At 62.5% G+C, this 138,012-nt stretch overlaps 3 protein-coding genes across 3 annotated transcripts; 2 read left to right on the forward strand and 1 right to left on the reverse strand.

Annotated features, from left to right (window-relative positions):
- The first annotated feature begins 26,765 nt into the window (after positions 1-26,765).
- On the forward strand, positions 26,766-28,983 carry LOC128059646 (maestro heat-like repeat family member 5). The gene is made up of 4 exons (XM_052652049.1): positions 26,766-26,833; positions 26,999-27,098; positions 27,786-27,908; positions 28,846-28,983. The coding sequence occupies exons 1-4, from the start codon at positions 26,784-26,786 to the stop codon at positions 28,975-28,977; spliced, it is 405 nt and encodes a 134-aa protein (XP_052508009.1). The 5' UTR covers positions 26,766-26,783; the 3' UTR covers positions 28,978-28,983.
- Positions 28,984-40,424: 11,441 nt separating this feature from the next.
- Positions 40,425-106,847, reverse strand: ADGRB1 (adhesion G protein-coupled receptor B1). Its single transcript, XM_052651434.1, has 30 exons — positions 106,073-106,847; positions 96,353-96,514; positions 95,260-95,370; positions 94,740-94,904; positions 94,321-94,485; positions 93,839-94,003; positions 93,381-93,545; positions 93,071-93,172; positions 91,570-91,676; positions 91,167-91,361; positions 90,802-90,870; positions 90,055-90,163; positions 88,255-88,398; positions 87,689-87,764; positions 87,012-87,114; positions 86,192-86,235; positions 67,550-67,691; positions 61,725-61,828; positions 60,255-60,357; positions 59,507-59,657; positions 58,992-59,061; positions 57,352-57,418; positions 54,836-54,921; positions 50,159-50,330; positions 47,175-47,270; positions 45,648-45,687; positions 43,066-43,769; positions 42,071-42,106; positions 41,783-41,887; positions 40,425-41,212 (listed from the first exon to the last, which is right to left on the reverse strand). The coding sequence occupies exons 1-30, from the start codon at positions 106,845-106,847 to the stop codon at positions 41,015-41,017; spliced, it is 4,731 nt and encodes a 1,576-aa protein (XP_052507394.1). The 3' UTR covers positions 40,425-41,014.
- Positions 106,848-109,333: 2,486 nt separating this feature from the next.
- On the forward strand, positions 109,334-119,425 carry LOC128059639 (collagen alpha-1(I) chain-like). The gene is made up of 7 exons (XM_052652043.1): positions 109,334-109,529; positions 111,387-111,456; positions 116,226-116,880; positions 116,987-117,324; positions 117,433-117,610; positions 118,109-118,522; positions 118,865-119,425. The coding sequence occupies exons 1-7, from the start codon at positions 109,334-109,336 to the stop codon at positions 119,423-119,425; spliced, it is 2,412 nt and encodes an 803-aa protein (XP_052508003.1).
- Positions 119,426-138,012: the final 18,587 nt, after the last annotated feature.

Raw genomic sequence — 138,012 nt, forward strand, 5'->3', positions numbered from 1 at the left:
CATTTCCCCAAGAGCACCCAGGGTCCTCCGTCCCTCTGCTGCCTGCCCCGGGAAGCCCTCCTAGGCTGCGCCAGCCCTGTGGCTTGCCCATACCTCTGGATCCTTCATCCCTGGTCCCCACACCAGAGCACACTGGCAAATAAGCCCTTGTCACCCTGTAATGTCTGACCCTAATGGTGATGGATCCGGCCCCCTCCACCCCAAGATCCCTGAGCCTCCATTTCCCACCCCTCAAGCCTCTGCAGCCCAGCACTCCCCCTCCCCCTGGGACCCCTCTCTACAGGCTGGTCGGGGGCATGGGGCAGAGCTGCCTGGGGGAGGGCAGGTGTGGCCTTCTCCCCGGCCTAGAGCAGGAGGGGGCCCTTCCGAAGGGATGGCTGGGCAGGGGCCACTTCCTAACTCTCCTCCGGGAAGGGCTGTGCTGCTTCTGTCCCAGTGACCCCTGTGCTCAGCATTAAGGCTGCCCCCCCTTGATGGGGAACCCCAGCTCTGATCCAGCCCCTGGGGACCTTGCTTTGTCCTAGAAGGGGCTGTCCCCACCCCGACCTGCCATCGCGCCCAGAGCTTTGAAGCAGAGGCTTCGGTGCCCATGTATCATTCGGGCCCTGAGCTCAGTCCCTCCCCTAGCGGCCTTGTCACCATGGAAATGGCACCAGCCTCCAGGAGCCCCCAGGATGGAGGCGCTGATTCAGATCTGGGGTCTCTGAGGACCATGCGTCCTCCAGGGTCAGTCCCCCCAGTGTGGCCGGAGGCTCAGCACTACCCCATGGGGCCTGAGGGCTATCAGGGTCCTTACAAGCCCCCCGTGACACATCCCCAGGGCCCGTTCTGGTACTTCGTCCAGTAGCAAATGGTTCTGATGAAAGTCTGAAGTGTTCGCAGGGACAGCGAGACCCCTGTGTGTCCCTCCAGCCCCTGGGCTGGGCTCCGTCAGGGTCATCTCTCTCCCCAAATAAGCACAGAGGTCTGAGGCCCCGCAGGCCCTGGTTGGGAGCAGTGGGCACGAGTGGAGAGAGTTGACAGAGGACATGGCCCACCCCAGGCCTGCGGCCTTCCGCTCTCGGGGAGCTGCGTACTGGGGGCTGCTCCTACAGCCCAGCTCTCTGGGTCGGGAGACTGGCCCACAGATCGAAGTCTGGGGCCAGCTACACACATCTCCCTCCTCTCCCCACAAGCCCCGGGGCCCACCTCTCCAGGGTGCTGTTGGCTGGGGGACACACGGTAGAAACCCCCAAGTGACTGCCCTGTGGGGTTACCCCTGAGTTCCTCAGGGTCCTTGCAGGCGCCTGCAGGGCTCCAAGGGCCCGGCTCACTCTTCGCACTGCTCTTATTCACGCCCCGCCTCCCCCAGCCTCGAGCCACCTGCAGGCCCGCCCAGCCCAGCGTTCTGCCCGTGGGTGGGCGGGGCACGTGGCTCTGAGCTTCCTTCATCCCCAAGAATTGGAGCCACGCTGCTGGGCAGTGACTCCCTCCAAAGCCTCCCCGATGCCCCCTGGAAGCCTGTGACGCCCTCTCTGAGCGGGCAGAGGGCCCCCGGGGGAGCGAGCCCCTGAGGCTGTCGCAGCAGGTCCTGTTGCCGAGCTGCCCTGTCCTGGGGTGCGGGGCAGGGAGGGGGCTTCCTCCAGTCTTCGGACCTCCAAAGGGGCTGGGGACACAGGCAGGGGGAACAGGCTGCTCCCAGAGGCCCCAGCCATGCCCCGGAGGCGGCAGTTGGCGTGGCCACACCCTCAGCTGCCCTCCTGGTGTGACTGGTGGAGACGCTACTAGTCTTGCGGGGGGGCCCGAGCCAGGCCTGGACGGGTTCCTGCTCTCTTGGGGGCTGAGAGCCAAGGCAGAGGGTTGGGGAGGCGAGGGAGGGACCGCACGTTCTGGAAGGACCCAGCGAGCCCAAACCCATGGAATGAATGGAGTGGGGCAGCACCCAGTGCCGGCAATGGGGACGGGCGCCCAGTCCTGTCTGCGGCCAGTGGGAGAGGGCGCAGGGCTCCAGGAAGAGGAACCCGGGGGTGGCAGGGCCTGTCCTGGGGCCGCCACCGTCGCTAGGACTTGTCCACGTCTGGATCAGGTCCTCCTGGCCCCCAGAGAAGCAGACTCAGGGCCGTGGAAGCCCCCTAACTGCCACTGACAGCAGTTGGAGGACGGAATTCTTAGGTGGGGTGGCTGTTGGGAAAGAAGGAGCCGTGGCTTTGGGGGCTCTGGGACAGGACTGGACTCACAGTGGGCTCTCTCAGGAGGTACCCACCCCCACGCCAGCCCTACCCGTCACCTTTGGGGCTCCCAGCATTGCCGGGTCCCCCACCACTTGCTGTCCTTTGGGCTCTTTTGCTCAGAGAGTGACGCCCGCCTGCCAGCAGGGGTGATGCCAGCAAGGACCCCACGTTGGCTGTTCTTGGTGGGCTCTCCAGACCTCTGGATAACCTGGAAGCCCTGTACGCACTGCTCCTGCCCGGGGCCGCTGGGTCCTGTAGTCATGTGGCCGGGCTCTGCCCCCACCCTGTGAATTCATAAAGTCCTCAAGCCCTTAGAGAACACGCTCCTCACCGCTCTGCCAGCCACCAGCAGGCGGAGGTCCAGACCACGTGGACCCAGGCTGCCCTGCGGGGTCCTGAGTGACCGTGGGCACTGCCTCTGTCCCTCAGACGTCCACAGTGTGGGCAGCGAGTTTGTCCCCAGCCAGAACGGTTGGTGTCCTGTCCCCTCCAACCTCTCCGCCCACACTAGCCCCTTCCCAGCCAGCCTCCATTGAGGCCTGAGGCCTGAGTCCTCCGTCATGTTCTCAGGGTGCTCTGAGAGATCAAGCCTCTGGACCCACAGAGCTGGCCAGAGCCCTCGTGCCAACTCCCTCCTCTGGTGGTAGTGTCCACTGACTTGTCTTTTTCCTTTATTCTTAAACCTCATGTCACCTTTGGTTTTAAATAAGCACTTTTTTTTTTTTTTTTAATAAGGGTAATCATTCTCATTGCAGACAAGTCGGAATTTGAAAAGAGTACAGGAAAAACACCCAAACCCCAACACCCAGAGGTAATGGTTAATTTTAAATTAGAATCATATGGCTTTTTCATTGCACGTGGGACCCTGAGCAGTTTCCCGCGTCATTAAATCGTCTTCAGAAAGATGATTTTTAATCACTGCCCGTCCTTCCTGTGTTTCTGAACATGTGTGGCTATCTTAACTGGGAGAAGATTCCTTGAGTAGAGAGTTTGCTGTGCATTCCTCATTCGTTCCATTGATTAAACTCCCAGTAGTGGGGTCCTCTGTGTGCTCCTGGGGGTCTTAGCAGAGACTCCCCTCTTGGGGGCTGTCAGCAATGTTTTGGGTGATCTCTGCCTGTGACTATCAGCTTCTGGAGGCGATTCCATTGGCTGCCAGCAGCTCATATCTGAGCCCAGGGTGGAGCCCTCCCTGCCCCTGACCCTGCGTGTCTGGGGAAGCTCTTCCCTTCTAGGAACCTAAAGCTTCAGGGAGGCAGATGGAAGGCAGATCCTAATGGGGGAGAAAGGGAGGCCCAGGCTCGGAGATGGGAGGGGAGTGGGGAACACAGGGCAGGGGGCAGGAGTGCCCCAGGCAGCAGTGCCCTTGTGCCAAGGTGGGTGGCAGGGCGGTGGTGGGGCCAGGAACTGAAGGGAAGGCCTTTGCGGCCCTCTGGGGGAGGGCGCTGGGGGCCGGCAGTGGACCAGGCGGCAAGAAGGGGGTGATCCTGCCCCTTGGCCAAATTGTCCTCTCTGGGGCCAGTTACCCTGGGCCCTCTAGCTTTACCTCCGTGGGTGCCCTGTGCCATTTGCTGACTTTGGTCTGGTCTTTCCTCCCCAGGAGGCCTCCAGACTCTCTCCCACTGTCACTTCCAACAGCCTGGTCCCAGGACCACCCCAGGTATGGAAGGGACCACAATGGCTTTTCCATCCTCCGTGAGAGTGGTTTGGGGGACCAGCTTGCAGATGAGGGGTTCAACCACCTGGAGAAAACTGTCTCCTCTAAACAGAGCAACAGCCCCCCCAACCCAGCCAAAGCCAGTAGCCGCTGTGCTGGTCAGGAGGGTCTTTGTGCAGCAAGCGCTTCTGCAGGGGAGGGGGGCTGCGGGGGACCACTAAGGGCCGCAGGAGAGCAGTGACTGCTGGACCACCGGGAGGTGGCCCTGAGGGGGACAGCTGGGGTGCAGGGGAGGGGGGACAGGGCCCGGCCAGTGGGGGGTTCAGGGCAGTGACCCGTGAGGGGATGGGGCCAGGAAGGTCTGGACTGGAAGGGCTACTCAGGTGAGGTTCGGGGCGGGGGGCTGGGATGGAGGGTGGGCTGGAGCGGGGAGAGGTGGGAGGTGGAGTAGACCCTGAGGCTGGCAGGAGCAGGTCCTGAGCCACAGGCTGGGTGTGGCAAACTGCAGGCCCTAAGAATTGGGATGGCCCGCGCCCATTCCGGGGGCTGGGTGAGGGGTCGGGGGCTGGACGCCAAGCGTTCTGCTGGGAGTCTGGCTGCACCCCCCGCCTTTGTGACCAGGGAGGGGGTTGGGTCGTGGACTGGGAAAACACTGAGCCTCTCCCACACTCGCCCCTGCAGCAGGGACCGAGCTGGTGGGAGGCTGGGGAGATGCCATGACGGGAGAGGGGCCAGGGGGCCAGAGCTGGAGGTCAGGCCACGAATAGTGGAGGGGGTCAGGGCGTGCATGAGGGCTGGGTGCCTGGGGATAGAGGAGCCAGGGACAGTTTCGGGGAGTACTTAGGAATGAGGCCGGAGGCGAAGGAAGCAGGACCCCTGGCAGGATGCTGGTCACAGACGTCCTGCCTCCCAGGGAGGGGCTGCACCATCCAAGGAGGAACACCTGCCCACTCTGTAGCCGCTGCCTGGGTCCAGGTCAGTGGGGGCCCAGTGGGGCCTCCAGGAGGCCACGAGCCAAGGTGGCAGCCTGTGGTTAGAGACGGAGGCTCGTCAGAAACACAGATTCTGCTGTCCCAGTGCCTACAGGCTCCCGCTGCCTTGCACGCTGGACACCGCTGGAAGCACAGGCGGGGCTGGAGTCCCCAGGTGCCCCGGGGCTGCCCCGGGGTTGGCAGTGCCTCCCAGAGCATGTGGCCTGCCCACCTAGGCCCAGAGAAGGGGGTCACAGTCTGGCGGTGGCTAGGCTGGGCACAGTAGACCCCAGGAAAGTCCCGCTGAGCTCCTGTGGCCTGTCCTCATGGCCCCGCACGCCTGGCTGCCCCTGTGGGGGCCACACCTGTGCTGTGCATGTAAGGACGGTGGGCAGGTGGTCCCTGCCATGTGGACTCTGCACTTGAATCACAGAGCCTCTGGGGTGGGGAGCCTGTGGTAGGCTGGGGCCCAGGGGCCCTGGATAACTGGTAGTGTCGGGGGGGAACCTCAAATGTTGGCCCAAGTTAGGAACCAGCCCCTCCTCTTCCCCAGGTCCTGTGGAGGCCTCGGAGCTGCTGACTGGGCGTGGGGGGCCTGGCCTGGGCTGGAGTAGCTGACAGAGGAGGGGCTGGCTGCGCTGGGCCCTGCTCCTGCAGGTGTGAGAGAGGCTGCCCTCTGCCCTCCCAGGACCCATCCTCCCGGAGCACCACGCGCCATGGTAGCCGCACCCAGTGATAGCTCCCACCGCCCCTCCTGGCGGTGCAACCGCCTCTCGCCTGAGGCGCAAGAGCTGGACATAGGTGAGCAGGGCTGAGCAGGACCTTGGGAGGCCTGCTGAGCTGTCCCTCCGGGCCTTGGTTCCTGTCACCACAGCCAAGTGTCAGCCCCACACACACCCTCCCCTCTGGGGTTCCCTCCTGACACTGTGTGGGTGAGCAGCAGACAGAAACTTCTGGAAGGGCTTCGGCAGTCTACCAGGGGCCAGAGCCGGCCTGTGGAGCCTCACCCAGCACCTTACTCTCCCTGTCCCCCGAGGCTGCCCGGGCTCTGTGCTGCCCTTCCTGGGGTCCTGGGGTCTCGCGCCTTGGAGGGAGGCACAGGGTGGAGTCACCCCTCGCTGTCGCCCATCAGGGTCTAGGGACGCAGTGCTGGCCTGAGAACCAAATGAACACAGTGGTTTTGTGTTAGTTTAGGGTTCCGGTGCCTGGTGGGCACAGATCCTCAGCAAGCGTTCAGTGAGCATGTCAGCGAGTGAGCTGATGGGCGGGCGGCGGGCAGCTTCCCAGTGCTGGTCAGAGCCAGCAGTACACCACCCCCCCACGACAGGCACACTCACTGAGATGGGCCCTGGCTGTGGGCGGCAGCTGGGGGCTTCTCAGAGCAGGCTGGGGAAGATGGGGGGCTGCAGAAGGCAGGGGACGCGGGCACCGCGGGGCCCAAGCTGTGCATGACCACCTGACCCGGGCACCCGACCTGTTTCATTCCCCATGAACACTGGCTTCGCAGCCTTCTGGTTTTTTCTGATGGAAGAAGTATTGATTATCTGTGAAAGTGTGGGCCATTTGGAAACCAGTCCTCACCGCTATCACTAAGCCTTCTTCTGCTCATGAGAGAGGACTCTTGTCTCTGAGTGGTCTGAACATGCTTTTTGTTTGCACTTGAGAAGAGTTGCTAGATCACCTTTCAAAGAGGACAAATTGCCGCCTCCCCCACCCCTGCAGCAGGACGGTGGCGTCTCTCTCCACACTCTGGTTGTCTTTGTCTTGATAACGAGAAAGACCCTCTTCCCTGGTTTCAGTCTGCAGTCCTTTCATCACTGGTGAGGGGCTGGGGCTGCCTTGTGCTTCATTTATTGGCCAGCAGGCTTTCTTCTGGAAGCCCCGGCTCCGTCCCCTATGTCTGTATTCCAAACAGTGGTGCAAATCCTTACTGACTGACTGACAGGTGTAAGGAGAGTAACCTTGGTTACAGAGGTCACCAGTGTGTTTTCAGGGTTTACTGGTGGGTTGTGATGCTGCCCCGGGGCCCGAGTCCATGTCGCTGGCTCTGAAAGCCCCCTCCCTCTGCTTTCTGCCTTCATGCCGTGTGTAGAAAGCCTTCTTCCATCCCAGGATTCAGAGACCCCAACCCCTCAGTTTCCTCTGTATGTTTACGATTGTAGTTTGGAGATGCAGCTATCAGGACGGGCTGCCCTTTGCTTGGGCGGGTGCAAGGAGCAGGGTCAGGGTCCAAGTTAGGTTTCAGCCCCGCGTGGTTGGCACTCGTCGCCCTCACCTCCCCTGTCGGGGGGTGCGCCGTGGGCCCCTCTCCTGGACTGGGCCCTGGCTCTTCCCCCGCCTCCAGGTGGAGTCAGCCCTGGGGGAGGCGTCTGCCCTCCGCGGGGGTCTTCAGAGCCTCTTGGCTGTGTTCCCGCATCTGTCCCGCGGGTGCCTTGTGCACCAGGCCGGGCTCCGGTGACTGCGAGACCCAGACAGAGCAGGAGCCCTGAGGCCTGGGCTCCTCGGTGTCCCCGCATCTCTGCCTCTCTGTGTCTCTGCGCTCTGCAGACCACTCAGGCAGGGTGGTGGTGGAGAAGCCCCTGCACCGCAGCCCGCCCTGGGAAAAGGCCGTCGTCAGCAAGATCAGGACCATGTCAGTCTCGGAGAAGTGCCTCATGCTGGAGTCCATCCTCTGCTGCCTCCAGCAGCACAGTCAGGTGGGTGCTGAGCTCCACCCTCCGCCCCGGGCGGGCTCCCTCTCCACCTTCTGCCCTGGGGGGGGCTCCCTCTCCACCCTCTGCCCTGGGGGGGGGGCTCCCTCTCCACCCTCTGCCCTGGGAGGCTCCCTCTATATCTATACCCTCTGCCCCGGGAGGCTGCTCCTCCCGACTCTGCCCCGGGGCCTCAGAGCCCACTCTGCCTGCTGCAGTCCTGACATCCCTGACACCCGGGGCATGTTCAGGGGAAGGTTCCCAGAGGCAGGAGGGAGTCATGACAGGCACATGTGAGGGCAGGTGGGTGCCTGTCAGCTGGGCGAGGGCCTGGACCCCTCAGGGAATCGGATCCATTCGCTGCTGCCCATGGGTCCGTGGGGGCTCCCAAGGATTGGGTGGTGCTGATGCCCCTCTGCAGGACACAGGAGATGCTGTGCTCAGGCCTCCCGCGAGGGTCTCAGGCTGACCTGGGGGGCAGAGCCAGCTCTTCCCTGACGCCCCCCTGTTCCAGCCCTCTGTCCAGTGTGAAGGTCTGGAGGTCAGGTCACAGCAGGGCAAGTGTGCTTAAATGGGGGTGGGGGGGCTCCAGCACAGCTCGGCCCCATCCCCTGGCTGGCTGCTGACCCACTCCCAGGAGCCTGGCTTGGGCATGGGTAAAGCGTCCAGCCAGGGGAGCAGCCTGTGCAGAGGCCCTGACGCCTGGAGACAGCAGCACGGGCTGGGGGCACTCCCCGGAGAGAGCACAAGGCCAGCCCCGTTCACCCACCATGATAAGGGTTTAGCCTGCGTCCTGTGGGTAGCAGGCCACCAGGGGCCACTCAAGGGTGGGTGTAGCTAGAATCTACTTGGAATGAGTCCCTTGGAGGGCTGCTGGAGGGGTAGCAGCCCCCACCCCCTCCTTACCCTTTCTGGGATGGGTTGTGTGTTCTCTGCCCACCCACGGGGTCACTGCAGTCCCTGAGGACTCCTGGTGGCCTGGGCCTCCAGCTCCCGGTGGCGGGCCTGCTGCGCACGCCTGTCCTATGCACTCTGATCTCTGGGGGGCTGGGGGGTGGGTGGCAAGCACTGTGTTCTGCCTGCATCTTGTGCAGAAGGTGAAGGTGTCAGATGCCAGCATCCAGGAGGTCCTGGAGCCCTTGAACCTGGACTTCAGTTCTCCTCTGGAGAAGGTTGGTGCCGCGGTCACCCCCAGGCCCTCCCCTCCGCAAAGGCCGACCCAGCCCAGAAAGTACTGGAAAGGCAAGGGGCGGCTCTGCTCACAACCGCTGCTCCAGGACCTGACCCCAGGGCAGGAGAGGTGGCCAGGCCTCAGGGATGCGGGCCTCAGAGCATTAGCACCCCTGTGCGTGCTGCCACTGCACGAGGGCCCGTCCAGGCAGGGGTCTGCCTTGCCTGCCCCTCCCAGGCCTGCGCTCTCGCAGCGCGGGAGACACCCAGGGGTGCTGGTCCCTTCCAGTCATGCCGCCTGGTGCAGCACGCACTGATTTCCATCAAGAGAAAAACGAAGGGGCTTCTGAAAGATTCTGAGTGCAGCCTCCACCCCACCTGAGGGGGAGTGGGGGGTGGAGACGCCTGGCTCTGCCGGGGGTCCCTGAGACAAGCGGGCCAGGAGGCTCAGCGCGGCGGCGCTCGGCGCTCGGAGCAGGCGCCTGCAGCCCCGCACAGAAAGTGCTCTCTCCCTCCGCCCTAGTCCTTCCTCTTTCACTTGTACGGCATGGTCCTCAGGGAGAGTGCTGACAGCGACATGGTGAGGAAGCACCTGGTCCAGCTCCTCGAGCTGTCCCACCAGTCGTCCAGCGACCGGGAGGTGGGTTGGAAGCCCCAGGCACCCCAGCCCCTTGGGCTCCCTCAGGCCCGTGGGCCGGGCCCCCTCCAGCTCACCTGGCTGCTTTGTGACCGAGGTCCACGCCGCCCTCCCCATGGGGACTCTGTGACTCTAACAGCACCCCAGCCCTTTTGCAATAAACACAGGGGCCACCGGTGCAGGCCCTGACTGTGAGAGTGGGGACTGCCCAGGGCATGTCCAGGCTCCATCCTGGCCGTCAGCCCCTGGGGTACAGGTTATCTCGGGGGGGCACAGCAGCCCTGCCAGCCACTCAGCAGGCACGGGCTGCATCCTTGGGAGGGGTGGGTGGTCTGCAGGGCGCTGCCCTTGGGGACGGGCTCCTGAAGGGGTCCTCTGGCTCCCAGGGCATCTCGCTGGCCATCGGCATAACGTCCAGCTCTCACCTGGAGCAGGTGTGGGGCAGGCTGGAGTACCTGGGCCGCACCAGGTTCCTGAGGTCTGCACCCCTGTCCCCGGACAGCCAGGTAGGAACGGTGGCGCAGGGGTGGGGAGGGTGGGGGCCTGGAGCGTGTCTCTGCTGACTGGTGCTATCTGAACCTCAGTTTGCTCATGGAACCTGGGGAGGCGAGTGGTCCTGCCCAGCCACCTCCCTGAGGGGCTGGAGCGGGGACTCACACCTTTCTGTCCTGGCCGGCCGGGCCAATGTGAGCCTTGCCCCGGGGGCCCCACACAGGGGGTTCCAGAGCCTGAGTTGAGCTAAAGGTCAGGGGCCGAGGGGCCTGCTCTGACCTCAGGCAGCGTGTATGGCCCTGGCCATGTCCTCGCTAGGGCGCCAGGCCTGGGGGCCACGCTGAGGGGCTCCACTTTACCTGCCCACCCTGCCCGGATGCCTCCACTCAGAGAAGATGGGCTGCTCCAAGGGGCCGGGTCCTGCCAGGGCGGGTCGGGGGAGCAGAGGGCTTGGTGGGCCCTCTCGCCGCCCGTAGCCCCGCCTCTGACCATGCTCCCTGCCGTGGCAGCTGGAGTCGGACCTGCGCTGGAGGTGGGTGAGCAGCACTGCCCTGCTGTGCTACGGGCAGGTGGCCATGCGCGCCGGCAAGCAGGTCCTGCCCTGGGTGGACAACATCACCTCCAGGATGGTGTACTACTTCTGCTGCAGCAGCCAGGCGAGCCCGCCGGGCCTTGGGCGGCAGGGCGGGGAGCTGTGAGCGTGTGTGCATGCGTGTACTGTGCGTGCGTGTGCATGGGAGCCGAGCCAGCCAACCCTTCCAACGTCCAGTCCTCGTGTCCAACGCCTTGCCCATCAGGTGGCTGTACTGATGGCGCCTGGAAACCAGGGCCTGGTGGGGAGTCAGTTCTGAAAACGGGGAGCAGGGGCTGAGTGTGAGGCATGGTGGCGGGGGCTTCCGTCTCCAGGGCTTTGTGTCCTTTCCTCACCAGCAGCTGACCTCTGACCCCGGCCCACTCTGAACCCTGACCCTGGTTGCACACTGAGTGTGACCTTGACCTCAGAACGACTTTTAGACCCTCACATCTTTTTCTCAAAAATGTCACTGAGTGAGAGCAAGGATGGGTCAGTGCAGACTTCCCACGGAGGGCTCCAGGCCTTTTAAGCCAGGTGGTGTGTGTGTGAGTGCGTTTTGCATATGTTGTATGTGAGGTGTGCCTGTGGTCTGTGTGTTGTGTGTGCCGTATGCACAGTTTGTATTCATGTAGGTGTACGAGGGCATGCTGTGTGTAACAAGTTTTGCAAGCTGTCAGCGTTGCATGTGTTGTGTGTGTTATGCATGTGGGCAATTTTTGTACATGTGTGCATTTTGTGTGCATGAGGGTGTGCTGTGTGTATGTGTGGATGTGCGTGGAAGTGGATATGCTGTGTGTATAGTGTGTGTTTGTATTGTGTGTGTAGAGGTGCTAAGAGCTGTGTTGTGTATGCTACGTGCGTGTGCTGTGTGCACATCGCATGTGTGGTGTGTGTGCTGAGGGTGTGTCCTCCGTATCGTGTCTGTGTAGAGGTGCTGTGTGCGCTCCGTGTGCACTGTTCACTGCGGGGGTGCTGCCTGTACACGGGCCAGGCAGGCTGAGTGATGGCTCACCCTGGGCCCCTGGTGGGGGCTCTGGTCTGTCTGCCTGGGCAGGACAGCACCCTGAAGGCGAGCTTCCTCTCGGCCTCCATCATGCTGGTGAAGGCTCTCAGTTGGGAGAGCAGTACCCGGAGCTACAAGTTCACGCAGACCCCAGAGCTGATCCACTGTCTCCTGGTCAGTGACCCCGGGGGCCTGTGCAGGGGTGGAAGGCCGGGCAGGCAGGTGGGCACCTCCCCCATGCTGGCTCTCACCCACCCCCCAGTGCATCCTGGAGAAGGAGCCCAACTTCCTGGCCAACCTCTTCCGGCAGAAGATCATATTGGTCATTGTGGAGCTGAGGTAAGGTCTCTCAGGGTCCAGGAGCGAGGACAGCCAGGACTCAGTTTAGGTGGGGGTCAGTGTGCAAGGAGACGAGAAAGATGTGAGTGAGGGCTAGAGCGGTGGGCCTGGCACCAGGGGCTGAGCGGAGCCCAGGGGCCACAGGGTCAGGGACAGGTTTCCTTTGCTTCTTGTCAAGGTCAAGATTGATAACGTTGGCACAGACTGAGCCCTGACTCTGCTCAGTGCTGAGCCCTGACCCTGGTCACGCATGTTACATGTTTAGCCCTGACCTTATCATATGCTGAGCCCTGACCCTGGTCATGCATGTTACATGTTTAGCCCTGACCTTATCATATGCTGAGCCCTGACCCTGGTCACGCATGTTACATGTTTAGCCCTGACCTTACCATATGCTGAGCCCTGACCCTGGTCACGCAGGTTACATGTTTAGCCCTGACCTTATCATATGCTGAGCCCTGACCCTGGCCACACAGGTTACATGTTTAGCCCTGACCTTACCATATGCTGAGCCCTGACCCTGGTCACGCATGTTACATGTTTAGCCCTGACCTTATCATATGCTGAGCCCTGACCCTGGTCACACTGACCTCTGGTCACACTCTCAGTCCCGACCCTGGTCATACTCTGAACCTCACCCTTCTCACAGATTGACCCAGATCCTATTCACAGTGTTGATACTGACCCAGAATCATCCCTCAGTTTTCTCACAACAAACATCACTGAGCCCAAGAGAAGTGAATGAATGAGGTGGGATGGCCCTTCCAGTCCGATTGAACTTTGTGTTCCCCACGGCACCCCACCCCCACCCTCACCGAGCCAGAGTCCCTTCCCTCACTTTGGATGGTGTCAGCCTCTGCCGGCCATCTCTTCCAGCCACTTACGGCCCCGACTCAAACCCACGGTCAAGTCCAGAATCTTGCAGACCTGCCTGCAGAGCTTGTACAACCTCCCACCCGTGGAGATGCTGAAGACCAGCTTGCCGCCGCTGGAGCTGGCCCCGGACGTTGTGGTGACCACCCCGCTCCTGGGGTGGGGGTTCCGGGTGCTGGGCCACATGGGCGAGTGTGGGGAACAGAGCAGAGAGCCCCAGGCTCACATGCTTTTCAGCCCAGCTTCACGCAGACTTGCTTTGACCTTGGAAAAACCCTGGATCTTTGGGCTCAGCCCCCTCAAATGGGGCTCTGGTCTCCATGCCAATAGTGTCCCATGAGAAGCAGAGGGTGCTGGGGCAAACGCACAGCTGGAGATGAGCGGCCAGGCGTCCCCCACCCCAGGCCCCGGGTCTGCTCCGCGTGGCGTCTGCTCCCAAGGTCCCGCCCCTGCCTGAAGCACATGCTCACCACTCCACGCACCTCACTCAGGCTCACCTGCATCCCTGGGCACACCTGTCAGAAGCCCTGCCTGGAGCCGCTGCCAGCCCGGGCACCTCCTTTTAAATTTCAAATTAGTATACTTGCTAGTTTTTTTCAAGGGGATTGTAGGTGCACAGAATCAGATGATCATAATCCTTGGTTGTGATATACTCCTGCTGTTGGTCCATGTTACTAGTTTTATTTACAGTAACAAAACATGTTACCCCAAACCAAAGCTAGTACCTTGACGATAACCTATAAGTAACCATATGTTCCCCCATCTCACCTCCTGCCTCCTACAGCAACAAGTTTTAAAAAGTTGAAGTCTAGTTGATTGACACTACTGTGTTAGTTCCAGGTGTACAGCAAAGTGATAGTGTTATATGTATGTGTGTGTGTGTACCTGTATATATATACACATACATGTGTTATATATATTATATATACACACGTAGGTACACATGTACATGTATGCACATGTACACACATACATATAATATGTGCATGTTATATGTATACACACACATACACACAGATTATTTTCCATTATAGGCTATTACAAGATATTAAATATAGTTCCCTGTTCAATAAGTAAATCTTCGTTGCTTATCTATTTTACATATAGTAGTCTGTGTCAGTTGATCCCATACTCCTAATTTATCCCTCTCCCCTCCCTTTCCCATTTGGAAGCCGTAAGTTTGTTTTCTGTAGATTCCATAGGGTTTGATGCGTGACTTCTGCGAATAAAGGCAGTTGACTTCTTCCTCTCCAATTTCAATGCCTTTTCTGCCTCATTCTCTACTTCTGGCACACCCTAGAACCTCGAGACGGCGCTGGTCAGCAGTGATAAGGGCGGACGTCCCAATCTTGCTCCTGATCTGATGGGGAACACACCTATTTCACAGTCAGGCATGCTGCTAGCTCCTTGTCAGGATGAAATCTTCCCTTCCATTCCTAGTTTACTGCGAGTGTTCATGAGGATGGAGGTTGGGCTTTGTCAGATGCTTTTGCTCTATCTACTGTGAGGACTGATTTTGATATATTTTCATTTTCACTTAGTTCAAATACTTCCTAATTTCAGTTTAGATTTTTAAAAAATTTGGTCTATGACTTATTCAGAAGTATGTTAATTAGGTTCTAGTTTAATTCTTTTTCTTTCTTTTTTTTTGTCAAAGAAAACACTTTAGAGAAGTGTGACTCCTTTAAAACGTATTGGCCCAGATCACAGCCTGTGTCGGTGAACACGCAGGCCACACGGATGGGCCGCTCATGCCGCCGTCCCTGGGGTCGCCCACAAACGCCAGCCAGGTGAAGGGAGGGGGTCACGCTACTTAAATCTCCTGTGCACTCACCAAATTTTGTCTTCTATCAGTGACTGAAAGGGATGTGGACATCCCACTACCGCTGTGGGTTGTGTCTGTCCTGCAGCTGTATCAAGTATGCTTTGTTTATTTTGAAACTCCGTTCACTTTGGAGCTTCATTCCACACACACTTTGGACCCATGTCCTCCCAGGGAGCAGAGCCCAGTGCCCTCACGGAACAGCCATCCTTACTGCAGTCCTGCTCTCTGCGCTGGAGTCAACCTTCTGGTGTCAGTGTAGCTTGCATGTGTCAGCATCACAGGACTTGTTCCTATTATCTTATTCGTGTCGTAATTTAAGGGGTCTTTTTTTTTTTTTTTTTCTACAGGAAGCATGTTAGTTGGGTCTTGCTTTTCTATCCAATCTGGCAACCTTTGCCTTTAACAGGGGACGGTCATGTTAAACTAACTTTGCATCAAGATAGTTGGGTTTATGTGACCATCTGACTGCTGATTCCAATTTGTCCTTTATCTCTTGTTACTCTTTTTCTGTTTGTTTTTTTTTTTAAGTTTCCATTTTATCTGTGTTTTTGGCTTATTTGCAACAGCTTTTTGTGATCTTACTGATTATTTCAAGGCTTTCAGCAGACATCTTTAGTCTATTGCTGTGCACTTCAAGTGATGTCCCCCCACTTCACATGTGGGGGATCCCAACACCACCGTGGCTCTCCCAACCCCTGTGCTCCAGTGTCATACTTTTGTTTCCACACGTTACCAAAGCATTGATATTCTTTTTGCTTTAAACAGCCAGTTATCTTTTGGGCTTCCCTGGTGTCTCAGAGGTTAAAGCGTCTGCCTGCAATGTGGGAGACCTGGGTTCGATCCCTGGGTCAGGAAGCTCCCCTGGAGAAGGAAATGGCAACCCACTCCAGTTATCTTTCAGCAAGATTTAAATAATGAGAAATGTGTCTCATATTTGCCAACACAGTTCCGTTTCTGGAGGTCTTTATTCCTTTTTGTAGATTCAGATATTACGTTTCCATCCTGCATGAAAGTCCTTTCATCCAGAGACTGGCCTTTCAAAGATCTGACAGTTCCAGCACCTTGGCTGTCCTTTATCTGAAAAGGTCTTTATTTAGCTTTTGTTAATGAAGTGCATTTTCACTGGGTATAGAATTCTAAATTGACAGGTCCCTCTCTTTTGAGTTAGTGCTTTACACACTTGACCACTGTCTTATCACATAGTTTTATCCAAAAAAATCTGCTGCCATCCTTAACTTTGTTCCTCCAATAACAGGTCTTTTTCCCTTTGACTGTTCAATTGCTTTTTATTTTTTTTGACACTTTCTCCTTAAGACTGCCTTTAAGCAATTCTGTATAGTAGAGCTTTTGTAATTTTCTTCATGTTCCTTGTGCTGGGAGTTTGTTGAACATCTGGAACTGTGGACTTATACTTTTCACCAAATATGGAGGAGTTTTGGCCATTATTTCCTCACACACTCTCGTCATACACCCCACCCCACGTCTAGGATACGTGCTCCAGTGCAAGTGTGTTAGACTGCTGGAAGTGGCCCTGCAGGTCACTAATATTCTGCTTACTTTCTTCTTTCTACCACTTTGGAACTAGAAATATGTTTTTGTCTGGGTACTACGTTTCAAATTTCACTAATCTTTTTTTCTTTGACATCTCATCTGGATTTCATCCCATGGTGTGTGTTTTATCTCATACATTTTGGTTTTCCTCTTTAAAAGTTCTATTTGGATCATTTTTTCCATATCTTGTCTTTATCTTACAAATTCAAACTTTCCTCTAGTTTATTAACATGTGGAATACAGTTATAATAACTGTTTCAATGAGTTTGTCTACTAACTCTATTATCTGTCATTCATGGGTGGATTTTGGCTAGTATTTCTCTTTCAATGTGGGTCATGTTTTCCTGCTTCATTGCACACCTGGTAATTTTTAAACAGATGTGAACCATCATAAATGAGGTTTGTTAATGTGCTGTGTATTTTTGTATTCCTATAATTATTAGGGGGCTTTGTTATGGTACACAGTTAAATTAATTGTAACTCTAAACTCTAAACTTTTTCAGATCTTTAAAAAAAAAATCTTTACTGGTGGGCTAGAGCAGCACTGATTCTGGAGCTCAGTCTGCCTCAAACACACCTCTGGACTCTGCCCTCTCCCCATGAATTAAGACATTCTCTATCCAGGCCAGTGTGTGCAGGCCCAGTCCCAGCACGTTGAGCTCTAGGGACATTCTCTCCCACCCTGGGTTGGGGGGTCCCACCTTCACCTGCTGGACTCCAGGGGACCCTCTGTTCTCTCTGTGCACCTCTCCCCTCCCTGGTTCTCTGTCTTGCGGATGCCAGCGGCCTTGACCTGCAGTGACATACCTCCATTGGGAGGGGGAGCAGAGGGCAGACGGACCCGCCTGTGCTGGGCCCTCGGGCTCTAGGGTCTGAGGGAAGAGGTGCTTGTCACCTCTTTTACAGCACTCAATAGCAACTCAGTCTCAAACTTCTTTAGGTGTTTATTTTTCTTCTTCAGTCAGTTCAGTTCAGCTGCTCAGTCACGTCTGACTCTTTGCAATCCCGTGGACTGCAGCACGTCAGACTTCACTTTCACTTTTCACTTTCACGCACTGGAGAAGGAAATGGCAACCCACTCCGGTGTTCTTGCCTGGAGAATCCCAGGGACGGGGAGCCTGGTGGGCTGCCGTCTATGGGGTCACACAGAGTCGGACACGACTGAAGTGACTTAGCAGCAGCAGCAGCAGGCTTCCCTGTTCATCACCAACTCCTGGAGCTTGCTCAAACTCATGTCCATTTAGTTGATGATACCATCCAACAATCTCGTCCTCTGTCGTCCCCTTCTCCTCCTGCTTTTAATCTTTCCTGGCATCAGGGTCTTTTCAAATGAGTCAGTTCTTTGCATCAGGTGGCTCAAATATTGGAGTTTCAGCTTCAGCATCAGTCCTTCTAATGAATATTCAGGACTGATTTCCTTTAGGATGGACTGGTTGGATCTCCTTGCAGTCCAAGGGACTCTCAAGAGTGTTCTCCAACACCACAGTTCAAAAGCATCAATTCTTCAGCACTCAGCTTTCTTTATAGTCCAACTCTCACATCCATACATGACTACTGGAAAAACCACAGCTTTGACTAGATGGACTTTTGGTGGCAAAGAATTGTCTCTGCGTTTTAATAAGCTGTCTAGGTTGGCCATAGCTTTTCTTCCAAGGAGTAAGCATCTTTTAATTTCATGGCTGAAGTTACCTTCTGCAGTGATTTTGGAGGCCCCCCTGCCCCAAATTTTTCTCCTTAGAGTTTTAACAAAATGCTCTTGCTTCTCTCCGACTGGCCAGGGAGAGGCTCGTGATCAGGAACCAGGCCTGCTTTCTCCTGTTGCCTCATGCAGGTGGTGTGATGCACGCTCAGTACGCACCCACTGAAGAAGACAATGGATGCGTGGCTAGGGAGCTGTCATTGCAAGGGTGCCAACTATATTTCCGGTTCCTATTTGCATTACAGCATAGACTGTCTCCTTTGAACCTGAGAAATCTTTGGTCCCAGGCGGCAGATTGCAGCATTGCTATGCAGAGGAACAGCCATGGTTCCCTCATTTCAACCAGGCTTTATTGAGTGCTTGCCACAGGCATTCCCACCACTTGGCGTGTTCATGTGGCATGGACCACAGTGACACAATCACTTACTCATTCAACAATCACCCAGTGGCTCCTAATGCCGAGTGCCAGCAGGTCTGCGGTCTGCCACCACACAAGTACTGGGGCAGGTCTGTGTATGGCTTTGGGTCTGAGTTCAAATATCTGGGAACAAGCGCCAAAAAATGTTCCCAGGGAGAAGCAAGGAGGGGAGAGGAGAGACGGCAGGACTCACCCCAGGACACGGGTTTGAGCAAACAGAAGACACAGGCCATGGAGACTGGGAGGTGGGAGGACCACAGAGAGCTGTCCAAGGAGCCAGGGTGGGGTGCTGCCTACCCCCTGGAAGCACCCATGGCTCATGGAGCCCTGCTTCTTCCTCGGGTCTCGGAGGCAGATTTGATACCACCACAGGCTATAACACGAAGAGTTGGCATCTGTGGGGGCACTCTGTCTGTGCTCCCCCCGAAGTGCCTGGTGGCAGCCAGGCTGACCAGCTACCCTCTGGCCACCAGGCGCTGTACCAGAAGTCCATGCAAGCACTTGACCTGCTCTTCCAGGCCTTCATCTCTGAGAACGAGAGCATGGATGAGATTTGCTTCCTCCTGCAGGTAAGGACTCCCAGTACCCACCCCACCCCGGGGCCCACCCAGGGAGCATCCCGCAGGTGGAGGGCCAGGAGGGCAGGTCAGCCAGCGTGCCCCGCACATGTACCCAAGTGCTGGGGGCGTTCGCCTCTTCCCTCAGAACAGTGCGGACCCTGCAAGGAGCAGGGAGGCCCAGTGCCCTTACCTCCAGGAGCCCCGGGGCAGGGAGGATCAGCTCCTGTGGGCTCTCCTGCAGCCTGGAGAGGCCGTCCCTCAAACACCAGCCCCTCTCTGCTACCCCTGCACAGCCCAGGGCCCGGGGGGACACCACTCGCCCCCAGAGCCCCGGGAGCACCGAGGGGCAGTCATGTGGCCCCAGTGCTTCACCCTAGGGTGCCAGGCTACTGGACAGGTAGGAAAGGGTAATATGCCCCGTGGGCTGTGAGCCACCCCTACCCCCCCCACCATCCCAGCTGTGCTCCAGGCGGGTGGGAGCTGGGCAGGAGGGCAGGCCTGCGGGCTGAGGTCTCTGGCTTTGGCCTCTGCCCCAGCACGCAGAGCCCTGGCTGAAGTCGAGCAAAAGCTATGAGCGCAAGCGGGTGGTGCAGTCCATCTTCCTGCTTCTCAAGTACGTGGTGGACTACGTGAAGCTCACTGTGAGTGCCCCACCGGGCCCCCACCCCGCCTCCTCTCGACTCCCGCAGTCCCTGTCTGCTGAGCACAGGGAAGCTTGGCGGGCGCTGGGGCCCAGACACCCTCCCACCAGGAGTCCAGACCTGGGGTGGAGGTCGTGGTTCAAATAGAACAGGGACGACCTGGATGGAAAGGCTCCCCGTGAGCAAGATTGGAAGGAAAGAGGGGGAAGCTGGGGGCTACCCGGAGCCCTCAGGCAAGGCCCGACGGAGAGGGCAGTGTTTGAGGACCGGGCAGCCGATACAAGGACCAGCTGGAGGAGCGCTTAGCTGAGAACTCTCAGCTCCAGGACCAGTAGCGGGGGGAGCCAAGACACAAAGACCTGGAGGGAAGAGGACGGGCCCTGGTATGATCACTCCACCCTCAGCCAAGGCCCCAAGCTGCTGAAATACAACAGTAAACAGAAAAATATCCCAAAGCAGCCAGAAGGAAAGAGTGCACACACAGAGGCGTGCACACATGCACACAGGGAAGGAAGGACAGGAAGTCCACTAACTTCCGGTCAGAAGCAACGAGGAAACGGGTGCCAAAGGTGAACAAGGGCCCCTCTGCAGACGCGGCGCCAGCACCCAACCCACGAGACGCTGACCACAGGAACCAGCTGAGAGCTGCAGGGCTGGGAGGGACTGTGGAGGCGAGAAGCTGGGTGGCTGCTTACTGCGCACCTCCCCCAGGAGGAGGCCATGCCCTCAGGGCTGGGCCGCCAGCTGGGCCTGCTGCTGCTGCTGTGGTGGGACAGGGACCAGCTCACCCAGAGCCACTCCCACCAGTGCGTCTACCTCTTCCTGCAGCTTCTGATCCAGCAGAAGGGTGAGCCATGGGGCCAGGGGAGGCCTCCCTGGTGGTGTGGGGGGAGGGTGTCGTCTCCCAGGCTGCAGGCCTCCTGACCCAGCATCCCACCGCAGGGAGCGCATCGGAGTTCATGCATCTGAATAAAATGAAGAACTTTGAAGCAAAGGCTAACAAAGATTCAGAGCTGAAGTTCTACAGTTTGGTGAAGGTGAGGGCTGGGAAGGCTGGAGGGTGCTCCTGCAGAGCCCCGGACTGCCCAAGAGCACTGAGTCAGCCTGCCCATTTCACAGATGGGGCGAGGGGAGGGCCTCTGCCATCTGGGCAGGGGTCAGGTTAGTAAGTGCCCGGTCCCCAGAGCTCTTTCCAGGGAAGTACCTCCTTTTATTTCCCCTTAGAACTCCACCCCCACCCCACTCACCCAACCGTGATGCGGTCCCTTAGGAGACACAGAGTCTGTGGTCTCACAGACATTTACAGAACCTCCCTTCCCAGCATCCTCTCCTTCTGGACCCCCTGTGGCCCCCCACTAGGGTCACAGCTGGCCTTAGCACCCCCATCCCTGGTTAGGGCAAGCAGGATGGCTGGTCTCCCTTCTCTCGCCCCCTCTGCCCCCCCACCCCCACCCAGATCACGTCCTCGGGCTCAGCTCTCCTTTTGAGTTGGACTGGGATTCTAGGGCTTGGGTTTGAGTCCAAAGTCTGCGCCTCACTGATTGAGTGCCCTGGTGGGTCATCGAACTTTCTGTGCCCGTTTCCCCACCTTTTGAGGGAGGCTCACCGAGCCTGGTATCCAGCCGCTCTTAGCACAGGCTAGAACGGGAGCACGGATGTCCCTGAGGACCCCTCCCCAGGGGCTCACAGCCAAAAAGCCCACGCCTCTAGTGGGTTCCCTAGAGGCGGGGCCGGGGCAGAGTCCCAGCGCCCTCGACTGAGGAGGGGTGAGGGCTGAGCAGGGCGTGGTCTCAGCCCCGCCCAGGGGAGGCACCAGGGTCAGCCCCGCCTCTATCCCAGGCTAGGGGTGGAGCACGGCTGCTCGCTCTCTGCCTCCGCAGAGCAGTTTTCCAGAGAAGGGGCAGCTGTGAGCCTGCAGCGGCCACATTTCTGGCGACTGAGTGGCAGTCCACGGCCTGTGGAGGCCAGCCAGGCCGGCACCAACAGCCTGCTGGGGTTAGGGTTTCAAGTGGGGCCTTCCTGGGGTCTCTGCACTCTGTGCAGCTGGTGCTCACTCTGTCCCTGGGTAAGAGCACAGCCCAGCTTCGTCTTCAAGCACACATGGGGACGGCCTGGACGGCGGCTGCCCGGGGAAGGAACTCTCGGCCCTTCAGCCCGGCCCCTCTGCTGCAGACCTTGGACGAGCACCTCACGGTGGCTCAGCACACACAGCTCGTGCTCACGCTCCTGCAAGGGCTGTGTAGCCACGACTCCCTCAACAGCCACCTGGCCTCGGAGCTGCTCATGACCATCCTGGAGGACCGCAGCATCAAGCCAGAGCAGGTGGGCCGCCAGGCAGGGGCCGTGCACACACCAGGCCTCTTCACCGAGGCCCCCTGAGCCCTGGAAGCAGGAAGTCCTGAGGCTGCTCTTGGCCATTTGCTCTGGTCAGCAAGGCTGAGCTTCAGCCAGGCCCAGGGGTCCCCATCTGGCTGGACTCCTCAAGGTCCCAGGCCCCTGCCATAGGCAATCAGAGGAGCACCCTGCCTCTGTCTCAGTCTTGTCCAGCAAGAAAGAGAGAAAGAGGCCTCACCCCTGCCAGGATTTTGACTGCCCTGGTCTGGCTCGGCCAACCTAGTCCACAGCCCACTCGAAAAGTCACCTTCCTCAGAGACAGCCAGGCCCACTGGGCCCTTGAGCTGATGTCCATTTTCACATGAGCCTGCAGCAATGGCGGGCTCAGCCCAGCTGGGGGCAGCCCCCTTGGGGCCTGCACACGTCCAGACAACCCACTGGCTGCAGGCGGGGACGTCCTCCTGGAGGAGACCAGGCATGGGGGCTGCTCCGAGGCTCTCGTGGCCCACCCTCCCCGCACAGGTGGCCGAGATCCTGCAGGAGCTGTTTCAGGAGCTGCCCTGCATTGTCTTCACGAGCATCCTGCAGACCACGATGAAGGCCGTGACGGTGCTGGGCGCGCAGCACACGCAGCAGACTGTCGAAGTGATGCTGTCCCTGTGCCCTCCCTCAGAGAGGTAGGTCACTTGCGCCCATGGCCCAAAGGTGAACATCCGTCCATCCCCGTGGTCCACCCTCCAGTCCACAGACACTTCCCAAACTGACTCGGTTCCTGGGAAGGCAGAACTGCCCACGCACTTCAGCCCGACCCCACCCACTGCCTAGACTTCAGACCAGGGCAGCCAGGGGTCTCTGAAGATGCGCCATGCTGAGGGGCTGAGGCAGAGTGTCCCAAGAAGGGCCCCATGGCAGGGATGCATCCCTTCAGGCTCAGAGAGCTCCCAGGAACCAACCTGCAGAGGGCGGGGAGGTCAGCTGGGAAACGTGATAGCACTAAAGAGCCCCCAGCAGCTCCCGCCGCTGCCTGGCCCTGAGCACACCATGTCCCAGCTGCCCCCTGGGCTAATGTGGGGTTTCCAGGAGCCACACCGTGAGGGCCATAGTGTCATGTTAGAAACACAGCCTCAGGCCAGCCCCGGGGTAGCTGAGTCAGCAGTGGGACTCTAACCTGAGTGGTGTGTGAGCTCTGAGATCTGGGGGTGCCGGAGGTCACACTGCCTCCTGAAGTATGTCGAGGGGCAGAAGCTGCGGGGTCAGCTGTCCCCCCAACACTCACCCCAGGGCTCACCTGTCCCCCAGGCTGCTGAGAGGTGCACCTTGCTGGGTATGAGCCCCACTTTACAAGTGACAGGACAGGCAAGAGAAAGACAAGGTTTGCTCACGTCCCGGGCGATGGGATACGAGGCAGGGTTGAGTGTGAATATTGGGGAGAGCTAGCCCAGACAGAACTTCAAGCAGGGACCCCCCCACCATAGGTCACCAGAAGATAGCTGCTGGACCCCCCAGACTAGGGGCTTCCCTGATCCTGCAGAGCCTGGCTACCTCCACTGCCCTGCTGCCCTGGGGTCCTGTCCCAGAGTGGCCAGCCAGCTGGCGGGACTGATCCCCGCCTCCCCAGGCAGGTCATGCCCCTGTGGAAGGCCCTGGCCACCAACAGCCGGCTGGCCCGCAAGGTCATCACACTGCTCTACACGAAGCTGAAGCTGAGGCCCCCCAGGGAGCTCATCAAGGTCCCGGTGCAGGCCGAGCTTGTTTCCTTGCTGGTGAGCCCTTCCCCTGCACCCTACCCCCTGCAAAAGAGTCTGACATTCGGGGACCCTGGGGAGGCCAGGGTGGTCTGGCAGAGGGTCTCCCCGGATGCTGAGTCCCAGGGTGGGGCCAGCTTGAGGCTGGCACCAGACCCTCCTCAGGGACCAAGGGCAGTGCCTGTCCTCCTGCAGGCCCTGGGCACCATTTATGAACTCCTCTACATACGTGAGTACAAGGCCACGGTGCGCTGGGCCTTCGCAGGGATCCTCCTGGGCCTTCTCACCCAGCTCCACTACTTGTTTGAGCTGGATGTGGTGGAGGGCATGTCCGACTACCAGGAGGAGGCCTTGGAGGCCAAGGCCCTCAGCCCCTGCAGGTGAGATGTGAGACTCAGCCTCTGGGCCCAGCCCCCTCTCAGGACCCCAACCCACACCTTCTTTCTGGTTCCTTCCACTCACCCCTAGAAGCCCTGGTGGGCAAAAGGACCGGGGCTAAGGGCTGGGGACCCACCCAAAAAGGATGAGCTCTGGTCCCACCTGGGGGCCCAGGGTGGGGAGCCGGGGACGGAGCAGCAGACGGTGACCCTCCTGCAGGAGGGGCGCGTGGAAGGAGGCTGCTCGCCCCACCCAATTGGGAGAGCGCAGGTTATGCTGGAGAAGTGGGCCCTTGCCCTCTTTCACCCCATCTCAAGACCCTTCTTGCCCCTAGGACATGCCTGGAAGCCCTAAAGGGTCTTTTCTGGACCACCAATTACTGGGAGGTGTTCGCCCACGTCAAGCTGCTAAGGGGCTGGGAGCTCTTTGAGCATTTGGAAACCTACACCGAAGGGGTGACCCTCCTGGCCAGGTAAGCTCCAAGCCTGGGAGGGGCCTGCCCCAGACCGCACCCCTGATGGACACTGTGCCCCCCGCCCTCTGAAACTCCTTATTGGGACCCTGCACTCCAGGCTGAGTCACCTGGGTCATCTCCCTGAGTAAGGAAGGTCTGTTGGGATAGAGGGGTCCCCTTGGCCAAGGAGGGAGACTTCATGTCCCCCTGTCGGCCTCCTCCATCTAACAGGGCCATGGCCCACTACAACTGTGAGGTCAAAGCGGTCTTGGGGCAGGCGGTCATCTTCCTGAAGAGCCCTGAAGAACGGGACAACATCGTAGCCATCCTCATCATCACAGAGGTCAGCCCCTTCCGGCCATGCCTCACCTCTTACCCCTCACCAGTGCCCTCTGGCCCTCAGGACAGAGGATGGACTTCCATCCCTACCCCTGAAATACAGGCCCCATAGCTTACGCCTTCCGTGTCAGATCTCCTTGCTGCCTGCAACCGCTGCCGTGCCTCTAGCCCCGCTGTCTCATGCCCGGCTGCGGGCCCATCTCCCCTGGCAGCCGTAAGAAACTGGTGAGCTGACTGTGCCCCCCCTGCCTAGTTTCTCAGTGGCCAAGAGCTCACCCAGTACATGTCTCGGAGAACCATAGACAGCTTCCTGAACCTGGGCCTCAACAACCCCAACCCGCTGGTGAGGGCCATGAGCCTAAAGGGCCTCTGCAGCAGCCTCATGCAACCTCAGAAGGTGAGGAGGGAGCAAGGAGGAGGCTTCAGGGAGGAGGAGGGCGCGATGGAAAAGAGCCTCCGCCACAGGTCACCTCGGAAGGGGTGGATGAGGAAGGCACGGCAGGCTGGGGCGGGGCAGACGGAGAGGGCTGGGGACACCTTGCTGCACTGCACAGCGCCGCGGGTCCTAGACTTTCTAGACCGAAAGGAGCTCAGCGAATTTGAGGTCTGCGACCCCGGCCTCCTTTCCAGGTAGACATCCCTAACCAGAGGCGTCCGTCCCCGCCAGGTCGTCCGTCCATACTCCACCCAGACACCGAGAGCTCACACTTGCCTCTATGGGGACGCCCTTCCCCCTCCTGCCTTGTGGGCCTCCGGGCACACGTCCTCCTCCAAGACGCTGGGTGGGGGCTGGGGCCGGGTCTCCACTGGGCGTGAAGGGGGTCCAGGAGTGCCGAGGAGAGGCGGCCTCAGCGGGGGACTTTGCCTGGGTATATGGCGCTGGTGGAGAGGTGGGGAAGGGCACCGCGGAGGCCGCTCAGTGGGCCAGCGGGCGGCCGCGTCTCCCGGCAGGTGGTCCTGCTCCGGAACCAGCTGACCGGGCTGCTGGACAGCTTCCTGAAACCCCAGCCCCAGGACCTGCTGGGCCTGATGCAGATCCTGCGTGACGTCCTGCACCAGCTGGGCGCCCAGGGAGTTGGCGCCGTCAGCGTCAAGATGGCTCAGCACCTGCTGCCGCTATTTGAAGCCGTGAGGAATCCAGTGCCCAAGCCTGCCAATCAGAACAGCCAGAGCCACCACACCCCACGCCCACCCCCACCCCTGCCAATCAGAGCAGCCAGAGCAGCGAACACTCTCCAATCAGAGCAGCCAGGGTGGTTAACTCCTGCCAAGCCAGACCCGCCACACACCCTCACCCACCCAACCCCTGCCAATCAGAGCAGCCAGGGCGGTTAACTCCTGCCAATCAGAGCAGCCAGAGAGGTTAACCCCCTCCAATCAGAGCAGCCGAAGGTGCTGCTCTTGGCGTCGTGGATAACGTCCACAGGTGGAGCCCAGCGGGAACCTGGCCCAGGGCAGGACGGTTCTGTGAGGACTTGAAGCTGCCTCAGAGATAGTCATCTGCATTCCTCACCCAGAAGTGGTGGTAGGGTGGGAGCAGAGGGCAGGGCCCGCCTAGGTTCACACGTAGAGAATGAGTGGGGGCAGGGTAAATGATTTCAGGGGTTCTGAATAAATGAGAAGCTTAAGAGTGGTGAGGCTTGAACTGAGGCAGGGCCGCTGGGCCACCAGAAGGACCTCAGGGATTGCGGGCACAGTCCTCGGGGACTGTGGAGGGGTGGGGGTAGGCAGACTGTGCCACCGTTCACACTGTGTCTAGGAGACCTCCAGGGCTGCTGTCCCACGGAGGCCTGGTGAAGCCGGAGGAACTGGGGCGCAGAGTAGGATAGTGAGGTTCCGCACTCAGTGTGGCCCAAGGACAAAGGCACTATTGTCAGCCCCTTGCCATAAAAGGGGAGACTGAGTCATGCACTGAAGAAGCCTTGCTCAGGGTCACAGAGCTAGCGGGTGACAGAGCCAGCTCTGGGGTCTGTGCTCTAACCCCCATCCTAGTCTCCCTGGGAGTTGGAGGTGTGTTTGCTGGCAGCCTGAGGCCTCCAGAGAAATAGCACAGGAGAAACACCGGGGTAAGAGGCCAACCCAGCAGAAGGTGGCAGCTGTGGGAGGGGGCGGCAGGAGCAGGCAGCCAGCCCTTGTGACCCACGCCGGGGCAGCCTGGGCAGCAGGGCCAGGGGGGTGGAGGGAGGGCTTCGGCTCCGCCCTGTGCTGAAGAGAGCGAGCGTGATGGCACCCACCTGCCACTGCCGTCGCTGGGCTGGAACGGAAGGTGAGAGGTGGGTGGCAGCAGGCAGGGCGAGTGGCCTGGTGGGGCTGGGGCTGCAGTGGGGCCTCGGGCACCAGCAGATTGCCTGGCTGAGGGGAAGACCTGCCCGTCTCTGGCAGGAGCAGGAGGGTGTACGTGGCGGAGCCATCTTGCTATATGGAGATGTTATCTACAGTGGTGGCAAGAAGTTCCGGCAGGCGCTCAAGAGCCATGCCTTCCAGGCCCTGGTGCCCCTGCTCTTCCACCTGGCCGACTCCTGCCCTGAGGTGGTCACGGTGAGTGGTCTGGCGTGCCTGTCTTCATCAGCTTGGGTTGAGGTTGTAAGCCGCCACTGGCGTTGTCGCTGAGATCCAGAGCCTGGAAGGGCCAGCCCTTAGGCCGCTCTCCATGGTGTGTGGATGGCCGTCCTCTCCCTGTGGCCTCATGCGGTGGTCCCTCCTTGGTGCCTGTGTCCTGATCGCCCCTCCTTATCAGGACACCAGTCATACTGGATCAAGGCGGCTCTCAGACCTCACCTTCCGTCAGTCACCTCCCTAAGGACCTTTTCTCCAAACACATTCATACCCTAAAGCCCTGGGGTTTAGAACTCCAACACATGGATCTTGGTGACACAATTCTGCCCATCACGGGGACACAGGGACTCTCTAAAGGAGTCGCGAGACCAGGGTCCATGGCTGGTGGGGGCGGGTGAGCAAAAGGCCAACACTTTCCTTGGGTGCCTAGCCCCTGAACTGGGAGACGCACTCAGGGTTGGGAAGGAGGCCTGGGTGGCCAAGGCACCACTGGAACCCTCCTGTGAATGACAACAGGACACCCACGGGTCTCGGGGAGTGAAGACTCTGCCGTGGGGGCCCCACTTCCTGCCATGGTGCAGCTCCCCTGAGGTACAGCTGGGAGGGGGTGCTTGCTGGGCCAGGGAGGGTGCAATGTGGGGGTGATGACCTGTCTCTGGGCACCCACAGAAGACAAAGTTAACCTTCCTGCGCTGCGCCATCCTGCTGAAGTGGGAGTTCCGGAAGGAGCTCTTCAGCAAGTTGGCCTGGGGTCATGGCCCAGGCGCTGAGAACGACATCTTTATCTACATGGTGAGATGCTGGCCCCCCCGGGGGCAGGGTCAAGGAGGTGAGGGAGGTGGAGATGGGCTGGGTGCAGACAAGGTCCCCTGAGGGGTTCCCAGAGTAGGTGGGGCAGCCAGCGCTCCCTCAAGTGCCCTCGCCTTGGTCCTGTGGGTGTTTATTAAATTCCGGCTCTGTGTTGGGTTGGAGACTTCAGCCTCTGGGAGGACGCTGTTGCCTCTCTGCCGTGGCACTCAGGGCCTCCAGGGTGGGCCACGCAGGAAACCGCACCCCTACCATGGGTCTGGACGAGGGGGCCCTGCCGGCAGCAGCCCCACACCACTGTGGAGGGGCCCCGGGGGACATGGCGGCCCCTGACGTCCCAGTGTGCATGTCGGGCAGGCCCTGTAGGTCCCAGCACTGGCAGTGGACCAGACCCCCACCCCGCGCAGAGATGTGTGCGGAGATGGACGTGGACTGGCTGGGGAGAGCAAGAGATGCCGCAGCTCCACAGCTCTGTATTCCGGGCCTGAGGTGATCCCTGCCCCAGCCGTGGCAGTTGCAGGCTCCAGGCGCAGACAGGACCCTGCTCCCCAGCCCAGAGGAATAGCAGGACACCGGCCCGCCACACATGCACCTCTGAACAGAGGAGACCCGCAGGCCACCCGCACCCTGTGGACTCTGATGGCCCAGAGCGCTCCCAGGAGGGGCAGAGGCCACTTCCTGGGAGACATCTGGACCATATGAGGCGGGGGGCGACCGGGAGGCAAGGTCCCACTGGAGATGGGCGTGAGAAGGGCAGTCCAGCAGAGCTGCAGCCCTGCCAGGGGTCCAGATTCCCTGCCCTGGACCAGCCCTGGAGCCAGCCCGGTGTCACGGCCCTTCCCCTTCCAGGCTTGGAAGGCAGGGCCAGGGAGCGCGAGGGCCACTGCCCATTGCCCACCCGTCTCCTTCCTCACCACCCCAGGTAGAGAGCAACTTCAGCAGCTACCACCAGTTTCTGATGCAGGCGCTGGTGTACCTGGACAGCCCCAACAGGTGCCTGAAGCTCACGGCCATGAAGTTCATCGGTAGGTGTGGCCATTGCCGATCCACGTGAAGCCACACTCCTGGGCCTTGGGGTCCACTCAGTCTGCCGGCCGGGCACCTGCCCCTTGTCCTTGCCTGCCTCCTTCAGCGGCCCTCCCCCTCCCCCTTGCAGGGGGTATCCTGCAGGACTACTTCACCGATCTCTGCTTCTACCTGAAGAAGGGCGACGTGAAGACCCTCAAGAAGTGTAAGCGCGGGGCCACCCTGAGCTGCATGGGAACTCTCCTGATGCTGGAACAGCCTCAGCCCCTCCCCAGGGTGGGCTGTCATCTTCCCCTTGAGAACTGATTCCAGGACAGGCCATGACCTATCCCCCGCCACATCCCATGTGGGCCCTGGGGACTGGCTGTGACCCCTCATACCACTCTGATGGAGTCCCCAGAAGGGCAGTGTCTTCAAAGACCGGACTCCCAGGGCAGGTCCTGTCCCCTCCCTCTGCACCTGCCCTCCGCACCATGGCCTGCTGCGCCGTGGCTGGAGGACCCTTGGGTCTCTGCTGCAGACTTCGAGATGCTCAAGCAGGACCCCGACTCCATGAGCCGTAAATTCTACAAGCACTTCTCCGAAGATGTCACTGAACTGTCCCAGTATGTGATGATCTTCTGAGTCAATCTGGGGCTGCCATTGTTTGCAGTTGGTTTTGTTGTGTTGTGTTTTTTGGTTCTGTATTAAATATGAGGAGTTTCTTCTGGCCTCCCTGGGCTCTTCCTACCCTGAGCACTCCTGATGCCCCCTCCTCAGCCAGGGCCCGGCAGCCTCCCCTCCAGACCCAAATGCTAACTGGCCCTGGACCCAAAGGGCCGGCAACACAGGGTCCTCAGCATCTTGCCTGGGCGTCTCCTTTGGCTGCGTGAGCCAGGCACTCCCCCGAGGGCACTGGGCCTGGAGCCTCAGGGGTCACCTTGGCACCCCCTCCTCACCCTTCCCCGGCCTTTCCAGATCCCACGATGCTTCCTCCCAACTGCTAGAGTCTTCCACGTGCCTCACTCTGGTCCAGGCCCTGAGCTCCTCACCTTCCTGTGCCGACCTCCTGCTAAATGAGCATCCCACCCCTGCCCATCCTGCCCTCAGGATCCTGTTTTAATTCTGAAGTGTGGCCCCGGGACCCTCGGCAAGTTGGTCCCCACCTTCTACCGCCTTTTGGCCGAAGTCTTTCCCCTGCCTCTGCAGAGTCTAGGGGCCCTGCCCAGCCCTGTCCAGGGTGGCCATCCTTCCCAGCCCAGACTTTACCCCTTCCCCTTCGAAGTCTTCCCTCCTGCCAGGGGCCTTTGGCTGAGCCCAGCGAAGACCCTGAGCATCAGCAGTTGGGGGGAGGTGGTGTGGAGCCACAGGAACCAAGGGCAGAGCGTGTCTTCTGAAAGAAGAGGGTGGGCAGTGTGGAGTGCTCCCAAGGTTGGGGGTAAGGAAGGCAGAAGGACGCAGGTCTTCCCAAGGTCACTTTAGGGGCAGCAGATGGGACAGAAGATAAAGGGAGAGAGTCTAGTCTCCATGGTATGCAGACTAGATGCTCTGAAGACACCTCCCGCCAAAATACAACCGGATCTTGGATAAGTTACAATAACTGTACTTTTTAATGTATGGCTGCCTCTCAAAAGCACTGGTGTCAACAAGTGGAGAGCAGTCTGACCCTTGGACGACTAGAATACACATATCTGATAACCCAGCAATTCCACTCCCACGTTTACAAAACAAAGCGATCCTTGTCCAAGTCCGAAAGTGCAGAGCAGTGCTTGTGATGGTGGGATATTTGAGACATGGGCACACGGGCCACATCCATCTCCCTTGGATGTGACAGTGAGTTTTTAGATAGAACACAAAAGTATAATCCATGGAGGAAAAAATGATGCTAATTTTTTTTAATTTAAAAATTTAATTTAAAAAATTTTTTAAATTAAAAAATCCTGCTCTGTAAAAGATACTGTTGAAAGATTGAAGAGACCAGTCAGAGACTGGAAGAAAATACTGGCAAAACACATATCTGATAAAGGATGTCTAAAACATACGGGGAACTGAAACTCAGCAATAAGAAAATCAACACTTCTGTGTCCCTCTTGTGTGACGGTTGTGAGGGTCTCAGTCCAGACCTCACCCCAGTCTTACTTGGCTGTGAGAGTCGTATGTTGTTGAAACCCATCAAATGCTTAAAATGGGTGATGCTTATTATATATACATTGTATCTCAATAAAGTTAAATAAAAATATAAAATTCAAGAACGCACATCACAGTTTTTACGCACAGAGAGTGTTGTTATGTATAGCTTCATATAATCTGTGATACACATTCAGCAGTATTTTTTATTAAAAGAAACCAAGTCAAGAAAAAAAAAAAGAGAGAAATAGCAGATCAGATGCACACATAGCAACCCAGATGGATCTTTGAGAAAAAAAAAATGCTTAGTGGAAAAAAGTGGAAAACAAAATTGAGATATATAGCAATATAATTTAAATAAATTTAAAATATGTACCCTTTTATTACCATGGTTATAGAAGATGTTCACATTACAGGAAGCTTGCAAAGGGTATAAGGAACCTCTATACTGTCTCGGCAACTCTTCTGTAAGCTTATTTCAGAATAAAAAACTTACAGAAAACACTTTTTTTTTTTTCTCCCTAAGAGCACTTACAAACAAAAAAGGCACATTAACTAAACTAGAGTAGCTGCTTATCGGTTGGTGGGAGGATTATGGGGGTAAAGAAGAATAAATAAACACGTTAATAAGCCAGAGTGGGACTTGCGTGGGCAGTGGTGATAACGTGCCAGACCTTAATCCTCTGTGGAAAGAAGAGTTTACCATCAACAGATTGAGGGGCTTAGGAAAACATACTCCAGGAGGAAGGAATGGAACCTAAAATACCCTGGTGCGATAGGGTGATTTATAATAAGAAACACACACTTGGTCTTCTTCTCTCTTCTGGCACAGAGTGCCCCAAACCCTTGCAAGGTCATAAGTGATCAGATTGAAAGAGTCTTTCTGCATGTCAAAGAGGTGGTTTCTGGACACACCAGAGGAGAGGGCTGGTTGCCAGGAGAGTCGACCTTGGGACCAGGGGGAACTGTGAACCTACCCCCAGCTCTGGGGAGGGGAGAGGGCTGGAGGTGGCATCTATGGCCAGAGGCCAGGGCTTTAATCAATACTGTCTCTGTGATGGAGCCTCCATACAAGCCCAAAGGCAGGGATTCGGAGAACGTCCGCGCTGGTGAACACGTGATGATGGAGAAGAGAGGGCGGAAGCTCCAGCCCTTTCCCCATGGCTTTCCCTGTGCATTCTCCATCGGGCTATTCCCGAGCCTTGTCCTATTACCTTAACCAGTGATGCAGCCAGTAAAATGGAGCTCTGAGTCCTGCGAGCAGCTTGGGCATACCCACCAAACCCAGGCGGGGGCCTGGGAGCTCTGGATCGCAGCTGTTGCTCAGAGGCACAGGTGACTACCTGGACTTGAGGCTGGCGTCTGAAGTGTGTGTGGAGGGAGTAGCCATGTGGGCCTGAGGTCTTAACCTGTGGCACATGACGCTGCCGCAGAGAGAGGGTCAGAGCTGAGCTGAACTGGAGGACAGCCAGCTGATGCATAGAGCACGGCCTGTTGGTGGTGTGGGAGAAACCCCCCGTGCACACCCATGAGTCGGAATTGGTGCAGAATCCAGTTAAGTGGTGAGCCGAGAGACTGTTATACACATACGTAAATATAACCAAATGCTGTCTGTTTTTAAAAAAGATAATGCCGTGCCTGCATGCTTAGTCGTGTCTGACTCTTGGCGACCCTTTGGACTGTAGCCCGCCAGGCTCCTCTGTCCATGGAGCTTTCCAGGCAAGAATACTGGAGCGGGTTGCCATTTCCTTCTCCAGGGGATCTCCCTGACCCAGGAATCAAACCCACATCTCCTGTGTCTCCTGCTTTGCAGGCGGATTCTTTACCTGCTGGGCCATCAGGGAAGCCACAAAAAGATAATAATATCTAATTAAAGGCAGTAGAAAAATACAGAATGAAAATAATAGAAAATATTACCATGTAAGCCCCAAGAAAGTAAGTGTTCCAAGGTCCTTGTGTTGTATGAAAGGGGGGGTTAATATACTGATAAATTTTGGTCCTTAAGTCAAATAACTGGTTATATTTCAACATCTGAAAGGTAAGCTGAAAGGAAATAGAATCTGTATAGTTTACCAACCAATAAAAGATAAAAGTGGACTAAAAATAAATGTGTTAAATGTAACCACTCTAAAAATCAAGAAAGAAGGTATTTTTTTTTAAAGTAGCGTGAAAACAGGACAAATATAGAACACTAAAGAAGATGGGGAAACAAGTCCAAAGATGTTGGTAATTACAAAAAATATGATTAAAACACAAAACCCAGAGTCTGTTCTTTATAACTGAAAAACAAAAGAAAAGAGAGAAGGCGCAGTTCAAACAACTGGGCACTACCAAGGGGACCCAGCTAGACTCTTCAGAAGTCCGAAAAGGAGAGAACAAGATGAGCAATTCAGTTCTAATACATTTGAAAACGTAGTTGGAATAGATGGGTTTCTAAAAATATATAGCGTGCTAAAAGTGACTAAGGAAGAACTAGAAAGCCTGACTAGTTCTATAATTAAATGCTGATGAGCAGGACTAGTTAAGGGGAGACGGGGAAGAGTCGCGTGAGCCAGGGAGGCAGATTCCTGGAGACGGAGGTGGAGAGGGAGTCAGGGTGGGGGTGGGTCCCGGCTGGAGGAGAAGCGAGGAGAAGTGAGGTTGCCCTCCTGCTTGAGACCCCTGTCAGGGCCAGGCCGGGGCCCAGGCGAGATGGACCTCCCCTGGTGCCCGGGGCCAGCGCTGTGCTGAGAGCACCGCAGCTGCAGCTGAGACCCAGGCTGGGGGCACCACTGACTCGTTCCTGCGACTCCGGGCAAGCTGCCCAGCCTCCCTGCAGGCCAGTCTCCTCTTCCGCAAAGGGGGACGTGAGTAACAGCACTGGATGCCTGCTGTCCCGCCTGCCCTCTGTCCTGACAGGGAGTCTTGTGAAGGCTCAGGTCCTCACTGATGGCTACCTTCTCCGGGAGCCCTGCACCCACCGCGACAGTCCCTGCAGGCCTGGGGTGCACGGCGGGGGCAGTGTCAATGGGCCAATTTGCCCGGACTGAGCCTGCCTCAGCCTCGACTGTCCGGAGTGGCCCCTGCCCTGGGCGTGGGCTTCCAGTCCGCAGCCTGGACCCCACCTCGGCCTGTTCTGCCCACTCGGCTCACTGTGCTGTCCCTCTTCCCAGCGCACGCCCGGAGGCAGGTAGAGGTGGCCTGTGCAGCCTCCCTGTGCGCTCTGGTGGGCCTGCTCCCCCAGGTTCTGTCACTACCCCAGCTGTTGGGAGAGCAGGCCTGCTCTAAGGGGGACCGGACCCCCAGGCCAAAGCCTGATCACTCTGGGGACACTCAGGACCAGGGAGGGGCAAGGATGGGGAACTCCAGCCAGACTGGGGCTAGAAAAGCCTCTCTCTCCTCCCAAGGGCTGATACCCCATCAGCAGCCTCTGAGCCTATGTTCAGAAGGCCCACCTGGGTGCCCAGCTACCCACCCCGCCCACCTGCAGGCTCAGCCTGTCCCCTCCCCAGGTTGTCTGCGCTGGCTCTCAGGGTCCCACCCTCTCCTCCTAAGAATCAGCACCCAGCCCCACCTCGTCCCTCCCCTTCCCTGCCCTGCACCCCTGCCCACCCTCCTCCAGCCCGAGGCTGGCCTTTAGCGGGGACCAGGGTGGAGGCTGTCAATCGCTTCCCCACTAGGGGCTGGGGGCCTCTGAGCCTGGAAAGGATCTCAGGGGGTCTGGAAGGACATAGGAGCGAGGCAGGGCACGGGGCCACAGACACAGAGAGCTAGTGAGTGGACAGGCCCCCGAGGCCATGGGCAGCGCAGCTGTCCTGGCACCCCGACCTCCAGGCCCCCCCACCTACCATCTGCCCCCCAAGGAACTCCGAGTGACAGAGGGGGAGGGAGCCCATGGGGGCTCCGCCTTCTGCCTCTTCCCAACTCCCCTTCCAGGGTGGGGTCCATATGGTGTTCCCAGGGAGCCATCTGAGCCCAGCAACACCTCCTCCGCCTTCCTGGGGTGACTACCATCCCCCACCCCACCCCACCCCCTCTCTGGGCGCTGGCTCTCCCCATCCCGTCAGGGTGCCCGCTGGCTGGGAGGCCAGGCTTGGGCGTGGGGTGCGGGACGTGGGGAGGCAGAGGCCCTGCCCTCCCGTCCCCCGGGCCTGGGGAGGGGCCTGGGCCGGACTGTGCTGACTCCCCACGGGTGAGCCCGGGTTTACAGACAGAGGAGTCTCAGGTTCCGTATTTCCAAACTCTGGGACCAGAGCACTTCCACCAGGCAGCCGCGCCCAGCCTGGCAGGCTCCAGGCGTCTAGCCTGAGTGGACAGCCAGGCCCCCGGCCTGCGCCCGGCCCCAGGCCCGACCACCCTCTGGGGCAGCCCTGGGGCTGGCAGTCCTGGGGGCGAGGCTGGCGAGCCGCGCAGCTGGGCGATGACGTGAGCAGAGCCGGCGGGCGCTGCTTCCGCCTCTGCCGAGGCCTTATTTGGAGACGCTTCCGCTCCAAGTAGGGCCGTGACTGGCACACTCAGAGCTATTCAGAGGCGCCCCTCCTCGCCTGGCTATTTTTAGGGCCTGAGAAAATAAGTCGGGGAGCCCACTGCTCCCCGGGCCTGGAGAAGTGCCGAGCCAGAACGCTGGCCCGGGAAGGGGGTCTCGGCTGAGCCTCAGGGGAGACCGAGGACCAGCGGGGAGGGGCCTGCCCGAGGTCGAGGCTGCCTGCTCTGGCAGACCCACGGCCAGGAGCAGGGGCCACCATCGGCTTGCCCTGCCTGGGGGAGTCTCACTGCCTTGGGCCCCTCTGCAGGCCTCTCTGAGCAGACCCGGGCAGGGGCATGGATGCTGCAGTGGGTAGGGGGGTAGCAGGAGGGGGGACATGCCAGAGGAGGTCCTGCTGGGGCCAGAGTCAGCCCACTGTCTCCCTGGGGGCTGCAGAGAGAGGACTGTGGAATCCCAGGGGCTCCGAGCCCTCCCAGGCTACAGGCAGCGGGTGCCAGACATGGAGCATGGCTGGGGCCTTGTACCACACCACTCTGAGTTTCGAGGTGGCTCCAGGCAGAGCCGTGGTCCCCTCCCCAGGGCCTAGGGGTGGGGTTTTCTCAGAATAAGGCCTTCAGTCAAGACACCTGCTGGGGCCTGGGGAATTCAGCGGGAGGCCCGGTCCCCCAGATTTTACCTCTGTCAGAAAGTGTGGATGGCCTGGTCACCTCCCAGGGAGGCAGGATGGCTGAGGCAGGGGTGGGTGGCACATTCTGGGCTTCTTAAGTGGCACTCCAGCTGCCCTGTCACCTCGGGGATCCATGTGGAGAAGGTTCAGGGAGGCAGCGGTTCTCGGGGCCCTCTCTTCCCCGACAGGCCCTAGTTTCAAGAGGTCACCATGAGCAGGTGGAGCAGGACTGGGAAGGACAGTGGAAGCCAGCGGAAGGTTCTGGAACTATCCCTGGAGTAGGAAGCACACTGGATTTGTGTGGGAAGCCTCGGGGTGGAGGGGTCGATCATTCCTCTTGAATGAGACGCAGAGGGGACAGTGGAGGCTAGGGGTGCCCCCCTGGTGGTCATGAGCAGCCCAGACGGCGATGGGGGAGACGAGAACTAAGCGGGTCAGCCGCTGGGGGCAGGAAGCGTTCCCACTGCAGCATGAGGTTAGACCACAGGGAGGACTTCCTGACAGCAAGTGTGTCTGTGCTGGACGGGGGCCAGGAAGTGCAGAGGGGGAGAGGCAGGTGGGAAGACTTAGCCAGAAAAAGCCTCTACCTGCCTGGAAGCGGGCCCACCCCAGGGAAGGGAGGGGGCCTTGTTGGATGTCCCTCCGAGCCTGCACTGTTGGTGCTGGTGACAGAAAGGGAGTGAGCAGACGGAAGCCAGGTGAGGAGGAGCCGCCTCCCGTCTCAGGAGTGTGGGTGCTGGTGAAATGTCGGCTCCTGATGCCTCCACCCCCAGGTGACTCAGAGGCTGTAGTCACTGTCCTTATGCATCCCTCCTTCTACCTGTCAACCCATTTGCCCTCCAGATGCTCCCAGTCTGTAGGCGTGGGGGACAAGGTGACCTGGTGAGATTCTGCTTTTCAATCCCAGAAGCCCCACCATCAGCAACATAGATCATGGTGACGGCCATCTTAGGCATCACCAGCACCAAAATCACTCCCACCACCATCACTACCTCCATCTCCATCTCCAACTTCACCACCATCACCATCTGCATCCTCCCCACCATCACTACCCCCATCTCCAACTCCTCCATCACCGTCACTACCTCCATCTCCAGCTCCACCACCATCATCATCACTACCTCCATCTCCAACTCCACCATCACCATAACTACCACCATCTCCATCTCCAACTTCACCACCATCACCATCTGCATCCTCCCCACCATCACTACCCCCATCTCTAACTCCTCCATCACCGTCACTACCTCCATCTCCGACTCCACCATCACCATAACTACCACCATCTCCATCTCCAGCTCCACCATCATCACCATCACTACCTCCATCTCCATCTCCACCATCACCATAACTACCACCATCTCCATCTCCAACTCCACCACCATCACCATGATTACCTCCATCAATACTCCACCATCACAGTCATGGCCTCCATATCCAGCTCCACTGTCATCACCATCACTACCTCCATCTCCAACTCCACCACCATCATCATCACTACCTCCATCTCCAACTCCACCATCACCATAACTACCACCATCTCCATCTCCAACTCCACCACCATCACCATGATTACCTCCATCAATACTCCACCATCACAGTCATGGCCTCCATATCCAGCTCCACTGTCATCACCATCACTACCTCCATCTCCAACTCCACCACCATCACCATCACTACCTCCACCTCCATCTCCAACTTCACCACCATCACCATCTGCATCCTCCCCACCATCACTAGCTCCATCTCCAGCTCCACCACCATCACCATCAGTATCCCCACCACAATAACTACCTCCGTCTCCAGCTCCACCACCATCACCATCAGTTTCCCCACCACCATCACCATCAGTTTCCCCACCACCATCACCATCAGTTTCCCCACCACCATAACTACCTCCGTCTCTGACTCCACCACCACCGTCACTATCTCCATCTCCAGCTCCATCCACAAAACTGTCACCACCACCCTGGGCTGCACACGTTCCTGCCCATTGTAGTAACCACCACCGTGCCCAGCCCCACCCCTCTCCCTTGGGCACGGTGGTGCTGCTTAAGGCAGGCGAAGGGCAGCAGAGCTGATGTTCTTGGCTTCACGAGCGACAGGTTACATGGCTGCCCATGGGTAACCCACCTGTAAGGGCAAGTATTCGGGAATTAGAGCCCGGAGAGTGGGGCTTAGATGCACCCTCACACTCACCACCCAGAGGGACTGGCAAGATCTCTTTCCCCCGAGTCTCGGCGTCCTCTTGTGCAGAAGTCCCCATCAGGGGCACAGCATTCCGAACAGCTGGAGGAATAGAGGGGGCAAGCTGAAGGCTGCAGTGGTCCCTGACCCAGCTCTGAGCACCTCATGCCCTTGGACCTGAAACGCTGCCCAGCACGGGGCTCACCCCAAGGTCATGGATGGCAGACTCAGGCCGGGCCCTCGGGTTTTGATGAGTCTTGTGGAACCCTTCCTGGTGGGCTTCTTGCAGTGAAAGCCAGGGAGCAGAGAGCATCAATGTGCTGGTCACCATTCCAGGCTGTCAAGAGCACTGAAGAGCTGTGAGCATGGGGCCCAGGCAGGATAATGTGTGGCCTCTCTTGGAAGACATGGCCTTCTTACAAAGAGGGGCCAGGATTGAGGGGAAACTGGGGGCGTCTGGTCACAGGTTGATCCAGATTCTGGTTGCTTTGAGCCCTGGCCCTGGTCATATGCTGACACTGACTTTCATTACACGCTGAGCCTTGACCTTGCTCGTATGCTGAGCCCTGAGCCTGACCTCACACTAAATCTTGACCCTGGTCGCACTCCAAGCCCTGACACCAGTGGCTCACGCCATCTGAGTCTTTCCTTCTGTGTGCATGGAGTGGGTGGCTTGGGTTCCATTTTGTCTTTAGTGCTTTTCCTTCAGTTTTTCCTTTGCGTATGGTTCTGGGCACAAACAGGACAGGGAAGATCAGGGAACTGGCCGAAACTTGTGCTGGTCACTCCACGGTGATGTTGGTGAGCCCTCTGCAGAACCCGACTTGCACACCCTGGCCCCATGCTCTGTGCCTCCTTCCCCGGGGGTGTTGCTGGGGCCCACTTCCTCCACCTGGACACCCTGCTCCTAGGGTGTCCTTGGGTGTCCGGCTTCCTTCCATAACAGCTGAAGATGAGGGAGGGAGCACAGGCCATGGTCCTCATCTGAATCCTCCTGGCCAGATGGGCTTAGAATTCTGGACTCTGGATTTAGAGCCAGTACAGTGCATGGGTGAGGTTCCACCGAACACCCCAGGGGGAACATGCTAACATGTCCAAGCGTGCATTCAGAGGTTCAAATGAACTGTAACGAGCTTCATTTTGGGTCACGCCTTGCTGGCCAATCTGACCCCACATTTTGGCTTTCTGGAGTGTTCATAATTGGACTTGGGCTGTGTGCCCTGGGAAAGCAGTGGTTCCCAAGTGCCTGCTGTGCGAGGCTGGAGGGCTTGGCACCTCTGGGCTGCCGCATGCCTCCCTCCCTCCCTCCCTGTTGTCCACTCACACAGGGTCACAGTGGTCACAGCCCCTCCCAGCCAGGCAAGGTCCCCAGTTTCTCTCCATCCTTGGTCACTGCAGTCACTCACAGTGGGCAGCCCTCACCAAGCTCCTCCCCATCCCTCTGCTGGTGAAGACTATGGGTGAGGGGGCGGGGTCACAGGTGACCCATGAGATGCCTACAAGCTGGGGAGAGGACAGGCAAGGCTGCTACGGGAACCTTGCGCCAGGCAGCACCCACGGCTTTTTAACTGGTTCTGATATCGCTTTCCTGTTGGATGACATCGTTAGTGGCCCATAATCTCAGGGTGCTGGGGCCCCCAAATACATGTCTCCTCTGTGGGCAGGCCTCTGCCTGCTGCCTCTCAGGGCCCAGGGGGTCCGCCTGGCTGGTAGAGGCCCTGAGGCTCGCTGGGGTGGGGTCCACAGCCCAGGGTGAGCAGATTGGCCACTCCACAACCGCAGCCCCTCATGTGTCCTGCCAGCTCCCTGTGGAGGCTCAGGCTGCCCCCTGCTGGAAGCACAGGAGAAAGGTAGGACCCGCAGCGTCCACTCGCTCAGCCAGCCTTTCGGAGCTCAGGCTGAGAAGCAGGTGGGTGCGAGCCCCCAGGCCTCCCCAGCCCTCCCCGCCCAGGTGGAGGGCCACCGAGGTCGGCGAAGACCACTGCCAGCCCACCAGGGTCCCGGTGTGTGTGCTGCACAGAGGAGAGACACGCAGAGAGAACTTGGGTTTTTAATTCTTTTTATTGAAGAAAAGAAAAGGAGAGAAAAAATAGATTCCCCACCCCTGTTTCTTCCCGGAGTGGGCTTCTGCTCCTGGCCCTGGGTGGCGTAGGGGAGAGGGCTGTGCTCTCCGCCTGGGCCTGGGGAGGGGCACCCAGGCCCTGGAAGGGGTTGTGGGAGGGGGGCTGGCTGCTTCCGAGGGGTGGGGGTGTCTAAAAAACGGTGCCAGGCCGGCCGGGCCAAGCAGGCTGGTCCTCTGCTGCAGCAGCTCAGGCGGGCATCCCTGGGGACGCTGGCCACGCCCGGCCTGGCCGTTGTCCGCGGCTGTCTGCCCGCCCACCAGGGCTGGGCCCGAGGAGGGCAGAGTCTGAGGCACCTTCGGCCTCTGGAGCCCTGTGCCCACGGGGGCCGCTGTCTCCTGTCCCGTCTGGCTCTGGTCCCAGCACTGCGGGCCTCTGCCTGGCCGCCGTCCGAGCGCCCTGAGGCCGGGGCGCGGGCCTCGCCCGCTGCCCACGAGCGTGTCTGTGCCCGTCCTGCGGCAGGAGCGGGCAGAGCAGCGTCCCTCGTCCGTGGCCCAGTGCGTGGCCGCCGCCCGCCCGCTCAGACCTCGGTCTGGAGGTCGATGATGTCCTGGCCCACCAGCGGGATGGTGGCGCCCGACTTCTCCCACTCCACGCTCCGCAGCTCCAGTGGGGACGGCGGGAGCGGCTCCAGCTCCTTCTTCACCCAGGCGGGTGGCCCGTGCGCTTTCCGGAGGCTCTCCCAGGGCCGCTTGTTGGGCGTCTGCTGCTTTTCTGGCTGCTGGCCGGTGGGCAGTGGACGGGTGGGGGCCCAGTCGGAAAGACGCAGAGCAGACAGGGAGTGGAGAAAAGGAGGCAAGCCATGAGGAATGGGCCGGGCAGGAAGGTGCAGGAGGCAGGGAGACCCAAGCACAGAGCGGGGAGCCCGGGAGCAGAGCCTTTCCTGACCGCACAAGGGCGGCGACCCCCACCACCGAGTAAAGGGTGTGGGAGTGGCTTGCCAGGAAGGACAGTCGGAGGCCCCTGCCCACTCACGACCCCTCCCTTGGCTGCTGCCTGGCACTGGGGGGCAGCCTTGTTCAGGCTCGCCCAGGATAGGGTCAGCCCGGCATGCTGTCTACCCTTCCAGCGGGCCCCCGAACAGACCCATCCACCCGCCCTGTCTAGCAAGAGCTGGGCCATGCCAATCCTGGGGAAAGGTTGAATGAATGAATGAATGAAGTAGGACCAGACGAAGGAGATAAGGGCTTACCTAAGGGCTCATAGCCCCGTCCACGCCCGGCCCACGCCCCTGCCCCACTCTCGGCTCCGTCCCCCAAAGCCCCGCCCCAGCCCCCGTCCTCCAGACCTTGCTGTCTGGGCCCAGCACATCCTTGTCCTTCTCTGCGTGCTGTAACTTCCGGTTCAGGTCCTGGAACATGTCCTGGTGCCGCTTCCGTGTGTGCATGATTTTCTGCAGCAGGCGGGGAGGCAGCGAGCCCTGAGCCAGGAAAGGGGCTGCCCTGGCCCCACCTGAGCAGGCTCCTGGGGACTGGGCGCCCGATGGGGGGGAGGGGGGCAGTCCTTCTCCCCAGCCCCTCCCCACCTGCTGTAAGGCCTGGGCCGGGTGAGTGGGACAGGGTACACCAGGACCCACCTCAAAGTCCAGTTCCGCATACCGTGATTTCCGCCGCTGTGGGGAGAAGGGGTTGGTGTACACTGGCGAGCATACCCTCAGATCCCCTAAACACGAGCTCCTGCCAGAGGGTGAGGGAGGCCAGGGACACCCTGCCCCGGCCCACCCTTGTTCCCAGCTGAGCCCCGGCGGACACACCTTCGACTGCACTGAAGCTATGGCTCTCAGTATCCCGGGCCCTTAGAGGCTACTCTGCCTGGAGATACCTGGCAACCAGGGCTGGGCAAGGATGTCCAGTTCAGGCAGCCCAGGACACGCTCCCAGGGACAAGGAGACTGCGACACAGGGTCGTAGCACTTCTGGCTGGCCACACAACTGGAACCCCGGGGCTGAATCATCCAAGGCACGCACCAGGAGGTGGGAGCCCGGACTGCAGAGGGCGGGGCTCCCCGAGGGTGCTGGGCCTGGCTGGCTCCCCCACAACCCTGAGCCTTTGTCCTACAGGCTGAGCAGGGCTTGGGGGTCACCTCCAGGTCTCAGGCTGGCCTAAGGGGGGGCGTGCTGCTCAACCACGAAGGGGCTGGACTGTGTCCAGGCTGAGGGCTCCTGAGCCCTATGCAATCAGCGAGACCGCCATCGAGGGCAACCACCTGACTAGTTGTGTCTTTGGCACAGACAGGACCATGTGGGCCCAGCAGGTCCCGGGAGCAGGGCTGGGGGGAGGCAGATGCTGCCCTCCCCAGGCAGGGCCCTGACACACGCCAGGCGGGCCAGGGGGAGGCAAGCTCGTCCCAGCCTAGGCCTCAGGTTCCCATCCTGCCAATGGGGCTCATTCCCACAGAGGAGACGCTGGCCTCCTGGCTTTCCAGGCCTGGGCTCCCTGAGGCTGGCTGCCACCCCACCTGGACGCCCCGCACCCCCAGCTGAGCCGTCGCCTAAACCCACAGGGCCGACACACCTGTGCCTTTCCCGCTACGATCCCCTTGTCCTGGGAGCAGCTCCCTGGACCCGCTTACCTCCAGGGAGCTCACGGACAGCGTGGAGACATTCTCCGTCTTCGTCCCGGGCCCCGTGCTGGGCCCCTGGTGGGCCGCGGGCTCCCCGGGCTCCCCCAGGCTGGGGGGTGCCGGCTCCAGGGGGGGCGGCGGGGGCAGGGCCTGCTGGGGCGGTGGGGGCGGCGGGGGCGGGGGTGGTGGGGGCTGGGTTGGGGGTGGATCTGGGGGCCCACCACTGGGGGGCTGGCGGGAGGGCGGGCTGCGGGCCGGGAGCCCCGCGTCAGGCGCCATGCTGAGGTGGATGAGGCGGGTCTGGGGCATCTGGTCTATGTGGATGCTGTACTTGGGCTCCTCCGGGGGCTTGGGCCGCAGCGTGGCCGTGGCCGTGGGCAGGATCACGTAGCTTGTGTCCAGGGCTTTCTCTTGGGCCCGGCTCAGCTCTGAGTCCAGCTTCTTGAAGATGTCCCCATCGCCGACGAATGACGACTTGGGCACCCTGTCCTTCTTGAGGGTCAGCGAGTGGTTGGGGAAGTCGGGCAGGGGCCCGCCGGGGCAGCGGGGCGAGCCGTGCAGGTGCAGCTTGGACACATTGGCCGGCAGGCTGTTGAAGTTGGAGGGCGCCTTGGCGTGGGCCAGCTTCAGCTTCTCCTCCTCTGGCAGCGGCGGCCGTTTGAGCGTGCCCGTGATGGTGGCCGTGCGGCAGGCTGCGATGTCCTTGTTTAGCACTGTGGGGACAGACAAGGCGGTCAGGGTGGCCGAGGAGGGTGGCACCGGGCCCCCCGGGTCTCAGCTGCTGACTGATCTGGGCACTTGCCAGCCTTGTGTTTGGTGCTGCAGCAACTCGCGCGCCCGTGTGCCTTCAGTGGAGGCTGGGACGCAGGGACACCTCCCCGCAGAGCACAGAAGACCACCACCCACAGCAGCTGGCGGGCGCGTGGGGGCAGCCTGTGCTGCCTGGCGGCGTGGCACACAGCCCCCCTGTGGGTGGGACCGCACACTGGCCTCTCTGCTGTGCAGCTGCAGGACCAGGCTGCCTTGACCTCCACCCAATCTGGGCCGCAGCGTCCCCACCGCCTGCCTCGTCCCTGCCGGTCAGCTAGGCCTCCACCAGCCCATGGAAAATGCAAGGGGACGGCAGAGCTGCCCACAGCCCACTGAGGCCCAGTCCTAGGGAAACCTGCTCTGGAGGTAGCGCCCCACCCCCTGCCCCCGGCACCAGCACTGGCGGTGGACAGACGCCTATGTCACACCCTGGCTTGTGAGCTGCTTCCTGCTTCCTCCTCCTCTAAGCCGCCCAGACCAGTGAGCACTGGCCCACCTTGGTCCTCCTCTTTGTCCTCCCCAGCAGTCAGGGTCCCAGGCCCCTTCTGTTCTCCACCCCCTAAGCGCCAACACCAACACCCAGTCTGCAGTTCTGCTCTGCCCCTGGTCCTCGCGGCCCAACCAACCTACCAACTTCCCTGCCAAACCTGTTCCCTGCCGCTTGTCTCAGGTTCATGGTCGGGAAAGGCCCCCTGGTCTCCCGTGCGTGTCCCTACCCTCTGGCTGTCCCCCTGGAGCCTGGGTCTAGCCCCGTGGGCCTCCCCCGCGCAGATTCCCTGCAGGCCTCCTGGGCACTCGCTGGGGCCCCCATCTGCCCTGTGCCGGCCTGGGCAGGCCCCTGTCCCCTGGCCACTGGCTCTTCTCGAGGAAACAGGCCAGGCTGGGCCAGATTACCAATGACAAACAAACTGGACACTCACAGACCCAAGACCCCAAATGCTCTCAACTCTTGGGGTCACCTTTCAGGGAGGTTGGCACATGAGATGAAAATGGAGCAGGAATCAAGCCAGAGGTCACCTCCTCCAGGAAGCCGTCCTGGTGTCCTTCTGGCAGCACCTGGCACCGCCCACCCAGGCCTGGCCCCGCCCCTCCCCAAGGCCATCTCTAGAAAAGATGCTCCCAGACGTCTGATGGGTCAGAGAGGACAGAACCAGCTGGTCCTGTGAGGTCCTGACACCTGGCTCACAATACCACAACACCTGGACAGCTTCCTTTCATGGGGCAAACGATTCTGTTTTTGCACTTGCTTCCTGGAAGCTCATCACCTGCCTAAGGCTCACTGCTCCCAGTGACGTCCCACTAACCTGGAAGCTCAGCCAGCCTCGCCTCTGTGGATAGACTAACAGTGAAGGAATGAAAGCAACACAGAAGGGAGGCCTGCGAGGGGGCAGGAGGGTGCGCCACTCTGGGCCTCACAGAGCTGGCTCAGCCACACTGCCCCACAGGAGGGACAGAGGGCTGAGGATGGGGGCACGCTGAGGGCGAGGAGCGGGCCAGGCTGGGGTCGGGGGAGCCCCAGAAGGTGCTCTCCAGTGCTGAGGGCTCCCCGAGCACGGACGCCCCTCCCCTGCCGGGCCTGAGCCTCAGGACGGCTCTCTGAGCCTGCCACTTCTGCCCCCGGGACCCTGCGGGCAGCCTCGGGGGAGTGGCCAGGGGATGGGGGCCTGGAGATGGTTGGTGGTTGTGAGATGAGGACAGACAGCAGACAGACACACGGAGAAAAGAAGAAACAGTGGGCCCAGGCCAGGCCCACCTGTCGCTCTCACCTGTCAGGCGCTCACCTGATCTACAGGCCAGATCCACGTCCTTCTCAAAGTCGGTCTACAAGACAGAGATGGGCAGAGTGAGGGCCTGAGGGTGGGCACGGCAGGGCAGGGCAGGGCTGGGCTGGGCTGCTGCCCCGGTGCCACGCTGCCCGCAGGCCGGGAAGGAGGGCCGCCCCGGAGCTGCAGCCACACCTCAGAGTGGCGTGTGTGATGCTGTGCGTGTGCACATGTGTGCAAGCTCCAGAGGGCCAAGGGTGTCCACAGGCTCCAGGGTGCCTGTGGCTGATGCGCTGACACAGAGCGAGCCTGTGTGCCCCTGTGGGCCCATGTGTGTGCAGCTGTGTGCCCGAGCGCCTGTGTGCAAACCCCCCGCACAGGTAAGCACTCTCCCTTTCTGGGCGTCTGTGATTAGGAACAGCTCGATCACGCCCTGGGCCTCTGGTCTGTCCAGAGGGATGGGACACACGGAGGGTCCCATAGCAGAACCCCTGCTGCCCACCCACTCGTGTGTCAGGAAGGGGCCTACCCCCATCGCCCCTATGGCCCCCACCACAGCCGTCAGGACGAGGAAGTGGAGGCCAGCCGGCCCGGAACAGGCACGGTGGGGTCAGGGCACAGGCGTTCACGCCAGGGTGGGACTCGCTGCTCCTGCAGCAGCACTTGTCCCACATGCCGCACCCCCTCCCCCAGGCTAGGAGGTGGGAGAGGCAGAGGCGGGTGGTCCCCGCCCCGCCCCCAGGGAGCTCCCCACTTGGGGAACCCGGCTCGGGCCACCCAGGCAGGGCAGTGGCATTCTCCCAGGCCTTGGGGCCCCGGGGGATAGCAGGGCCCTTAGTTAAGACTGGAAGCTCCTTCCTGGCAAATGCGGAGGCCAAGTTGTCAGAAAGATCACAGGGTCTTTGCCCAGAGGTCAGAGGCCAGGAGAAGTGTCAGGGGATCCGGGACCTGGCTTCAGCCCACCCTGGGCTCCTGCCTCACCCTTGAAAACGCCTCCCTGAGCCTGGCCGCTAGCTTCTGCCAAGGCCCGGCCTTGAGGTGGCCGGCACCCCGAAGACTGAACGAGCACGTCCCACCTGCTGGGGGCACCCAGGGGGCAGCAGGCACCAACTGACAACGTGGAGGATTCACCCAGGACGTTCCCAGGGTCTGAACAGGCGGCTTGGTGGGGCTCAGGGAAGGCTCCCTGGAAGAGGTGACGGCTGCAAAGTGGGCAGCAGGGGCAGGCAGGGGTGTGCGGTGCCCGAGGCCGCACGGTGTGTGTGACCCGAGAGAGCAAGGGGTCAGGCCCTCAGGGGACGTGTGAGCACAAGCTCACGGCGGGGCGGGCGGCAGGGGCGCGGGAGGCGTGCGGACAGAGGGCGCGGCTGGCGCCAGAGGATGAGCCCGGCCCCGCCCAGCTCCCTCATCCCTTGACCCTGGCCATGCCCCCGGACTGCGGGTTTCACCTCGGCGAGACCCCAGCCTCAAACTGGGCTCGGAGGTCCTCCTATCGGGCTGCTGGGGCCGAGCAGGGGCTGTCTGTGTTCCGGCCCCGAACCCTACCATGAGCTGGGCGTGGCCGTTCTGGAAGGAGCCCCCCGAGTCCCCGTTGCCCTCCTCCTGGCGGTCCACCACGCGGCACTTCACAGCGTCCTGGACCTGCGGATGGAGAGCAGAGGCAGTCAATGGCCAGCTACGCCCCCAGCGCCGGGAAGACGGGTTCAAGTCCAGCAGGCAGGATCTTGGTGAGGGGTGGGCCTATCGTGGGCCACATGGACCCACATGCCACAGTGGGCGTTGGTGGGGGGTGCTCACACGGGCACCCGCTTGTCTGTGTGCCAGAGTGGGGCACGGAGTGCGGAGCAGCTTCAACAGCAGCCCGCCAGGGCCTGGCCTCTGCTCTGACCTCTGAGATCTCTATGCCCATCTTGGGGTGAAAACTCAAAAAAACACGGCGCTCTGGGCCCCTGAGAACACGCCGCAAGCTCTCCTGGCCGGAATCTGTGAGTAAGAGCCCACCACCGCCGGCCTGAGTCGGCTGGTGTCCAGATGTGTCCTGAGTCACTATGGCCGGCACATCCCTGAATGTCTGGGGCTAGCTGGGGTCAGGCCCTCGTTCCCTCATCACCAAGAACAGAGCGCTCTGTGGAAGGGGTGAGACATTACGGCCTCGGGCTCTTCAGAGAGGAGAGAGAGGGTGGCTGCGAGCGAGGGGCTGGGGAGCAGGTGGCAGGGAGCTGGGGAGCAGAAAGCAGCCAGAGGAGGAGACCCAGTTAGCCATGGACGCTGCTGGTCTGTGCGAGTGGGAGCCGCAGCCGCCACCTCCGCCTGCTGCAGACAGCACCAGGCGCGGGGACAGCAGTGAGCAGAGTGCCCGTCCTCAGGGCGCTGACACTTCAGAGGCCACAAGCGGGGGCACAGGGAATAAATGAAGGTGCAGGAAGCTAAAGCATGGAGAGTGGGGTGGGCTACGGACGGAAGGCTGCCTGGAGGAGGTGTCCTGAGTTATGGTGGGGAGAGCTGGGAGGAGGACTTCCAGACACCGACCCAGCACACACCCAAGAACCTGTGCCCAGTGACCCCGGCCGCTGAGCCTGTGCTACCGTGAGGACTGGGAGAACCCAATGCACGTGGCCACCCGGCCGGTCAGGGGCTTGCTGGCCCCAGGGCCGTAGACACTCGGAGCACACTCCCAGTCTCATGCTCGCTGACCGGCCAACAAACATCCGCTCGGCCCTGCTGCATGCCCAGCGGGGCAGGCCTGGCCCCGGGGGCGGCGGACTCGAGGGTGCGGAGGACACGCTGTCCCCTGGCATGGACGGCCGCGGGCTCCCCATGTCTCGTGTCCTCGCGCCGCGACCGACTCCACGGGCGCTGGCAGGGACCCTGCTTGTGCCCGTCAGGACATCCTGTGCCCACGGGGCCGGCGTCTGAGTGCCCCTCCTTGCCCGTCCTCCCCAGCACAGCTGAGCGGGCTCAGGTGGCCGGGCCCCTCCCATGGGTCCCTGGAGCTCACTGAGGGTGGGGGAGGCCGGCCCACGGGTCCTCCGGCCCAGCCCTGCAGGCGCGCGTAGGGGCTTCTGAGCCCACCGTCTAATGTCCCTAGGGGCGGGCGGCCCGGAGCTCCAGACAGCCGAGTCCGTGCCAGCCCCCGTGAGCCCACCCTCAGCACGGCCTGCCCTCCACAGGACGCCCGTCACCTGAATCCACCTCTGACTTCCGCCCCCGCCCCCGCCCCTCGGGACACAGCCTCGGCTCCTCCATCTTCCGAGTGCTTCCGTCTCTACTCAACATCTCTGCCACCCACAGGCTCTCTTCCTGACTTAGGACGCCACTCTGTCGTTGCTGCCCATCGTTTTGTAGACCCATCGTGGCTGAGGGCCACGAGCCCGGGCCACCGCAGCTTCAGTCCGTCCAAGGTGAGTGGGCACGAGCTACTCTGGGGGCCATCCCGAGGCTCCTTAACGCGCATGTGCAGGGGGCCAGGCCCAAGCGGGTGCTGGGCTGGGGGAGCGAGGTTCTCTCTGCAGGGCGTCACTGTAGGTCCGCAGGGTCACCTCTGCCTGGGCCGTCTCTGGCTCCAGCACGGGCGGGCCCCGCCTGTCTCGGGGGAGGCTCTCCCTGGGCCCTCAGGACTAGAGAGCAGACACACGGGACCGACTGGACGTCTGCAGGTGGTGGGGGCACCACTTCCTTGGCAGAAATGTCAGGGCTTCGCCCTGCTGTCTTTCCTGGAGCAGGAGCCCCTGGAGAGGGGCATTCCCGTCTTCCCCAGGTGTGAGCAGGGCAGGGGGTGGGCTTGGCTGTCCCCGCCAGGGCGGCCCTATCTTCAGCTGTGCAGAGCCCTGGCGTCCACGCCCAGAGGGGAAGCTCTAGGCAGGGAGGCTGGGTGGGCCGTGCCAGCTTGGCAGGCAGAAGACAGATCACCCCTCAGGGTCTCAGGACATCCCAGCACCGAGGGACACTCCGGCCTGGCCTCCTGGGCTGCCCAGCGCGCCCACTGCCCTCCGCGAGACCCTGGGGTGGGCTCTAGTGCAGCCACGTCTGATGCTGGTGTGTCACACTCCCGCCCCCCAGGATAGGGACATGTCCCCTCCGTCGTTGCTACCAGCCAGGAGACGGTCGGGCCAGGGTTCAGTCAAAGCCTTCTCCTATACCTTCCGGAGAAGCCCAAAAAATGCCACGCCGGGAGTCCCAGCTGCCCCGGGAGCCATTCCCGGGCCCCCACCAGCCGGAGTACGAGCCCCGCCTTGGCCAGAGCCTGCACAGGGCACCGGAGCGCCCTCTACGAGAAGCTGTGTGTCGACTGAGCCCTGGCTGCGTGCTGGGCCCAAGCCCAGCCTCTCGGAAGAGTCAGGGCCCAGGAAGCTGCCCCTCCCCCACTTCCTGCCTCCTTCCAGAACCTTCCGGCCGCGGGGAGGTGGTTTCCCAGTGCCCAGTGCCAGGCTGACTGCTCATCCCCAGGCTGGAGGGCAGTGCGGGCCCCTGGCCCGCTGTGAGGCCCGGGGAGGAAGGGCGCCCCCCTGCCCGCCCGCCTGCCGGCCCACCTCCCTCCGCAGGATACAGTGCACCATCACGATGACGAAGCCCTCCAGCGAGTCGAAGACAGCGAAGAGGATCTGGAAGAGGGCGGACCTGCGGTCGGTGACGGCGAGCACAGCGGACATCCAGGTCAGCGCCAGCAGCGGCAGCACCACGCAGGAGCTCCACAGCGAGGCCCTGCGGACGCGGTGGGCGTCATGGCCGCCCTGGAGCCCCGGGGGCAGGCCGGGCCACCTCCCTTCCAGGGCTCAGGCCCACCTCCCTTCCCGGGCAGGTCCCGCCGCGCCCTCTCCCCCAACCGGAGAAACCCGCCCCCACCCAGCCCAGCTGCCTCCTCTCCTGGGGAGCCGACTTTGCCAGCAACACCACCAGCTGGGGGCTCGTGGGGCAGCTGGGGACTCGGAACGGGGGTCCCAAGCAGCTGGGCGGCAGTGAGGGCTGGGGGGACGGGTCTCTGGAAGATGCAGGTGCTTGAGCGTCCCGGAGGCCCCAGGAGGGAGACACGCACGCTGCAGGGAGAGGTGAGCTGGGGGAGGAGGGGTCTGGTCCAGCCCCAGCCAGAGGCCCAGGGCCAGGACTGCTGGAGGGCCGCAGGGGAGGGTGTCTGGCCAGGCCTCTGAGCACTGAACAGAGAGACAGGGTTGGGGTCAGCGGGGTCGGGGGTAGGGGACCAGAGGACCCCTCAGGGAGGGGAAGGAGTGGACCTGCGAGGAAAGGAGACAGACGACAGACAGACAGGGCCGTATGGGGAAGGGACGGGACAGACAGACGGGCAGAAATGACAGGCGCGTGCCCCTCTTGGCGGGCCCTGCTCTGCCCTCCCCAGGGGAGCAGCTGCCCTGCTCCAAAGCCTTCGCCTGTTCCTCCAGGAAGTCCTCCAGGAGCACCTCAGAGACAGGCATCACCCTCTGCACCACCATGAGCTACACGGGAGGCTACTCTGGGCTGTCTCCTTGTCCCCACAGTGGGGACACTGAGTCAACAGGCTGTGGGGGGACAGAAAGCGCGCCAGCACGGTCCCGGGGGGCAGTGTGAGGAAACCCGCCTGAGGCCCTGTCCCCGCCGCTACGGCCACTCTCAGGCCCGCAGGGCCCGAGGACCGCGGCCAGGGTGGGCTCTGCCCCCGGGCCCGTGACTGCCCGCAGGGGCTCTGGCGGGACTCTCCCCAGGAGCAGGTGGGGCAGGACCGCAGGCAGCCACCGGGGGGAGCTGGTGGGAGAAAGGCTGGGGTCCCCTTAGGTCCCCGAGCCCCAAGCCGGCGGGGCCTCCAGTCGGCATGGTGAGATCCGCCCCCAACGCCGCGCCACCCCTGCAACGGATCACCTGTGAGGGGCCCAGCCCCACGGGAAAACTGCCCTCATTGACCTGGACAGGGCAAGCCAGCCACACCTGCCTCCCCGGGCCTCCACGTTCTCCCCCCGCCCTGCCTGGCCATCTCCAGGGCCCGGGTCCCCACTTCAGGGTCAGCCCTGTGTCTCCTCCCAGGGGAGCCCCTAAGGCCACCCCAGGGACGGCCCCCACCCTGGGGCACTTTCCCTGGGCACGGCGGGCCTCCAGAGCTAGACCTGGCCTCTCTCGTCGCCTCACAGGCCTCTCAGACCACTGGCGCTGAGAACAAGGGGGCCAGGCAGAATCCCCCGGGCCGGGGACCTGCACCACAGGCTGTGTACCCTCTACGCACCTGCCTGCGTGCCCACACCTGGCCTGGCGCCTCAGAGCCCACGACGGGGCCCTGTCCCGGCCTGGGCCTGTCTCTCCCCAGGGTGGGCAGAGCCTCGCAGTCTGCCTCCTCTCTTCCACAGCAGGCCCTCTTGAGCTGGACCCCGGGCCCAGCCACCCCCTCATGGTCTGAGCAAGAGGGCTCGGGCCTACCCCACCGAAACGCTTCGTCCTGCTGTGAGTCACTGTCCCCCGGGCCCGAGGCCTGGCGCTGACAGCCAGGTGCTGCAGCCGGCTGGCAGATGGCCGGGGCCTGGGGACCCGTAAATCACTCAGATGCCTGCGGTTCATCCTCTACAGCTTCTGAAGCGTTTCTGCCCTGCAGCTGGGGGCGGGGGCGTGCAGGTCCAGGCGTGACCGCTGGGCAGGAGGAGGGCAGGTGCATAGCCACCCCCGTGGCAAAGTCAGATGCCCCAGGGGAGGGGTCTGGGCATGAATGGGGCTGGGCAGGCCCACTGTCACTGACCTCCCATTTGACCTGCCCAGTACGTCCCCCAGGGGTCCGGGGACAGCCTCTCAGCACAGCCCGAGTCACAGCTGAGGCTGTCCCCCACCCCATGGGCCTGCCTGCCTGCGGAACAACGGAGGGGCTTAGCTGAGCCCCAAGTGTCCGGGCTGTGGACCCCAGCACAGAGGAGCAGCCCGTCCCCTCCAGAGGACACGGAGTCTCCACCCCAAGTGTCCGGAGGCCAAGCGGGCTCTTCCCCAGGAGGGTCCCGGGGACCTCTGTCTCTGGGGACCAGACGACCAGATAGATGCTCCTGGGTCATCTGATCCACCAGGCTACACTTTCCTTGCTCTGCTCGCAGCCCCTGGAGGCAGCCGGGGTCAGCGAACAGGCCAGCTGCCCCAACACACCCAGTTTCCACAGGTGTGGCGGCCTCTCAAACTTATACTGCGACTCTCGACCAACACAGCCACATTCCGCCACACTCACACGGAGCACTGTGACCCCTCGCAGCCAGAGGCCCAGCCCGACTCCCTGCCCTTGGGCCCGGCTGGTTCCGAGGCCACGGAGGATGGAAGGGAGAAGATGGGCTGGGCAGGGACCGCGGGACCACAGCGTGAGGAGACCGGGGAGGGGGGGGGGATGCCGAGGCCCAGAGGGGACAGCAGAGACGACATGAAGGACAGAGAAAGCGTTAACATGAACGAGATGTGACCGCGGGGGGCAGAGCCCGCGGGCAGGCGAGGGGCGGCACTAACATGGTGTGACTGGCAGCTTCGTAGGCGGTGCTGGCCTCAGAGAGGGCTGCACACTTGGCACATTTTGGGGGGTGCCTGAGGGGGGCTCGGGGAAGCTGACTGCAGGTGAAATTAACAGACTGAAACGAGAGCAAACCTGTTCTCGCGGAAACAGGCAGGGGGAACGGGAGGGGTGTAGCCCCAAAACTAACCAGAGGGCGTCCAGCCCGAGCCTCCCCAAGTAGGGGGACGGGGTCCGGGGGGGGCGAGGCTCCAGGGCAGGGGTGAGGATGGGGGCCAGGGGTCCCCGGGTCTCTTTCCACCTGGGGTCCTGGACCTGCTAGGCGGCAGGGAGAGCTGAGCGCGGGCTCTGAGGCTGGGTGTGGCTGACCGTGTGGGCCCGTGTACACCCACGTTCAGCACAGCGTGACGCGAGCCGCTCACATTCACAGCAAGAAGTGGGCCACCTGGACAAGGCCACAGTCTCCGCCCTCGGGTCCCTCACATCTGGCAGGACCAGGCGCTGCCCCAGCCAGAGAGGGAGGGATTCATTCGCTCGATGGTCCCGGGGGGCACCTATGAGCTACCTGGGCAGCACCCCCCCCCGGCCAGCAGTAAGCATGCGGGGTGCTGGGGTCAGGCCCACAGGCGAGTCCAGCTGGGCTTTCAAGCCCTGGCACTGCTGCACCTGAGGAAGGCCCAATGAGGCAGGCGGCCTGACCTGACTCCAGCCCTGCTCCACCCGCCCCCTGCCCCCTGCCCCCACCCCAACCTCAGCTTCAGTCTGCACTGCTGTGAGATGGGAGCAGGACTGCAGACCGTGCTTCACGAGTCACTGCAGGAGACCAAGAAGACAGCACCACGGGGCAGACGGGCCCAGCCTCGCTGCCGCCCTGAGCCGTGCTATGCCCCGAGCAGTGCGACCCCCCATTCCCGGAGCACGTATGGCTGACGCTGTGCTCTGGGACAGGCCTGCCAGCCCCCGCTTCACAGACTCAGAGCAGAGGCCGAGGCAGTGCAGGGCCCAGGCCCACAGCCAGGCCGGCCAGCTCCCAGACCCCGCGGGCCATCCAGGGTCACACGCCTTCCCCAGGGCAGGCTTCTAACGGGACAGAGCCCGGCAGGGGCCCATCCGAGGGGCTCCTGAAGCTCTGTTCACGGGGAACGCAAGAACAGGACGAGGCGAGGGAGAGAGACAGAGATGGTGACCAGGCAGGACTGGCACAGAGGGGGGTGGGGAGGGGCGTGGACCCCCGCACAGACACCAGCCAGGGCAGAGGTGAGGCGAAGAGGGCTTGGAGCTGGGGTGGGACAGGCCCCATCCGTGATCCCAGGGGGCTCCCGGCCCCCACAGCTGGAGGAGCATCGCCCCACCCTCAAGTGCCTCTGTTCAGATTGGGCACTGCAGCCACTGGGCACCGCCCACCCAAGCGCCGTGGACCTGTCCAGGCGCCGCCCTCTTGGGGCTGGCTCCCCAGGCAGGAGGAGCATCCCGCCTGGCCCCGCACCCTCCCCGTGCTGAAGGCACTGCAAACATGGGGCACTGCGCCAGTTCAGGGCCAGCTGACCACAGAGGGGCGAGGAGAGGCTGGGCGCACGGCCCTCCACCCTGTGGGCCTGGGGTCTTGAGAAGCAGTCGGTTTCACGGCCTCTGAAAACCTGTGAAGCCCCTGCTCTGTCAGGGACTCCGTGCCTCCATCTCCCGACCTGCTTGGTGGGGGCCAGGGCTCTGGGTCATCCCGACTCAAGGGGGTCGCAGTGCGGCTGCCTGGTCCTACCCTGCCCGCTCCTTCAGCTTCTTGTCCGTGATGCCATCCTTGGACACAAGCTTGTTGAACACCAGGATCCCAATGACCATGTTCACCTGCAGGGCGGGAGGAAGTGGATGTGGGGGGGGTGGTGCTCGCAGGGGCACTGGGGCTGGCCCCCCAGGCCCAGGCAGCATGGGGCTTCGCACAGCCTCCCACCGGTGAGGAGAGGAGCTCTAGGGAGGAAGCAGAGCCTCCAGGGAGGATGCAAAGGGGAGGGGGAGCGCTGCTAGCTCCACCCAAACTCTGGTCCCTTTGCCCTGTCATCCTAAGGGGAGGGCATTTCAGGGAGAGCGGAGACCAGGGCCCGGTGGCCGACGGGGACGCTGGGGACAGCCTGGAGCCCCAGTCCCTAGCGGGGGTTCTCCACACCACGTGGTCCCGCCAGACCCCCAAACCTGTGACGAGTCTCCAGGCCCATTGCCACCCCTCCTGGGATCAGCAACAGTTTGTGAAGCCAGGATTCCATCTGGGATGGAGTCCAGAGATCAGGCTGGGGTTGGAGCGAATCGGCCCCTGCCCGAAGTGGTCAAGCCCGCGAGCAGGCTGGCTGTAAGGCCCCGTGGGGAACCTGTCCTGCGCAGACCGCAGAAGGGCCCGCAGGTGACCACCAGTCCAGCTGCTGCTACGCCCAGGCTCACCCTCTGCCCCCATCCTTAGCGTCCTGGCAACTCGTGTGCGTCCCACGGACGAGCTCGCCCAGCTCGAGCCTGACCTGACGCCGTCTCTGGATACCCCATCCTGGCTCTGGTTGGGGCCACATTGCTCTCCACACCGGGCAGTCCTTCAGAGACCTTAACTCAGGACCACCACCCCACAGGTCTTCCCTGAACCTGCTACCACTGGGCGCCTGCCCCGGGAAGTGCTTCTGGAGCCGAGGCGAGTCTCGGGCTACTGCTCACACAGCCACCCGCGACAGAGACAGGCTGTCCCCAGCGTCCCCATCGGCCACCGGGCCCTGGTCTCCGCTCTCCCTGAAATGCCCTCCCCTCAGACTTCCACTCTGCAGAGGCTGCTTGACCCCTCGCCAGGCTCCTATGTCTCAGAGACCCTGGGACTCTGGGGGTCCCTGGACCCATAAGCCCTAGGCCCAGAGGTCTGGGAAGGCTGATTCCCTGGGACCCCCTCAGCTCCAAGCGCTCATGGCCGCACACACAGCGGCAGGCCTGTCCCTGCCTCCTGTCCTCTGGCTGAGAGCGGCTTTCCTGGGTGACCTCGTTTTCTGCTGTGGCTTGGGGCGGGGTGGGGGGCAGGACACCAGTGGCCTCCACCCTGCCTGCAGCGGCTCTGTGTCCTCCTTTACCTGCCTGTGCCCGTGTTACATGTGAAAAAGACCCTCAGGCTGGGAAAGACTGAAGGCAGGAGAAAAAGGGGACAACCAAAGATGAAATGGTTGGATGGCATCACCAATCAAGGGACATAAGTTTGAGCACACTCCGGGAGATGGTGAAGGACAGGGAAGGCTGGTGTGCTGCAGTCCATACGGGGTTGCAAAGAGCCAGACACGCGTGAGCAACCAAACAACCAGCCGGTGTTACAGGAGGGGCCCCAGGCAGCAGTCCACAGCAGTGCACACCAGGACCATGCCTGCCCTCCTTGCACTATATATAGGAAGGGACGCGGGGGACTCCTGCCTCTGACACCCCCTCTCCCCGGGCCCTCAGGAGGCCCAGCCCACTGACTAGTGGCATTGAAATGCAGAGCACGCAGCCTCCCTCCCTACCGGTCTTCCAGACTAAAGGAGCAGGCTGGCTGGGGCTGGGGGCAGGGGCCTGGGGGCCGCCCACGGATCCTGCCTACCAACTCCGTCTGCCCGCTGGCTCCCCCATCTCCCGTCCCTTGCAGGCTCAGCCTCCCCTGGGTGCCCTGGGCCTCACTTTCCTCTCCAAGTCCAGTCTGTGCCCCCAGCCTGGCTCAGGTCTGATAACGAGGCAGTGAGGCCCAGCCCGGCGAGCAGGACCCTGCAGAGCGATGCCCTTTCCTGGGGGCAGGCGGGAGAGGAGGGCGAGACGGACTCAGATCTCCAGCCTCTCCCTGCTGACCGGTAGCCTAGGAACGGTACCCCTGTGTGCCCGGGGCACTGCCATCCTCACCAAATGGGAGGGGAACTGCAGAAAGTGCTGGGGGGCGTAGGGGCAAGGGAAGGGGCTTCCTTCCTCTAGTGAATGACCAGTCGAGGAAAAAAAACCCTGGTGTGGTCGCATCTCTGCTGGCCTGGCCATCCGTCTGCTCACCGTCCCCTCATGGTCACTCACTCAAACCCGCACAGGCCTTCCGACAGGTACACGGCCACTGCACAGCCACCAGGCAAGCTGCACCCAGAGACACAGGAGGCCGCCGGCCCAGCCTCTGCACCCCTGCTGCTCTGTGGGTCCCACCGGCCCCTGCTGACTGGGGCGACCCTGATGGGAAGCAGACGCAACTGGAGGCCCAGCCCGAGGGGAGGCGAGGGGCTCAGCCTGGGCCAGAGGGGCGGGGGTCCCTACCAGCACGACGGCCGCGGCTGGTCCCACGAAGGCGTAGAGCAGTCCCCCCTCCAGGGAGAGCCAGCAGCTGGGGAGGGAGGCAGGCTGGTTAGTGGCCAGACATGACCCCACCCAGGCACAGGCTGGGCACCACCAGCTTCCCGGTGGGCAGGTGCAAAGCCCAGAAGAGGCAGGAGCAAGCGACGATGCTGCGCGTGATTAATTCTTTGGCTTCGCAACTCGAGGGAGCCCCCAGGTGGCGGACAGGTGAAGTTCACGGGTGGAATTGGTCCAGAGCAGAGGGTGCTGCCCACCGCCCCCCCCCCCCGACTCTCCCCCAGGCCTGGGCTCCCCACCTCGCCCTGCAGACCCTCCCCAACTTCACGTGCCAGCTCTTTCTCTTGGCATCATGCTGAAATGTTAGGCTGGGCCCCTGGCCTGGAGTTCCACCTGCCCACTCAACCCAGGCAGGCCCGGAGGCCTCAGCATCAAGCCTCCTGCTCACAGGAGGACCTGAGCCCTCCTCGCCACCACACCTACTTCCCCAAATCTCCTGGACACCAGCCAGGGGGGCCCCCAGGAGCCCTGAGCCCAGGGAGGGCTGCTCTTCCTTCCCCGTGTTCTGTTTCATCTGCCCTGAGCTTCCATGCTACCTGTCAAACACTCATCTTCATCCTTCAGAACCCCACTGCAACATCCCACCTCTGGTCTGTCCCCAAGCCGGGTAGACTGGTGTTCCTTCCTCTCAGCTGTGGGGTCAGTGTCCATGCATCCTTCCCGGTACTCACAGCCCCCACCCCTGCCAGGGTCCTCAGTCAAGTGCAGGGGATGCCTGCCCCAGTGCTTGGTCACATCCCGGCCCCCTGGGCTCTCCAGGGAGCCGGGTCCGTGCAGCCCCTCCTCCTGCCTCTCGCTGCCCTCTTCTTCCCCACATCCACAGCCACGGCCTCCCAGGCCTCAGTTCTTCGCCCCACACTCTAGGAAGCCACACGGTATCCTGGTTGGGCATTCAAGGCCCCTGGACCTGGGCCGGCTGAGCCTTCAAGGCCTCAGTGACTTCATCCATGAGACAGCGCTGCCACGTTCCACCCTGCGCCTCCCCCCGAACCCCCGCCCCCAGGGGCCGTGTGCTGTGCTGAGTCGCTCAGTCGTGTCTGACTCGTTGCAAACCATGGACTGTAGCCAACCAGGCTCCCCTGTCCATGGGATTCTCCAAGAATACTGGAATGGGTTGCCATGCCCTTCTCCAGGAGATCTTCCCAACCCAGGGATCGAACCCAGGTCTCCTGCATTGCAGGCAGATTCTTTATCATCTGAGCCACCAGGGAAGCCGCAGGGGTCATACAGAACTCCTGAAGACCTGGACCCTTTGTCATGCAGACGGGAACAGAAGCTCTGAGAGGCTAAGCAGCTGAGGACACAGGGGCTCCTATCACCCGGGGCCTGTTTCTCTCGAGCCTCCTGCCCACCGCCAGGAGGAGCAGGCGGACAGGGGGCAGAGGGCTACCCCCAGGCCTCCAGCTCCCAGGGCCCCTGCTCTCGCCAGGCCTCAGCATTCTCAGCTCTGAGACGGGTGCCCAGCCAGCCCTCACCTTCCAGGGTGGTGGGAGGGTCTGGGGAGCCGTGCGGCCTCCACCATGTCCCACCCCGCCCCAACTCACTAGTTCATGGTGCTGTACCCTCTGGCCTTGGTAAATCCCACGGAAATAGCCACGACCAGCGCAGGGAGCCCTAGGGGAAGAGCAGAAAGGAAAGGTGTCGGGCCGACCCCTACCATCTAAGGCCCAGCTCTGCAGGTGGGGGAGGGGAAGGGACAAGGCGCCTCTGAAGCCCGTGAACAGAGAGTGACACTGAGCACGAGAGAGGGCACATGAGGTGGACAAGGACGAGAACGCACAGAAACGGGCAAGGGCTGCCAGGCCAGCAAGTAAAACAGGGTGCCCAGCCACCTCTGGACTTCACGTAAGGAAGGAAACACTTCCCGTCCTAAGTTTATCCTGGATGTCGGCTGGGATATCCTCATACCACCAGGTTATTCCTCATCTGGCACTCAGACAGAGCCAGGTGACCCCCTGGAGGTGGAGGCTCGAGGGGCCACTGGAGGAGAATGAGGGTGCAGAAAGGGGGGACGAGGAGGGGGCTGGGTGGGGGCACCCCGTCGCCCTGCAGCGCTCACCCCAGCCCAGGCACAGGAAGCGCTTGCGGACGAGGCGGTTCCGCAGGCGGCCCGTCACGGCCATGTAGGACTGCCAGGCCTCGGTCAACACCCAGCAGAAAGAGGACAGGAAGAAGAAGTGCAGGAAGGCGGCCACCAGCGTGCACACGGCCTGCGAGGGCGGGCGGGCGGGCAGGCGCTGGCTCACCGGCCCCGCGCCCACGCAGCAACCTGGTCGAGGCCCCAGGCAGGACGCCACCCAGGGTCCACCCGCTCCACCGCCAGAGACGGGCTGTGCGCACTGAGGCCCTGGGTCGTGCTTGCCTGACCCCACTCCCAAGCTGCCAGGGACTGACACCCCTCTCCCTGGCTTCCCCACCCACTTGCAGATGCCTCAGAGGTCGCGGGAGCCCACCCAAGAGCCCCAGCCCGAGCCCACTCGCTCATCAGCTGGCCACTCTGAGACCACACCACAAGGCACAGACAGGCTTGGGGGCCCTGGGACCGACGCTGCGCCAGCATGCTGGAGCTTGAGCTGGTCATCTCAGAGCATCAGTCCCACTGGAGACTCTAGACACCCAGTCCCCACTCCTGGCCAGGTGACAGCCCCTCCAGGCTGAGCCGTAGGGCTGCCGAAGCCAGAATAGTGAGGGGTCTGCCGGGCTCTGCCCCTGCCTCAAGCGCCCCAGGGCCCGGGGCCCTGCCGCGGAGCCTCCCCATCACCGCTGAGAGCCGCCTCCCCGCCCGGGGCGCAGAGGAGGCCACTCACCTTGTTGCGGGTCTGGGTCTGCCCGATGAGGATGAGCGCATTGGAGGAGATGATGGACAGGCAGAAGTTGATGAGGATGACGGAGCGCTCTGAGCGGATGTACCTGTGGGCAAGGGCGGGTGGCGTGCTCCATGCCCAGCAGGGCCTCAGCTCCTCAGGAGCTGGGCACTCGGCCTCGAAGCCGGGCCGCTTCCTCCCTGCAGGGCCCTGGCCTCCATCGCACCCGCACTGCTCGTCACGTCACAGACTCGGCAGGGGCCAGGGGGTCCTGACCACCCCACACACGGAAAGAGATGCTTTGCAAACCACAGTGGTCGCAGGGGAGGGTCTGGGCCAGGGGGCCAAGCAGGCCCACAGGGGGTCAGGGCAGACGTCTGAGGAGGGGCTGCTGGGAGGGGCGCCGGGTATTTCAGGGTCACTGGTGTCTCCACCCTCGGGCAGGATGGGGCGGGGGCAGGGCAGGAAGGCACTCCCCTCCCCCTCCACCCTGTGACTGCATCGACCCCTCATTGCGGGCCTCGGCTGCGGTCATGCTGCCCTTGGAGCCGACACACTGGGGATCGGGCTGGACCCAGCGGGTGGGGCAACCTTGGCTTGACCCTCAGTGACCCACAATCCCAACCCCTGGCCCTCGGGGCCCACTGGGAAGGGAGTCTGTGCACACACGCCCCCATCCCAGGGCTGCTGATAGCTGGACGGGGTCACCCCCACACTGTCCCACCCCCTGGGGACCAAGGGACCAACACCAGTCAGACAGCACCCGGGCACGGGGGTCCATGGTGGAGAGGGCTTGAGGCCTGGGGCAGGAGACCGGCAGAGGCTCCCACCGGACACGTGAACCCAGGCTCGGGAAGTGGCCTGGCACATCCAGGTGATGACAACCCCATTCACAGAAGTCGGGGTCTCGGGGCCCAGCAGTCACGGGACAGGGTGCTCAGCTCGGTGGGTCCCACTCAGAGGGTGAGAGGGAGCAGGGAGCTTTCTGTGAGAGGCCTGTGGGCACGGGGCTGGGCAGGACCAGGAAGGCCCAGCCCCCTGGGCTGCCCCTACACCCCCCTGCTGCCCACCAGCATCCAGGGGACTGCAGTCGGGACGGCTGGGGGGTGATGATAGAGGTGATGGATGGTCCCAACTTGGAAGGTGAGAGGGAAGGACGGCTCTGGGCTCCCAGCCCACGGCTGCCCCGATGGGAGAAGGGGTAAGGCAGCCCCAGCCACCCCTTCCTGGGGACCGCCCCTGCACGAGGCGCAGTCCCCCTTGCTGGGGACAGTCTGCACCGCTCCACCCCTACCTGCAGGGGGTGCCACCTCCCCGATGGGAGGACGAGTAAGACAACTGCAGTCACCCCTCCCGGGGACCCCCCCCATGGTGTGCAGTCGCCCCTCCCGAGGACCCCCCATGGTGTGCAGTCGCCCCTCCCATCCCCCCCATGGAGTGCAGTCACCCCTCCCGGGGACCCCCCGCGGTCACCTCCACACGGAGACGTAGATGATGATCAGCATGAGCAGGGTCAGGGACGACACGCCGCAGCCCACGATGAGCGTCACTGACGGCGCTGCAGCCTTCTCCATGCTCTGTGGGTCCAGGGGGGGACAGAGAACAGAGTGAGGGGCGGGCAGACCTGCAGGGGACGCCGGGGGAGCCTGCCCCCCGCACCCCCGGGAGCCCCCGCGTCCAGCAGCCCTCGGCCACTCTCCCACAGCGCCTGAGGCGGTCCCCGGGGCGGGGTCTCATCTCCGGCCAAGGAAGGGTCTCTGTGCCCGCCACTGGTATAATCGCGTGGCAAGCCCGGCCACAGCGCCCGCCCCATTTCAGGAAGGGTTCCCCCGCGTCACAGGTGAGCTCACCAAGGCAGCAGGCCCAGCACCCACCATGGGCAGCTGTCCCTGACCCTGTGGCTCTGCAGCGCCAGCCAAGGGCAGGGACCTGGCTCTGGCGGGGAACTGTGGCCCCTCAACACCCGCCACAGACCCCAGCCCTCCACCCTGGCCCACCCTGGGGCTCTGCAAACAGCAGCTGCCCCCAGAGGCCACCGCCACCTCCATGTGAAACCACCCTCACGCCGGGCACCCCGAGTCCGCCCCTAGACTCCAAGCCCGGCCCAGCCGCTCCGTCCGCCCAGATACACTTCAGGCCCCTCTGGTCTCGGCTTGTCCCCTCCTAAGGGGGACATTCCCACGCCATTCCCACGCCTCCGTGTGCAGCCCTTGTGTGCGTGACCCCCAAGCGGGAGGCTCACGGACGCTTGCTGAGGAAAGATCTCGGTCCCTCTATGTCTGGAATCCAGAGACAAACCGGGGGCCCTGCAGCCCCTCCCACCCGCCCCCTCTACAGGAAGGAGGGGGTGAGTCCTGGAGCTGGGGGGAGGGGCCGGGGGGAGGGGCCAGGGGACAAGGGGAGTCTGGTGGCACCCCCCACAGAGCTGACCCCTCCGTAGCCTGGCCCAAGTCTAACCTGGATGGCACTCTGCTGACCCCGCACGTGCAGAGTGAGCCTCCCGGTCGCCTCCTGAAGCCACAGCGGCCCTTCCTGCCCCCAGATGGGACCGTTCACCCTCCTCGGGAGTCTGTGGTCTGGGGGCTGCTGCACAGGCACCCCAGGGCCCACCCACTGGGGCACAGCTGGGCCCACCCACTGGGCCCCCCTCCTCCATCCATGGCCGGACAGCCCTTCCCCCCACCAGGGCCACCATCCCCGCCCTGAGCCACTGCTGGGGGCACCTGTCTGTCCCCCAAGCCTGCTGTCCTCACGTCCGGGAGCCCCCCTCCACCAGGCCCAGCACAGACAGGCGGTCAATGTGACTGGCTGCACTAATGGAGCCTGGGCAGGCAGGCTCCTGGAAAATTGAGAAAGTCGTTCAAGGTCAACCAGGCCATCCGCTATCCCCAGGGGCTGGCCCGGGCCAGCTCCTGCGTTTCCACATGGGGCGCTGGAGGGCCCTGGGGAAGGGGGACTCTGGGCTCCAGCCAGCACCCCTGAACTCGCTGGGCAACCTTGGGGCCCCGGTCAGCCACAGAAGTCACGCGTGGCCAAGCAAGCGGCTCAGGCCTACTCCTAGGCCGCTTAGGCCCCGACCTCAGCGGCCGTCTGCCTCCATCTGTCCCCGTCAGGCCTGGCAGCCACACGCCCGCCGGCTGCCCACCTGCCCGCACGTGCCCTCCTCCTCTCTGCCTGGCTCGCCCGTTGCTTCTGACAGCCCTAACCCTGCAGGCTCTCAACAGTGTGGGGAAGGGACAGGTGACAGAGCAGTGGGCAGGGGTGTCAGGGACCTCAAGGTCTCGCTGGGAGGGCTGGACCAGAGACCTCAGGCTTGAGACGGGCCCCGGGCCACACAGAGAGCAGACAGAAGCAGGCCAGCCTCCTGCCGGGACGGCTCCCTGGCCAAGCTGCGCGCCCCAGGGCCTTTGCACATGCTGGTCCTACCCTAGCGCTCTTCCCCTGCCCGCCACACGGTCAGCTCTTCTCTCAGCTTAGCTGTCATCTCCCAAGTGGCTCAGATAGCAAAGAATCTGCCTGCAGTGCAGGAGACCTGGGTTTCATCCCTGGGTCGGGAAGATCCCCTGGAGAAGGGAATGGCAACCCACTCCAGCAATCTTGCCTGGGGAATCCCACAGACAGAGGAACCTGGCAGGCTACAGTCCATGGGGTTGCAAAGAGTAGGACACGACTGAGTGACTAACACTTTTCGCGTTCCTCACAGTGAGGACTGGACAATCACCCTGAACTGGTCCCTCATCTGTCCGCCCATCCTCTTGCCTTGAGTCTCTGCAGGGTGCCAGCCCCTCCCACCCCACCCACCCAGGGCTTTACTCCTTTCTGGTTCACATGGTTACTGTCAGTTTCTACCACGGGAACTTCCTGCTTCCAGTCTTCTCCGAAACCATCACACACCTTACGTGCCCTGAACCTCTTTCCTAAGGCACTGTCCTTACCCCAGCTCTACTCCAGCACTGCACGTGGCTCACAGCCACCCACACAGACGAGCCCTGACTCCAACACTGACTGATTCCTGGTCCTGGTCACATGCTGAGCCGTGACCCTAGTCAGGCTGGCCGCACAGTTCCGGGCACATCCCAGAAGCGATGCCACCAGCCACTGTGCCCTGCAGACCGTTTAGCACACACCAGGCTGTGTGGACCCCGGCAGTACCTCGCCAGGTTCGGTCCCCACCCAGCCTCGTCCCCTCAGATGTGACTCAGAGCAGTTCCTCAACCTTCCCGCGGTCACAGCCTGGCACAGGCCACGGAGTCGGGACCTGACACTCCGGCTGCAGGCAGGGCTGGGGTTGGCGGGATATCAGGGTCTCACCTCCCTTCGCTTCCTTCCCTCCAGGATCTAAGCCCTCCCTGGCTCCTGGGGTATGACCACAGCACCCCTTCTCTTCCGTCCTCTCTGGGCCCCTTGCTCTGGACTCCAGCCCCAAGACCGCTCTGCACCCTAGGAGCACAGCCTCCGCAGGCTCAGACGGACCCCACGCCCAGCGCACAGCTCCCACTCCGAGGGTGCAGGCAGGCAGCACCCACCCCCATGGCCCAGCTGCCCGCTGCCACCACCCCCTGCCGGCTGGGTCGCTCCACCTTCACACCGGTGGGACCCCTCTAGGACCCCAACCCTCTCACCTCCCTTTCTCACCGCCCAGCTCCACCGACCTCAGCGTGACGCTCCTTGCTAGAGCCCCCAACCTCTGTTGGGCAGGCCCTCCAGACCCAGCCCCCTCCCCTGCCTCCTGCTCATCTCTGCCTTTCTTGGCCTCCCAGGGGCCGCCGTCGCTCCCCCTACGAGCTGCTGTGAACTCCTGCTCACCCCTCAGGGCCCTGCTCTGCGCCTCCTCTCGTGCCCGTGTCCTGACCGGGGGAAGGAAGGAGGCTGGTGCGGAGCCCCTCAGAGTGGCCCTCTCTCCGCCTGGGCTGTCTCTCCAGTAGACGTCGTGCCCCTGGAGGGCCCAGCCCTGGGCACGCAGAGGGGTGGGCTGCCTGGAACAGCCTCCCTCTCGCTCTCAGCCCTTCCCCATCGGCACCTCTGGGGCCGCCCTCACTGGGGCCGGAGCCGGCTGGGAAAAGACAGGAGAGTGGTGAAGGCTCTGATGGCAGCTGAGCACAAGAGGACGGCCCTCTGAGCCACGCCCAGGCCTAGTGGGCGTGCCCCAGCCCACTACTCTGCCATCTGACAGAGGAGGGCCCTGAGGCTCACGGAGGCCCGGCAGCCTGCCCTTGGTCCATGGCCGAAGGGTGGCTCTGTGGCTGCTGAGAGCTCCCATACAGCGGGATTCAGCTGCCTCTTCTGGGACGTGGGGACGGGGTGTCCCCGCCTATATGCAGACCAGGCCACCGCAAGCCCCTCTGACTGCAGCTGCTTCCCCCCACCCCCCCACCCCGCCCCCGGACCCAGGCACAGCCGAGACCCCTTCACAGACCAGAGCTATGCGCTCGCCTGTGCACGCTGGCGCAGGGCCCTGTCCATTCACCCTCGGGAGTGCCAGAGCCAGGCCAGATCTTCCTAGAAAGGGCCCCTGGGCCTCATGCTCACCCCTGAGCTCCACCAGCGTCAGCCACCCACCTGCCCCTCACCTAACACGCTCTCCCTGCTGGCGGCCCTCCGTCCAGGATGTGGGGGCCTGCCCTGCTGCAGGCCTGGCCCAGGAAGGTCCCTGTCAACAGGCACAGCCCTCGTAGTCACCCTGAGCAGCAGAGGCCACTTCCGTTTTCCACGAGAGGAAACCAAGGCTCAGAGTGACCAAGGGCCAGTCTGTGGTTGCCACATGTGAGGGACAGCCCCGTGTTTCAACACTAGAGCAGCACTGATCTCCTGCGGGCCCGACCTCAGACTTGGAGAGGGCATCTGGGCACTGCGCCCTGCTCCAGAGCCCCCCAGCACCTCCCGCCCCCCAAGGATGAGCAGCTCCCAAGGCAGCGCTGCTCCACCTGCTCAACCTGCAAAGGGGACCCAGGGAACCCCAGCGGAGTGGGCTGCTTCCCTGTGCAGAAAGTCACCTCTTCCAGGAAGCCCCCAGCAAGGCCCTGGCTGCTGTCCTCAGGGCCAAGCCCCCAGAACCAGCAACACCTACAGTTCTGTCACGGGGACAGCTTGAGGGGGACGGCACTCCGGGATCTGGGCTGAGAGCACGGACCCAGGTCCAGCAGCGTCGCCTCAAAATCCTGAGCAAGCCCTGCCCCCACCATGACTTCCCTATTGGTGGATGGAGGAGTTAGAGGCAATGACCTCCAAGGTCCCACCCAGCTCCTACCCTCTAGGTGCTCCTGGCTGACATCCCCTGCCCTCCCCACGTCCCCGAGGAAAAAGGAGGGGGCAAACTGCTCTCAGAGAGGCCTGGAGCCATCCTCCACATGGAAACTAGGGTTCTGTGACAGGGAGCAGTGCCATCCCCATCTGATGAGGGCCAGCTACCCCAAACACCCCAAAACCGTGTCCTCCACGTCTGCTGCCCTCCCACGCCAGGCCTGGGGGCTCAACAAGCAAAGACCCTATCCCCTATCCAGGGGCTTAGTGGGCCCTACCCCCTATCTGGGTACCCCGCTTTCCTGGGTCCAGTGAGTGAAACTTGGCCCTGGGCAAGAGCGCCCCCCACCCCTGGTTGGCTGGGCCCAGCACCCAGGGCCCCAGCCAGCGAGCTGGCCCCAGATGCCGTCGCCATAGAAACTGGCAGCCCCCACAAGGATCATGGGAACAAAAAGGAGGCCCCTGAGACCATGGGGCCTTCCCAGGGAGGGCTGTGGGCCTGGGCCAAGCCCAGCGCCCTCTCCAGCCGGGACCCCTACCTGGGGATGAAGGCGCCTCCGAAGACCAGGGTCCATTTTGGGTGGGTGGGGAACGCCTCCAAGGAGGGTGGCAGCTCCTCCCCCTCCCTCTCCAGGGCAGGCCAGGACCCTGCCATCCGCTGGGGGACGGACCCTCATCAAGCGACAGCATCAACCAGGCTGGCTCTGCCAGGCCATGCCTTCCAGCATCCCCAGCGCCCGGTGGGGGCTGCCCATCTCCCCTGAGCACCGGCTCCCTCCAGGGTCCTAAGCCCCCAAGGAGAGTGCGGAAGACTCACCCGTCAGTCCCTCCCAGGGGCCCCAGCCTCGCTCCTTCAGGGCCAGTCCCCAACTCCACACTGCCACCCACTCGGCTCCCACCCGCCCTCTCGAGAGGCCCGAGCCTCTCTGGCCGGGCCACGGGGGGCATCGGGGTGCAGCCGCCCCTCCCCGCGCCGGCCCTGGCGGCGACCGTCCTCCCCGGAAGCCCCCTCCCCGCGCGCCCCCGCGCGCCCGCCAAGCTCCCGGCCGGGGTCTCACCGCGTCGGCGCTGAGCTGGGCTAAGATGGCGAAGGTGGAGAGCCGGTCACAGAGGCAGCGCGTCCGGAGGGCGTCGAGGGGCACCGTGCGGCAGCCGCGCCACGACCAGGGCCCGAGCTGCGGGGGGGCGGGGGAGGAGGGTCTGGGGGCGGGACACACGGGGGAGGGGAGACAGGGGCGGCGTGAGCGGCGGCCGGCCGCGCCCCGGCCCCGCGTCCCCGGCCCGCGCCCGCACCTGCGCCCGCCGCCGCGCGCGCCCCGCCGGCCCCCGGAGCCCCGCGCCCCATGGCCGCCGCCGCCGCCGCCGCCGCCGCCGCGCCACGGGAGAGCGACTCGCGGGAGCGCGGGCCGGCGGGGCCGGCGGGGCGCCGAGCCCTGGCCCTGCGCCCGGAGAGCGCCCCGCCCCAGCGCCGGGCGGGGAGGGGCGCGTGGGCGCACGTGGAGCGGGGCGCCAGCCGGGGGCCGCGGCGGCCTGCGGAGCGCGCGCGGGCCGGGCGGGGTGAGGGGCGCCCTGCGCCGCCCGCCCCCGGGCCTCGTGTCGCGCTGGTGACCTTGGGGCCGCCCCGCCCCCACAGCCACCGCCGGGGCCGGGCCGCGTTGGCCAGAACGTGCCCCCTGGCGTCTGACCCAAGGCCCTCCTGCTGTCTGCCGCTCGGGGTGGCGCGGGTTCCCTTGAAGCCAGCATTTGCTAGGGCTTCAGTGCACCGGACTGAGCTACTCTGCAAACCAGTCGCTGTTGATCCAAGTTCCCCATCCCCAGGCCGGCCCACTTGTCCGGCAGCATCCAGCCAGGCACGCCGGCAGAAGGTGCCCATGAAGTGTCCGCCCCAGAGCTCTGGACCTGCAGGCTGGGGGGCTCCAGGCTGCCTGAAGAGCCGAGACCGAAACGGTGGTTCAGGAGCCACAGCTGGGAGGGGCTCCTGCCCCTAGGGCTGAAAAAGCCCCTCTCCTCCTGCTCACAACTCAGATCCTGAGTCTGCCCCGGGGGAAAATTCCAGGTCTCTGTGGCCAGGGTCTACCCACAGCCAGCCCTAGATCCCTCCGCCCCAGCCCCAGCAGTTGGGAATTGCGAGGAGCCTTCCAAAGGCCTCACTCTGCCTCCCCCATCCCAGCCCTTCTGTATGGGGTGAGTGACTCCACCCTGCGCCCCTCCAGGGGAGCCACGACCCCCACCCCCCACCCCCGACACAGAGAGGGTCTCTGCTCGACACCTAGGTGCAAGCCACCACCCTGGGCTACCTCATGGCTGCGTCACCTGGGAAGTCAGGTACCAGCCTGAGCTGCGGTTTGCGGGGAGGGGGCAGTCCAGAGGATGACGCGGGGCACCCAGACAGCTGCCCTCCTCCCCAACACCCACATGGACGATCAGGAAAGCAGAGGGGCTCGGCCTCAGGCATCCCGGAACCCAGAGCAGCTTGTGCTGAATTTGAGATGTTACACAATCTCTTTTCTGAGCGTCAGGCCCCAGGGGAGGAGGGACACGCTCTGGGCTTGCTGGAGGCCCTGGAATCTGCTCTTCTCTCTTCACTTCCCCCACGGGGAGGGACCTGCCCCCATTTTACAGAGGAGGAGAACTGAGGCAGCCCAAGGTGACAGCTAGGCAGAGGCCAGGCCTTGGCTCTGAGGGGTGCATCAGGGCTCTGTGGCCCCAGAAGATGCCTCCCCACCCACACTGTTCATCTCTGAAATGCAGGGAGGGGAAGGGACGTCTCTCTCTTGGGCACTAGGGCCCAAGCCCTGGGGGCCAGAGTTTGGGGGATCCAAAGCTCTTCCATCTTAGGGGCCCTCCATAAGGAAAGCCATGGGAGGGTCCTGCAAGCTTCTGCCTCTTTGGCTCCCGACCAGGCCTCTGCCTAAGCCTGCCTGCTTCGGCCCACCTGAACCCCGCTAGCATCTGCTGAGCCGAGTGGAAATCAAAACCTATCAAGGCCTCGCTAGAGACCCTTCTCTCCTTCCTTCTCTGGAAAAAGAAGATCTCGATAGCCACAGGACCAGAAAGAAGACCTGGGTGATGGAAGATGGGGAAAGGGGGCATGGAGTCCTGGAGAGTGGGCCTCCTGAGAGCCCAGTCTGGTCCTCCCGCCCCCTCGGTGAGGGGGCATCGAGGCCTCAGCTGCCCCGGGCCCATCACACCCTGTCTCCCTCATCCCCCAACATCACACAGGACAGGGCTGCAGAGTACTGAGCCGCAGCTGCCCCTGGTCCCTCCCACCCCTGGAGCACCCTGTCCTCACACTTGGGATGGCACATACAAGCCCTGGACCAGACGCCAAAGGGCCAAAACAGTGGAGGCCAGAAGTCCCGAGACCCTGGGTGCTCGGGGAGGTGGCCTCCCGGGGCCGTTCCAGCCGGGAGACACCACCTCCGTCTCTCACACTTGTCCACAACGTCAGCTACGTGCCTGCTCCTAAGAGCCGGAGTCTGGCCAGCCGGGCCGTCTCGGGTTCAAATCTCAGCTCTAATCTCCACCGCCCAGGCATGGATGCTGTCTCGGCCCTTCTCTGAGTGGAGGGGGGACCCGGACCCCAGCTCTTCCGCCCGCTGAAGGCTGTTGGGAGGGTCGGAAGAGGACAGCACCCCAGGCCTGGGGCGAGGGGAGCTGGGCTGGCTGGGGCCAGCAGCCTGGCGGGTTCCCAGGCAGTGCTGGCGGGTCTGCTGGGCGCCAGGCTGACAGCTGCCGGCCACCTCCTGGGAGAAGGCCAGCCCCGGCTGGTGGCTGGCCCCACAGGGCTCCTGCCATGGGCACTAATTAGCTTATCAGCCTCCCACAGGAGGGGAGGGCGAGGGGCACTGCCTGCTGCCGATGGGCTCAGCCTCAGACCAGGGAGGACACGAGGAGGCATCCGCCCTGGTCCAGGGCGCCGGCCGCTGGGGCGGGCAGCCCGGGAGGCGGGCAGCTGCTCCGCTTGCCCAGACTCCACAGGACTGCTGGCGGGCTCCCTGGCACCTCCCCACACCGGTGGCCCCCGAGCTCCAGCGGGCCGGGGGGAACGTGCCTGGGCTCCTGACACACGACACAGGGACAGGGACCTGTTCCTTGCCCCTGCCCCACCTCAATATTCGTAGGTTCGTGTGCATTTTATCATATAATCTTTACAGTGATCCTCAGCTCAGCTGTGTAGATACAGAGATTGCAGCTCAGAGAAGTGGGGTGATTGCCTGAAGCCACGTAGCACAATGACAGAGGGGCCCAGATTACAGTTTTTTATCTGTCTGATCAGCCCATATCCCTGACAAGGCCTACAGCATCTGAACCGCTGGGCTCTGAGAGGTCAATCTGAAAGGGGCCCTCAAGGATGGCGTATGGCCCCTCCCCAGGCCCTTAGCTGAACTCTCTGGGCTGGGCTGGGCACCGCAGAGGACCTGCTGGAGCAGGACGGGTGGGCAGAGGTCCCTGACGGGAGGATCCTCGCCAGCATCCCAGGCACACCCACCCTGACCAGGGAAAGTGCAGGCACACTCAGACCTTCAAAAAACCTCTCGGACACATCCTCGGACACCGACGACCTCTGACAGAAATCCCTCCTGTGGCCGTGATGCCGTTACCATCTCTGCAACACAGGAGGCTTGTTCCCTGCGAACCCTCTCCCCGACCGCTCCGCGCGCCGGAGACCACTGGCCGCCTCTTCACTGAGCTTCAGAAACTTGGGAATATCTGGGTCACAGAGCCAGGCCCCGCTTCCTGGGCCCAGGCCCAGGGAATCTGGGTCAAGGACACCTGTTCCACCCCAGCCCCCAGGTCCAGAGCCAGAGAAGGAGCTGGAGCCGCAGCCCCTTCCAGCCCGAGCGGAGGCGAGGGTGCAGGGGGCGCTGGGCCCCTCAGAGCAGAGCTCCCAGAGAGAGGCCGTCTCTGCCCCTTGAGACCAGGGCCTCCAGGACACAACCACACCTACCCCATCAGATCACAGCCTCTAGGACAGAGCTGTGCCCTCCGCATCTGCTGGAAAGGTCCAGCACTGCCCACCCCCCTGTAGGCCACCAGTTCCTCACCATGGGCTCCTCCCACCCTGCTCCTGCCAGACCCGTGTCACCAAACCCAAGGGACAATTCCCTTTACTTCAGACAGAGCCAGCAACCTCTACACACAGCCTCCGCCATGCATCCTGACCCTGAGCTGGGACCTGAGTTTCCCCTAGCTACCCCCAGCCTCCAGCGCCTTGGGGTCAGTCCTGAATACACCCTGCCTCTTCCCCCCACCCCTATGCCAGCCTCACCCACCAACCTCGCTCCCTGGGCAGCTGGCCTCCCGTTCCCGCCTCCCCACTACCCACCCCCGCCCGCCCCAAGTGGTCCTTGAGAACATGTCCCCCGGTGGCTATCTGCGGCCTGCACGTCCGTCAGCTGGGCCTGGCCTGGCCAGCTTGTCCCCCACACCCGCAGCCACGCGCCCACGCCCCGGCTCTCACAGCAAGGCCGTTCTGACCTGCGACCTCTCCCTGCGGCTGGAGGGTCCTCTTGCCCTGCCCGGTTTTCCCACCACATATGATGGTCTGATGCTCCCGCTTGAGTCCTGCTCTGGGAGGGCAGGAGGGGGGCCCAGCTGGCGCTCCCCACTGCCCACACCCTGGTGGGAATGGAGCACCCGGCCAGGACTTGCTGTGGGTGGGCAAGCGAGGCCCTGCTGCCTGGCGGTGACCCCCAGGCCCCCCGCCCCTGTGGCTTACACCTGCAGACCCGGGGGCGTCTGGCCTGCCTTGCAGGTGCGCAAGAGTCACTGCTGTTCCCCACCCTGTGGAAGCCGCCCAGCAGGAGCCCCCTCACCACCAGCTTCCGCCCTGCCCTCTGCCACCTGTCTCTCCCCCGCCATCATTTGAAATGTGCCAGGACACGCTGGCCTCTGCTCAAGACCTCCCCCAGCTCCCTCCTCACTCAGGGGCCCACAGCCCCGGGGACTGCCCCCCTCCCCGAGCACTCCCCTCCAGACACACTCAGACGATGAACCGCAGTGCCCCGCAACCCTGCCCAGTGCAGCCACCTCACTCAGCACCCGGGCAGGAGCCGCACCTTATCCTGGTGCCCAGGTGGGGTGGCTCAGAGAAGGCAGCCTGGGGAGTTAGCTGGGCCCCACCCAGCTCAGGAAGCCCCGCCAGGGACCTCCCTCGGGGCCCAGGGTGGATGGGAAGAGGCTCAGCCTGTGGGAAACCCTGGCTGGCTCCCTGCGGGGAGCGGCGGAGCACCGGGGGCCAAGGTCTGCTCCCCTCCTGGGCAAATTCCCTCCAGGCCACTCAGAGCTGCAGCCCCCTCTGTGAAGTGGGCACCAGCATCCCTGTGATGTCCAGGAACCACAGGCACACCGTGCCCAGCCCGGGGCCCCGCGTGCTCATGGAACATCGGGGACGGCCATGGAGAGCCCGGCCTGCCCACCCACGGAGCCAGGGCCTTCACTGCGCTCAGGATGCCTCCCACCGGCCCACGGAGCAGGCGCTATTATGGGTCTGTGCCTCGGGGTCCCCTGGGGTTTGATGGGCTAATTCACACTGGAGTGTGAGTGACTCATAGGTGTCCTCCCACGCAGCAGAAGGAACCCAGAGTGGGCACAGATGACCCTGGTGAGGGAACAGGGTGTGGGCACGCTGTCTCTGCAGGCAGGGGCTCCCTCAGCCTGGCCTTTGTGCTCCCCAGACCATCCTTTCCAGGCGAAACCCCTGCGGGATTGTACGGGACACATCCAGAGTGCCTACCTCCCACCTCCCCCTATTGACTGTTGGCCCCCTATTGACCACCGATCCACAGATCAAGGCTCCTGCTGAGCCGCCTCGTCCAGGGAGCCTGCTGGGATAAGCAGTGAGTTCCTAAGCATTGCACCTGGCTCCTTCACCAGGTCCTACCCTGCTGCTGCACTCATGCTTCTTTTCTGGGTCAGAAGCACCGGTGCTTCTTTTCTGCTTCTTTTCTCAGCCAGCGGCTAGAGCTCCTAGTGACCGCCAGGCCCTCCCCACCCCCAGCCCTGGCAGCCCCACTTGCATGTGCCAGCCCAGAGGAGCCACCGGCGACTCAACACAGGAGCCTCTCCTGCCTCCAGGTCTGGGTCTTGGCCAGTCCCTCTGACCACACACTCGTCTGTCCCCTGGCTGACTCAGCCCCGTCCTTCGGGGCTCCCCCGAGGCACTGCCGTCTCCAGGAGGCCTCCTCAAGCTCGAGTTCCGTGCCCAGCCCCTGTCTCCCCGTCCGGCTGCTGAGAACCCCCAGGGCAGGCCCAGGTCAGTTCCATCTCCTCTTGGTTCAGGGTCTGGGGACCCCGGGGATGGATACATGTCAGGGCAGAGTGTACCCGTCCAGCCTGCACCCCTGCTCACAGGCTGTTCTCACAGCACTGACAGCGTCTCGGGCTCCCTCAGCATCCATCGGGCAGTGACTGGGGCCTCCGGGGCATCTCACATTCCCCACAAAGCTGCGATGGCCATCTCCTGGCTCTCAGCTGGCGCCACTCCCTCTGAGTCGGGGCCCCTGGCTGCAGGCCTGCCCCAGGCTGGGAATCCGGTCATCCTCAGGACCTGGTGGTTCTTCACTGACTGACCCACCCGCCTGGGCAAGGCCACCAGGGCCCCGGGTGAGTCTGGGGCCCGGAACTCCCCAGCCCTGCCAGGAAGTCCTCTGGCCTGGGAAGTCTGGGGTCCTGCCAGCCTCAGCCCACCTGCTGACCCTTGCCAGCTCAGAGTCCATGAAGCCCACCCGAGCCTCTGCCGCCCACTCAGACCTCCGCCTGCTGCACCGCAGGCCTAGCTCTGTCCAGTCTGTCGGCTCCCCCCGCCAGCCAAGGGGCCACGCCTTGACGCCCCACTCTCACGCTCCAGGTTGGCTGGTCACTCGCTTTTAGGATGCGAGTCCCTCGCCAACCTGCTCAGGCCCTGTGTTGGGCATAGGCACCTCCATGGCCACCTCCTCAGCCCCAGGAGATACCAGACCTCACAGCCTCAGCCAGCCCAGCCCCTCCAGGACACCCTCTCCTCGGCCCGTGCACCCAGTCCTCTCATCTCCCCGGGCTGGTGTCTGACCCTGTGTGCTGCAGTCGGCCTCGAAAACTGTGCCATGGGCGAGTCCTAGTTCCCGGGAGGGGCTTCAGATCTCCCAAAGAGCTGAGACTACCACCACTACCACCGTAACCGTCACCACGACCTCCACCCTCACGGCTCCCACTGAAACCACCACCACCAGCAGCAACATCACCACCAACATCATCGGCGACACAGTCGTTACCTCCGGCACTGTCACCACCGCTGTCATCACCACCAACATCAACACCAGTATTGCACTGTTAACAGCACCACCAGCATCAAGAACGACACAGTCGTCTCACCATATCACATCACTGGGCCATCATCACCCCTGCATCATCTCCGTTCGTCGTTCAGTCGCTCAGTCGCGTCCGACTCTTTGAGACCCCATGGACTGCAGCACTCCAGGCTTCTCTGACCTTCACTATCTCCCGGAGCCTGCTCAAACCCATGTCCATTGAGTCAGTGATGCCATCCAACCATCTCATCCTCTGCCATTCCCTTCTCCTCCTGCCTTCAATCTTTCTCAGCATCAGGGTCTTTTCCAGTGAGTGAGCTCTTCAAATTAGGTGCCCAAAGTATTGGAGCTTCAGCATCAGTCCTTCCAATGAATATTCAGGACTGATTTCCTTTAGGAATGACTGGTTGGATCTCCCTGCAGTCTAAGGGACTCTCAAGAGTCTTCTCCAGCACCACAGTTTGAAAGCATCAATTCTTCAGCACTCAGCCTTCTTTATGGTCCGGCTCTCACATCCATACGTGACTACAGGAAAAACCATAGCTTTGGTTATGGACCTTTGTCGGCAAAGTGATGTCTCTGCTTTATACGCTGTCTACGTTGGTCATAGCTTTCCTTCCAAGGAACAAGCGTCTTTTAATTTCGTGGCTGCAATCACTGCACTGATTTTGGAGCCCAAGAAAATGAAATCTGACACTGTTTCCCCATCTGTGTGCCATGAAGTGACAGGACCAGATGCCATGATCTTAGTTTTTTGAATGTTGGGATTTAAACCACCTTTTTCACTGTCCTCTTTCATCTTCATCAAGAGGCTCTTTAGTTCCTCTTCATTTTCTACCATTAAAGTGGTGTCATCTGCATATCTGAGGTTGTTGCTGTATCTCCCAGCAATCTTGATTCCAGCTTGGGATTCATCCAGCCTGGCATTTCTCATGATGTATCCTGCATGTAAGTTAAATAATCAGAGTGACAGTATACAGTCTTGACATACTCCTTTCCCAATTTTGAACCAGTCCATGCTGCATGTCCAGTTCTAACTGTCGCTTCTTGACCTGCATACAGGTTTCTCAGGAGGCAGGTAAGGTGGTCTGTATTCCCATCTCTTTAAGAACTTTCCATAGTTTGTTGTGATCTACACAGTCAAAGGCTTTAGTGTAGTTAATGAAGCAGATTTTTTTGGAATTCCCTTGCTTTTTCTATGATTCAGTATATGTTGGCAATTTGATCTCTGGTTCCTCTGCCTTTTCTAAATCCAGCTTATATATCTGGAAGTTCTCAGTCCATGTACTATTGAAACCTAACTTGAAGGATTTTGAGCATGATCTTGCTGACATGTGAAATGAGTGCAGTTGTACAGGGTAATTTGAACATTCTTTGGTATTGCCTTTCTTAGGGATTGGAATGAAAACTGACCTTTTCTAGTCATGTGGCCACTGCTGAGTTTTCTGAACTTGCTGGCATATTGAGTGCAGCACTTTCACAGCATCATCTTTTAAGATTTGAAATAGCTCAGCAGGAATTCCATCACCTCCACTAGCTTTGTTCGTACTGACTCTTCCTATAGCCCACTTGACTTCACACTCCAGATGTCTGGCTCTAGGTGAGTGGCCACACCATTGTGGTTAACTGGGTCGTTAAAAGCGTCACGGTTGCCACCACCACTACCATCCTCAACACCACGAGCATTTCCACTCCGTCACCACCACCAGCAGCACCATCGACACCAAGACCACCGTTCTGTTATCAGCAGCATCCTCGTTACCACCACCATCACTATCACCCCCACTGCCAGCACCGTCACTGTTACCACCACTAGCAGCTGCAATAGTAACATGACCTCACTACCAGCATGGACATCACCGCTGCCCATCACGCCATCAGCAGCAACACCGCCGTTGCACCAACATCACCACCACCAGCACTGCCATCAATGACGCATTGTTGCCAAAGCTGTCGCTCTCCCCGCAGTCACCTGATCACCGAGCTCACCAGCACCACCTCCGCTGTCAGCAGAGTCACCGCGACTGCCATCACCTCTGGGCCAGCACTGTGTCTGTGGACTGACACAGGCTGGGAACTCCCGTCACCAACACTCAACCCGCCACATCCAGGGCCCTGTGTAGGCAGAAACCGTCTTGCAGGAGGCCTCACCACCCACCATGCCCGTCAATCGCGATGAGCTGAACCCAGGCAACCTCACCCTCAGCACCATCTGATCCTCCACACCACTGACCACACCCCACCCTGCAAAGTGAACCTCAGGGTCATTCCACCAAGGTCATTTCCGGGCCAGGAAAGGGTAATGGTCACCGTGGGCACTCCCCGCTTCCTGCTAACGTGGAAGCTTTCCTGTCTCCTGCACCTCTTGCCATCTGCATCCTGAGTTGGTTCTCTGCAGAGAAGAGGACGTCAGTCCCTGCCAATACCACCAGCAAGCTACCGGGCAGCCTGGGGAGCTGGGGTTTCGATTAAGACTTTTCTGCCTCAGGAAACTAGCAACTGCACATCTCAAGTGCGGGGAAGCAAGTGGCGCGAGGGAGGAGGGTCACCTCGCACCCTCCAGGCCCATCCCAGTACACGGACCTCCAGTCCCCCAGCCCCTGGCAGCTGTCTCCGTCGCCCCAGGCAGCCCCTCTTGGAGCCCCCAGATCTCAGCGGAGGAGGGAGGTGAGCACCCTCCCCACTTGCGGGCACTGCCCTATGCGCTCAGGGCCCAGCACTGACCTCCCTGATGCCCCCTCCTCCCTGAGGGCAACTCCAGGCTCTTTCTTGTCCCCTCATCCCCAGGTCAGTGCGGGTGCAGGAGGCAGGGTGGGGGGAAGGTTCGAGAGGCCCCTCCCAGCTCCCCTGACCACAGGCCACTTGACCAGGGACAGAACATGTGGTTGGTCCATCTGCCCCTCCCCACCTCCGGCGGCTTCGCGAGCACCAACATCCTCCCAAACCGAGCCATCCAGTGCTGTCCCCACACGCATCCAGCAGGTCTCGGGAGCTCAGGGCAGCCACACCGTGCCTCCCCTGATGTGCCAGCCCTGACCCCTCCTCCACGACCACCACCGACTTGGGCACCCACACTCACAGGGCCGCAGAAGTGGGGAGGCACAGGAAGGGAACAGCTAGGCCCACAGGCCCTGACTCCGCCCAGGAAAGCGCCCACCCCCCTTGAGCACTCGAACACATGTCCACGTGTCTGTGACGCTCCCTCTCCCGGCAGGGCCCCACCCCGCCCCAGTGTTCCTTCCAGCGGGAAGTGAAAGCAAGCAGGTGGGGGACACCGGGTGGGGAGACCCAGGCCCTGCATGAGGAGAGGGCTCACACTCTGCTGGGGGGATCACACTCTGCTAAGGGAAGTCACATCCTGCTGGGGGGATCACACTCTGATGGGGGTTCGTACTCTGATGGAGGGTTCACACTCTGCTGGGGACTCACACTCTGATGGAGGTTCACACTCTGATGGAGGGTTCACACCCTGCTGGGGGCTCACATACTGCTAGGGGAGCTTACACTCTGCTGGGGGGCTCACACTCTGCTGGGGGTTTCACACTCGGCTGGGGGCTCACACTCTGGTAGGGGAGCTCACATCCTGCTGGGTGGCTCACACTCTGCTGGAGGGGCTCACACTCTGCTGGGGGCTCACACTCTGATGGTAGGACTCACACTCTGATGGGGGGGCTCACATTCTGTTGAGGGGCTCACACTCTGCTGGGGGCTCACACTCTGATGGCAGGACTCACACTCTGATGGGGGGGCTCACACTCTGCTGGAGGGGCTCACACTCTGCTGGGGGCTCACACTCTGATGGCAGGACTCACACTCTGATGGGGGGGCTCACATTCTGATGGGGGGCTCACATTCTGATGGGGGCTCACACTCTGCTGAGGCATTGCACACTCTGCTAGGGAATTTCACACTCTGCTGGGGGGCTCACACTCTGCTGGAGGGGCTCACACTCTGCTGGAGGGGCTCACACTCTGCTAGAGGCTCACTCTGATTGGGGGGCTCACACTCTGCTGGAGGGGTCACACTGTGCTAGGGGCTCACTCTGACTGGGAAGCTCACACTCTGGTGGGGGCTTACACTCTGATTAGGGGGCTCACACTCTTCTGAAGGACTCACAATCTGCTGGATGGGCTCACACTCTGACTGGGGGCTCAGGCTCTGATGGGGGGGCTCACACTCTGATGGGGAGGCTCACACTCTGATGGGGGGCTCACACTCTGATGAGGGGCTCACACTCTGATTAGGGGGCTCACACTCTGACCAGGAGGCTCACACTCTCATAGGGGGGCACATGCAGATACTCAGAATTTTGGCAAATGGGAGTCAGAGCTGAGAAGCAGGGGGGACTGTAGGAAAACAGGAAGAGAGGCCTCCAGAAGCAGGTGGCTTTGAGGCTGGAGAAGAGGCACAGGGACCAGGGACAAAGGCGCCAGGCGTTCCAGCTGGCGCCAAGGAGGGGAGTGGCAAGGGGCCCATGGGGCGGAGGACTGTGGCTGGGGAGCCAGGCTGCCTGCCAGGGCGGGGCACTCACCGCCCCAGGTTCTGAGCACAGCTGCTGTCTCTGGGCCATGACCTCATGCTGTCTGTCCCCTCCAAGTCCCAAACCCAGCCAAGACGGGCAGGCCCGGACTCAGATGCCCCTCGAGGAGGGCAGGCTCAGAGCAAGCCTCTGCCAGGACCCCCACTCTGCAAGCACACAGTCCAGGGGAGGCTCAGAGAAGGGAGGGGCACTGGGGAAGGGGCTGGGGCTGAGTCCAGAGCAGGGGCTGGGGGTGGGTGGTCTTGCCGCTGAGAGCTGCCCTGCACCCCTCCCCCGGCCCTAGCTCCCCACCCAGGTAGGGCGCAGAGCACGACCCCACCTCCCACCCACGCTCATGAAGGGCCACCAAAAGGCCTCTGTGTCCAGCTGTCTCCCCCTTCCCCACCTGCCCCCTCGCCCGCCTTCTCTGCCCCCATCAGGAACCAGACGGCGTGGGAGAAATCGGGCTGGGAACCGGCCGCTGACAGCGACCTGGGGACCCTGCCAAGTCTCCCTTCCGCTTGCCCCCCTCGGCCTGCCCCCTCACCGCCCTCTCCAAGGAAACCAAGGACTTGGGGGGGGGGAGGGGCAAGGCTCTTAAAGGGACCAGGACACACACTTGGGCAAGGACCCCAGGGAGGGGCCTGGGCCTGGGTCCTGAGCGTCCCCCAGGATAGCTGCATCTGCAGGGGGTGGGGAGAAAGCCCAGACTGGCACACCCACAGGGCACCCGAGGCTTGTCGAACAGAACTCTGAGCCCGGTCCTCAGCCCGACTGAGAAAGCTGCGTGAGTGAATGCTGGAAGGTGCCTGGTGGGCGGTCAGGCTTTGGAGAAAACCCTACAGACTGGGGGAGTTGGGGGATCACCCTGCCCTACACCAGCCTGTCCCAGCGTCTGCTCTCCCAGCTCAAGTTCCATAGTGTAGGGGTGCCAAGCGCCCACTACTCAGGGAAACCCCTAACCTGACTCAATAGCAGCCTGCTGCAGGACTTCTCAGAGCCTTTACAGCTGACTCGAGTGTGGACCTAGGAGCACAAGACATGGTGGGCATGAAACCCTATCGGGCACAGCACCTTCCAAAATGAGGCCGCAGCACCCAAGCCTGTCCTGTCCTGATGTCCCCACGCTGGGGCTCAGCCACACCATCTTCAAGTGCAGCCAGAGCAGGTGACTTCTGAGGGCCTGCCCGCTCTGACTTCTCTGCTCTGTGTAACTCTCAGTTGTTTATTTTTAAAAAGGAAACTGCAAAACATTTGCAGCTTCTTAGAAAGACACAGGGAGCTGTCCTTTCAGAACCACAGACATGAACTCCGGGCAGTGCTTTTGGCCTTCGTCAACCCCGCCCCCACCGGTCCATCCTTCCGGACTTCCCTCCCCCGCCACCTAAACATCTGAGAGTTCTGAAAAGACTCCCTTTCCCTCCCTAGCAGCCCTACCCCCTAGGCCCTCACTGCCACTGGCCAGGCTGGCATAAGGGTGTGGGGGCGTGGGGGGGCGGCCTTGAGCCTCGCTGTGAGCAGTCGTCCCAAGTGTAGACGCTGAGCCTGTGTGTGCAAGAGTGCGTGTGCGACTGGGGGCGAGGCAGGTGGAGGGTCTGCACTGTGGGTGGAAAGCCTGAGTCAGACTTTCCGAGAAGAGCATGTCACATGCTTGACGGGTGCATGTGTCTGCAAGAGGAGGCGGCCCTCCACACACATGGCACGTGCACAGTTGCACGCTGCATGTGAGCACGCGCAAGTGACGCCAGGTGAGACGCTGCGTCAGGCTCAGTGTGTGCCCAGGGCCAGGAGTCAGAGTGTGCCAGGGCCAGGGGTCAGAGTGTGCCAGGGCCGGGCTCAGTCTGGTTTGGGGTCTAGGCTCCTGAGGTGACCAGGGCCAAGACTCAGTCGTGGGTCAGAAGCTCACTGCTTCTCAGCTAAAGGTCGCTGCTGCTGCTGCTGCTGCTAAGTCACTTCAGTCGTGTCCGACTCTGTGCGACCCCATAGACAGCAGCCCACCAGGCTCCGCCGTCCCTGGGATTCTCCAGGCAAGAACACTGGAGTGGGTTGCCATTTCCTTCTCCAATGCATGAAAGTGAAAAGTGAAAGTGAAGTCACTCAGTCATGTCAGACACTTCACGACCCCGTGGACTGCAGCCTACCAGGCTCCCCCATCCATGGGATTTTCCAGGCAAGAGTAGTGGCTCTCAATTCCCACCGACCCCTCCCCCCTACCCACATACATACAATTTTGCAGACATGAGACCCTTTCTCATCCAAACATATACAAACACAGGCCCATGCCAGCACAGACCTGATCCCTGGGCACACCAGTGGAAGCAACCTGGGGCCCTGGCCCTGGTCCCCGTTTTGGGTCACCTGTGAAACCGTTGGCTCTTCGAAGCCCTTCTATGTGAGAGATGGCCTCACCTGGCCACGAAGGGAGGTGCTTCCAGCACAAAGCATGGGCGGGGAGAGCCAGCTGCCTCCCTCCTGCCCTGTGCCTCCACCCCGTCACTTCTGGGCCCCAGGCTGTCCAGCTCTGGGGCAAAAGCTTCGGTCCCTACCCTGAGCTGAAGCACCAACCTTCCAGAGCCTCGGCTTCTCCAGAAGTAACAGGCAGGGCTCCCAGGGCCACCCCGGGACTGAGCAGGGCACTGGTGGGCGCATGTGTTCTGGGGCACCTCCAACGCGGGCCAGCTGCTGGCACCTTCCCCCTGTCCACAGGGCCCTGGGCCCAGGCACGGAGGCCTTAACAGTCCCACCTGTCTGGGGGTACTGGGAGAGGGCAAGGGAAGCCTGGGGTGTGGGCAGGCCCCCACACCTGAGAGAGGAGGGGCTAGTGGAGGCCACAGCCAGACGTGAGCGTCCCATGGGCCTGGCCGCTGTCCGCCGCCCATCCCCGCTCTGTTCCCACATGCAAGCAGGCAGACTCCGGCCCCAGGGACACTCCCAGGGGGCGGGATCTGCCCCGACCATGCCCGGGGGACAGTGAACCCGACACTCACTGGGCTGGCCAGGCCTCTCACAACCTGCTCCCCCAGAGGACCAAGGGGAAGGATGCGTCCACCTTTCTGGAAAGCAATTTACTACTGAGGCCTTGAAGTTGTCCAGGGATTTGATGCCAACGAAACAACATAAATGTGAGCAGAGCTATTCAAGGGCAGGGCTGTTGGGTGAACCAGGCACCCCAGGGGCTCTGGGCCACCTTTGAACAGCCCAGTGGGAGGGTTTCTGGACTGCGGGGAGGGGCTTGTGCTGACATCAGGGGCCAGATGGAGTGGACGGCAGCCACATGATGGCCACAGGGACCAGCCTTGGGAGGACGCGAGCCCTCGTTCTTGCCTTTTCTTTTTTCACCCTTTTCTGTCAGTCCATTCGGTGCAAAGTTTATGCCGCTCGCGAAACTCAGAGAAAAACAGTCTCCGGCACAAAGCCAGAGGGCTGGTTTCCTGGGGTCACGGGGTCCACCCCAGTGCTTCCTGGACACTGTCCTCACACCCCAGAGCAAGGGCAGTGAAGTCCACACACAGGCCTGCACTCTCTCACCACGGGGCCTTCGCACTGTTTGTTCCTTCTGCCAAAATGCTTGTCCCCATACACCCACGTGCAGTGCTGAGCAGGCGTCTCTCAAACACCACCCCAGAGAGGCTTCTGTGAACCTGCTCTCGGGCTCCTCACCCCACCTGCCACCAGATCACTGCTTCCACTTCTTGGCACGTGGCATAACTGGACAGTTTCACAGGGATCTGGATGTTCGTACTCTCCTGCTCAGGAGGCTGAGCAAAAGCACCTCGTAGAGTATGCTCTTAATGGTTAGGAATCACCGAAGAGGGACGGGCGGGAGGGTGGGAGGATTGACAGATGGGGTGGATTGGAAGAGTGGATGGGAGGATGGGAGGATGGGAGGACGGGTGGGTGTGAGGATGGATGGACAGATAGATGGATGGATGGGGTGGATGGAAGAGTGGATGGGAGGATGGATGGATGGGAGGATGGGAGGATGGATGGGAGGATGGATGGATGGATGGGAGGATGGATGGATGGGAGGATGGATGGATGGACGGGAGGATGGATGGATGGATGGGAGGATGGATGGATGGATGGGAGGATGGATGGACGGGAGGTTGGATGGACGGGAGGATGGATGGATGGACGGGAGGATGGATGGATAGATGGGAGGATGGATGGACGGAAGGATGGATGGATGGATGGGAGAATGGATGGATGGGAGGATGGATGGACGGGAGGTTGGATGGATGGATGGGAGGATGGATGGATGGATGGGAGGATGGATGGACGGGAGGTTGGATGGACGGGAGGATGGATGGATGGACGGGAGGATGGATGGATAGATGGGAGGATGGATGGACGGAAGGATGGATGGATGGATGGGAGAATGGATGGATGGGAGGATGGATGGACGGGAGGTTGGATGGATGGATGGGAGGATGGATGGATGGATGGGAGGATGGATGGATGGGAGGGTGGATGGACGGGAGGATGGATGGATGGATGGGAGGATGGATGGATGGACGGGAGGATGGATGGATGGATGGGAGGATGGATGGACGGGAGGATGGATGGATGGATGGGAGGATGGATGGATGGATGGGAGGATGGATGGACAGGAGGATGGATGGATGGATGGGAGAATGGATGGATGGGAGGATGGATGGACGGGAGGATGGATGGATGGATGGGAGGATGGATGGATGGACAGGAGGATGGATGGATGGATGGGAGGATGGATGGATGGATGGATGGATGGGAGGATGGATGGACGGGAGGATGGATGGATGGATGGGAGGATGGATGGATGGGAGGATGGATGGACGGGAGGATGGATGGACGGGAGGATGGATGGATGGATGGGAGGATGGATGGACGGGAGGATGGATGGATGGACGGGAGGATGGATGGATGGATGGGAGGATGGATGGATGGATGGGAGGATGGATGGATGGATGGGAGGATGGATGGATGGATGGGAGGATGGATGGACAGGAGGATGGATGGATGGATGGGAGGATGGATGGATGGACGGGAGGATGGATGGATGGATGGGAGAATGGATGGATGGGAGGATGGATGGAAGGGAGGATGGATGGATGGATGGGAGAATGGATGGATGGACGGGAGGATGGATGGATGGATGGGAGGATGGATGGATGGATGGGAGGATGGATGGATGGATGGGAGGATGGATGGACAGGAGGATGGATGGATGGATGGGAGAATGGATGGATGGGAGGATGGATGGACGGGAGGATGGATGGATGGATGGGAGGATGGATGGATGGATGGGAGGATGGATGGATGGATGGGAGGATGGATGGATGGATGGGAGGATGGATGGACGGGAGGATGGGTGGATGGACGGGAGGATGGATGGATGGACGGGAGGATGGATGGATGGATAGGAGGATGGATGGATGGATGGGAGGATGGATGGACGGGAGGATGGATGGATGGATGGGAGGATGGATGGATGGATGGGAGGATGGATGGACAGGAGGATGGATGGATGGATGGGAGAATGGATGGATGGGAGGATGGATGGACGGGAGGTTGGATGGATGGATGGGAGGATGGATGGATGGATGGGAGGATGGATGGACGGGAGGATGGATGGATGGGAGGATGGATGGACGGGAGGATGGATGGATGGACGGGAGGATGGATGGATGGATGGGAGGATGGATGGATGGGAGGATGGATGGATGGATGGATGGGAGGATGGATGGATGGATGGATGAGAGGATGGATGGACAGACAGATGGATGGATAGGACAGGTGGGTGGAAGATTTTGATGGATGCATGGTAATCACACCCCTACCCAACAACTTCCACGGGTCCACAACTCCTACAAACTGCCCCTTGCAGCCTCCCTCCCACCCCACACCCCTGCCCCTATGGCTACCCACTCTTACTGGCCATGCCTCACATTCCTCCTGTACCTTCCAACCTCCACACTTTTGCTCAAACTATTTCTGCCCGAGACCCCTCTCCATCCTCTGCCAGGAGAACGTGTCCTCCTCACGTGTCGGCCACTCTGGGAGCCTCCCCTGCCCTCACAGGACACACCTCCATCATCGCACTGCCCATGGCATGAGGGACGTACCTCATGGCCCTGGGGCTGGCCTGGGGACTGGCAGTGCCGGGGCTGAGGGAGGCAGGTGGTGACAATGACATGCCGTTCTCTGACCACCCCCTCCCCAGTGGATACCAAACCCCCTGGGGGAAGGCCGAGCCCCCACCAGGCCCACCTGGTCCATCAGGTTCCAGCCGCCAAGCTCTCTCCTGCCCAGTTGCCCGAAACTCTGACCCTCCTTGCCGCTGAGGGCTGTCCCCACTTTGGGGCCTTTGCACAGACTCTTTCCTGTGACTACATGAGCCCCCACCTACCTTTCGCTTTGTCTCCCTGTGTCTGGAAGGAACCCTGCTCTGGGCGCCCATGCAGGTGCCGTGACCCTGAATCACAGCCTGGCCAGTCCAGCCCACTGCCCCACCCCCACTCATAGCAGCAGGGCGACAGGGCCTGATACAGGCGGGTGTCACGTGCCGGGTAGGGAGCTGGGTCCGAGACCCCAGGAGTCCCCGTCTCTGCGTCCCATCAGTCACCCTGGGTCTCGCGCAGCTTCCCTGCTCTGTGGCCATGCCCCTTTCCCTCACCTGGCCTGGGGGACCGCTGCAGCCCTCTGGACCCGAAACCATGGACCTCCCTAGGAGGGGTGGGAAACTGGCTGGGTGGGCCCCCTGCGCCATCAGTGCTGGACTAGGCAGGGAGACACTGTGCCCGACAGGGGAGGGCAGGGGATGGTCAGCAGGCAGCCCTGAACCTGGAGCCCAGGCCCCTCCCTCCTGGCCGCCGAGCCCGCCCTGGAGGCCGCACGGCTGAGACACTTACGGGTCTGTCTCGTCCCACAGGATGCAGGTCTGGTTGGTGGTGCCCTGGAAGAGATGGCGGAAGTCAGGCCACCTGCCCACCGCCCGAGGCGGTGTCCATGCAGGGTCCTGCTGCCCTGCTTGGCGCCCTGCCTCTGCTGCTCCCCAGAGACAGGGTTTGAGGAGGAGAAACTGAGGCCCAGAGCGGAGAAGGGGCCGGCTCAGCCCCCAGCCCTCTGCATGGCCTCGGGCAGCTTCTGTCCCCTCTCTGGGAGGGGCTGGGCAGCAGCGGCCGCTTCTGCTTAATACGAAATAGCCACTGGGAGGGTCAGGGGGCACAGACAGGGCTCGGCAAGCACCCCTGCCCCACAGGCTGCAGGGTGATTACAGACGGGCTCCCGCCTGATGAGGGAGGTGCCAGGCACAGAGAGGCTGGGCACAGCCCCGCACCAGACGACACTGCCCATCCTGGCTGGGGAGCGGGGTGGGTGTGGGCAGGCTCTTGGTGGTCGAGGGCATCTCAGGCCTAACGGAGAGCCCGGGGAGGAGGGCGTGGTGGGCCTGTGGGGGGGACATGGCAGAGGATGGCTCCATCCTCTCCAAGGAGCGGCTGGGCCGGAAGGGCCCTGGAGCAGCGGCCTCAGACCCGGGTTAGGCTGCATTCGGCTCCTTCAGTCCCTGCCTGTGACCCTGGGCAAGTCCCCGCAGCTCTGCCAGCCACTGTCCCACACTGCTGCTCGGGGGTAAAGGAGCTCAAGGCCGGCCAGAGGCCGGGACGTGGGCGCACATGGGCACAGGTGGAGGGGTCCATGCATGTGGACGTGCACATGAAGGGCACTCACATTGTACATGTGGGCAAACTCAATCTCCAAGGGTGTGAGCAGGGAGCGAGGCGGGGGCTTCACCGTCACCGAGATGACCTTGGAGTTCAGGACAGTCGTGTTCCTGGGGGACAGCCGGCAGGCCATGCTGGGGTCAGGAGCCCCTCACTCCACCTCTCCTAGGCCTGGCCTCCCTGGTTCTCCACCCCCAGACCCGGCCACCCCAGGCCCCCAGACCCGGCCACCCCAGGCCCCCACCCCCCATACCCGGCCTCCCCGGGCCCCCACCCACCAGACCCGGCCTCCCCGGGCCCCCACCCACCAGACCCAGCCTCCCCAGGTCCCCACCCACCAGACCCGGCCTCCCTAGGCCCCCACCCCCCAGACCCGGCCTCCCCAGACTCCCACCTCCCGCAGGCCCAGCCTCTCCAGGCCCCCACCCCTAGACCCAGCCTCCCCAGACTCCCACCTCCCCCAGGCCTGGCCTCCCTAGCCTTCCACCCCCTAGATCCAGCCTCCCCAGGGCCCCACCCCTAGACCCAGCCTCCCCAGGCCCCCACCCTTAGACTCAGCCTCCCCAGGCCTTCCACCCCTAGACCCGGCCTCCCCAGGCCCCCACCCCCGAGGCCCTGCCTCCCCAGTCCCCACCTCCACCAGACTCAGCCTCCCCAGCCCCAACCTGTGCCCATGATGCCCACCTCTGCAGGGCCAGGAAGCTGCCCAGGTTTCGGTAAAGCACAGTGCCCACCACGAACACAGACGAGTCATCAGCCTCTGGAAGAGAGCACAGTGGTCGCTCTCCTCCCACCACCCCCAGGCCAAGGCCCTGCTGGGCAAGAGGAGTGCGTGTCCCCCCTGCCACCCCACCATGGACACAGCAACTGCCCTGGAGCTGGGGTACCTCCTCGGTCCCCCTGAGTGGCCCCTGAAAGCCAGGAGCAGGCAGGGCACAGTTTCTCTTCCTGGGAACTGGAATCGCCTGCTGTGACAACAGGCAAGACCCTCTCCCTCCCTGTGACGAGGGGGTCCATTCAGCCAAGATTGCCTGGGGCCTCCCAACATAGCGAGAGCAAAGAGGGTTTCCTGGAAGAGGGGGCAGTCTCAGGAACACTGAGACTGTGTAGAAGAAACGGACACCACCCTAGCCCTTGACGCAGCATGTCAGAACTTCTGGAGTGCTTCTGGAGTGGGGCTGGGAAGTTCTTTGCGGGGACTGAGAAGTTCTAGACTCTGGGGAGCTCCTCCAGCCCCCTGAAGCCCTCACCTGCCAGCCCCGTGGAGAAGACACTCTTGGACACAGTGACCCTGTCCTCCGGCACCTTGGCCCAGTCGCCTGTGGCCCGCCAGCCCTTCATGGGGAAGCTGATGTCGGTGGCTCCGCTGGCTGGGAGCTTGTGGATGCTGAGGACTGTGGCGGGGTGGGGGGAGGTTAGACAACAGCGACAGACAAAGGGAGACAAAGACAGAGCGGTTTCAGGGTCCGGAGCCTCTGCCCTGGGACGGGAAGTTGGGTGGGACCATCACAGGGCTGCTCCTGGCTCAGGACAGGTGCGGTGCTCGTGGGGCCACCCAGCCACACCACGCGAGGGGTGTGCAGGGGCTACACGGAGTGCACAGGGCGCAGGGCCTTGCGTGCATAGGGTACAGGGCTATAGGACTGGGGTGAATGGGGGTGTGGGGTGTGCAGTGGGCGCACGGAGTGTATACGTGTAGGGTACACAGGTGCGAGTGCATGAGTGGGGTGTAGGGGAGAATGGGGCTGTGCGGATACATGGGGTGGGAGGGCTAATGAGGGGTGATGGGAGGAGTCCAGGGCCTCCTTTGGTGACAAAGGGTGGGCCCTGAATGTCCACTGGCTCCGGACAGGCTCCTGGAGGTGGAAGGCCAGGGACTCGGCCTGGGCCTAGCCCCCCTCCAGGGGCTGTGGGTGGTGCTGGGTGGCCAGGGGTCCAGACTCTAGAGTGAAGTCCAGGGCCAGGGGGCTGAGAGCTGAGGTGGCCTCCGGGCCATGCCTGTCACACGTGGCCACAGAAAAACCTGCTTTCCGGCCACTCCCATCTCACCCGGAACAAGGGCCCTGTCAGCCCAGTGAGAAAGGGACCCAGGAGCCTGGAGCCACTGCTGACCCCGCCTCCAGGGGACCTCCAGGCCGGGGTCTCCCCACCTACAGGAGGAAGCTGCTCCCACTCCTCTGGCCTCAGGGGTCTCCCCAGCTCTGGGGTCCTGAGCTCGAAGGCGAAAGGCGGGACTAGGGCCCTAGGAACTTCTAGCTTAGCAGGTGTTCATCCCTGCCCGGGCAGGTCCCCGGGTGCATGCGAACAGGCACCATGGGCCCAGAGGACACATCCCCAGAGGCCCAGGAGTCTCTACAGAGGCAGTGACCGTCGCCCTCCTCGGCGCTGTGTGGACCACCGCCGGACATGGGCCCGGGCCCCACCCTGATTCCCCACTATGAGAAGATTATCTGGGGAGGTGCCCTCGAAAAATGTGGCCAGGAGAGCTGTTTAAGGGGACGTGGTGGTGATCACTGAGTGCAGCTGCTACAGGTCCGTGTGCCAACAGCCATCGTCAACCTCCCAAGTCCAGGCCTGTCTGCAGCACTCTCCAGCCCCTCGAGGCCTGCACTGCTGCCTCCCCATTTGAGATTCTGCCAGTGCTCCTGAGCTGGGTGTCGCCAAGCCCCTCTGACAAGCGCTTCTGGGAGCAGAGTGCAACCTTGCCTTCAAATCTCTAAGGTCCCAGCACAGCGGGTACTGGGGACAAGGCACCGTGGGCCCCCAGCTCCGGGGAGGTGGAAGCTGTGGCTAGGGCTTCCTGTTGCATCCCAAGACTCTAAGTGTCCAGGGCCTGGTCCAAGAGCTCCCACGCCAACCCCCTCCCAGGATCACATCCGACCATCATCAGGACACTCAGGTCTGTGCACCTGAGAACTCATAGGTCATCCTAGAACCCGGCCCGGGGGTCCTGAAGTTCCGGCACATCTGGCCAGAATCTGAGGCTGGAGGGCCCCGTCCAGGTATGCCAGGTGAGGCCTGAGGGTCGGGAGAGTGAGGGACGGGCTTACCCAGGTTGTCTGTCACTTGGTAAGCATCCCGCAAGTCTTTCATGCGGAAGCCGATGACATCCACGAAGTCCTCCACTAGCCGGAAGAGCTCCTTGGCATTGGGGCCCATCTGGGGATGGGATGGGGGCGGGGTCAGGGAGCCTCAAGACAGTGGGGGGCAGTCCAGCCAAGAAGGCGCCAGAACTGAGTGTCACCCAAGACTCCTGCCCCCTCAGAAGGGACTCAGCTGCCTCCTTCCCTCATCTGTTCCCTCCTTGACAGGGTCCTGCTGGTCACTCCCTGCCCTGCAGGGCTCTGGACCTGACTTGGGAAGTGGAGCAGGACCTGAGTGTCCACTGCTGATTTGTGGATGAGAACACTGAGCGCAGAGGGGCTGTGGCGCTCTGGCCTATGGCCGGGTGTCCAGATGGGAGGAGAGCAGGGGTCTCTGGACGCCGCAGCCCCTGGGTACAGGAGGAATGGCAGATTCCTGGTCAGTGTGGGGGGGAGGCGGACCGTTCTCTCCAGATGAGAAGGGACTGCCACGTCCCGGCCTGCACCCTACGGCCAACACACTTTCTCAGACCCCTCCCTGAGCCCTGTGCGGTGAGCCTGTCATCTGACGGACGGGGACGCCGAAGGTCAGAAGGCTGAGTGACTTCCTGGAAGAGGCCGAGCTGGGATTTGAACCCAAGAGCCTGCCCTGAGCCGGCCTGGGGAGTGGGGAGATGCGGAGACGCCCGCAGCACCGCGGGTGGGCAGGCGTACCAGCTGCGCCTCCTCCCACTTGTCCCGGTTCTCCTCGGCCAGCAAGTTGCTGATGATCTGCACGAAGTTCTGGAAGGAGAAGGAAGAAGGGCCAGTGAAAGGGCATGTGTGCTCGGCCTCTGCGACCCCAGGGCCTGCAGCCCACCAGGCTCTCTGTCCATGGGATTTCCCAGGCAAAGAATACTGCAGTGAGCTGCCATTTCCTTCTCCAGAACAGAGAATAAGGCACCAGAGTCATGGCTCAGTGTGGCCGGGGTCAGAGTGTGGCCGGGGTCAGGTCTCAGTGCGGGGCCCGGCTCAGGGCTCAGTCTGAGGTCGGGACCCGGTCTAAGGCTGGGGTGGAGAATGCCCTCCTGGGCACCCACCTGCACGTCCCCAGGGGTCGGGCTGTAGTACGCCCGGCGGAAGATCTCTGTCATGTTCCTCAGGACGTCGATGGTGGACAGCAGGTCCCCGCTATAGCTGGTCCCATCCTGGGAGATTTCCACCAGGGTCTGGATGACCTCGGAGACGCCCTCCCCTGGCAGCCCACGCTGCGCCTTCGCTAGGTGCTCCCGGGTCTAGGGGGACGGAAGGTGCGGGTGCTGCGGCTCTGCAGGCGCCAAGGACCTCCACGCCCAGAGGGCGTTCTGCAGCCCCCAGCCACGCGGACCCGTGTCCACAGAGCGTGCCACTGGGGACGCAGGGTTATGTCTGAGAATGGGGGTAGAGGCAAGCCCTGGAGTGATGGGCGGGGCCCGGGGTGGTGACCCCGGCGCCCAGCCTCACCATCATCTGGATGTTCCGGTAGTCAATGGACACACAGCGGATGTAGGTGGGGGGCTCCCAGTAGGCGATGCCTTCTTCATCCAGCTCACAGCGTCGCAGGATGAGACCTGTGGAGATGGGGGGTTGGCTCCATCGCCCACTTCCCAGAAGGATGCCTACCTCTGCCGCAAGAGTCCCACCCACCCAGCCACAGCTCCCAGGTGCCTTCAGCTCTCTTCATGGCCCCCAGCCCTGGAAGCAGACACTCGCCTGTGGCCGTATTCCAGGAGCAGAGCTGGCACAGGGGCCAGGCCCCCAGCGACATTTTCATTCAAAACATTTCTGAGCGGACACTGGAGCCTGGAGCCTGGTAGGAGCCAAACCTGCAGGCATCCTACCTGTGTGGAGGTTGAACCCTGGGCCGAGTGACGTGCTTCAGAGTTCAGCCCAGGGCTTCTCCTGGAGCCACTTCCTAACCAGAGCCCTGGTGAGAACCAACAGCCCACCGCTGCCCGGCTCCACCTCTGGGGTCAGGGGGCCCCTCATGACCCTGGTGTGCTGTGGACGCTGGGCAGCCTTGGGGCTGACTGGGGTCAGGTGTGGATGACCTTGAACACGGGCACAGTCTATGATCCAGACCTTACTTCCAGGGAGCCAGGCACAGCCGTGATGACCCTAGAGAACTGCCAGGACACTGTCACCCAACAGGAGCCATGGGGCAGGACGGGACACCTGGTCTACAGCATGGTGCAGAATGAAAACGAGGGATCACAAGCAGACAAAGGCTAGAGAAGTGACACCATCCTGCAACTTGTGTTTTCACTTTACTTCCCTGGATTTGCAAGACGCTACCCAGAACCTGTATTATTCTGCAAACAAAACAGGGCACGGGGGCCGAAGCCACGGCTGGGAATACACAGCCTCCACCACGGTCACCAGCCTTATCGGGGGATAGGGGGTGGGGAGCCCACAGCAAGTTCGTTTTACAGAAAGAAATGGAAGTTCAGAGACGGTAGGTACTTCCTGAATGTCACACAGCACACAGGGGTACAAAACAACACATGCTCCTCAGACAAGAGGGGAAAGGAACCCAAACTTTCACTGCAGAGCCCCTTCTGGGAGCCAACCCTGCTTTTCCCACACCTTGTATCACTCCATAGGTTTGCGTGGGGATCAAGATCACTGTGTCCAAACCCAACTTCCCAGTTACTGGCCAGGCAAGCCCAGGGCAAGGGTGTGGGCTCTGTGCCTCTGGTTTCCCACGTGTAAAGCGGTGACGTGGAACATCGCACTAAGGGGCCTCATGCTGGCACTGGCTCCGGTGACTTAGGACATGGCAGCCCTGGGTCCCTGCCCGCACCCCTCCAGCCTTGGTGTGCATGGGGCTGCCCGGGCGGGGTCTGGGCTACATGCCCTGTGCTGACAGCTCTCGGGCGGGCCTCCAGGGGCATCTCGGTGCTTCCAGCACATCCCGCAAGGAAGGGACAGGTGCCCTGCCAGCCCCTGCCCCCTTGGCCCTCACCTGTGGCGTTGCGTGGACACCGGACCGCAGCCACCTCTCCGGCTGGGGTCTCCTTCCATACCACAGCTCCAAAGTTGTCCTCATCACAGATCTCGTGGGGCTCTGCCAAGGGCCAGAGACGTGAGTTGGTGGCGGAGGGGGGAATGCAGGGAGGAGCAGAGAGCTGGCAACAGGGTCAGGAGCGCCTAGACGCCACGGGACATCCACCCTCGCAAAGTGGTCGTCCCCCAGCTGCACCCTGTACGCCTCCCCCGCCACTCGGGATGCACCTCCTCAGGATCCAGCTGTGGGGTGGGGTGGAGACACTCACCGGGACACCGCTGGGCGCCACACTGCCGGTATTCATCCTGGGGGCCTTGGCAGGCTGCTCCCCCGAAGAAGGGCCCCAAGCAGGCGCGCTCCCGCCGCTGTGTGCCACCCCCGCATGTGACGCTGCAGCTGCCCCAGGATGCCCAGGCCTGCCACTTCCCATCCACTGCAGGACACGGCCATGCACGGAGGCACGAGAATGGGGATGAGGGGTAAGCAGGAGCCACGGGGACGCAGGGGTGGGGAGCCGGGAGCAGAAGGAAGTTGACACCAGGGAGGGGAAGGCAGAGATACACGGATACACGGATAAGACAAGTGCCCCATGTGCACTGGCCCCCGGGACCTCCCACTGCCCCCACATCCCACGGGCCTTGTTTCAGGGCCCCCCAGCAGCCCCCAGCCCGCCAAGTGACTCAGGACCGCACGTCCCCACCCGCAGGCCCAGGGGCATGGCCTGACCTGGACACTGCTGCAGGAAGCAGTCTCGCGTCTCTACCCAGTGGCCCTGGCACTCGGCACCCCCGTACGAAGGCCCGTTGCACTCGCGCGTGCGCTGCTGCCGGCCCTGGGAGCAGCTGGCAGAGCACGTGCTCCAGCTGGACCACTCGTTCCAGTTTCCATCCACTGCCCGGCCCAGGGGAAGAAGGACAGGAAGCCAGCGTGAACAGCCAGGGCCCACACCCCATCTGGGGTACAGGTGTGAGCACCCCACAAAGTCTGAGGCATGGGTGTGACACTCAAGGAAGTCCCAGCACCCCAACACCCCTGGTGCACCAGTGAGAACATTCCAGGTTCTCTGGCCTACAGCCTGGGGTTCCAATCTCATCTCTGAGGCCCCAGTAGGTGGGTCTGAGTGGGCAAAGCTGGGCTCCGGGGGCTGGTCGGTGGCCCACTGGGTCCTTTCCTATCTCACCCCACCCAGCGCCCTCCCTCTCACCTACCAGGGCACAGAGCGATGTTGCAGAACTTGGTTTGCTTTTCTGGGCCCTCACAGGGGTTGCCTCCAAACTGGGGCGGCCTGCAGGTGCGTGTGCGGTCCCGGAAGCCACGACCGCAGGTGCTGGAGCACAGGCTCCAGGGCGACCACTCGTCCCAGGCGCCATGCACTACGGAGGGAACACAGCGCTCTGCGACCCCTGTCCGGTCCAGCCGGCAGCCAAGTCACCTGCCCCGGACTCCCTGCCCCCGGCCCTGACGTCCCGCCCCGACACCACGCCCCTAGCGGACGCCCCGCCCCCACCCCTGACGCCCCGCCCCCACCCCTGACGTCCCGCCCCGACACCACGCCCCTACCCGGACGCCCCACCCCGCACCACGCCCCTACCAGGACGCCCCGCCCCCGGGCCGGCGCCCCGCCCACCTGGACACACGGCAGAGTTGTTGCAGAGCCGCTGCTCCCGCAGGGGCCCGCTGCACTGCGTGCTGTAGGAGGACGACACGCAGAAGCGCGTGCGCGTCTGCCAGCCCTCTCCGCAGGTGCTGGAGCACACGCTCCATGGGGACCACTCCTCGGCCGCGGGGTCACCTGTGGGCCCAGACCTACAGCATCACAGGCCTGCTGCTGCCCCTGTCCCTGCGCTGCGGTCAGACCCCCCAGGTGGCCGCAGCAAGGCCCGTGAGCCCCCCTCCTTTTTTCTTTTTTTCTCGACAGGCCCCTTCGCCTCACACCACTTCTCCTAAATCCAGTGTGCCTGGAGACCAGCGCCTGGCACCTGAGAGGTTAGTCTAATTATGGGAAATTATTACAGTCATTAATTGGAATCAGCAGCAATTAATAACGTACAGTATTTGCCCAAAGACCTAATACCCTGGAACCAACTTTCCCCACTTCCCAGTTTTAGTGCGTTTACTGTCAGCCCCACCCAGACGCTGCCACTTACCTGTCTGCGGGGCCGGGAACCCAAACTGCTGCAGGTCGTCCCCCAGCTCCTCACGCCGCCGGGCATCCGTGGACCGCAGGGACTGGCTCCTGGAGTTAGTGCGCCCAGCGGCTGCAGGGCGGGTCCAGGTAAGCGCCCAGGCCCTGGCCTGCGGCTCCCGCCCTGCAGCTCTAGAGGGGCGCTCTTGGCCCTTTGTCCCTCAGTCCTCAGTCACAGTAGGGCTCAGGCTTGCCAGTACCCGGGCCACTTGGTCCCACTGGGCAGCTGAGAAACCTGGGACCAGGGCACCCTTGTCTGGTGCCAAGCCCTGTCTGGTCCAGACTCCCCTGTCCTGCGCCCCTCCCTCTCTTCCCCTGGGGCCCGCAGCATCACCCGCAGGGTACCAGGTGTGAATGGCTGCTGCTGTCCCCTCCTTAGCATCCCGCCTGCGGTCCTGCGCCCCGCGGTCCAGCCCAGACACCAAAGGGCCCTCCCCAGGCTTCTGAGATGAGCTCCTCTCCCCAGGAAAATTCATCGGGGAAGAAACAACCCGAAGAATGACAGTCTCATTATAACTTGATTTAACTTTATGGAAGCAGCAGCTAAAATATGCATGAGGTCATTAGAGAGCCTTATTAGAGAAATACATCCTGGAGGCAAGATGCAACTGGGACAGGCAGCTCTGGTCAGGGCTGGGGATCGGGGTGGAGGGAGAAGCCTCACTGACAGCCTTCCGCGTGCACCCAGAATTCCCAGTCCTCAGGTGCTAAGACAGCCACACCCAGTCTAACACCTGGTCCCGCCCCTCCTCCTAGGCTGTTACTTCTGAAGCCACCCGGCCAGGACCCGGAGTTGGCCCCGCCCTTGGCTAGGCCCCACCCCTGGTCCCACCCCTCACAGCCCGAGCCCGGCCTACCCTGGCCCCGCCCTTGGCTAGGCCCCACCCCCAGGTCCCTCCCCTCACAGCCCAAGCCCGCCTAGCCTGGCCCCAGCACCTTCCCTGGTCCGGCCAGACCCAGGCCCCCGCCCTTTTCCCCACCTGGCCCGGCCCAGGCCCCTCCTTCTCCCCCCCACACCCCGCGACTCTGCCCGTCCCACCCCTCCGCGCACTCACGGCTGCAGGCCTTGCGGTTGCACAGGCGGCCCTCCTCCAGCACCCCTTCGCAGCCGCCGCCCTCGATACCCGGTGCGGGCAGGCAGGTGCGCGTCCGCGTCTGCAGGCCTCCCCCGCAGTCCCGCGTGCACTCGCCCCATAGGGACCACAACTTCCAGCCGCCTGGTGGGAACCAGAGGGCAGAGTCAGGGCCGGGGTCAAAGGGCTGCGATGCCTTTCAGGCAGTGTCTCAGGGATCTCGCAGGGGTCTGGGGGTAGAGCGGCCCCTGCGAAGAAGCCTCGGCGTCTTAACCAGCGCAGCGCCCTGGAGGGTCAGCCAGGAGGCGAGAGTGGGCCTGGATGAGGCTAGCGATGGGGTGCGAAGCATAGGCGGCCGGCAGGGCAGGGAGAGGCCGAGGTGCGACCCCAGTTCCCTCTGGGGTCTGAGTGCTTTCTGGCTCTGTTTACAGGCTCCCAGGCCAGGGTCTGCACGGACTCTGAATTTAGGTCCCCAGTGTAGCGGCTGGATCCAGAGCTGGAGCCCTAGGCAGGTCTGAAGAATGAATGAATGAAAGGCACCCCGCCCACCCCAACAGCTGCCTTATTCTCAGGGCCCAGTGAGGGGGTGGGGGCAGAGGGGGCTCTTCTACTTGGCACCGAGCCTCAGCCCCTGCGGATCCCCTCCCCATGGCCCTCAGTCTAGTTTCCTCTAGACTTGTTCACCCTGCCCCCATGATCTGTGTGTTCATTACCCCATCACTCAGGAACACCAGAGGCCCCACACCTGGTGGCCTAGTGAGGTCTCACACCCTGGGCCCCGCCAGGCCTCCCCTCCCCTACACACAGCAGAGACTGGCCTCCAGGCCCCTCTGGCCACCCTCCTTCAGCCCTCTCACGGATCTTCATCCCAGTCCTGTCCCCTCAAGCATCATGACCTCATGTCCCTGAAGGTCTGAGTCCCTTGGCGGCCCCAGTGCCACCGAGGACACTGAAGTGAAGTCGCCCAGTCGTGTCCGACTCCTTGCAACTCCATGGACTGTAGCCTACCAGCCTCCTCTGTCCATGGGATTTTCCAGGCAATAGTACTGGAGTGGATTGCCATTTCCTTCTCCAGGGGATCATCCCGACCCAGGGATCGAACCCGGGTCTCCTGCATTGTAGACAGACGCTTTACCGTCTGAGCCACCAGGGACGTCACCGAAGACGCTAAGAGCCTCCAAGTACTGGGGAGGCACTGAGGGGTGAGGAGCAGGAGGCCAACATCTTGGGCGAGAGCTGGGCTGCACTGATGGGTTCAGGGAGGGGCTGCTTCATCCGGGCATTCAGTCCATAGGCCAGATGGCTCCCGCCCTGAGGGACTCTGGTGCTGCCACCCCATTTGTGCTCAGGAACTCCAGGGCCCCTTGCTCCCAGAACAGCAGGGTCAAGTCAGACCCAGCAAGGGCATGTGCAGGTCACCAAGCGCCTACCGTGGGCTGGGTGCCCGGCACACAGCCCCCAGGAACAGGGCAAGGAGATGGCACTGCCCAGGCCTGGCACTGGCAGTCAGCCTGGAGCTGGGCCACTGCCCCACCTGGGGCGGGAGCAGGGGAGCCAGGCTGGCCGAGGGCAAGTCACACCTGGCCCCGCAGGAGGGCCCTTGTGGCCTCTCGGAGCCTGGCTTCTCTGGGGAGACGTGGGGGAGAGGCAGACTGTGCAGATCCCTAGGGTGGGTGCTGGGGCCGGAAGACGGGGTTCGTGTGGGGGGCCCCCCACCCACTGCCCTGGGATGGTCAGGTCCACCCCACCCTGCCCTCATGCCCTCCACCTGAAGATGAGGGCACGTCTAACCAAGTCTGCCGCCTGTGATGGCAAGCAGCAAGAAACGATGGGGAGACCACAGGTGTGGGGTCTCAGTCGATGCTAGAAAATCCCATTTTGTGTGTGTGTGTTTTGGCACTCTGCCCAGCGTGTGGGCTCTTAGTTCCCAGACCAGGGACCTGACCCGAGCCAAGGCAGTGAAAGTGTCGAGTCCTAACCACCGGCCCACCAGGGAATTCCTCCAGAGAACCTGCTTTGATGCGCAGCAAGTTGGGCGTCCAGGTGCTGAGTTCTGTCCTGTGCCTGTGCTGGGACCTGGCCAGCAGGGGGCGCCAGAAGCAAATGAATGGCAGGCAGGGGAGGGGGGCCCAAGATCCGCCCCCCCCATTCAGAAGGCGAGGTTCATTCACCCTCCAGGCCCCCAAGCCATCGAGGATCCTTCTCTGCCCTCACAGAGGGCCCCTTCCCAAGTGTCCCGCCTCCCCTGGAGCCCAGAGAGGCAGAGCCTCAAGGGCACACAGAAGTCAGGCCTCCTGTTCTCAGAGCTGCCCTGCAGTTGGGACACGCAGGTGGGTGGGGCAGGTGGACAGGCCAAAGCACCCCGACAGGGGACCAGCAGGAGGGGCTGGCTCTGACCTTAATTGCGTGGTCTGTGGGTGGGCATGGGCCCTGCTGTGCCCCTCCCGCACACGCAGTGCAGAGGGGCCCGCGGAGGACCTTGCCAGGGCTGCAGAGTAGAGGCCGGGCTGAGCTTTGCAGGGACCCTGGTTCCTGGGGGCCAAGGGCCCTGGTTCTGAGCCCCTCCTGTGCCTGGGCTTGATGCCCTGTGCTCCCACCAGGGCCTCTCTGCCCCCATTGTCCACGTGAGAAGTCTGAGCCTGCCCTAGTGACAGAATGCTTGGGCTCCCCTAGTCAGGATGGGCTGAGTAGGTTATTGGACCTGGGCCCTCACCCTTCAAGGCCCGGTGCTCCCGCAAGGCTGGCCCTCAGGAGGCATCCTGGGCAGTGGAGTCCTGTCTTCCCCACTTCCTGTCCCCCCTCCCCGCTTGGCACCAGATGCCTCAGGAACCTGGAGTCCCAGTCCACCCAGGAACCAGGTGTGGACCCACTTAAAGCAGAGGAAACTGAGGCTCAGAGAGGGGTGGTCCAGACAGTTGGGAGCTGGTGAGGCTCCCCCCACCCCATCCCACAGGACAAACTGCCCTGGAGTTGAGGAGGCAAGCAGGCCTGAGCCTCACCAGGCAGGGGACTCCAGGGTCCCCAGGGCTGGGAAGGAGCCAGAGCATGGAGGCTGCCACACAGATATGACTTGGTTTTGAACTGCAAATGCCTGTGTCCCAGGGGTTCGGGGTGTGCAGCCAGCAGACCAGGGCACGCGGAGTGGGTGGGGGGTGCCCAGGACAGCCCCTGGTGCACACTGCCCGTGAGTGGCTCTGAGGGTGTGACAGGCTGAGGCTGCCCAGACACGGGGCCTCACTGCTGCCACTTCAGGCACCTTCCCTCGGGGCCCGGTGGTCGGCAGGAGCCCCACAGCCACGCCCATTTGATAGCGAGGGGAGCCGGGACCAGGTCCCCAAGCAGACTCCAAGCACTGCCCCTGCAGCCACCAGACAAGGCAGGCTGCCAGCAGCACTCGAAGCCCCTGGCCTGGGGCCGGGGTCTCACCGGCTGAGCCCCTGTCCTGTCACACTGACATGGAGGAACGGGGAGGCTGGAGTTGCAGGCCGGCCTGGCCGCAGGGACACGGCGGGCCCGTCCTGCCTGTCCCCCCTTGCTGCCCCAGCCCAGCCCCCGTGTGGAAGCCTGAGTGACGTGGAAGCTGGCAGTGGGTGGGAGAGAGAGGGTGTCCAAGCCAGGCTAATCGGAGGATGCCACTTGGTTCCCATGGCAACTGCTGCAGAGCTCAGTCTTTCAGGATAGACTCAGGTTAGGCCTCAGCTGCCAAAACACCCACTATTTCAGGGCTGGTTACCTTGGTGACCCAGGTGGTGGGGACGTGGTAGGGGGAGGGAAAGGAGAGGAAGGGTCATATCAGGAGAGGCCAGGCAGGGGGTCCACTGGCTCAGAGGACAGACTGCCCCCTGGGCCTGGCCCTGACTCTGCTCACATGTTGATTCCCGATCCTGATCACACACGGCCTTGATCCTCATCACAGACTGACTTCTGATCCTCAACACAGGATCCCTGTCGCATCCCGAGCCCTGACCGCTGATGCACGCTCGGTTAATGGCAGCTGCTATCTCTGTTATCGTTTTTACTGTGTGTTGTCACACATGGGTGACACCTGACAAATGTTCACCGGGCAAGCGCGTCCACGACCAGGGAGTCCCCCAGGCAGGTCTCCGGGGGCCTGCAGAGCTGGGCTCAGAGGAGCTCAGGCTATCCTTTGCTGGGTGACCATGGGGCTCTTGGGGTGGGTGGGCTTTGAAGGGGCAGCAGAAGAGTGGGCAAGGCTGGGGGGTGGGCTGCCCCTCCAGGCCCGGAAAGAAGCCGCCATTCTTCCCAGGCTCAATGCCCCCTCTGTCTGGAAGCCTCATTTCCATCTCATTAAGGGATGAATAGAGCCAATTAATGGCCGCCAGGCAGCCTTGGCCACCCAGGAGAGCGGACACACGGCGAGGGGTCTCCAGGCCTCCTTCCCACCCTGGCACCCCTGTCTGGAGGCTGTGGTCGCCCCGGTCCCCGGGTCCCTGTGCCCCAGTGGGCTGGGGCAGGGCACTCAGGAAGGCCCTCTTCCCGCTGGGCCTCCCCGCCTCCTGGGTCCCCTTTGGAGGAGGCAGTCTGCACTTCCTGTCTCGTCCAGCAGAGGTCTCCCCAGTCCAGCAGGTCACGCAGCACCGCCTGTTTCCGCCCCACCCCTGACCATCAGGCTGGGGTCCCTTCGCAACCACGGTGCAGTCCAGCCCCTGGGAGGATTGCAGCCCCCAGAGTCAAAGCCTGCCCTGCAGCATGCAGGTTATTCCTCTGAGCCCCTTGCATGGATGTGCAAATGAAGGCCACAGGGGATGGGCAGCTCCGCCCCCACCCAAACCACAGCCCCGCTCTGGCTCCATAAGTCCAAACTTGGTGCATCCTTCACCAAGGCCTGAGGCTTCCACTGTCGGGGCCCGAGCGACCAGCAAGCTGCCCAGCTGCAGGAGGCACTGTGGGATCTCAGGACGGAGCTGAGAACCGCGGCCACTGCCCACAGGCCACTTGCCAGAGGAGGAGGACGAGGAGAGTTCCTCCATGCAGGACAGAGGCGCCGGACCCTACAGGCAGGTACTGTCCCGTCCCCATTTCACAGAAGGAAACTGAGGCTTGGCAAGTCAGTGATAGGACCCCGTCTGCAGGGTTAGTCCGGCAGGCGCCCCTTGTCCTAAGAAGGATGCCTGTTACAAGCCCAGACAAAGGCCTGGGTCCTGCCTGGCTTTGCAGTTCGATGCTGGATGACCTGGGCAGGTCTCTTCCCCTCCTGGAGCTTTGGCTACACAACTCACAGCCCTTCCCGCTTTGGGGGAAGCGAGACCCCAGCAGGGCCACAGCTCCCAGCCTCCCATCTGCAGGGTGGTGTGGGAACCCCCCTCTGGGGGGCCCCCCGTGTGCTCTTATGGGCTCCACAAGGTCACGTCCTCCTCTGTCCACCTACAATACCCGGAGGTTGTCTGCCTGGAGCTGGAAACCTTGTTTTCCAGGTTTTCTAAGTTGGCCCTTGTGCGAAAGAATAGCTCCCCGGGCTGGGATGAAAACCATCCTGGCAGGGAAGCCCTGACCCTTCCTGCTCCTGTGCCCCGCCCCGGGTCCCTAACACATTCTTGGTCACCCCTAAACTCCAGAGACACATCCTTCCCCCAAAGTACCTCCTCCCATCAGAGCCCTGCCTCTCTCCACACACTGCAGCCCCTAGAGACGGTAGCTGTGCGGCACTGAGGGTGGGAATTACTCCAAAGCCCATGGAGTGTCAGGGCAGGGGCGCCCAGCGGAGAGCGGACAGGCCTGGAGGCACCAGGGCACTCAGCCTGGGGTAGGTCACGGCCCCTAGGCCCAGCATCCCCGCCTTACGCACACTGGGGATGTCACACACTCAGGCTCCAGCCCAGCCCCACCCCACCCATGCAGGCACTTAGGGGAGGCACGCATGTGCACACGCAGGGTCATGAACATACAGGGACACACACATATGCACAGGGACACGCATGCGCACACACAAGAACACGCACACACACAGGAACACATACACACAGGGACCCACACATACACACAGGGACACACACACACACTGGCCCCCAGCCCCCAGGATGCCGCTTTTTCATTATCTTACATGTCGCTTCTGCAATAAAATTCTTTAATTAAAACATGAATATTTAAAGCAACCCTTGAGAGAAATGGCCCCATCTCACCAGAGGCAGAAAAATGTAGAGAGACTCTGGAGGGGGCGGGAGCGGGCGGGCTGTGCAGAGGGGTGGCCGGCCGGGGGCAGGGAGCGGTGCTCTGGCCTGAGGAAGGCTTGCCAGTCGGACGCATGGCGTGGCCATGTGGCGTTTGGACAGGCCGGGCGGGGGCAGGGCTGAAAGTGGGCCACAGGCTGGCCTGGGCCGCCTGCTCACTCTGGGCATCGCACGGCCCCCTCGAGCCGGGACGGAGGACACGCCTTACCCAGACTCCCCTGCTCGGTGTGGGGGGCACGGCTCCGGGGCACAGGCTCCGCAGCACGCTATGGGGTCCAGCTCAGCTGTGTGTCTTCTGAATGACTGCTAGACCTCTCTGGCCCGTGGGCCACCTTGCCCCTACACACACACACCCAGACCCTCTCACCTGAGCTCTTGCAGGAGAAGCCCTGGGTGGCCAAGAGCTGCTCTGCTCTGGGTCTCCCCTTTCAAGCTCTGTGAGCCTGCCCACAGCCTGGACCCTCTGTGCCTCCCCCTACTCAACACGCATTTATCAAGGGCCTGCTGCCGCCAGGGGCTGGGCCACTGCAGGGCATCTCCAGTCCCTGCCCCACGATGGGGACATCCTGGCAGGGACAGAGTCAGGACACGGGAAATTCTCTGGTGTTCACAGGCAATTCCATGTGGGAAGAGAGGGAGAGAGAGTGAGGAGACAGTGGGCCTGGGGCTGCCGCCACATGCCATCTGGGCAGCCCCTGAGAGAGGGGCCATGTGGGGAGAGAGTTCCGGGCCCGGGAGCACCCCAGGCAGAGCTCCTGGGCCGGGAGGCGGGTCCTCGCTGGCAGCCACCTGGGCGGCTGGGAAGAGTGAACTGGTTAAGGGGCCGTGCTGTAACCTGCTGACGCCACGTGTACTCCCAAGGCCTCAGAAGCATCAGGGCCTTCTGAGTCCAGGCACGGGCACGGGGTCTGCGCCGCCCCTCGGTGGGGGTGACCGCCTCCTGTTCCTGCCGCCCTGCCCCTCAGAGTCGAGCTCCTCAATTCCCGGTGGCAGCCCCAGCCCGCATGCCCTCCAAACTGTCTTCCACGAGGCAGTTGGCCCTGCCACGGAGCCTTGACTTGAGCTTTGTCAAGACTTGCACAGAGCCAGCCTGCACACACACACACACACGCACATGTGCAGTGAATTCGAGTACATACCAGTGCACACGTGTACATGCTCACACACACACATGCACAAACAATGCACACAGATACCTGATGCACTGTACACCAGCATGCACACATGTACACGCCAGCCACACAAACATGCAAATACTCACGCATGCATGTGTAAGTGTGTGCACACATACATACTGGCAGTGCCTGTGTGAATGCACACATACATGTCCCCCCTACACACACTTGTACACGTGGATGCATGAACACACGCATGTTCGCATAACACACTGAACACACAGGCTTACAGAACACTGTGGACATATGCTCATGTAACACACTACACACACATGCACATAGATGTATGAGTGCAAGCATGTGCACACATGTGTGCACGCATGCACACCTGCCCACCTCCCTCCAGCACCACAAGCAAACATTTCCGTCCTCAGAATCTCTGCTCAAGTCCAGAGTCCCCACACAGCCCTCCTCCTCCTCTAATCTGTCTCTGCCTGCCAAGCCCTCCAGATCCCCTACCTAATAATAAACATAGATATTGACATTTCATCACTGATGTTGCTTTTGCTTAGAAACACTTTCACCCCAGTTCTCATTCTTCATGACAACCAAGGAAAGAAGATGTTTTACTCCATTTTAAAGACAAGGAGCCTGAGGGGATTGACCCAGGGACACAGCAAGTGCAGGGCAGGCTGGGATTAACTTGAACTCGGCCCCGTGGTCCCTCTCAAATGACATTCCCGCTGGATGGCCTATGGGCCTCTCACAGTCGGGTCCCACTCTGACCTCCGGATCTTCCTCCCCACCACTTCCCCACCTCAGCTGATGTCCTCACGCCCAGCCAGAAACCTGGGCATGGGCCAGCGATCAATCTCCTTCCTCCACGCCCACATCCTTGGCATCAGCAAGTCCATCAGCTGCGCACCCCATCCCCCAGGCGCTTCCCCTTCCTCCCGGCCAGGCCAGCATCAGCTCCCTCCCGATTTCTGCTTTGAGCCAGACACCACATCGACAGCCCCAGCCCTGTGCCCCCTCTGCTTAAAGCCCCCACGGCCCTTCAGCTCTCAAGAGAAGAGGCAAACCCCGTCCGGGAGGCCTGGCCACCTTTGCACTCAACTGCACGCCTGGGCCTGCTCTCTCCAGCACCCACATCGAGCCCTGCAAGCTCCCAGCTCATCACAGCGGCCCCGCCTCCCTGACCTTGTCCCGAAAGCTCTGTGTGGCTCCAGCTAGACTGGGTTATCTCCCTGGCATGGTCACTGCCCCGGGATCTGGCAGAGGCCAGCTTTTGTGCCGTGGCCTCCAGTGTGGGCCAAGCTCCAGGGCCATCAGGCCTGAGGCGACTGGACAGTCCCTCAAAGCAGTCAACACCTTGCCGGTGAGGACGCTGAGGTCCAGGGGGCAGGTGACCACTAAGGAGAGGTCGAGCGACGCGTGCGGCCAGGCCACCACCCCGCCCGGCCCTCTTGCACCCACCGGCCTCCCAAAGCCGCTGCCCTCTCTCTGCTCTGTCCTCCTCCTCCACCCTGAGGCCCACTCCCACCACCATGCTGTGGGGCTGCCCGTGCCTGGGTCACAGCGCCCTCCACCTGGTCCAGCCTGAAGATCAGCCCTCGCACCCCATCACTGGGGACCCCAACCCAACTGATGGAAGGCGGGGTTTTCCCGTCGGCTTCCTGGACGCCGTGCCTCCACCCCTGGGGGCTCTGCCCACCCCCTCCCTCTTCTCTCCAGCTATGTTCACCGCTTCATGGAAGTTTCTAATCTGGGCTCCCTGGCCCAGGGGCCATGAATAGAACCATGTTCCAGGAGAGCTGGTTCCCTTTGAAACCCCCCCACGGAGCGGCTCTTATGCCTTGAAAGACATTTTTCTGAGGAGTTCATCAGTCTCACTGGCTTGGCAGAGGCCAAGAGCCCTGGGCACGTCACCTGGCCCCATGGGGACCCACCCGCATGGACGCCCAGCCCAGCCTGGCTCCCGAGTGCCTGGCACACTGTCTGGTCTCCACCTGCACAGATGGTGAAGAGCTGTCTCCCATCACCCTCACCGTGGGGTCCCATGGGGGCCTCCCCTCCGTGCACGTGCAGGGTCTCTCCTGCCCCGCCCCTGGGAGCTCCGCTCCCCGTCCCACCTCCCTGATGGTACCAGCCCCGCCCTGTGCTGGTGCCCATCTCACCAAGGACCCCAAGCTTGCTAAGAAGGTGGGACCGGCCGAGCACACGCCCACTCTCACCTCTGTACTGCCCTGCCTCTGACCCCCACAGGGCTCACCCTCACCTCTCCCAGAATTCCAAACAGTATTCCCTGGGTCAAGCGACCCCTGACCTCCAGGTGACCGGCAGTGCCCCCCCGGCCCCTCCCCCTGCGCTGTGTCATGGACGCCTTGCTGCTCACTTACCTGGAGCGCCGTCCTCGCCCCGGTCCTGGGTCAGGCTGGTGAGGCAGTTCTCGGGGCCCCCAGCCACGCCATCCCTCAGGCAGACGTCCCCACGGGGGGCCAGGGAGCCGGAGGCAGGGTCGCCGGTGTCCCCACCCAGGCAGGCGCAGGGGGTCTGCATGATGCCGCAGGGGTGTGAGCTGCGGCTGCCGGCCAGACAGGCGTCCAGCCAGCGGCACAGCATCTGGCAGGCGGCCCGGCTGGGGTTGCGGTTGCCCACCACTAGGTACTCCACGGAGAAGTCGTCGCTGGGCCCGGGGGGCCCGTCCCGGGCCCCCAGGGTGTTGTCCTGGGGTGGCCGCAGGCGCTGCATCTGCAGAAACTGTTTGCTGGCCTGCAGGAAGGCCAGGGGCGCTGAGGGGTCGCAGAGCCGCAGCACCTCATCGAAGCTCTCCACCCCCAGGTAGGTGCGCGTGGACTCCAGGAAGGAGTCGAACTGGTAGGTGCGGACGCGGGCGGGGCCGCTGCAGGCGGGCGCCTTGGCCACCTTCATGTAGAGCGTGTAGCGGCGCGGGTCCGGGTTGCGCAGGGTCCAGGAGCAGCGCGAGGCATTGGCCGGGAACACCGCGGCTGCCGAGAAGTAGCCGAAGAACTTGCCCTGCACCAGCGTGGTGCAGGGCTCAGCCCCGGGCCCGGCGGCCGTGCCCGCGGCCGTGCCCGCCTGGCGCCCCAGCAGTAGCAGCAGCAGCGGCCCAAGGATCCAGAGGGCACCCGGGGCGGCGGCCTGGCCCCTCATCCTAGCTCGCGGGGCCGCCGGGGTTCCGCGGGCTGGGCAGGCAGGCGCGGGCCAGGCCTGGACATGCCAGGGTCTGGCGGTGAGCGGGATTGGGGCGGGCTGGGGGGCCGGGGCTCTGGGCGGGGGGGCAGAGGTGGCTTCCGGGCACTGTGGGGGCAGTGGCGGCTCCTACGGTCCAGCAGCCTGGCACCCACCCATGGTCTCAAGCAGCAGCTGGAAGAGAAAGAACAGAGGGCAGAGTTGAGCCCCTGGGGAGGGCACACTGAGGGCAGTGCCCACCCGGGCTCCGAGCCTCCAATGCGGGCCCTGGCCCCGCGCTCAGTCACCTGTTCTGCCCACCTGCCTGTGTGTCCACCTGCAGGGGCATAGAGCCAGGGGCAGGTCACTTCCTCCCCAAGCAAGCCTGGGCAGGAAGTGGTGGGCAGCCCTGGCCAGGGCCGCCGGCCCAGGGGCCTTGGCTATGCCCATCTGGCTGGGAAGCCTGGCAAGGCTCCGGGGGCTCCGGGCCTGCCCACTGGCCCCATCACAACCACGGGGGTCATCCTGCCACTGGGCCTCCGGGCCTCTCAGACCACACCTCTCCCCTACATCTTTCAGGGAAGGATCTGCAAACCCAGCCAGAGGAGAAAGCAGGGCGGAGTGGAGGGCAGAGGACAGAGGTCTTCCCTGGCCTCCTGCAGCCCCGCCTCTCTGAGCCTTGCCTGGGCGGGTGCAGAGTCCTCAAGTCTGCAGGAGTGACTGGCTCTGTAGGGGATGAGGGTGGGGTCAGACCCCGCTCTGGTTTTGCTGACATCCATCCGCCCTGTGCCTGGCACATACCACTCAGCCTCCCACCTGCGTTCCTGCCAGGGAGCCGCCCTCTCCCCTTCCCTGGAGTCACCTGCAGCCCCCGGGGACCAGGCCTCGGCCTGCGCTGACCCCTGCCTGTCCCCCCAGCCAGGCGGGCTCTGTCCCCCTTCCTGTCACATGAGGAAACCGAGGCTCAGATGGGGTCACAGTGAGGGGGCAGGGGTACCCACACTTGAACCTCCAGGCTGCCCCCAAACTCCTGGCCCTGGGGTCCCCTGACCTGTGGAGGAGTGGGCCTGGCCTTGTACCACCCGCTCACTGTGGGTGCTGGGGGCGGGATGCCGCAAGTCAGTGGGGACTCAGCGGAGCCTGGGCTCAGAGGCCAGCACCGCCCCTCCTGACCCGCCTGCACATGGACCCTGGAGAGCTTTTGCCTGCAAACCTCACCTCCCCGAAGCCCCTGCTGGGGTTGTCCCCCACGGCAGCTGGGCGGGTGGGTACAGGAAGAGCCGCAGCAGCCCCCTGAGCTCCCTGGCCGGGGGCGGCCCCTCCGCTCTGCTGACCGCGCACGCGCCAGCCGCTTAGTGCTGCCAGGCCCAGCTGGCCAGCGGCACAAGGTCGGCCACCACTCTGCAGTCCCCTCCTGCCGTCCTTCCCCACAGGCTGTGGAGGCAGGGCAGGGAGCGGGGCACGGGCAGCCTCGGGCTCTGCGCCAGCCGAGCCAGGGTGGCTGGGCGTCAGCAGCCTCCCCCGGCTGTGTGGATGCAGCCACACCCCTTACCCCCCAGCCTCAGTTTCCCCATCTGTATTGTGGGGGTGCAGCCTCACGCTCCCAGCATAAGGGAAGCACTGGACCCGCAGATTTACCCAGAGATGGGGCAGGAGGGGCCCCCAGTGGGGAGAGGAGCAGGGAGGGGGCTCCACAGCACCAGGGGTGACCCTTGGGGGCTCTTTAGTGGCAAACGCTGGGGAGGGAACTTGCAAACTCTTTGTGCTGGCCCTCTGGGCAGAACTGGGCAGATTGCCCTCGGTCCCTGCCTCCAGGAAGCCCCAATCCTGCCACACCTCCAGGCCATCCTGGGCCAGCCTTGGGACCAGCACCGCAGAGCCCCGTAGCCCATGTTCGGGGACTGAGGCTGGGGCCAGGGTACTACGGCCAATCCCAGAGCTGGGAGCCTGCTTGCAGGGTGGCCGTGGGATTCGAGACCTCACCTGAGCCCCTGCCCCAGTGGCAGCGCCCCCTCTCCTGGCCCTAGGCTGGGAACTAACACGGCTGCCAGCCCCCCAGCTGGGGTCCCAGCCCTGAGACAGACCTGTTCTGATGCTCGGGAGAGTCCCTGGTGGATGTCGGCAGAGCCCATCGGAGACCCTCATCACAGTCTGGTGCCTCCTCCAACAGCCCCCCGACCCCATCACTCAACAGCCAACTCAGCCTGTCCCATCCCCCTGGACCCAGGGTCAAGGCCGCCCCAAAGCCGCAAGCCTGCCCCTAGAGGGGCCTGCCTGGGCCCTGCCCACCTTCCCCCTGCTCCATCCCTGCTTCTGGGAGCCCACTCCCAGCCCTCTCGTCTGGAAAGTGGATACAGCCTGGAGCAGACGCTCGGCCTGCATGCTGGGGTTGAGGAGCTGGCGAGGCACGGCCGCATCCCCCACCTTGTGGCCTCACAGGCGTGTATGGGGCATTAGCCTGGCCCCGCATGGCGGGACGCATGGGAGGACCTCCTCTGCCAGACACAACTTTCCGCAACCTGGAGGATCTCTGTGCAGAGGGGCGTGTGGGGGCCATGGAAGAGCCACCTGGGAGTCTGTGGGTGCTGGATGCCCGAGCCAGGGTCTGGGCCCGTGCCTGCGGGACAAAGCCCCTGCCCCCTGAGAGACAGGGCACTGCCCCGGGTCAGACAGACCGCCCTACCCTGCCTGTCCGGGGGCCCATGGGAGCCCACCAGCCCTCATCTAGACTGGCTCATTAGGCTCCGGTCAGCCTGTGCGGGGAGCGAGGCCACCCCTGGGCCCTGTACAGCAGGCAAGAGGAGCAGTGAGGGTAACAAGCAGGGCAGGCCCCTGTTCAGAACTGCCCCCCAGAAGCATGGCGACATGAGAAGCCGGCCCGAGGGCAGGAAGGAAGCGGGGCAGGTGCTGGGGCCAAAGGAGGGAGTGGCCCTGGGCCCAGCAGGTGGGGGAGAAGGGCACCTTCTGGCCTGCACCCTGGGGAAGTAGGTGATGCCAATGGGGGCAGGTAAGGGGCAAGTCAGGGTACCCCCAAGACTGAGGCTCTGGTGTGAGCCTTCAAGAGGCTCCTGGGGTTAGAAGATGGCCTGGCAGATCCCCCCCCGTGGGGTTTTCACACAGGCTCCCACAGTGGGGGGTTGCTGGGGCCACCAGAGGGCCAGGCGTTCTCCAAAACTCGAGGGCTCCATGCCCTGGGCCTTGAGGACAGCTCTGCTGGCCAGAAGGCAGTCCCAGCTCTGAGCCCAAGCCCTTGAGTGGCCTGGTCCGGCCTCTTTTGGCTGGACTCAGGGCAGAGCTGGGCAGGAGGCCCAGGCCGCCAGCATGGAAGGCCCCTGAGCCTGCCAGCGGCCACTCACCTGCACCTGCCCAGACCCCACCCTCTACCCTGCCCCCGACAGGCCCACAGGTGCTTTCCAACAGCGGGGCCCCCCCGCCTCTATTCACTGCCTGCCTAAGAGCTCCAACAAGGCCTTGGATAAACGGCTGAGGCCGCTCATGCCGGGGCACACTAGTGTCAGGCCCCAGGTCACATAGCGGGGTGGAGGCCAACCAGTCGAACCCATCCCAGGCTGGGAGATCCCAGCTGAGAGGGGCTGGGGCCTGCGAGGGAGCCCCTGACCCCGCCTGGCACCCCGGGGTAGTGTCCCCAAGGGGCGATGCCGGCAGGGTCCTGGGATCAGCGGGGGCAGCCCCTGATCTTCACCAAGGGGTTCCTCTGACGGGGTGGGGGGCGCAGGCCCAGAGAGATGGGAGGAGATGGGCGGGGGATGGTCAGAGGACAGACAGGGCCTCAGAGATGACCAGACCCCCACCTTAAGTAAGCAGGCGATGGGCAGTGGGGACCTTCGCTGAACTTGGGGAACAGATGTGTGTGCGTATCTGTGCATGCATGTGTGTGTTCTGTGTGCACACATGTGTCTGCAAGGCGTCTGCACATGTGGGCACCTGTAGCACGCTTGCATGAGGCTGACGGCAGGAGGAGGGCTCAGTGTGTGCTATGGGATGTGCGGGTCAGTGACCGGGGAGGGGCCAGCCTGGAGGGGGAGCCCAGGGGAGCCCAGGAGAGGGCCTCAGAGGAGGGCCGGGCTGGGGAGGGCAGATCCACACCCCTCCCTGCAGGTGACCGTGCAGTGGCTTGTCTGAGCCGCCCATGCTCCCTGCCCTCAGCCACAGCCAGAGCCCAGGCCTCCCCTGGTGGTCAGGCTCCACAAGCCCACTGACCAAAGGTGAGGGTGGGAGGGGCGCCTGGCCTCAGTGCCAGGCTCTAGCGTGGTCGCCGGTCCCTCCTCTCATAAGTCCTCACGGGTGGCTGTATCCCCGAGGTTGCTGGCCTCTGTCTGGTCCATGGGTTCACATACCCCGACTGGGGTCACTGCGGCGTCAAGCGCGCACTGCCCGTCCTGGGTCCCAGTGATCAATAGGCACCCGAGCCCCCTCAGGTCCCTGCCTCCCCAACCTGCCTGCGTACAGAAGCCTGCTGAGGGCCTGGCCCCAGCACTTTGGCCAGCCTCTGCCCCGCAGCCTACTGCATGGCCTCTCGGAGCCTGCGGGGCAGCCTCTGGGTGAGGGATGGGGGACCCCAGAGAGTCAGGTGAGGGAGGAGGAGCTGGAGTCATGGAGATGAGCGAGGGCCAGGTCTCGGGTCTCAGGGGACCCCCGCGAGGCAGGAACAGTGTCAGCCCCACGTCACAGCTGGAGGGGTCACCAACCCGCTGAGGGGTGCCCCACCCGCATCCGTGCCCAGGTGGACTGTCCAGCCCCGCCTGCCATCAGAAGCCGGGGTGCCCCAGGTTCCCTGCCCACAGGGGTGTGGGCTCGATGCCGCCCTGCCAGGCTCCGGGATTCTCCAGCCGCACCTCCATCCGTGGGCCCCCCGCTCCCCTCCCGGCCCTGCTGTCCCCTCCCCACCCACCCCAGGCCACCAATGGCATCCCCAGACACCAGCCACAAAAGGCGCTCTGTTGTCCCGGCCGGCCCCCTGAACAGTGCCCGCCTGTGTCCTGGAGAAGGCTGCCCTGGGGGAGGGGCGGGTGGGCAGCCACGGCACGGATGGCAGCCCTCGGGCTGGCGGGTGGGCAGGGCTGAGAGAGGCCACCTAAGGGCGCCTGACCACCCTGCCCTCCCGCCATGGGGTGACCAGGGCCCCCACAGGTCCCTCCTGGGCCGTGGCAGGTCAGGGAGCTAGTTTCCCAGAGGCACAGGCAGTCCCCCTGGGTGACCCCAGTCACAGACCCCGGACAGCCTGCGAGCGGTCTCAGGGGCGTGGGGCCACGGGGAGGGGCTGGCAGCCGGGACAGGCCTCCGTTTACTAGCAGAACCGGGAGTGGTCTGCTAGGAGACCCTGGCCCCCCGCCCCACGACCACGACCTGCCCCCACTCCCAGCCCATGCAGGGCCAGCCAGCTTCCTGAGCACCCCGGCCGACTTGTGGAGCATCCCAGGCCTGCCCCAAGGGGGCCCGGCCATGTCATCCTCCCAGCAGAGAGGGAAAGCAGACCAGGAAGGGTCTCCAGGTCCAGGGGCGGGGGTGCCGGGGTGGGGCTGGGCTGCCAGTGGGGAGGCTCCCTCCCCTGCCCGCCAGCCTGGGCACCAGAGCCTCCAGGGGAACCTGGCCGGAAGCCAGGCAGAGCTGCCCCAGAGGAAAGAGGCGGCCCGGCCGGAAGGTCCAGTGCTGGGGGCGGAGAGAGGAGCCTTGTCCTGGGCTGGCTCTGCTCCAGGCTGCCCCATCCAGACCCGCACCCTCATCACGCCTCTTTTCCAAGAGCCTGTCACCCCAAGCCACTTGCAGGCCTTGAAGACATCCAGCGTTCTGTGCTCCAGGCCTGTGCTAACACCTGCACGCTCTGAGCAGCTCTCCCCCACCCCCACCCCCCGCTGGGTAGACACGCGTGGTCCTTTAGGTCATGGGCCTTTGGGTCACGGGCAAGGTGGCTGCCCTGGAAAGCGTTACCTGAGCCTGTGGGGCCTCCCGAGAACAGACGCGCCCTTGCGAGCTCCCACCACGTCCTGCGGCCCGGGCACACACACATACGCGCACACAGTGCTCTTGTGTTGCACAGACACACTCTGCAGAGTCCCGGGCGGGGACAGTGAGAGCATCAGCCCCTTCAGCTGGGCGTCCCTCGGGGGCAGGGAGCTCTCCTGAGGAGGGGAGGCTCCCGGTATTCTGGCTGCGACCTATGTCCCTGCCTCTCCTCTCCGTGTTCCCCTGCTTGGTACCGAGAGGAAGCCCATGCTCCTCGCAGGAGACAGAGTCCTCGCCCGCTCAGCTGCTGGCCACGGGTGACGCCCCACCCACGCCCCACGCCAGGGTCTGTTCCCGGAATTCTCAGCAAGAGGGGCTCATCCAAGGTCAGCGGTCCAAGGTCACATGGGAGGGGGTGGGGATGGCGGCAAGATCGGAAGAGGCGGTCAGGAAGGGCCCTTGTGGCTGGGCCGACGATGCGGAGGTCCCAGGGGTGTCCCAGGGGTGTCAGGGTGTCCCTGACAGCATGGGGTGGTGGGAGGGGCGAGAACAGAGGAAGGGGTGCTTAGCCAGGACACACTTCAGGGAGCCCAGGTCTCGGGGCTCTCAACACCCCCTGACCTGCCCCATGACACCGGCGGCTGCATCAGGACAGGCCGTCCGAGAGGAGCCTGAGCACTTGGTGCTTAGAGGTACCAAGGCTCCTGGCACCCACGGGCACCTTCTCCCCCGTCTCCAGGAGGGCTGAGGGGAGGGAGGGTGGCAGAGTGTGGGCCAGGCCCAGCGCCACCACCAGCTGCACCCCAAGAGCTAGGGCTGGGCGGGCAGAGAGGGGCACAAGCTGACCTGCGGCCCAGGGCGAGCTCCGGGGAGGAGGCTGCCCCGAAACCAGGGCTGGGCCAAGCTGGAGGGACACGTGCACAGGGACTGGTGGGACCCGGAGGGTCAGGGCTCGGGCTAGGGGCAGGGACAGCGCTTTCTACGTTCTGACCTCACTTGCATCTGCCTGGACAAGCGGGCCGGCAGCCCTGACTGCCCAGGGTGTCGCCTACACTGCCTGTCCAAACTCCGCAGGCCAGGCGGCAGGGAGGCTCCGCCGGCCCTGGGCACCAGTTCCAGGGGGCAGCCCCCCACCATCACCCCCTGCCCCCCAGTGACTTGGCCAGGCCACCTGGGCCACGCACGGAGCTCTGAGGCCCCTGCTTGCCAGCTCCTCAGGTCCTCTGCCTCTCCTTCCACCTTGGGGACCCCTCAGCCGTGTCTCAGCTGAGAGTCAGCACTCCAAAACCAGCCACCCCGTGGGGGGACGGGGGCAACCTGGCCCTCATCTCACCATCCATCACAGCCTCTGAGGCCCTGGAAACCTCCTGCCCTGGAGACCTCTCTGGTCCCGCAGTCACCCGGTCACTCAGCAGGGACCAGTCCCTACCCCCGCCCCCAAGTGAGCCCTGGAGGATGCCCACAGACCCCATGGGCAGGGACCCGCTGGAGAGTCAAAGGCGAGGGTGGGGGTGCTATGGGGGATGGGGTGGTGAGGGGGAGGAGGCGTGGGGGCAACAGTGAGAGTGAAGGCTGGGGATGAGACGGCCAAGGGTTGAGCCAGGGTCTCCAGCCACACGCAGACGGATTCCATTGTCTAAAGCATTTTATGCTTGTAAAGGCACAGAACATTCTGGAAGGATAACAGGGACACATTAACAGGAGGACCTGGGGTCTAGGGCGAGGAGATTCCCTCTTCGCTCTAGCCCTTTGGGGCTGCTCCCATTGCTTGTCACCTTCCAGGTGCATGCGTCAGGAAGGTCTAACTCTTTGCGACCCCATGGATGGTAGCCCTCCAGGCTCCTCTGTCCAGGGGATGCTCCAGGTAAGAATATTGGGAGTGGGTTGCCATGCCCTCCTCCAGGGGATCTCCCCGACCCAGAGATCGAACCCACATCGCTTATGTCTCCTGCATTGGCAGGCAGGCACTTTACCACTAGCATCCCCTGGGAAGCCCAAGTAGAAATGAATTAATAAGAAAGAGCGGAGGGAATGGTGGTTACAGGCAGGAAGGAGCCTCAGTTCCCGCCACCCTGTGAGCCAGGGGGACACTGGGTACAGGGAAGGCTCCGGATGCTCTGGCAGAAAGGAATCCGAACCGAGGGATCCGAACTCCTCTGCGGCCGTGGCCACGGCCACGGCCAAGGGTCCCGGGTCTGCTGCCGCGTCTCGCCCTACAGAAGAGGCCTCGTGCCTCTGTGGCCCAGGCTGGGAATCAGCGGGAAGCTCTTCCCCTCTTGGGCCTTGCTTTCCCAACAACATAGGGCATGAAGAAGGGTTCTCCCAGCACCCTCTACCCAGTATCCTCAGAGCAATGCCACAGCCCCAGACATGAATGTCCACCACGGTGCCCAGCTTCCAGGGCGGTGTACACTCATATTTTATGCTGTGTTGTGGGTCTGTTTGTGGTACACACTGAAGGGGGTCTTGGGTGGTGTCGGGATGACAAGAGGAGCCTGGAGTCCAGCGTGCTTGTGGGCAGGGGCTGCCCCCCAGGAGCACCTACCATCTCCTCGGCCACTGGGGCGAGTCACCACCTCAGTCTAGGACCACCCCCCTCCCCCGCCATAGTCCCCACCACTCCCAAGACGCAGCCCAAGGCCTGCAGCGCTCTGGGTTCCTGCCCCCTTCCCTCTGGAGCCCCAGTCCTGCTGTTTTTCTCTCCAGCTTCTGCACACGAGCTGCCTACGCCTTACATCTGCCACAGGGCCTTTGCATGGCTGCTCCGGTGTGAGACCATCCTCACCACTCCCACCCCTCTTCTCCTGGTTTAGCTGCCATTCCCCATAGAGGGCTCTGGGAGACCCCTGCCTCTGGCCTCCTGCAGGCTGCTGTCTTCCATCCCAGAGCCCATTCACTGAACTGAGCAGGGTCTCTTTCCTGCCTTATTCCCACTAGCCTTCACATGGCAGGGCACACCCTCTGCCTTGCCCAAGCTGCACTCCCAGTGCACACGTGTCCACGTGGGCACCTGTATTTTCACTACGTGTGTGCAGGCTATACACAATGGTATCCAGGCCATATGTCTACTGAGAAATCGCTGCTCTGACCGGTAGCACGGCCGCAGCCACTCAGGCTGGGGGCCAGAGAGTTCCAGAGGACAGTGGGACAGAGTGGGTCAGCCGGGATGCACTAAGCTAACCAACTCTCTGGGTTTAGGTTTGAGGGGGGCCACCGCTTGCACACCACCACAGGACCTGCCGCAGGTAAAACGTGGTTAGATTCAATTCTGCCATCCCGGTCGCGCATTGACACAGATCTGCTCTGCGCACGCACACACGTGTGGAAGTCTGCGTGCCTGCCCACACAAGCCACCAGTTTGCCGGCCGGACACGCACGTGCACGCGTGGCACACAGGTACCCAAACGCGCTCCTCACGCCCGTGCACCGGGCACGCGGGCACGGCGAGTGCGGGGAGGCGGCTGACTGCGCTCGGGCCCTGACGAGGGAGCCTAGGGCCCGCCGAGAGGCGGGGGCGGCCGTGCTGCGGGGATGGGGCGGGCGCCCGGGCCGCGGACGAGACGGAAGGGGCGGGCAGGCGGCCGGTGGTGCGGGCGCCCTCTCTCGGCCGCTCGGGGCAGCGCGCCGCCCTCCGCCGCCGCCGCCGCCGCATCCCGGCGCCCGCCGCCCCGGCCGGAGCTGGAGGCGTCCCCGGGGGGCGAACTCGCCCCCAGGACCCGCTCCGGAGGTGGAGGCCCGGGCCAGGAGGGCCGGCCAGGGGGCGAGGATGCCGAGGGGGGTTGCCTGCACCCTGCCGCTCGTCCGGCCCCGCCGAGGCCGCCTCCTGCCCGGCCCCGAGGCCGCGCGTCCGCAGGCACCCAGCTGCCTCCGGACCCGGCTGGCCGGGACGCTGCGGGCCCGGGACGCTGCGGGCCTAGCCCGCTGCGGGCCCAGCGCATCGGATGTCCGGGAGAGCGCCGAGGGCCTGGGCCGGAAGAGCCCCCAGAGCCTCCCCCTCGCCCCCATTTCACGGACGCGGCCACCGAGGCCGGAGAGGGGCCGGAGCCTGTGGGCGAGGCAAGGCCCCCCAACTCGGCTGCGTCCCCTCCCGTCCCTGGGTCCCGAGCAGAGCGGCGTGATGCCCAGGGCGGCGAATCCCCTTTTCCGCCCCCGCGCAGGAGCGCGGCGGGGACAAGCTCCCTTCCCCGGGATCGGAGGCGGCAAACTCCGCGCTCGAGCCTCCGCGCCGCGCCCGCCGGCAGAGCCGGCGGAGCCGCGCGCCGCCCTGGCGCATTCCCGCCGGCCTCGCTCTCGGCCTCCCGCCGCCCGGGTTCCGGGACTCCCAGGCCGGCCCCCCGCCCCCCAGATCCAGGCGCAACAAGTCTGAAAGCAGCGCCGAGCAAGAGCGAGCGAGCCGGGAGGAAGGGCGCGCGGGGCTGGGCGCTCCGGGATCCCGGCACGCGCAACGTTCGCCTCGGGGGACCCGGCGCGGGCGGCGGGCTGTCCGGACTGATCGGCGGGCGGCCCCCACCCCTTGAGCGGCCCTGACACTGCGCGGGCGGGGGCGCGCCCGGGAGCCCCCACCCCCTCCTTCGTCTGCTTGACCTTGCTGGGGTCCTCAAAGCCGGACCTGGCGGCACCCGGGCGTCCGGACGCAGAGTTTCGCGGCCACCTGCGGGGGCGAGGGAGGCTCTCTCCCTCGACCTCCCTCCCTGCCTCGGCGGCGGCGGGGGTCGCGGAGGAATAGAAGGCTGCAGACTCTAGGAGACGCTATGGCCGCCGCCTCAGACCCCAAATACACGGTATTCCACCTCCGGATATGAAAAGAGACCCCGGCCTCCCGTCCGCCCCCTTCCCGCCCGCGCGGCCGCTGCTCGGAGGGGGCGTGTGTTTGTGTCTGTGGGGGAAGGCGCTGGGGGTCCCCTTAGGTCCCGAGGGTGGGTTGGGAGCGCAGATTTCCCAGCCCCCTTCCCAACACGTTTGCCAATTGGCTGCCTGGGGCGGGGGGTGCGCGCCCCCTGCCCACCCACACACCTGCACACATTTCAACTCCTCGGGAGTTGCTGCTAAGGAATTCTCGACCCTGACCCCGGGGAATGAAAGGGACGTGACGGGAGCGCGCGGAGGGAAAGGGCGCTGAAGAAGGGGTGGGTTAGGACTCGTCCGGGTCCATCCTGGCTCCCTGCACTCCAAGAAACTTGAAAGCCGAAAATAAAAGTGGGGAGGGTAAGGTGCCCAGCGGGCCGGGGCCGGGGTGCCGGAACGGGCGCTCCCTCTGAGCTGCCTGGGAAGTGACCCAGCGGGAGCCGCCGCACCCGGCAGCGGTCCACGGGCTCGGAGCCGCATCCTCTGACAAGCCTTCCCGGCCACCAAGCTTCGCGGCGATTTTCAGCTCTGCCGTGCCCTCCCGAAGCAGGCCCGAGGCGCGCTGTGCCCTGCCCAGGGGGCCGCGGGGACTAGCGGGAGAGGGCGGCCGGCCGGGCCCAGAGCACCAACCTGCCCGGGAGGGGGCGGGGGCCAGGCTAGTTCCTCGAGGCAGCTGCGCGGCGGCCGACGAAGACCGGCGGCCTCGGCCCGCTGGGAATGGGGACCGAGGAGTGCCCGGCGCCCGGCCTCGCTGCTTCTCGCGGAGAGGGCGCAGGGATGACCCAAAGTTCGGATCCGCTTATCCGCGCGGCCTGTCCGAGCGTGTGGAAAAGATCAGAATGGAACGAGTCAGGGCGTTCGTGTGTGTGTGTGTGTGTGTGTGTGTGTGTGTGTGTGTGTGTGTGTGTGTGTAGGGGGCCGGACGGTGCTAGGGTAGCCCTCTGACCATCTGGGAGGAAGAGCACCTCCAGGAGTATCCGCCGCCGGTGCCGCGTCTACTGGAGGCTGCGAGGGAGAGCCTGTGCGTGCGGGGAGGACATCTCGGGCCCCTACAGGGGTTTAGGGGCTCTGGATGTGATGAGGGGAAGGGGACACACCGGGGTGTCTCTCCTGAACCTACCTGGGTCAGTGTGTGGCTGCGGGGCACCTCTGGGGCTCCCGAGACCCCTGCCAGCGCCCGTGTGGGTCAGGGACACAAGGGGAACGCCTTCCCCAGCCGGCCCTGGCTCTGTGCATGTGACGGGGAGGGCAGTCTTCCTCAGCCTGGCCTGCCACCCCGGCCAGGCTGCGGGTGTGTGGACTCGGGGGAGCCGAGCAGCGCCGAGGAACCTCTCCCACGTCCAGGTCGCCCCCTCCTCAACCCGCCCGGTGCGGGCGCGCGGAGACCTGCCAGATTCCGTCGCCGCCGCCGGAGGAGGCAGGGGGCGGGGGCGGGAGGGGGGGTCCGAGCTCGGAGCGCCAACCTCGGAGCTACGAAGCCCCAAACGGCGAAGTTAGGAAGTCCGGGCGTCCGCCCCTCCCCCGACCCCCTCCCACCCTCGCTGCGCCCCCTCTCGCCGCGCCCCCAGTCCCCAGCCCCCCGCCAGAGCCTTCCTTACCTTCCCCGGCAGCAGCGGCCCCGCTGGCGAAGACTTGATCGGGCGAGTTGCAAATCCCCAGGAGCGCCCCGCGTCGCCGGCGGCCGAGCCGGGCGCCCGACCGGAGCGGGGGCTCCTCCTGCCGCCGCCACCCCCGGCCCGTTCCAGGCCTAGCCGAGACGCCCCCGGGAGCACACTCGCCGGCGCGCGCAGGCCCCCTCCCCTCCCCCCGCCTGCCGGCGCCCCCCGGACGCCCGGGAGGTCCGGATGCCCGGGCTGCGGGCGATGCGGGGCGCGCGGGCCCGGGCCCGGCCAGGACGCGGTGCGGCCGCCTGCGCTCCCGGCTCGCCGGCTCCACGCTCGTTCCGCCGGGGCCGCCGCCAACGCCGCGACCGCCGCTCCCTCTCCGGCCGCCGCCGCCGCCGCCGCTCGGCTCCTCTCTCCTGGCCCGCTCCTCTCGCCTTTTTTCCCCTTCCTGAGGGGGGGGCGAGCCGAGCCGAGCCGGGGGCGGGGCGGCGCGGGGAGGGGGAGGAGGAGGCCGAGGACGGCGAGAAGGAGGAGGAGAGAGGCGGGCTCCTTCCCCCACCGGGCTGCCGGCGCTCCCCAATCTCTCGCTCTGAAACTGGATCCCGAATCGGGAGCCAGAGACTGCATTACGGATTACATCAGGCTTTCTAGAGCTTCCAGATCACACATGAGAGGGGAGCGCGAGCGGGGGGCGGGGTGTGGGGGAGGGGAGAGGTGGCGGGGCGGCGGGGTAAGGAAAAACGCACACACACGCGCGCATCGGGGGAAGCCCGGAGCCCGCCCCATGCAGCAGCAACACCCGGAGTTGGGTCTCAGCTCTCTGCCTCTCCCGGGAGCCGAGGAGTGGCTGCCGCGGGCCGACCGGGCGAGTGGACGGACGGGTGGGTGGATGGGCAGGCAGGGCAGATGGATGGAGGGAAGGAAGTTGTACGGGCTTGTGCCCCGACAGGGCGCAGAGGTGCCAGAGAGGACGGGCTGGGTGGAAGGGCGGATGAGGTAAGTGGGCTTCGGTCGAGGAGGTGCGGGAGGGGATGGGTGGAAGGACAGATGCCTAGAGAGATGGGCGATATGGTGGATGGAAGGGTGGAGGGTGGGTGGATGGATGGAGGAACCAGGTGGAAGAAGATGGGCAGAAGAGGTGGGGACATAACTGGGTGGATGGCACCTGAGTAGAGGGCTGAAGAGATGGCTGGGCCATGCAGCTGAAAGGATGGTGCGTGGATAGGTGCAGGAGGGGAGATTGGATGAGGGAAGGGCAGAAGACAGAGGCCGAAGAACAGACCTAGGACCGTGAGGCTCAGAGGTTGGCGGACACGGGGAGGCCCAGCTTGAACGGCTCAGGTTGGGTTTGCCCAGTCTTTCCTCAGGGGGCTCTGTTCTGAGAGGTGCTGAGGGAGGGGCTTGAGAGAAGAGCCCCGAGGGTCAGAAGCAGCGCTTACCCTGAGGGGCGTCCTCAGTCACTTTGTCCACATTCATGTCCTCCACGCATCCTCCTTTGACTTGGTGACAGTGGGGACATCCCAGTCCCATATGCAGGCTTTGTTTTTCCATAAACTGGGGGAGACTGCTTCATCTCTCATCTTAAAGTGACCATAGTCCCCCTTCTTCTGAGGTCTTTGGCCAGATACCCACAGGGGGCCTCCCTAAAATGAAACACAGCATCTTGGAGAAAGGACCTCAGGGAGATTACTTCAGGGTCCTTCTCTACTAGGACGGTTATGCCTCCGAGCCCCTCACTTCTTTTTCATAACTTGTGGTCCACTCTGAATGCAAAATCCTCACTGAGTCTTCCTGAATATGCAATAGTATACACATCTCTCGTCTTAGCCAGCCACCGATGCCTTTGCGGCCCAAGCCCAGCATCTGGTCCAACTGTCGGCTTTTTTTAGCTTCTTCCCAGAAGGCTCCATTAGGGTGTCATCACTGTCCCCATCAACCATTAATTCACAGTCGCTTCCACCATTCTCAGCCTGAACGTTAGCATGCAGCCCCACACGGTTCTCCCCATGGCCATCACCATAACCCCCAAGCAGGACCTCTACAGTGCCATCACCGGCCAGGGCACGTGGCTCACCTCATCAGGGGCAGCTCCGTGCAGACCAGTCCCTCTGGGAAGGACAGCCTGTGGACTGAGCTTCATAGGATCATCCTGGAGGGCTGGTCAGAAGAGCTAGGGAGACACGGTCCCCAAGGCAATCGGGAGGCAGAGGAGGCCCCAGGGCAGCTGTATCCCTCCCCCTTCATCCTGGGGAGAGGACCTTCTCCCCAGAGTCTTTGAACTGAGGGAGGAGGCAGAGGCGGTGCCCCTGGGGGGCTGCTGCTCCCACCCTTCCAGGCCCAGACTCAGGGCCTCAGCCTTTGCTTCGCTCTCCTTTCTGCACTTGCAGCCTGTGGCCACCAGGGGGCCTTTGCTGTTGGGCCATGGACCGCGCCAAGGGTGCTGGCAGCTCTGAGTCAGGATTTCAGCTGCCGCTTTGCCACCAGCCCTCCTCGTGCCCACGGAGGAGGGTAGTAGCCACCCCGTGCTCCTCTGCCCTGGGACCCCCGCTGGGCGTTCCCAGGGCAAGGCTGGGGTCCCCTCCACTCAGGCCATCTGGTGCGAAGCGGTGTTACCTGAGACAGGACTTCTCAGCGGGGCCCTGCCTGCCCCTCCTCGCCTCCGTCCACTCTTTGTCCTTTCTAGAAAAGGGTCTCCTCACCCCAGTTCCTGAGCCAGACCCCAGACGGTTCCCCTCCCAGAGGCAGAGAGGCCGTCCGACCCCTGCTCCTCAAGGAGGGAGCAGAGTCAGCAGGGCCCTGGGATTGCTGCCCAGGGAATCTACCCACTCCCCAGGCCCGTACCCAGCTGAAGTCCTGAAACAGAGTTGCACGGGCCCCACTGGGGCTTCAGCAGCCCTGTGGCTGCATGTGGACCATGACAGAAGGGGGTGAAGGTTTCTTGCAGCCCAGACATCCCAGGATTCTACACTTCTGAGCCTGAAATTTGCTCCCAGTTTACGTCCAGCATTCTCCACCAAAGCTTGTACAATCCCGATGGCTCACACTGACATGAAGGGCGGGGCCACAGCTTGTAGTAGTCCAAGGTGGCCTCAGCACAGGAGGTTGAAACTGATGGACCCATGCCAGGCCAACCCTATCCAGCCGGGCACGAAGTCCTGGAACCTCTTCACTCAGCCCCAAGGGGAGCCTGATATTAAACTTCATGGCCATAAACCAATCCCTGACCCCAGCCATCTACTCACTGACCACTGACCCTATTCACACACTGAGGCCTGTGACTGGTCCCACTGTGAGCCCTGACCCTGGTCCCACTGTGAGCCCTGACCCTGGTCCCACTGTGAGCCCTGAGCCCAGTCCCACTGTGAGCCCTGAGCCCGGTCCCACTCTGAGCCCTGAGCCTGGTCCCACGCTGAGCCCTGACCGTGGTCCCACTCAGCCCTGACCCTGGTCACATGTTGAAGCCCCAGCCTGGTCCCACTGAGTCTTGTCCTCCTGGCACTTTTACCCGTTCAGCTTCTTATTCCCGAGCCTGAGTGTACATGCTAAGGCATCCCTGAGGAATGAGAAACAGAAGCTTTGTGCGTGCGGGGGCTAGGAGGACCCCCAGTGGAGCAGCAGGAAGCCTACCTCAGGGTCTTATCTGTTTAAAACCATTCTCACACAGGACCGGCCCCTCTCTGGGGAAGACGTGAGGGTTTACCCCTCGGCAGTCAAGGAGAGAGCTGGGATGGTCTAGAGCCGAGCCCCCTAAGTCCTGGTCTCCCCACCCGGCCTCCTGGCACCAAGGCAGAGCGAGGGCCTGCAGCACCTGGCACCCCTTCTCTGGCCTTCAGAGGCTGCCTGGGGGCTGGCTGGAGGGCACAGCACAGGGGTCCCAGCCTGGGGACATCGTGGCCCTCTCCAGCCACTTGGTGGACTTTGTAAGCCAGGGGTGGCGGTGGGGGTGCGGAGCAGAGTGAGTAATGGGCTGATTCACATGCATGTAATTAGTTGTGGATGCAACATGCCAGCGTCAGCCTCCCAGCCAGGACACGCAGGGCCCACTCTGCCACTCAGCAGAACGAGGCCCCGCCCTGCGGCTGCTCTGCCTTCCCGCTCCCCTGCTGCCCACCCGCTCAGCCCTGGACTCCCCAGGCTACGCGACTGTGAGGAGACGGAAAAGAGGAGGGATGCCTAGGGAGGAAGGAAGCGAGGCCAGGGCTCCCAGCTCCTCTGGCTAGCCACAGGCTCCATGGGCCCCTCCTCCAGGAAGCCCCCCACCCTCTGCAGGCATGGCCCCCGAAACACCCCGGACGTCTCCGCCCACCTGCAAGCACACAGGCCAAGGCCCTCTCTGGGCCCAGTGATGGTGGCCAGCCCCTCCTGCACCCCTGGCCAGCCCAGAGCTGAGTGACTGGGCGGCGGGGCCAGCATAGGTGGGCCCGGGCAGGTGGGCAGTCAGCTTCCATTCTGAGACGCCCACAGTCCCCTGCGCACCATCGTCCCGCCCCAGCCCCGGCCAGGTGTGCACACACAGCAGCGACCCAGCTGGGGTCTGTGTCCTGGAGACCAAGTCCAGGGCCAGAATCAGCTCAAGTAGCCAGAGTCCAGCAGTGAGAGGGCCCAGGGGACCGACCTCCACACCTACCCTGCTCAGGCTGCTCGCTCCTGGGCCAGAGGCACTGGGGTGGGGGCAGGGGCAAAGGGCTGAGAAGGCTGGTCTCCAGATGGCCCTACAGAGCTGGCCAGCAGGATGGGTGGTGGGCATGTTCTGTGCAGGGCTGACCAGCACATCCACCACTGGCCACGCGTGGCTACTGAGTGTCAGAAATGTGGCTCATGTGCCCAAGGAACTGAAGTTTTAATTACTTACTTTTCACTAGTTTCACCTTAAATAACCACGTGTGGCTGGTGACTGCCCTGCTGCATGGTGGCCTGTCTTCCCCGCAGGGGACTGGCCTCTAGGAGTCCTGAGGCTCCCCCTGGGGAGGGCTCCGGGCCAGAGGGGGCCTGAGATTTGTCATTAACTGGACTCCAGTGAGCACGCGACCTGTGGCTCCGGGCTCCACAGCAGAGCTGGTGAGCTGCCTGGCACCTCCCCTTCCCCACATCGGGCTCCAGGTGAGAGTGGGGAGTCCTCAGGGCAGGTCGGCGCAGTGGCTGCAGCCAGACCAGGGTGGTCTGGTTTGTATCCTGACGGCCCCACCTTCTCGCTGTGTGACCTCAGGCAACTGCCTCCTCTGTGCCCGCTTCATCTGTGTGCCGGGGACAGTAATGGCACCCCCTGTGTGGTCTTTGTCAGGATCGAGTGAGTAAATCAAGGCGGGCCTGGCACAGATGGCCAATTCCGATGGAGGTGTGGGCTCCACGTCAGAGCCCCAGTTTTCCCGCTCTCTGGTGCCAAACCTCCTGGCCCGGGCCCAGCTCCTGCCCCCTCCCTCCTGCTTCTCCGCACTGACTCAGCGCAGCCGCAGGGTGGGACCCCTGCCATCAGCCCCTCGGGGTCAGCAGGCGTGACAGCGGCAGATGGCGGTCGGCTGCCCACGGCTTCGCCCCCTCCAGCCCCAGGGCCTTCAGCTCCTGCCACCTGCCTTGGCGCCACGGAACCAGGGTCCTGTGGACCACTGTGCAAGCCCTCAGTGTGCCCCTGCCCCGTGGGCCCCCAGCTACCAGCCATGCCTGGACTGAGTGATGGGCCTTGGGCTGGCAGGGCAGGAGGTGAGGGGAAAGCTGCCCGCGACTCCAGCAGTTATAACCTTTGCCCTTTGGAAGTTTCTCCCGCACCTGACCTTAAGCCCTCTTGCTGCAGCCTCGACCCTGGCCCTCCATCTGACCCCAGCTCCCCACCTCTGCCTAACACCAGGCACGTCTGATGCGGAAATCTCAGATGGAGGGGTCCACTTGGCAGCTGGGGCGGGGGACATCAGGCTGAAACGCTGGAGGCCCCCTGGCAGGGCGCTTTCAGCCAGGCAAGGCGCTTTCTTCCCCGGCTGGTGTCAAAGCCCAGGTGGTGCTGGGGTGTGGGTACCCAGGAGGGGCCTACGCCTCCCGAGTAGGGAGCAGAAGGGCAGGGGCAGAGTGGGGGAGCGGCCGGTCCCATCTCAGACTCTGCTGAGCCCAGCTCGGGGCTGGGATCGCCCTTCTGCAGGGAAGCCACAGAGAGGTGAAGGCGCCAGCTGAGCCCATCGGGCAGGACCCAGGCAGACTTCTGGGGGGAATGGGTCTTCTGTCTGGGGGACTTGGGACCAAGTGCTTGACAAGTTTCTTCCGCCTGGCCCTCAGGCTGCAGTCCTCAGTCTGCGTGACCAGCTGCCGCCCGCAGGCCCGAGGGGCCCAAACCCCGGGCCCTGGATGCCTGGTTTCCTGGCCATGGTGCTGAGTCCTCGGCCTTCTCCTGAGGAGCCTGGGACACCGAGCTTATGTAACGGGAGTGCCCTGCCTGGCACCCCTCGCCCGCCCTGCCCTCCCTGGGGAGGAGGAGGCCGGGGTAGTTTCGGGCTATTTTCAACCACTCGTTCTCACAACTCTTGGGTGAGAACCGGGCGCGATTGGCGGGTTTTCCTAACACCCCCCGTGGGCGGCAGGGCCGAGGAAATGCAGGTCAGGGAGAGGCAAGGAGGCTCCAGCCCATAACTGGCGTTGCTGCTGCTGCTGCTGCTGCTGCAGCGAGGGTCCCAGGCTGGGGCCAGCTGGGGAGCCCGTAGGGTCTCTGAGACCCGGCAAGCGGGCAGCTGGTGGCCATGCTTCCCACATGTCCGCAGCAGCCATGCTGCCAAGGCCGCTCCTTTCTGTCTCTTGCAACCTCCAGGGGCTACAGGGCGTGGTGCCTCTTGGAAGTGGGAAATCTCGAAGCTCAGAGAAGGGGTGTGACTGGCTCGAGCTCACACAGCCAGGATTGACACCAAAGTCTTTCCTTTGACCAGGTGGGACCTAGAGTCATGGGCTTGTTCTTCAAAGAGAGGGAGGGTCTTCAAGACTGACAGTGCAGACAGAGAAGGTGGGGACCTTACGTGTAGCTCCTGGCTCTAACCCTGGACGCTTGCAAAGCGCCATTTCCAGTCCTCACCATCCTGACTGAGCCCCGACCCTCCCTGGTCACCCCTGAGGATGACCATCCACTGCAGCCACTTGACGGGTTTTCTTGGACCCCTCTTACGGGCTGGCACCTGTGCGCCCCAGCCCTGTGGTGCTGGTTCCGCCAGCCCCTCCCCTGGGCTGAGCGAGCCCTTGGGAGGGGGGATACGGCGCTGCCCTGGGGGCTTTCAGTGGACAGAGATTAAGCGTTGAACAAACAGTGCAGTGAAAATCAATACCGACAATAGCAGAGATCACAGAGCCGACGGAGCCAGGGCTCAAGGTGGCCCGGCCGGCTCTGCACGCTCATCCGCCACACGTGGTGCCTAGCGGGCTCCTAGCGGCATGGGTGATGAATCAGCCTCCTTGCCCCTCTGGGTCACAGGCTGAGTTCTCCCCCACGACCCAGCACCCTGCCCAGGTCCCCAAGTCAGGCACACTCCCCAGCTCTCACCGCCTCTGAGGGCCAAGGAGGCCCTGGTTTCCACAGAGAACCTGGACGCCACCTAGGTCTCCACCTGGGTCCTCCCTCCGGGGCCCCGAAGTCCCATCACCATGGCTTCATCAGGAGGCCTCACGAGCTCCAGCTGCCACTGGGCAGGAGGCCTGGTCTCGGCACTGCAGGACACGCCTGTCTCGTTGCTGCATGGCCAGACAGACAGGTGTGTGGAGGATGGCGGATATACAATTCCACACCACGGTCTCTCAGGGAGTGGCCTCTGACCCCCAGTCCATCGGGTGACTCCCTGGGACTGTGAGATGGGACTCGGGGTGTGGGCTCTTGTTGGTCTCTCTCTCGGAGCCCAGGTGCTGGCGGTGGAGAGAGAGTCCAGGGCCCCTGTGGAAAGTGCTGGGAGGGCAGAGGGGAGAGCGAGAGGGGGTCGGGGAGTGGGATGGATGCCACATCTGAGATGAAGGAGGGAGGCTGGCACCTCCGGAAGACACGTGGATACCGTGTGGAGCAGAGATGTGGCGAACACACTGAACTGTTGGGTTCTCTGCCACAGGCAGAGGTTTCCAAGCCTCTCCTTCTGCCCAGACCGCCCCCCCTGCCGTGCTCCCTGGACCCCCACAGCCCTGTCCCCCTACCACCTGTCCTGAACCAGACCAGGTCAGGGCAGCCCAGCCAGGGCTGGGCGCGACTCTCCCCGAGGGTCCCGGGGGATTTGCATGCTCACTTGCATGTTGTTTGCACTCCAGTCAAAGGTGGCATCCATCTTCCAGCTCCTGGAGTTGGTTCCTGGAACTGCAGCACTCCCAAGACCCGACAAGTATGTGGTTGCTGGGAGGGGGGCCAAGAGAAGGAAATGGACTTAATATGATGAGAAGAAAGAGTAACGGTTGCTCAGCACTTTAAAATTAACATAACACCTTCAGATAGTTCAATTTATTTCACTCTCAAAAGAATATTGAAAAATAGACAGGTTAGGGAGCATAATCCTACTCTTAAAGGTGGGGAAACTGAGGCTCAGAGATGGCAAGCCAGCTGTGTGAGGCCACGTGACGCACAAGGACCACGGCAGGACCTCAGGCCTGCGCCTCCTCCCGCTCTTCCCAACCGCCTGCCCTGACCGGCAGGGCCCTCTACCCAGAGCCTAATACCAGAGGGGAGTGGTGGTGATGGTGCTGGTGGTGGTGATGGTGCTGGTGGTGGTGATGGTGCTGGTGGTGGAGATGGTGGTGCTGGTAGAGATGGTGGTGGGGGGGAGATGGTGGTGGTGGGGGAGATGGTGGTGGTTGGGGAGATGGTGGTGCGGGGGGGAGATTGTGGTGCAGGGGGAGATGGTGGTGCGGGGGGAGATGGTGGTGGTGGGTAGATGGTGGTGGTTGGGGAGATGGTGGTGCGGGGGGGAGATTGTGGTGCAGGGGGAGATGGTGGTGCAGGGGGAGATGGTGGCGGGGGGGAGATGGTGGTGCTGGTGGAGATGGTGGTGGTGGGGGAGATGGTGGTGCAGGGGGAGATGGTGGCGGGGGGGAGATGGTGGTGCTGGTGGAGATGGTGGTGGTGGGGGAGATGGTGGTGGTGGGGGAGATGGTGGTGGTGGGGGAGATGGTGGTGATGGGGGAGATGGTGGCGGGGGGGAGATGGTGGTGGTGGGGGAAGATGGTGGTGCTGGGGGAAGATGGTGGTGCTGGTGTTGGAGATGGTGGTGGTGGGGGAGATGGTGGTGGTGGGGGAGATGGTGGTGGTGGGGGAGATGGTGGCGGGGGGGAGATGGTGGCGGGGGGGAGATGGTGGTGGTGGGGAGATGGTGGTGCTGGGGGAAGATGGTGGTGCTGGGGGAAGATGGTGGTGCTGGGGGAAGATGGTGGTGCTGGTGTTGGAGATGGTGGTGGTGGGGGAGATGGTGGTGGTGGGGGAGATGGTGGTGGTGGGGGAGATGGTGGTGGTGGGGGAGATGGTGGCGGGGGGGAGATGGTGGCGGGGGGGAGATGGTGGTGGTGGGGGAGATAGTGGTGGGGGAGGTGGTGGAGATGGTGGCAGGGGGGAGATGGTGGTGGTGGTGGGGAGATGGTGGTGGTTGGGGAGATGGTGGTGCAGGGGGAGATAGTGGTGGGGGAGGTGGTGGAGATGGTGTCGGGGGGAGATGGTGGTGGTGGGGAGATGGTGGCCAGTGGGGGAGATGGTGGTGCAGGGGGAGATGGTTGGGCGGGAGATGGTGGTGCTGGGGGAGATGGTGTGGGGGGAGAGGTGGAGCTGCTGGTGATGGTGGTGGTCGTGGTCGAGATGGTGGTGGTGATGGCTCTGCTAGCGGTGGTGATGGTGGTGGTGGTGATGACGGTGGTGGAGTTGGTGGTGGTGGTGAGGGTGTGGTGAGGACAGTGGTGATTCTGATGGTGTAGAGAATGGGTCTGCCTGGTGTGGGTGTCTTCAGTGCACCCCGGCTCGCACAGGGTACTGCCCCTCCTGATGGGTGTCACCAGCCGGGCTCATACTTTCCCAGGGAGGGAGCTGAGGCTGCAAAGGAGCCTTTGAGAATCAACCAACTTGAGTGTCCCTGGGAGCTGGTGGGCTCAGTGCTTCAGGGAGAGAGGAAGGGGGGCCCACGGCCCCTGGGCAGGTTGGGGAGGCTCCCCGAACGCTAAAGAGGGGCTCAGATGTAGAATGGCGGCCTTGGGAACCAGCCAGCCAAGTTGTTTGCAGGGGATCCAGGAGGAGCCCCACTCCGAGGTGGCCACCCTTGCTGGTCAAGGCGCCCTATGGGTTCCTTGCACCCCTGATCCCTTTGGGGAACACTGTGCCCACCCGAGCCCCCAGGGCTGCTGAGTCGTCAGCATTCCACATTTTCATGCTGCAGAGGAAACGGATGCCGTTTCTCTTTTAAAACATGTATATCTTACGTAATGTTATGTAAGTATGCTGATAAGTATGGGGGCAACATGGATGGGGGACCCCGGCCCAGGACCCAGCTTCAGCAGAGCTCAGTGTTTTTCCTGAGATCTTTCTGGCTTTAGGGGGAGAAAGCCTCACCAACGTGGGCAAGTTCTCTGTGGCTCTCCCAGTACGCAGGCCCCTCTTCTGCCCGTGTTAGACTCCATCATGCCTCTGCGTCTTCCCTTACGTCTCCAGGCCCCATGCACCGATCCAAACCGTGCCGGTCATGTGCGTGGTGACACGGTTGGGCGCTGTCCCAGGCTAACACCTCTCAGCGATCAGCTCGACTCTGCCCGCAGGGTGAACACAGGTGACAGTTCCTCGTCCTCCCCGCTGTGAGGTGCTCCACCCTGGACCAGGCCTCGGGCTTTTCACCTGTCCTCTGTCCCAATCGCATTCCCAGAACTTCTCTTTGCCCAGATGTGGCTGCATGGACGGGCTTCCAGCAGTGCCTAGCCGCTTTCTCTGCATCAGGCTGTGAGGCCTGTCCTGCTGGTGACCCCTGGGGGTCATGGGGTGGGCTTTCTCCAGTGTGTGTATCCAGGAAGACAAGGTCTGGGTCAAAGGGCACATGAAGCTTAACCTGTCCAGCTCTGGAAGCTTGATCTGTCCAGCACCCGAGGGGTGCTGGCTGTCACCTCTCCTTGGCGCAGGTCCTGCCTAGGGGCACAGATGGGCATCTCCTGTGGTTTATGTTCGTCTTTCCCGGTCCTTCAGGTGACCCAGTTGGCCTTGGAAGCTGAGCGGAAAGGGACAAGGGAAAGGTCAGCTGGAGCGGGTCAGTGGAGGAGACCCAGAGAGACTCAGACCTGCTGCCCACCGGCCCCTGGGAGCGGCAGGAAGGCGGGGGGCTGGGCCCGGGTCTGGGTGTAACCTGGATTCAGCTCCTGCTCTGAGCACCGGTGGGAGCGGCAGCTGTGGGGCCTGAGAGGGACCCGGGGCGGGGCCTTGTCTCATGCCCGCTGCCTCAGCCCTGAGCTCCCAACCTTCCTGGTTTAGAACCCCGTCTTCCAACACAGCTCATTCCTGACTCCCTGGGTCCCTCCTTTCTTGCCAGCCAGACGCTCTGTGGACGAATGACCCAGTAAATGAGTGAGTGAACAAACCAACCAACTAGCCAGGAAGACTTCACTTAGGAGCCAAGATGCCCACTGGCTTAAGGACATTAAATCACCTTCAGCCAACAGCTTAGAGGCAGCGTGTGCCAACAGGCCTTTGGGAGAGTGGGGGTCTGGGTGCCCCTGGATGAGCCCTCCAGCCCTGTCAGAGCCGGGCCTGGCCACGGGGTGCAGGGCTGGGGCTCTGGCTTCCTGTCCTCCTGGGCACCCTTGCTGCAGGCAGGCCAGGTGCCACCCCTCCCCTGTCAAGGCTAACACGTGGAGCTCGGTGGGTGGGGAGAGGAGAGCAGCAGACCAGGCTGGGGCAGGGTTGGAGGTCTCCAGGGGGGTGGCAGTGACCTCCGCATGGTCTGAGAGCAGCCACCCCGGGTGAGGTCCACCTGGTGATCAAGCCCAGGGAAAGGGAAGAGAAGCCGAAGACACCCACGGAGGGAAAGGGGCAGCCGCTTCTGGCCGGGGCTCCTCTCCCCGCTGGTCGACAGGCCCTCCTGGTGCGCCTGGCCAGGCCCCGGGAGGAGGCAGGGGAGTGACTCTGGATGCCCCAGGCTGGCTTTCCGGGGCCTGTGCTCACGGCCAGGAGCCGCCTTGGGTTTCCTCGTGGTGTCCTGTGGCCTCCCCGGGAAGGGCCACCCCTGGGCCAGCACGCTGCCGGCCCATCTCGGGCTTGCCTCCCGGGCACATGGCCCCGAGCCCTCTCTCCATGCAGCCCCCTGGCAGGGTGGGTGGGGGGCCGGTGTGCCTGGTGGGCTGGAGTGTGACTCAGCCGGAGATGGGTACCAGCAAGTGGTGGAATGTTGCTGCCAGATTAAATGAGGCGCCTCAGAATTAAAAATACATATTTATTTTAACCGGTCGGGGTGTTTGGAGGGAGATGAAAGGGAGGGGAGATGAAATATTACAAATTAGATAATTAAGGCCGCAGAGAGGCGCGTGTGCCGGGCTGGGAACCGGGAGGGTGAATTCCCCACTCCACGCCAATTCAGAGGGAGAAAAAGGAGTAAGACACAAAGAGGGAAGAAATAAACAAACAGGCAGCCCAAACCCAATCTAGCCAGCCAAGAGGGTTGGGTACCGCTCTGTCCGAAGAGGGGATGGGCAGTCAGCTGAGCGGGCCTGGGTGGGGGTCAGCAGGGCCTGAATGAGGCCGGGCACCAGGCGGGATGAGCGGGAGCCCAGAGGTCCTGGCGAGGCGCACCTGACGCCGGAGCAGGGTCCAGCGGCTTCAATCAGAGGCCGTGTGCTGGAGGACCTGAAACCCAGGGGAGAGCTCTGGTCCCGGGAGGCGTCTGACCCCACAGACAGCCGGGTGCTGGGCTGGCAGAGTGGGCCGCTGGTTACCAGGGGGAGGGCATGGCACCAAGGAGATGGACAGTGAAGGTGGCTGGTGGCGAGGACCGGTGGACTCAGCGGCCAGGGATGCCAGCGTCCAGGGATGGGAGCCCTGCGTGCGCGTCTGTGGGCAGGCAGCCCCAAACGCCAGCTCCAACCCCTTGAGCTCCCGAGGCCTGGGGCCAGTCATTCCACTTTGCTGCCGTCCGTGTTCCTTGACCTCCCGTTTCTGCAGTCAGATTCTTCCCCAAAGCTGGGGGTGGGATGGAGCGTGGCAGGCGGGGCAGGGTGCTGGTGCCCCTGGTGGTCAGAGGGTGGTGTGGGCGATGAAGAGGAGACTCCGTACTAGGGTCGCCCGGGGCCTGGCATGAGGGGCTATGGGGTCTGGCCCCTGCCCAGGACGGGCCGGAGCCCAGCTTCTTGGATCAGGTGAGGGAAGGGAGGGGGTCTGGGGGGCCTGCCCAGGGTGTCTACAAGGACAGCGGGTCAGGGCGTGTGTGTGCGTGCATGTGTGTGTGTGTGTGTATATGTGTGTGCTGTGTAGGGAGTCCAGTCTCAGCACACCCCACCCACCCCCACCCCCAGAACCTCACTGCAGCGTTCACTCTGGTGGTGCCCCGAGTGCCCTGGCAGGCGATGTGGGTCACAAACGGGGCCAGAGCTGTGGAACTTGTCCCTCCTGGGCTGACCTCCTTTGTGCCCATGGCGCCCGCGACCTGCCGGCCCCAGATTTAGATGTGTGAAGATCTTCAGCTCCCCAGGCCCTGAGAAGGTGGGGAAGGCTATTTCCCAACCAATACAAGGAGAAAAGACCCAGGATTTCTCCCTGCCCTGGCCCCTCCCTGCCTTTGGAGCCCGAGCGCTGATCTGAGGGTGGGGGACGGTTCCTCACCTTCATCCCCCGGGGTCCCCTAAAGTGTGGCACCCCCACCTCTTGGCACAGCCAGCAGGGCCTGGACCTACCTGGCCCAGAGTGAGGGGAAGTGCTGAGCTCCTGGGACCCCTGGAGGCGCTGAGATGCGTGTGTGTATGCTGGTGTGTGTGTGTGTGTATGTGTGCACAGAGCCCGTGCATGCATGCATGCACCACACCTGTGTCAGTATGTGCACCGTAAGTACAAGTATGCACACGGGGGCGTGACCATGGGTATGGCGCACCGGTGTGCACACAGGTCACACACAAGGGCACTCATGTGTGTGAATGTGAACGCAAGCACAGGACGCCTGTGCAGACCCCACGGGGATGAGAGCGTAGGTGTGGGGGTTTGTCATGTGTGTGTGTGCTCGGCTGGCATGTGCGTGTGGCCGGAGGAGGGGGGAGTGGCAAGCCTGTCTGCCCTGGAGAATCTGGGGGGCCCAAGGAATAAAGCTGCTCGGATTGTATAAAGGTCATGCTGTGCTTTTCACAGCTCCAGGGAAGGTGTGAGGTGCTATCTGCGAAATTTAAATTGGGCCAAATGGTGACTGGCAGCATCCTGGGCTTGGCAACCAGGAGACACCAGTTCTGCCCCCCTCTGAAGGGCTGCCCACCCCATGCCCAGCCCCCACGCCCTCACCCCACTGCAGAGTGCCCTTATCCCCTCCCCAGAAGTGCTCCTCCTCCTCCAGGAAGCCTGCCCTGAGTGCCCCAGGCTCCTTTCCCTCCTCAGGACCCTGCCCACGCAGGACAACTGAGCCGCACGTCTCTCTCACAGCACTTGTCTCCCCCACAGTATCTATTGGGAAGGTTTCAGTGGACGGTAACAGAAATCCATCTCAGCTGGCTTAAACCATAAAGGGAATGCATTGACTCCTGTAAATGAAGACAATATGGGTTTCAGGCAAACTGTGATCAAGGTTCCAGCTCTGCTTCTCTGCTAATCTCTTTGTTTTGCCTTGTCCTCATGCCTTGACTTTGTCTTCATAATGGCCCTCTTCACAGAGCAGGATGAATCAGCATCCATATCCTTACCTGCAGCCCACACAGTCTTCCTCATTACACATCTTGTACCTCATGGTGCAAGGTAACTGCTTGAGCTCCAGCTGTTGCGTCTGTCTTCTGGCTAGCAGGAAGGCAAAGCGGAGAAAAGAGGTCTGCTCTGCTCTTTACAAGCGCTTCCCAGAAGTTGCTCACATCACTTCCTATGAAATCCTGTTGGTCAGAAGGTAGACTCGGGCGGCCCCACAGTGAAGTCTTTATTCTGGCAGCTACTCACCCCGCTGCAGACCCAGGGCTCTGTTCCGACGAAGGAGGGGCACTGGGTGATGAGGGCCTGGGCCCGGTGGCTACAGAAGTGCTGAGGTGATCCCAGCACAGGGCCTGCCCTCAGGCCTGGGCCGAGCCCTCAGCCAGAACCCGACACCCATTGGCAAGCGGAGCCATGCCCGCCGTGGGAGCCGTGGCCCAGGGGTGGCCTCCCTTGGTCATCCACAGATCACTGGGGGCGTAAGCCTCAGATCCAGATCAGGGGTGATGGGGGGCACTAGAGATGGTCAGACACATGCCCACTCTGGGCAGGGAGGAGGCAGCGTGGGCCAAGACGGGGAAGACTTCCATGGCCAGGCACGGGGCAGACTACCCACCGGGAGCAGCCGCTCAGAGGTGGACCATCCAGATGAGGAGATGGGCTGGCCTGCCTCAGAGGAGGGGGTGGACATGGTGTGCAGGATGGCGCTGCCCACCCCGTGCCTGTACCCGCTCAGCGTCCGAGGGCTGCGTGTGGCTACGAGGCCTGCAGAAGGGCCTGGCCTCTGCCCAGCGAGCCCCCAGCAGCCGGACCCGCCACCTGAGCTGCCCGCCTCCTGCCCTCCTGCCTCGCCCCAGATCCTCGAACCGTGGGGGCCGTTCTCACTCACTGGCCATGCAGGGAGCCAAAGTGTCATTTAATTAATTAACAAGTCCTCTCCTGCAGTGGGAGGCAGTTTTTAGCACAACCCAGTTTGACGGCGCGAGTAGAGTCGTTGGCAGCTGGGTGCCTGGGCCGGACTCCCACTCAGAGGTCTGTGGGTGCCCCAGCCCCAGTCACCCTGAGCTCACAGGAGTCCCTGCGTGGTTTCCAGGCCCGCCCAGCATCGCTGCTGCCCCCTTGCCCCTCCCCTTTGGTGGTGGACAGTTGGCGCAGAGTGACCAGGGGGCAAAGCAGAAGCAGAGGCAAGACCAGCTGTGCCATGGGAGGCGGGCCCTTGGCTTCAGGCAGCCCTGGGTTCAAATCCCAGCCCTTCCTGTGCCCACTGCTGCCTCCAACTGGGCCTCAGATGCCTCATCTGTGAAGTGGGGCGAAAGTGTCCCTCTCACAGGTGTGGCGTGTCAGCGACCAGCAGGGACCTGCACACAGTAGGTGCCCAATAAGTGCCATTCTCCATCTCTTATTTCCACTGTAATGGGGCAGGGAACCGCTGCATTCAGAGTGCCAAGGAAGGGAAGACAGGACACCGAGAGGGTGGAGGCAGAAAGGGGGAGCCGGGGAGCCACAGATGAGTGTGGAGGGCGGGGCCACGCAGGCCGGGGGCGGTCTGTCTCAGCGTCACGGCAGGGACGGCCTGCGAGCTGCTGTCCCACGCAGAGTGCCCCCAAGGCCCGGCCGCCCAGCTTTGAGGCCCTCGCCCCAGACATGTGTTGGCGTTGGTTGTGTCTGACTCTTCGCGACCCCATGGACTTTAGCTCACCAGGCTCCTCTGTCCATGGGATTCTCCAGGCGAGAATACTGGAGTGGGTTGCCATGCCCTCCCCCAGGAATCTTCCCGACCCAGGGATCAAACCCACATCCCCAGCATTGCAGGCGGGTTTTTCACTACTGAGCCACCAGGGAAGCCCGACAGACACACAGGAAGCTGCAAAATTGGCACAGAGAGAGAGGACCTTCATCTGGGAATGGCACCATTTCACTTTCATGCCTGAAAGGTATTTTCCTGGACACAGAAGTCTGAACCGCCCTTGGAAAACAAGCGTGCCCCTTCTGTCTGCCTCCACGGTTGCTGATGAGACGGCCAAAGTCATTTCGATAATTTTCCCCTTACAGATAACTCGTTATTTTCCTTTGCGCTTTTCATGAGTTAACTGTCTTTCGTTTTTAGCAGTTTGATCTTGACGTATCTGACAATGAATTTCTTTGGTTCACTGATCTTGAACCTGTAGGATTATGTATTTTAACTAATCTTCAGCTATTTTTTCTTCAAATATTTTTTCTGCATCACACTTTCTTGTCTCCCTCTGAGATCCCGAGTCTGTGAATATTAGACCTTCTGATAGTATCCCTCTGGTCCCAGGGGCTCTGTTTTTCTTCTCTTAATCTCAGCTCTCCTCTTGCTCGAAGCAGAGACTTTGATTTGACCTGTGTTCATGTTCTCCTCTCGGCCGCCATCCCTGGCCTCGGACGCGGGGTAGCTCCTCTCAGCCGTCGCCCCTGACCTTGGACGCAGGGTAGCTTCTCTCGGAGACGCTCAGGGCGCCGGCCGCGATTTCTTCTGTGTTCGCCCTTCTTCCCTGGGACTCCACCCCTGGGTACTTTTCACCTTGTTTATGTATTTTTCAGTTGTTACGTTTCCGTTTCTTTCTTCTTCATGTCTATATTTTCTGAGGTTTCTATATTTTTTATTTCAAGAGTGTTTGCCCATACTTATTGGAACATTTTTATAATGGCTGCTTTTAAATTTGTGTTTGGTAATCCTAACATCTGTGTTATCTCAAGTTGGCTCCTGTTTATTGTTTTGTGCCATGCAAAACACAAGTTGTGATTTTCCTGTTCTTTTGTATGCCAAATTGTTTTGGAGTGCATCCTAGAAATCTTGAATACTACTTTATAGGCTCTGGATGTTGTCCGAGGCTGGAGCAGACAATCTAACCAGTCGCATTCAGGCTGCAGGCTCTGACCAGTCTTCAGGGGCTGGGATTCCTACGCCAGGTCAGAGCTTAGAGCCTTGTGTTGTTCTTCAGATCCATCCTATGTGAGCATCTGCCGGTCATTCTGGGCTTGGGTAGTATCTGCCCTGTAGCTCGTTTCTTAGACTTCTGGCACACCGTTCACCGTCCACACCCACTTAGCTTGACCTTTGGCAATCCCACACAAGTGAGGGTCGCTTTCCCACACCCTTTCTCTCTGTTCTCTGATCCTTCATTTCCTGGGATGCCTTCCTTTTGGTCTTTGGCCAAAGGGAGGGGTTTTCATTAGAATGCTCTGCTGTGTACTTCCTAGGGCTGTGTCCATACCCAGGACCAAGTGGAGTGAGGAAGGGGTGACGGAAAAAAATGTGAGAAAGAACTGGCATTCTTGAGCGCACAGCTTCTAGTTGGAGAGGGTATCTCCCCTCCACTGGTACGCTGAACGCCTGCAGGCCCGCTGCTGTCGCCAGCTGAAGCCAAGCTGGCCACTCTGAGGACTGCCCGGGGGCTGGGTGTTGGATGACAGAGAAAACAAAAATAAGCTGGGCATCTCTCCACCCTCTTCCTTGAGCCGTAACTGGAGGGATTTTCTCTGAACTCTTCTGGTGGCTCTGATGCCTATTCCAGACTTCAGCCTGCCTTGAGTCTAAGCTGCAGGACACGAGGGACAAAGGGGAGAAGTTGCCAGTGAGTTGAGGGTGCTTCAAAGTCCAGTTTTCTTCCCAGGCACCTGCTGGCCTTCACTTGCCAGAGTCCTCACGCAGCTGCTCTGTGTGACCTGTCCAGGTTTCATAGCCACGTTCAGTCAGGGGGTGTGTGTGCCTGCACCGTCCTACCTAGAACCGAACCCCAGAGACTTTGACGCCAATCTCCCCTCCCTACGGCCTCAACCACCAAGGTGTCTGTGCACGTGTGGTCGGTCGCTTCAATTGTGTCAGACTGTTTGTGACCCTATGGACTGTGGCCCGTCAGGCTCCTCTGTTCATGGAATTCTTCAGGCA

Source organism: Budorcas taxicolor, chromosome 14, assembly GCF_023091745.1.
Source record: "Budorcas taxicolor isolate Tak-1 chromosome 14, Takin1.1, whole genome shotgun sequence".
Taxonomy (NCBI): domain Eukaryota; kingdom Metazoa; phylum Chordata; class Mammalia; order Artiodactyla; family Bovidae; genus Budorcas; species Budorcas taxicolor.

What these genes read in the sequence shown, in the direction of transcription:
- LOC128059646 (XM_052652049.1), top strand. Translation starts at nt 26,784, where the DNA reads ATGGCACCCACCTGCCACTGCCGTCGCTGGGCTGGAACGGAAGGTGAG. An exon ending in GCTGGAACGGAAGGTGAGAG is followed by an intron (nt 26,834 to 26,998) that starts GTGGGTGGCAGC and finishes TGTTATCTACAG; the next exon opens with TGGTGGCAAGAAGTTCCGGC. An exon ending in CCTGCCCTGAGGTGGTCACG is followed by an intron (nt 27,099 to 27,785) that starts GTGAGTGGTCTG and finishes GGGCACCCACAG; the next exon opens with AAGACAAAGTTAACCTTCCT.
- ADGRB1 (XM_052651434.1), bottom strand. Translation starts at nt 106,847, where the DNA reads ATGAGGGGCCAGGCCGCCGCCCCGGGTGCCCTCTGGATCCTTGGGCCG. An exon ending in ATCTACGTCTCCGTGTGGAG is followed by an intron (nt 60,358 to 61,724) that starts GTGACCGCGGGG and finishes CCTTGCCCACAG; the next exon opens with GTACATCCGCTCAGAGCGCT. An exon ending in TGTCCGTGAGCTCCCTGGAG is followed by an intron (nt 42,107 to 43,065) that starts GTAAGCGGGTCC and finishes TTCTCCCCACAG; the next exon opens with CGGCGGAAATCACGGTATGC.
- LOC128059639 (XM_052652043.1), top strand. Translation starts at nt 109,334, where the DNA reads ATGGCGGGACGCATGGGAGGACCTCCTCTGCCAGACACAACTTTCCGC. An exon ending in CGGGCTGTCCGGACTGATCG is followed by an intron (nt 117,325 to 117,432) that starts GCGGGCGGCCCC and finishes GGGTCCTCAAAG; the next exon opens with CCGGACCTGGCGGCACCCGG. An exon ending in CCTCAGACCCCAAATACACG is followed by an intron (nt 117,611 to 118,108) that starts GTATTCCACCTC and finishes GAAGTGACCCAG; the next exon opens with CGGGAGCCGCCGCACCCGGC.